Source organism: Falco cherrug, chromosome 5, assembly GCF_023634085.1.
Source record: "Falco cherrug isolate bFalChe1 chromosome 5, bFalChe1.pri, whole genome shotgun sequence".
Classification (NCBI taxonomy): domain Eukaryota; kingdom Metazoa; phylum Chordata; class Aves; order Falconiformes; family Falconidae; genus Falco; species Falco cherrug.
In genome coordinates this window covers 26,173,609-26,296,081 of record NC_073701.1, presented here as the reverse complement: position 1 = coordinate 26,296,081, position 122,473 = coordinate 26,173,609, and the positions used below count along the sequence as shown (strand labels likewise).

At 39.3% G+C, this 122,473-nt stretch overlaps 1 protein-coding gene and 1 long non-coding RNA gene across 13 annotated transcripts; one reads left to right on the top strand and one right to left on the bottom strand.

The window, feature by feature from the left end:
• Nucleotides 1-10,939: 10,939 nt before the first annotated feature.
• Nucleotides 10,940-121,196, bottom strand: FGD4 (FYVE, RhoGEF and PH domain containing 4). 11 transcript variants are annotated; one of them, XM_055710954.1, is made up of 17 exons: nt 120,987-121,196; nt 48,741-48,905; nt 41,667-41,847; nt 38,062-38,548; nt 30,855-30,944; nt 28,664-28,809; nt 24,019-24,175; nt 22,288-22,426; nt 21,331-21,389; nt 20,553-20,699; nt 18,862-19,034; nt 16,026-16,056; nt 15,756-15,851; nt 15,240-15,365; nt 13,226-13,366; nt 11,489-11,629; nt 10,940-11,305 (listed from the first exon to the last, which is right to left on the bottom strand). In XM_055710954.1, the coding sequence occupies exons 1-17, from the start codon at nt 121,120-121,122 to the stop codon at nt 11,048-11,050; spliced, it is 2,673 nt and encodes an 890-aa protein (XP_055566929.1). In that variant the 5' UTR covers nt 121,123-121,196; the 3' UTR covers nt 10,940-11,047. The 11 variants fall into 11 exon arrangements, with proteins under 11 accessions (XP_055566929.1, XP_027663405.1, XP_055566930.1 ...); XM_027807604.2 differs by lacking the exon at nt 120,987-121,196 and adding an exon at nt 109,426-109,450; XM_055710955.1 differs by lacking the exon at nt 120,987-121,196 and adding an exon at nt 97,598-97,698.
• LOC129736130 (uncharacterized) lies at nt 64,352-70,492 on the top strand. Of its 2 annotated transcripts, XR_008732335.1 has the most exons (4): nt 64,352-64,456; nt 66,279-66,487; nt 67,205-69,468; nt 69,916-70,490. It is a non-coding gene; the product is annotated as an uncharacterized LOC129736130 (long non-coding RNA). The 2 variants fall into 2 exon arrangements; XR_008732334.1 differs by having other exon boundaries at nt 67,205-70,492.
• Nucleotides 121,197-122,473: the final 1,277 nt, after the last annotated feature.

The window sequence follows — 122,473 nt, the reverse complement described above, 5'->3', positions numbered from 1 at the left end:
CCATTGTATTTGTATTGAGAAAGAAATACTTGATTACCATACTGAAATGTATCAAGTATGTAACATAGCATTTGTGCTGCATACATACTGCACAAACACTATTAGCAAAATACTTCTTTAAATTATTCCTTGGTAATGTCACCGTTTGGAACCATGCAACACAGCGAGTATATGGGTCTTGCAGAGCCTGATTTTTATGTGAAGCCAAAAAGAATGATGGTTTTGTGTTCTCCAGAGCAGCCTCATTGCAGATGTTACACTTTCTCATAGCACTTATACCAGACATCTGCACAGCGAACACCATTAGAAGTGAAGATAAATAAATTCCTGAAATCCTTTGACAGGATGACCCTTCATTTGGATGTTCTACACAGATTTCCCAAGCTGACAGATTGTTCTTTTTTTCCAGAAGAAACAGAAATCAGAGGTTTCAAATACATAGCCCAGGGATTCTATTGAGTTGGCAAAGTGAGCTTTTCTACCCATTTCAGCGGCTGAAAGAAGGTCACAGAAGAAGGAATCCCCAAGTTACATATTACCTGTGCTGAGACCTAGCCTCTGACAAAACAAAATAAACCTGGGGCAAATATGCAACTTTGCTGGATGATATGAGGAACTAAACAACAGAGTTCCTTCTATTCTTTCACTCTATCCACATGAAAGTTATTTACCTAAATTCCTTCAATAGTTGGGGTGTTAACACAACTTCTCGTAAAACACGCATGCAGAAAGGAAAGCAGGTTTCACCTTAAGGAAGGGGCAGGGCACAGAGGGTAAGAGCCACAGGGCAAACACAGCAGTCAAAGTTCATCAATCAGTAACAAAGCCCGAGCACTCTGTGAGGCATCAGTGTTTCTGACAAGGCCAACAGAGGTAAAAGCTTCCATTGGAGATGAAAATAATCTCTGCATCCTTTTGAGCTGCTGTACAACAGTGCTGCCTCCCCCTGCCAACTGTGGTCGTCAGATTTCTTGGAATAACAAAACCAACAGTAACAGTTGCTTCAGTGAATGATTTTCACCACTCCAGTGGTGTGCAGTCCAATTTTAAGGTGAAGACTTCTAACTTTAAAGGACAAAGGTTTTGGGAATAAAGCCCATAACCTCCTGTCTGCTATCAGGAAAGCAATTTTTTATTGAAAAACAAAAAGCAGACTTAGCATTCAGCTGAGGCATTTTAACTAGAAAGGAAAACAGAAGAAGCCTTACCCCAACCAAATGTTACCCCAAATAAAGCTTGCTGGTATTCAGGAGGAATGGAGCTTGTATCTTCTACTTCTGGGTCTAGTATTTTAAATAAGGCTATCTCCTGTGGTCTTTTTAAGATAAAATAGTATGCCAAAAGGAGCGGGTTTTTAATTTTTATTTTTATTATAGATGTTTTCTTGTTCATGCTGCTTTTTATGTTATGATTGGTACCATTCTAAGTCTAAATTGGAAATAGAACTATCAAATATATGTGATTTACAACATCACAGCCTGCATGTAAGACTAATGGATACTTCAGGTGTATTTATCTAAAGCTTTTTACTCCAGCTCAGAGTTGCATTTCTGGAGTTGACACTGGATGTCTTACCTGCCATGCTTTGCTTATTGTCACAGAATTGTCTTGGAGCACATGGATATGACTCTTTCCATGTGACACAGAACTGCAAGATGCACTTCAACCACTAAAGAGCATTGTTAATAGGACCAGAGTAGTGCTAGTCTGAAACTGAATTCCAAAATACAACATAGGTAAGGTAAGCCTTTTGTAAATGCTGTGGCCCAAAGCCTTGAGCTAAAAGATTTGGATTCTTTTTTGCAAGCCAAGGAACAAGTGAGTAATGCAGAACAGGCAAAGCAGGTAGTTCTACATAGCTAGGCAATAGGTTTAAACAAAATTGTGGTTGAAATCTTCCATCACAGGGTGATTCATTTAATTTAACGCTGTGGAAGGCTCCTCTATTCGGTAGCAGAGTCCAAAACCTATCTCCCTGAAGCAGGGACCCTTACCTAGAATTTGAAAAAATGGACATACTATGCTAAAACATGTTCAAAAGAGAGCACAAACATCCAGCCTTACTTTAGAACACAAGCTCACAAAATCAGAGATACAAGTTCAGTGTTTGGTGGATCCAAAAGAGAGTTCATTTTCCTGTATTCCCCACGCAAAAGTGCTGTGACTGCCTGGCTCGAGACAGGAGTAGGGAGGGGCAGAAGAGAACGTGAGGCTATGGGAGGCCAAAGAAAGAAAGGGTAATTCCAGGTTCTGCTCCCAAGACAATTTCTGTTTCTTGAGCCATGGGGTATTTTTACATTACAAATGCATAAATCAAATGTAGAAACCCTCTGGAATCTTTAAGTTAAGTAGATTGGTATTCAGTAAAACTAACACGAAGAAGTTTTGGGATCTGGAAATCAATCTGCAGCCCACTGAGTCTTACCCTAGATTCTTAGCTAAGGCTCTGTTCCATAAGGAGATGCTTCTGACAGCAGAGATTTCCTTTATTTAGCAAACAAAAATATATTAAGATTTGGTGGTTGAAATTCTTAATGAATTCTCTTTATAAGATCCTGATGGTTAGAAGCTATGTGAGTTCTGACTAGTGATAAGAATCATTAAAAAAAAAAACCAACAAAAAAAAAAACCAGCTACAGAGAGCATAGCTAACAAATGGAAAACTTACCTGAGCATGTGATGGATTCTTTGTAAGTTAAGACTTTAAAACAGGGCAAGTAATTTGAAAAATATGCTCTAACACAAAGAAATGTAACAGTTTGATAGACAGCTGTTTGCACATCCTGCTGATGACACCAGAGCATTATGGTTTTGAGACAGAAACAGAAACTAGCAACACAGACATGGGGTAGACCTCAAGCAAATAAACTCGGCTAGGTGCATCCGGATTTACTACAAGCCAGGTCTGACGAGGCTTAATATCGAGATAGCTGCCTAGTGCACAAGCCAAGGAGGCAGAAGGTGAACAGCTCCAAGACAAAACAGTTGCCATCATGAGGATCCCTCTGCTTTTTCATTGGAGACATCGGAGGACCCTCCAGAACTATTTCTTTAAAGCAAACAAGTCCCAAATACTGTGTTTACCAAAGGCAGGCATGCCATTTCTCTCACGTCAGGAAACTCATACAATGCCAAGAACAGCTCTGTGGTGATGAGGCAGTATTAGTCAGGCTAAGGGAGAGCCAGAGGAGATTGTTACTCACCACTTACTTACCAGCCCTGTACTTGATAGGCTCCTGGACAATTTGCTGCCGAGTAGAAATACCCGTGCTTATTAAACTTGCTAATACAAAGGAATTAAGTAGGACCTATGATTACAGATTTCCTGTTGATTGAATTTTAAAATTGTGTTTTCTTATTAAAGCACATTTCAAGCTAAATTCTGTTATTTTTGTCTCCATGTAGAACACATTGTGTTGGGTTTAATGAGGAAAATAATGGGTTTGGAACAGTTAATCACAGGGAAAAAATAATCAGAACAATCAGTGGGGAAAATTATGTAAATGGGAAGGAAGCATTACTTTCTGTGGTTCATCAGTACTTATTTCAATTTGCTTACTGTGTCTGCAAATAGAAAAAGTAGAAACTAAACAGAAGCCTTATATGCAACTCCTTACAGACAAGAACTAGCAAGTAATACAGTAAATTTTCCTCTCTGTATTTTGGGGGAAGTCTTTTCTGCAACATTTTGCCCATCTGCAGAAGAATACCAAGAATAAATCAGATATGATCAAAACAGGTTTACTGTGTACAGATGATGGAAATTGGAGGCAACTGCAAATGGTTCTGTCTGTTAAAAGACACTTAGAAAAGGAGTAGCTGCAGTTTAAGTGGCACTACCATGGACTGAATATGTGCTTAGCTAGCAAATGAATTTAAAGACTCAAAGTTGCTTACACTTAGGATCATAATCCAGCCAATTACCTAATAATTTTTTCTTTGCAGCACCACCTTTAATGCACAAGAGATTATACTGAGCAGCTGCTCAATGTTTTGTTTCATCCTTTTGTTCTGAGCAGCGTTTGAATAATAGTAAGAAAGACGTGGGCTTCACTAAACATGTTCCTTCCTTTCTGCGCTCTTCTATGGGAGTGGCAACGCAGAAGCCCATGAAGTACACCATAACATCCTGATCGCACAAGAGAACAATATTATTCCTATTATAGAAATGTAGACCTAAACTGTGAAGGACTGCAGAGACCACTTCTTTTATCTTCCCCACCTACCGTGTCATAGCATTATATATAGCTCTTTATACATTCAGAATGTATCTTCCACTGACATTGCAGTACTTGTGAGTAGCTAGCCCTTCAGCAAATTAGATACCAGTATTCCATACTATCTGTCCTTACAGTCACACACACAATTGGAAATGCAGTTTAAAGACTTCATCAGAAAAGTAAACGGTAGGCAGAAAAAAACCAGCCAACCAGCAATACTTATTTAATGATGGTTTTATTTTACAGGATACAAATTTCTTTTTAAGTACTCAACAGGAATTAAAGTGCTTAATTTTACAATTCTCCACCCACCGTATGATCAACTATACATATATTACAGAAAATATATACAATATCTGCAGATTTTTTACATTCATATATTTCTTGACCATAAAAATGACCACTTACATTTGCACAACTTAAAATGGCATTTATATTTCACCTTTTTAATACTCTTCACTTTATTGCAAAACCAGAACAAATTTACACCTCTTCCAAATACTAGTATTTTTTTACAAAAGCGTTTTCACAATTAAAGCCAGAAACATTTCCATAATGAAGGGGAATTAATATAGGCATATAGCCTATAATTCTGATGTTAAACATTGCAACTGATCCAGCTCCCACTAAAATTAATGTATTAATCCACCTCAGGGGCTACAGAATAGAAAACATGCTAATAGAAAAAAACAATACTTCTCTTGCAAACTGTTCCCTATATGCAACAAATTTGGCTTCTTTCTTAAACATACTAGGGCACATACATACAAAAGGCTTTGACACAGTTCCCCCTTTTCTGAATGTTTTCACCATAAATAGTTAATGAATCTACAAGGATGAACCATAAACTGAAGTAGGCTACTGTTATGCAGTGGCTGAAAACATGTTTTATTCAAGAAATGTGCTTGAAGATTTTAGCAGAGAAAAACCACATTCTACATTTATTTGTGCTAGGAAGAGGAAGGGGTAAAAGCAAAATGCCATAGTTGAGTCCGGGAAGAAATTTAATCATGGGGTTTTAAAGGAAGCAGACTGGATGCCTTACTGAATTTACTGTCTGTGTCTGCGTATGATTTTTTTTTTTTAAAATTAGACTGAAAAAGTAAATGTGCCACAAAAGTAGATCTACTTCTGTTGATTTTTTTCTTCTGAAAAGCATACTCCACATACTCAATATACATTACATTTTGAAAGCAGCACAGTGTATTTTTGGATTGTAAAATACTGCTTGAAAACAGGTCATCTGAATAATAGCCTCAAATATATACAAACACATATATACATATACACACATATGCGTATGTGTATATTTACACACATATACAATCATTAAGTTAATGTTATGCTCTGTTAAAGGAAAAGGATTATGGAAACAATCTGACTAGCACATTAAAACTCCTATCAAAAGAACATACTTATCTACAGTCCCATGGGTCAGAACCAGCTAGATAAATTCCTCGTACCAACAGGGCCACAGACCAGAGGAAAAGAAAAATAATTCCATATATTTCATTTCGTATTTCAAATAAGAGTACACCACAGACAAAGAATGATGATGGATTTATCTTAAACATAGTTCTGCCACAAAATTATTTCTCTTCTCCAGTAATTTTTTTTTTTTTTGGATATGTATCTCCAGCTGTTTACACTCACTCCTACATCCTTATCTCCAACTGAAACCCACCTGAAGTTCAACTGAGCACTGTGATTCTGGATGAGACACAGTAAGTCAGCTGGCTTTCAGTTGGTGAAAGCTTGATTTTCCACAAGTGTTTATATAATGTAAGGCAGAGTCTACATGATTTTAAATTACTGAAGGTATAATAGCTCCAGCAGGTCTCTGCTAGTCTACACCAGCTAAAGATCTCTAAATAGATTTATGGAGAAAGCTTTTTTATTGCTTAGAATTATTTCTACATGGAATATTTACTTCTTTCCTGAAAGCCTTTCCTTCAGTATAAGGAAACACTACCCTCTGTTCATTTTATTTAATCTTCTCTTGAAATGAAAAGCTGACCAGTTTTTATACTAGCTATATGGTGATGTAGCTTTACAGAAAAAAAAAAAAAACCTCAAACAACAACAAAACAACAAAACCCAAAGAACTTGTCAAGTGTTTCCACATCCTTCCCACTTATTTTTACATATATATATATGTATATAGATATTACTTTTTCCCCCTCCTGACTCCACTTGGAACTCTTTAAAGCGTTACTTCTATAATCTCATCTAAAATTTACTCAAGCGATAGTGTATTTATTCTAGATTGAATTGGTGCCTTGGCTTCATCCATAATTTAAAAATATGAAGAATAAAAATCCTATTTTCTATGAAAGGGATTTAGAATTTCTGAGGAGATTTCTAAAGCACTTTGAGATGGTTTTGCATAAAAAGGTGTCACATATATTGCATGCATTTACAGTGGTTCAATATTCTACTCCAAATAGAAGAGAATGTTTTCTATTCTTAATACCTGCTTTTCACATAACAATTAAATAAGTTTTGTAACAAACTAAACTACTCGGTGTGGAAGGATCTGAAAGTACTAGATGCTATAGATTTTACAGGAGCTCTTCAAACAAGCAGGGGTACCTGACACCAGAAAACAATTTTTAGAAGGTCTTGAAGAATTGTGCAGACATGCAGATGTCATGATACACTATTTTTCCAGGATAGGGGAAAAATATTAAGCAATTTTGAAAAATACATTAATATGTTCCAAGCATATTAATGATAAAATGAAGCCATTGTTCTGTTGAAAACAGATAAAACCACATAAAATAACTTTTGATCTGCTTTAAATTGGACAGAAGACTGATCACTTTTAAAGTGAGAAACAAGCATGTCTTGAACACAAGAATTGCAAAGCTTAAATAATTCAGTGGAGCCATTCACATACCTTCACGTATTATGAATGAATGCTCAGTTATAGTTTATTCCTTACATACACAGCTTTATGCTAATAAATTTAGTGCCCTTTTTATTTTTTTTGAAGAATTCAATAGCTGAAGTTTATTAACAGTCTGTACTTTGTTGGAATTATAATTTTGACTGCTTTGGTCATGATACTTAAGCCACAGCAGTTACTACATTGAATTTGTTCCTCTGTGGTCATAATTTACACTTTAAAGTTAAAGTTTTGGATACTGTAGGAGGGCTTGTCTGTGGAGAGTGAAGTAAAACAGTGTGGTTAAATCTAGAAGCAACTTCTCCATCTTTTGATCTCCTTTAATATTGGTACATAATTTTCCTACAAAATACACACACAACCAATCATTTGAGTGCCAAGACATTCTGACTCATAAGAGAACAATTCTACCCAAGCATCTGATTAAGAGAACATGAAATAGGTTTCACTAGGGTAAATAAAATATCCTGCTCTTTATACTTTAATGGCTGAGAGCAAACATGAGGCTAACATCCAAATAAATAACTCCCAATGCTAACTTTATTTCAAATTATTTGTGCCCAAATGCAGGGTTTCATCTGGGAGAGGCTGAAACCATTCAAGCAGCTTCAGCTACTCGGTACCACCATAACAATAAGGCAATCTAGACATTGCTGCCTCTAATAATTTCCCTAATCATTTAACTGGAATAGGTCTTCCTATTTGGCTCAAGAATTAAGTTTGCAGGAGCTTAGAAAACAGAATGTACTACACAACACCAGGCTGAGCAGGCGTGTTGATCTGCTGGGGGGCAGGCAGGCTCTGCAGAGGGATCTAGACAGGCTGGACCGATGGGCCGAGGCCAATTGTATGAGGTTCAACAGGCTGGGGCAGAAAGGCTGGAAAGTGCCTGGTGGGAAAGGGCCTGGGGAGCCAGCTGAACATGAGCCAGCAGTGTGCCCAGGTGGCCAAGAAGGCCAACAGCATCCTGGCTTGTACCAGAACTAGTGTGGCCAGCAGGACAAGGGCAGTGATCACCTCCTGTGCTCTGCAGGGGTGAGGCCGCACCTCAAATGCTGTGCTCAGTTTTGGGCCCCTCACTGCAAGAGGGACACTGAGGTGCTGGAGCGTGTCCAGAGACGGGCAATGGAGCTGGTGAAGGGTCTGGAGCACAAGGCTTATGAGGAGTGGCTGAAGGAACTGCAGTTGTTTAGCCTGAAGAAAAGGATGCTCAGGGGAGACCGTATCACTCTCTACAACTACCTACCAGTGACTGTAATGAGGTGGGTGTTGGTCTCTTTTCCCAGGTAACAAGCGACAGGACAAGAGGAAATGGCCTCAAGTTGTGCCAAGGGAGGTTTATATTGGATATTAGGAAAAATTTCTTCACCAAAAGGATGTCAAACACTGGAACAGGCTGTCCAGGGAAGTTATTGAGTCACCATCCTTGGAGGTTTTTAAAAGACTTGTAGGTGTGACATTTAGGGACATGATGTAATGGTAGACTTGGCAGTGCTAGATTAATGGTTGGACTCAATGATCTTAGAAGTATTTTCCAATCTAAATGATTCTGTGATTACAGTCATACCATCATATTATTTTCAGTATACCTCAGTCCATCTTATCCAGGGACTCCTTTAAGGCAACTTCTCCCCTTACACCCAACAACTTGAACAGGGCAAACAATGTTTTTATACATTAGGATGTGGTAAGGTGATTCTCCAGATCCCACAACTGCACTTGAGACTTTTAGAAAATACCCACTTTCAGGAGATGACCATGAGAGTTAGCCATGGAGAGTTCTTGCTTACCTGAATGTCCCCCCATCCTTCACCATGGTATACACAAGATGTAGCTAGGGAGACCTCAGCGAAGATTTGATGGTACTCACCATCAAATTGAACCAAAACAGGTTTAAGCTGCACATAACTAGAGGTCAATACAGATGACAACAGAAGTAACTTCAAATCTCTTAGAGAACTACAGAAGAGCTTGCACATCAGATAAAAGTAATACTAGGGTTATATGGAGAATAATATGGACCAATGGACAACCAAAGTCAGTTGTAGAGCTAATACTCTACAATTCCATGTCCTGATAATTACCAACACTTGTGTAAAGCTTTGAAGTCTAAAGGCCATGGTAGATTTTGGGTTTCCGCTAACACTAAGTTGCACAACATTTCTTCTTACCAAAGAACAATAGACACCGTGTACTCATGGATTCTTGACAGTAAAAACAGAGGTTACTTTAACAATTCCTTTTTAAATGCTAAATGGGTTGTTGTGTTTTGGTTTTTTTTCCTATAGTGTCACAGAAAAAGTGGGAGTGGGAGTTCAGTGAATACTTTTTTTGGAAATCTTGTTATAGGAAATCAACAACTTAAATCTGTCTTCAAGTTACTAACAAAACTGTACTTGAACCTGAATTCTTCAGCTTGACATGATTTAAACCAGACTGCAGTTATACTGAGAAGACAGACTCCTGAATGTGCTTATGACAAGTTGATTGTAGAAGTTACATATTTTCCTTCCTTTGAGGGGTCAGAAAAGGAAAGATATTTATCTACTTGACAGTCATCATTATCTCTGAATTTCTCGTATTTCATCCAAAGATGTTACAGTAAAAATTTTAGGGAGGTCATTTGCCTCTATGTATAAAACTTCTAACAGGAATGGAAGTTCATAAAGGACTTAACACTGTAAAGCCAACAAGTCCTTATTCCCATAAGTGGAATGCAAATAATATCAGTTAATACAACTTGAGATTTGCAGGCTCAGACTTCGTACTGAATTTGTATAAAGCAGGCTCCACTTTACAACAATAATCCTTGAAGACTGTTGTCATAAATAAATATTAGAGTATCTAATCTTCTGTAAAAATTAAAAGATAAATTCAAAATGTTCTTTCATTCCAATAACCCTAATAACAAAAATACACGATCCCACAATGTTACTAGAATCTGTTGCTTTTCTCAAACCACATACTGCATTTGAGTAATGAACTACTGCACTCCTCAGAGGTAACAGCGATAGGACACTGAAGAAAAGCAACTACTCTTTTAAACACAACTGGAACTTATTTGTCCATTGCATGCCACTTACATTACTGCTATTTTTTGATGCATAAAGATATCAAGATCATTAAGTGTCAGCTATTAAAACAAATCACTGAACAGTATTTGTTAATTTAAGACTGTGTTTAATTTCAAATAGAAAACATGCTTTTTAAATAAATTACTAATAGGAACCCAGTATCATGAAATCATCAAGTATTGTACATTTTTAATTCTGTACATATATTATATATTGTTTCTAGATTGAAAATCATTAGATTGTTTCCTTGATAAATTGAAACTTTAAAAGCCAATATACCTGTGAAAGCAATTTGCATTACTTTAATTCAAAAGAGACACGTGAATACAACATATGTACAGATCTGTGGAATTTAATCTATAAACTACATACATTAAACTGAACTGTCCCTGCATATTTAACTACAGTTCTATTTGGCAATGTGGAGGTATATCTTTTATCCTGTTGCAAGTCCTCACATGTATAGTAGGATGCTTCAATATTTGCATTCTTAATGAAAGTAGCAAACAATAACTGAAGAGCAACTGGATTTTAAAAAAAAAAAATTGCATCACGACAAACAAGTAGTACAGTAAAGTTAGTAAGTATTTTTAATAGCATTCACATTTTTTTAAAAAGTCTCCGAAATGGACCTGTACATCACTTTTATTGACAGAACATAAATATAAGAAAAAGATCCCTAAAAAGACCAGAATTTTTCCCAAACGTAAAGTGCTAAGATGTATGGTAGTAAGAAGTTTCTTTCTTTTTTTTTTTTTTTTCTTGATTGAGCAAAGAAAGGTTAACACAAATGTTAACCACAAACTCAATTGAAATCTTTTAAAAATACCATGTGTTCTTGAGCTTCAGCATTCAGATGTTTTAGAAGATTCAGGTTGCTCTTCTAAATTCACTTGCAGTTCATTTTGACATTCTGGTGTCTCACCTTTGACAGCTAAATGGATAACTTTTAGCCATTTCTGTTTTAGTTCCTCATTGTCCGCAGCAAAGCTGTGCACAGACTTAGACTGGGTCAGTTTGAAGCTGTGCGGGAGGTCAGCACTTCTGGGAGTATCATCTACTGTATAGCCCAGAAGTGGAATTGTAGCCAGAGCTTTAACATCCTAAGAGGAAAGAGAAGTTCTTGATTAAGAACAGCCAACTAATCTGCCCGCTACCTCTTGTTTACTATATAGGTTGGTGAAAACACTAGGGCCTTTCCTCCATTCCCAAACTATTTGACTTCTCTTCCTCAGATGCCAGACACAATAATTACTAAAAATCTCCCCCATTTTCTCCGTACATACCTGTGGAGCACCATACATGTACAGCACGAGAGCTTCCTGTTTAGGTATAACACACCATGCTTTCTGCCAGGGCTTTGATTTTTCCATGTACTGAAGAAAGCTACATATGACGCTATTTCCAGACACTTCTGCAGATTCAATCTAGAAGAGAGTATGAAGCATAAAACAGAAAATAAATTTTCCTTAAGTAAAGACTAAACCCATACAGAACAGAAAAGCAGAAATTCATCACCATTCATATCAAATCTTGGCTAGCATCTCCAAAAGGGCTTGAGCAAATAGGAGAATATTTATTTATTGCATAGATACAATCACAACATGTACTCCCTTAACGTGTGATCTGTTCCTTCTTTCATCATTAATTCTGGATTACAGTTTTTAGATCATGCTACATCTCGTCTTGCCACCACAGCTAGTCTGCCTCTGTATCTTAGCATCTACAAAAGTCAGATTTCTACAATAACATCATGTTAGGCACTGAAGTGCTACTAAGTAACCAATACGAGAACTACTTTATTTTGGCAGATGCAAAGACATTTCTAAGAGTAACTTAAGAACGCAAGCAGTAATCCTACAGAAAAGATTAGGTGAATTTCTTAAAATCTGAAGACAGAGTGACATGCTACTCCGGTTAAATAGTGACCCTGAGAAGATCAGAAAGAATACAAACCAATTCTGCATTAAAATTTCGTTGCATCAGTTTTTTTCCCTCTCCCAGCAGCGATGCTGTCTGGATGCTGCAACATGGTACCAACCACTCCATTGCCATGAGATCCAGCACGCATACAGAGTCTGCGCAAGGGACTCTGTAGCTCCTTCAGCTACCTTAAAAAAGTCACCATGCCAAGAAACAGCAGTCTCTTGACTATAAGGTAAGCCAGTGGAGTTCTATGCTCCCTACTCTTTCTCATTAAAAGAGTGTAGTCAAGGGTAGTCAAACCAACACAGATTAAGAACTGTGTATGGAATTACAATTTGTATCTTACTTTTCCCTTCTTTTTCTGTTGGTATTTAGCTCAAAGGTCAATCCTTCTCTACTACATCCCAAGATAAATATATGTCTTGACAAAGTTAGGATGATATTTCTCTAATTTATGTCAGGTGTTTTAAAAGCATCTACAAAGGGAGATTTAAAAATGTGAAGGTTAATTGCAATTCTGAGATACCTATTTCTTCCCTTGATCATAAGAGAAACACGGCTTTTTGTTGTCTGATTGAGACCTTGAATTTTTAAATGTGGAAAGCTGAAAGCAACCTGATGACTTAAAATGTACATTGTATACACTGATCAAAACAGTGCCTTAGTACTCAGACTCTGAATAGCAAAATTTTCCCCCATTCCCCTATCCTCCATCCCCGTTCTTTCAATTTGGGCCTATGATTTCAAGAATCATTGTAGTAGCAGTGGTTTTTGTTGCTATGGCAGCTTAAGTGCAGAAGAAAACTGAAGATTTATAAGGAAACGTAATGTTTTATCGCATTAGCTGACGTAACTGGAAAGAAGCAAAAAAAGCTCTAAGATTCCTAATTCCCCCTTTTTAAAAAAAAGCTGTAAGAAACAAAGTAGTATTGTGAAAGATGAATGGTGAAAACCAAAATTTATTGGATGGGATTAATTTGGTTCACATACTTTTTATTTTTCAAACAGAAAATAGCCCTGCAAGAATGCTACCATTTCTCACTTACTGATGAGCCGAAATTGCAACTATGCACATATGGTACTTTCAAACAACATACCTCCAAGATGCCTTTCTTCTTCTTTTCTTCACTGTCCGTACAACCAATTATAACATGATAGCAGTCCTTACAGACCTTGTTCAGTTTATTTCCATCATATTCTAGATGTGCCTTGTAATCAGAACATTTCCAGCAAACCACCTTAGAGACAAAAAAAACCCCAAACACGTATATAAAATTTAAGTATTTATAAAACTATGAAAACAGAATTGAATTAAAAATTAATAGTATTTTATCTACTTAGTAATATAGTTTGATTATACACAACAAGAAAGATAATGCCTTTATGACACATCAGCAATAACTTCGTAAAAAATAATGGTTTACCAGATTTTTGTTGCTGCTTCTTAACTATAAGTGCTTTTTACTATTTACCTGGTGGAACTTTGTACTTTGCATAAAATCACATTAGGCTTTCAACTTTATCTGTAGGTTAAATTTTGGAATAGAATCAAAATATAGCACAAGCCATGCTGCAGGAAGAAAATCCTCCAGTTTCTTGAAATGCCTGAAAAGGTATATTTGCCATTTTTTTTCTAAATAAGCTCAGAAATGTACAACAGAGATGCACTTTTGATGATAAAAAGTTGTAACAATATCAGAAATGGCTCATTTTTTAACCTGCTAATAAATAGTAAATTTACAGTTTTAGAATTTGTTCATAAGTACACAGAATAAATAAGCCAATATCACACTGATTTTTCTTTTCACTATATATATATTTTAACTGAAACACAAGAGGGATCTGAGGGAAGTTCTTTCATTAGAAGTGTTTTTCCACAGAAATGTCCTTTCAGGTGAAAAAATAGTCTGCATAAAAACCATATGACTGCAGTCATTTCAAGAAAGAAAGGTAGACAAATGGACTTGAACCACTGAAACCCCTGAACAAAATCTTGTTGTGGACCAGGCCTCTGCAGTACTAGTCTAGATGGCTACTTTCAACTAGTATCTCTAGAGAATACTAGTCAAGTATTCCCAATTAGTCACTGCTGGAAAAACACTATCACTGACACAAATTAATTCCCATGAAAAAATGCTTTAAAACTAATGTGCAGGGAGACGTGATAGAACTACAATACAGGGAAGTAGTTAGGAGTCTGAACAAAAGGGGAATAAAAAGGAAGGGTGTGATCCTAAGAGAGGAGTTGTAAGGCAGAATAAGCTGGAAAAAAACAACCCAGATGACAACCATACAGTCAATAATTCAGAGCTCCTGAAAAAGTCTCTACTGTCCTGCAAAGCACAAGAGAAGAACACCACATAAAAACATTAGAAAGAAATCATACAAGGTAACCTGTAAGACAAGTTTTAAACCTGGGCTTGCACTACCATCTGCTGGAGAAAAGCATAGTTGCTGGATGGCAAGAAAAGAAAGTACAGTGTTTGCTCTTTTGTTAACTTCTGAAAACTCTCAAATCATACCGCTATTTCATGGTTCCTTTAAAGCGGCATAAGTTACATAGCATCATACACGGAATGCAGCTCTAACCCTCTCTCCCCATCCTAACCTTCTCTTGCTCCCTGATGCTTAAAGGCACACGCTCAGACATTTACATGCTGAATCCAGCTGGGAACAGCTCCAAGTTAACCCAACAAAAAACTGCAGGGCTTCACGGTCTTCTTGTGAAGAGGAGAGAGGAGGAAGCAGAACGGGAAGAGGAGGCAGCCAGCCAGCGCTGCCCAGGGTAACACTGGCTTAGGGCAGTTTAATACGGTCTTGAAATTGTTGGGATCAGTGGAGGCCACTCGGAAGTAATAGTATAGTGTATGTCCAGAGGCTTGGGACATTTTACACAAACACACATCTTCCACTGCTCCAGGTTACTTCCAAATTTACCATGCCAGCTAAAGCAGACAGAGGATCCTTTGTGGTATGCTATACACAGCTTCTTTCAGCCACTAGTGCCGCAATAAACTGCAGCATAAGAAGCAGAAGCCAGAAGGTGAGTAGGCACTTAGAACAGTTCCCAAACCTGCTCCTCAGCTACAGCAGCTAGGATTTTGCACTTACGTGTCCACATGCTCGGCAGTGATGCCTTCTCCTTGTCAGTGCATTAAAGGGCTCCTTGCATTTCATGCACATGGTTACTTCATTGTCTCGTATCCACCTCGGTGCTCTCTTCCCAAGCTCAGCGTTCTGAAGCGGAGGGCAGGGAGAGGGTGGGAGAATAATAATAATAATAAAAAAACAGTACAAAAAGTTGTGCAGTACTTCAAATAGAGAAAATAATTACTCTCTTCCTCTGGAAAGGAAATGGCAAAACACAGCTCAAGTTGCATTTTTAAATCTATACAAGAAATAACAAAGAACCTAGTCAAAAATCATTATGCATCACTGAAAGGGTACTCTGTTATGTGTTTCAAGAAAAAAAGAGTCTTGTTTATAATATTTGGCATTATGAAGAAAAACAATTACCAACAAGATGACTGCTTTGTAGTTCCTCTGCTATAAGAATGATGAGCTTGAAAACAAAGTTTCAGCAAAACTTTTTTACAAAATGATTACAAAGGAATAACAGCAACTTACAGAAACCTCAACAGGCATGTCTTCATATTCTTTAGCAATAGCGTTTCTGAAAGTTTCGTTCCTCTGCTGAAAAGCTTCTATAGTATTCTGAAGTGCCTAAGGAAACAGTGGATAAATTCCTCAAGCATTCTTACATTTAAAATGGACTCTCTGCATTCTGACCAGTTATTGATTAGCAGAGCGACACTGCAGCCAGAAAATAGGGATATTACTTTTTTTATTACTTCAGTGAAAAATTGTTTAGAAAATAAAGAATGTAGATGAATTTACCTTAATCCATTCTTCCTTATCTTGTTCAGAACTGAAAGAAATATTTGACACGTTAGTCCAAAACTACTTTAGGAAATATTACCTCACCATCGACAACTGCTAGCAAAAGCCAAGCTTCTGAAGTAATTCTCAGGAATTTAAACTTAAACTATACTGATTTGTAACTGTCCACCTTAAAAAACCCGAAACACAACAGAAAACAAATGCATCACTTCAGGCTTCACAAGTCTGCAACCACTAAGCAGTGAATTAAATTTAAAAGATAAATGTAAATGCATTTAAAAGTAATAACAGTATTTGTATTGTTAGGCTTTTTGTTTGGGCCTTTTTTTTTTTTTCTTCTTGTGCTTTTGTTTTGAGTACAACATAGAGAGGAAAAGAGGACAATACAAAGTTTAGATGTAGGCATCTTTTTCTCCTCTCATTTCATGCAGTAAGTTCACATACTATCACAGACTTCTCCTGTGCATCTCTTAAATCTTCCTCCCTCCCCAATAAAAGTAGTTTCCTTCATGCTTTTTGTTGTTGCTGTTGTTTAAACTCGTCTACAGTGGCACAAAGAGTATCCGATTAAAAAAAAGGAAAAATATGTTTTAATATTATGAACTAAACAGCAGAGATTTCCCTTTTATGCATTAGGGCAGATACAGATGACTTAACAGTAAGCATAGATAAGATATACAGACAAGACAGCGATGAGAAAGGAAATATATTAAACTGATCTTGTACGACAGTTTTGTCATTAAAATATATCAGTAGGACTTTGACATTCAAATCTTTGGAAAAGCATCATATATCACAAATAATAGTACTATTAGAAACTACTGGATAGTGCTAGTAATGAAAGCAGTTTATCTTCAAGTTGTAAGTCAAAAAGATGAGAATTAACATCACAGTATATCTGGCCCTTCAAAAGCGGCCGCCTCCTCAGATAATGGTGTGGAAAAAAACCTTCTGTAGCCATGCAGTATCAGCCATGCAAAATTTTATTTTTCTAAGGATTGCTCTGAAGGATTTGAAAGAGAGCTTTTATCACATCTCAATAAAAACAGTTCCTCACATGTTGTTTTGCAGCATTAGTGAAATTTTTAAGCAAGCAGAATCCTAAAAGTGTTTCTCTTTCCTACCTACCATTTGCATACGAGGCAGGAGAAACCTGTCTAAACAGCCAAAATAATTCACCCTGTCTGCTTACATTAAAAAACAAAAAGCTGAGCTATTAAATGTCATACTAGATCACCAATCTCAAAGAAATAATCTACCAGCTGTTTAAAACCAGTGATTGATAATGTGCTCAAATAGTGTTCTGAAAAATAGAAGCCTACTAGTCAAGAAAGCCCCCAAATGTGAACTAAACATTACAACACTGTTAATACAAGCTCATGAATTAAGGACATTAAGGTATAGGGTACACACAATACCCATACTAATCAAGATTATTCTAATATAAGTGAATAAGATCTCGTTTGGTACTCATTCCTTCACAGTTTCATACACACTTAACACATTCTAACAGCGTTCATAAAACGAAACAAGACATAGAAGCATGTTCTTCTCACACCTAAAATAAACTAATGCAATAAACTTTCCATTACTGGTAATATGGGAAAGTTAGCAAAATGAACTTTGCTGTATCATTTTTCTTCCAATTAAAACGTAACTTCACAAAGGGTAAAGCAAGATGCCATCATTCACCATTGAAATGGGTATATGGCATAACAACTTGCAAAATACTTAGTAAGACATCGTGCAGCACCTTACAGTAGATGTGACTGATGACCAAAAACGTACCCCAGAAGTCTTGCAGACCTTAGTGGAAAGCTTTTTCCTGTCATTTTTCAAAGTGTATCTTTAATTTCAAATATCTCTGTATGCTGTTACCTTTCTGCATTCACTACTGTAACTGTCATTAAATATCACAAGGTGTTTTTTTCCATAAAGAAAAGTAGTTTGCAAGCTCGTTTGCTAGCAGACTATGGTTTGTCCCCCAATACATGGTGTCAACACAGAACTGTATCCACCACAGACATCCTCCTGCTTTTGTAATCCTTGCCTCTCCACAGTGAAATCCTGCCTGCTAAGAATAGGATCTTTAAGCAGGTCCAAAAGGAGAGGTGGAGCACCCTACTTTATTTGAAGTGGGGCAGTCTAGACAGGGAGGATTTAGTCTAGGCTATGCGAAAAGCAGTACTGGGAAGGTGACCCAGCAAGAGGAGGATACAAGAACTAATGAAGAAAGCAGGAAAGTGCCAGTCAGAAAAGTGCCATTGGAGAAAAAAGACCCAAGAACTAAATGGAGAACTTGCCTTCCAGGGTGAGGTTGATACCTGGGACTGGAGGAAAACAAGTAGACTGGAAACAGGCCTGAGGAATGGAAGAAAGTAGGTGCCCATCTACCACCATAGAAAACTATGTTCTGTGGATGTAAACCCACTGGGGTGGAGATTTTTGTTGGGTAGACATGCCTTGAGGCAGACTCATTTGTACCAAGGTGGCTCAGATACCGCCCAGAGATTTAACACACACAGTGTCCCAAGACACTTAAGTCAGCCAGATTGCCTTTGCACCAGTTAGCTATGCTGCTTTCAACCTTCCAGCCAGCTTGCCGACAACTATCTTAGGTGTTTCTGCAAAGTAAGGCAACACACTATACATTGTAGCTACTTCTTCCAGTTCATGAGATCCTTGGACTGAACATTTACGATTTTTGGCAGCCTAGGCTATTTTCAAAACCCTGATATTAAGATGAAGCCCACTGCATCTTTCACCACTACTAGTCCAGTCTTTTGTATGTGTATAATTAATCCTCCAAAAACTAGATAAAAAGACTGCTTACCTGGCTTGCAACTCCAGTGTTCGCTCTTTTCCAGATACTTGAAAAGTGTGTGGATATTCTTCATTATGAGTTTCTATAATCTTCATACCATCTATACCGACTCTGGTTCGAACCGAGAACTTTGATCCTACCAGGCTGAATTTGGGGACGCAGTAGAGCAACATATTGTTAAACTGGGGAAAAAATAAACATATGGCTTTGCATTAACAAAAACACAGGTACAGCCACAGTTTCTACTGAGAGCTGGACAATACCGCAAAGCTAGGCTTAGTGAGTGAGAAAGCAGGTTCTTTTCTGCTCAGTTGATATCTGAGAAGACCAAAGCTCTAATTCAAGACAACTTCTTTCTCTAATTTGTTTAGAAATAAGATTGAAGGACAGCTCCAGTACATATAAGAGTAATTGCTCTGTATATGCAGCAGTCTTCATAGCATTTATTACCAACTATGCTCAGACTGGATATTTTTTACCAATGTAAAGCTTTTGTTAGAAAAGCCCATTCTTATGCCCCGATTCTGCAAAAAACTACTCTAAACTGCAGAATAAGAATTCTTTTCTTCAGTGTCTACATCTATAGTTACCCTATAATAAAACCAGTTGGTTTTGTAGAAATTGTAACTAATACTATTTGAGGACATTATTTGTCTTTTTTCCAAGATGGAAGAGCATTTCTTCCAGTTTTTTTCTTCAGTTTTTATTCACTGAAACCCTCAATAACACAGGGAAAAAATCAAAACCCCAAACCCACGAGCAGGACAAAGATACATTCCTTTATTAAAGAGTAGAACTTCAAATAATGTTTAAACATCTGAAGCCCCAGCCTAGAAGCACAGCTATTAAATCAGATCTATAGCGTTTAATTTTCTCGCATTTTTCACCTCACATTTATCTCAAAATTAATTATTAAAAGAGAAACTCACTTCAATTAAATCCTATTTCATAGAAATCCTGTCTAGCCTATTGCCTAATCTGTATCACAGATACAGTACATTTGAAGTTGTCACCTCTCATATGAAGTGCACATCATTTTAATCAGCTGTCTAGCCCCATTTGAGGTCTTCCTATTCAATGATTTCTCCTTTTGTTTGAAGCACAGATAAGCAGGAGTTGTGCCTCAACAACACATTACTCATCCTTATTAACCAGAAGACTTGCAGTGCCAGAGGTCCATAAGCAAAAATGTATTAGTAATTTTTAACGCATGGGAAGCAATGAACTACATCAAACCTTTTAGAAGGGAGTTGTGAGGGAGCATGGCTGTGGCTTTTTGGTTCCAAGACAAGACACAAGCCCCTGACAAGAGGATGACCTGCCACAATTACAAGCTCCCACAGGACCATGACACTTACTGGGACTCCAGCACGCTATCAGGACTAAAATCCTAAGCTTTTACATTTCAGTTTCACAAGAATGTCAAAGTCCTCATGCTCTAGGACCTGCATTTGTAATCAGGGCCACTTACTTAAAAGTGAGTTGATGGACATTGGTTCCATTTATTTAAAACCATGTATTCCATTCTAGCTGTTCCATTCCAGCCTTTCTGCAAGCAGTATAAGGTTTACTCATGCCCTAAGATCACTAGTTGAAAGGCACTGACATCAACTAGAGAGTATTTCCCTCTGTCTTTGGTAGTTCTTTCAAGTCTAGAAAGGTATACAGCCACTCCTGCAAACACAGGCCACCATACTTACTAGGAAAAGATACCGTTCTTGAGCAGATGTATTGCGAGCAGCGAGTTTAAGGATCTGTCCTTCTTTTATCAGTTCATTTGAGGGGTTCACAATATCTTCCTCTTCTCCCAGCATCTCATATATCTCTAACAATTTCTTTAGATTCTCCTTTACAGTGAAAAAAAGTCATAAAACTTATTAATTAAAAGCACAGATCTGTAAGCATATTTAGATGAAATTATGAGAGCTTGCATAAGTCTGGAGAATGTTAGCTTTGAAAAACATATACATCTGGTATGTATGGTCAGCCATACAGACTGATTAACCTAGTTGATCGGTAACGAGTACTTTTAGAAATGTCATCTCCTTGGTAATTTTAGAAATGCAGTTATACATACAGACTGCATTATTTCTTGTCCAAAATATCTCACATACTTGATGAAGTACCTATCATGCCAGCCAAACATGGTGGAGAAACAGTAACTACTCTTCACAAACATTATCCTTTCACTGACAGGAACAGATGAAACAAGATTAAGAGTCCAGCATTGTATCAACTATTTGACCCAGGAGACGAATCCAGTCTGCCCCATTTTCTACTTGAGAGAAATAGATGCAATGCCAGATTCTGTCTATCATTCCCAGGAGCTGTACAAATGCATTAAGTAGGAGCAATCATTCAGACCCAGTAAACCCATTTTTGCCATTTCAGGGAAGATCTGCAATTCACACTTCTAGCTTCACCAAATACTCAAATACAATATATTAAAAAGCAAACAGGAAAACAAAGATAATTTACCATTTTTCTTATTGCACTATTCGAGTGACTTGCTGCAGTGGATATAATTTCCAGGGATTCTAGACAGAAGAAAAAAAAAACCCAAACCACTAAAAAGCTGCATTTTTATATATTTCTATATCACATAGAAAAACCCTGGATCATTCTACAAACTTGTTTGTCATTTTTATGTAAATTACACACTACAATAAATTTTTTAAATTATCAATAAAAAGTAACCAAGGTACAGTGGGAAGCATAAGAAAGTCAGCTACCAAATAGAAACTGTAATCTGGAAAGATCAGAAGAGAATTACTGCAGATTACTTTAGAGCTTCAGTACCTAGAAAAACATTTTATGTGACGTGAACAGTCATGGTTCTCTTCCCTCTTTTCTCAAAGAAGTCCAGAATGCCAAACAGTGTTTTTTAGTTGAAACAGCTCATATTACAGATATTTACAATGATGGTACTAACAATGAAATATTTCAAAAAAAATTATCTGGCAAGTAGTTTTGAACAATCTGGGGAATAAATTTCAAATCAGGCAGTTCTTTGTCCCTACAGAGCTTAAAAATACAGTAATAAGTCCACTGTTTTACAAATAAGAGACATACATTCCAAATGTGCATAAAGCAAACCAAAATGCCAACAAAACCAAACAAAAAACCAAATAAAACCCACCACAATCCCAGATCATCCACAAAGCAAACAAATCAAAACCTGTGCGCTACACCAAAACTAAAGCAAAACTTATGTGCTCCAGGAGGAGGATACTAAAGGCTTTAGTTTTTCTATTAACTTCATCCACTATTCAAACACTTTTTCAAAGAAGCCTACAACTCCACTAAAGAAATCCTGCCATTCTTTTCAGAGGGACTTTGCCTCTTCACTTTATTTTTCCTGAAAATATATTGAATTTACAGCGTCCTCCTACTAATATCTTATTACAACTCTTTTAATGGCTAGAATATATTTACTTTCAGCATCTTTCCAGTCTAGAGAATCCTGAGGCAATTTCCTTAGGTAGTCCTTTAGAAGCATCTCGTAGCGTGGAATGCGTTGTACTGGTTCTAGCATGTGATGTTGCAATGTCAAATTTCCACACACTTTTTCCTTCTAAAAAATTGTAAACATATTTCAATGTAGCAGGCAAAAATGTTATTACGATATTGTAAAATAAAAGTTATGATTGATGAAACATAAATAATGTATTCTGAAACATGCATGATAGACCTTCTGAAAGAAAGCAGAACTACTTTACCAAATCAAATAATTAGAAATTCTTTCCGAAAAATAATTGTAAAAAAAATCCTAAATATCCAGTGCTAAGTATCCAATTCATAAATGGAGTCCTACCAAAATACCTCCCAAACTCCAGTGTATTTTAGATTTGGTTTGTAATAACTCAGACAACAGAATTACTACTGAATTAATAAGAACAGTTCATGACCACATACCAGAAGAAGTAGCTTAAGGGGGCTACAGGGTTATATTTTACCTATCTACCTATTTACTTGCCCTTTTCAGGGCAAAGCTGGTGAAGGATGTGGAGTGGCTGAGGGAGCTGGGGTTGTTTAGGCTGGAGAAGAGGCAGCTCAGCAGGGACCTTATCACTCTCTACCGCTGCCTGACAGGGGGCTGTAGGCAGGCGGGTGTTGGTCTCTTCTCCCAGGTAACAAGGGACAGGACAAGAGGAAACAGCCTCAAGTTGCGCCAAGGGAGCTTTAGATTGGATATTAGGAAAAATTTCTTCACTGGAAGGGTGGTCAAGCATTGGAACAGGCTGCCCAGTGAGGTGGTGGAATCACCAACCCTGGAGGTGTTTAAAAAAATGCATGTGGCATTTAGGGACATGATTTAGTGATGGGCTTGGCAGTCCTGGGTTAACGGTTGCACCTGATGCTCTTAAAGGTCTTTTCCACCCTAAATGATTCTATGATTCTACCTGAGGATGGAATGCTTGCTTTGAGTTTAATTTGTAATGTAAAGCCCCTCAGCAGTGTTTTAAGGTGCATATTCATTTCCATGATCTTAGCTGTATTTAAAAGATTACATTAAAATACACATAGTTGCTTCCCTAGCTTAGAATCACAAGACCCTACAGAGCAGTAAAATGTAGTTAGAGATACCTTATCCTATTTCTAGCTGCTCAGGCTGCAATAGGAAGACACCTGCCAAGTCACAGAGAAACCTACAGGGAGCACTACAGGGTATAAAACACACTTGTGTAAAAACAGATGCATTGCTTAACTCTTCAGCCTTCTTGACCTTTTGAGGTTTAGCATTTAGGATTACATACCTATTTCCCAAGAGCAATGCTCTGTGTAGCAGCACTGGTGTGAGCCAACACAATACTTCAGGATTCAGTGCAAGGATCTACAGTTGCACTGATAAGTCACGTTATCCTAGAACAGTATTTACTTTTGGCATCTACAAAAAACATAGTATTTTTTTAGCCTTCTCATGTTTCAGACTTTGTACTTTGGTCCTCTGTTTTGCAGTGGAAAGTCTAGATTTGTGGGGGTGTTTACACACATATAAAGGGAGAAGAAGAAACAGAATGTGGTGTGAAGCGGACAAAACCAACAACCCTTAATTGTAAGGGATTTGGTGTTTAATATTCTCTTTAATCCTTTTTTCACCCACAGACCTATGTATTTTTTTATATGCTTGTATTACTTGGAGATCTACATTATTCTCCCCATTACCTGAATGTCTTGAATAATGAATTTGAATTGAGGTGACCGTTCAGTCCATGTTTTCACTAGTTCCATTGCATTATCAAAATTCTTCACATACTCTCCATACATCTTGAGGAAAGGAGCTAACTTTTGCAGAATATCTCCAATTCTGGGAGTGGTGGTCCTGCAAAGTAAGAGGGCGGAATCTCAGAGCAAACAGGAAAGAAAAAAAGTCACACAAGGTTGTAAACCGGTTTCAAGCGTTTAATAGAGAATCCTTGGTGTTTGGGATCGCCTCATATAGAGTTCCAATGTAACCATTAAAATTGACCAGAATTAATGTAGAAAGAGTGTTTGCGTCCTCTTTGATGATGTATAAGCATTATACATCATGTAGAGCACTAAAGAAAGAAACACTACCTATAATGAAAAATTTGAAATATATTTTTACAAAACATGGCCTAATTTATTTGCAGTTCCTTAAAGCTAAATTATCTTCTTTTGACCATACGTTACCTTCTAAATATCTAACCTGTGGTTTTGAGGACTAAATCTATAATGTACTGCTTCCTTTCTGTGCCTTATATAAATAAATGTATTTACAACTTTTAAAAAAACATTATTTACCTAAGAAAACTTATGAAGTAGAGAGAATCCCTTGGATTCCAGTCTTTTGCGAGAACTTTCTCACATCTTTCACAATGACTGATAGCATCTTCAAATCAAACTGAACAGTAAAGAAGCTAATGGAGAAGCAGAGAGAAGCTGCACTCTCGATGCACACAAAGAAAACTGAACAGCACACATGCATCTCCAAGAACTACAATGGGAAACACATTTCACATGTAATATTCAAGGACAGACTCGGAAACTCAGTGTCTCTGGATTTCTGAAAGTCCAAAATCAGCGTTGTGATAATCGTCTGCAGTGAAGCAATCTACTAAATTACTTCAGCGGTCTACTGCAACACACCACTTCTCCAAGAGAAAAGCTGCACAGAAGGGAAAAGTTATTTGAATAGTGATATTGCCGGGACTGGCAGTGGCTGCTCTAGCTCCAGCTGGCTCTCGGCAGGACAGAAGGAAGATCTGGCAGAAGTCTGAGCTGCTGCTGGACCTGGCAACTAGAGAAGGGGACATGATAAGGTGGGAATTTGGCCTCTGAAATGATCAAGGCTCTCCACCCTTAATTAGCTTCATGTTTGTGTTCAACCACTTTACATGCAAGCAGACACACTTTCAAAGGTGAGCTAGCAATTCAAAACAAAAGCCCACTCCTTTGATTCATTGTATGGTATTTCCCTGGGCTGTAATTTTATTGTAAAGTAGCAGCATAATTTTTAACTGAAAATAAAATACAAATAATGCCAATTCCAACAGAACCAAAGAAAATGCAAATACATGTCTAAAGGTCACCAGCAAAAAAACTCCACAGGCATTAAATTTTTCTGATAAATTTAACAGGTCATTATAAAATTTTATAATTAAAAAAAACTTAAAGCAGAAAAGACTGTGGCAATCCCTTTTATCTGAAGAAACTGACACAGAAAAAGAATATTTCTACTTAACTGTTTCTTAAGTATTACTACATTTATAAACCAAGAGGCAGGAACAGTTTGCTGTGCCTGCTCCTTGGATACCTATGGCTACTCATTTACACAGAGCACTAAAATTTCATTGTCTCAGAAGATTCAAAAATTTCGTAACTACTTTCATGCAAGGTCCTTATATGTCCAAAGACTCTGAGGCTATAAAAACACAAATTCATCATCATTTCAGGTAAGAAAGACAAGGTCCACATGACACAAAGAGCTCTGGAAGAGTAGGAAGGACAGGGGAAGTCACCACAAGTAGAAACTTGTGAGAGCAGCATCCTCCCTTGATGGACTTTTAATGTAGACAACTAGTTCTCATGTTCAAATACTACGCACCATGAGCCAGAACATTAAATTCTACTAAATGCCATGAGGTCCAGGACTGTTACTGTTCTCTTTCATAGACAGATCAGAGAAAGAACTATTACCATGGACCCAAATCAGCACTGCGCTGCTGCCATACAACAAAAATATCATCATGTGTGTCAAGAAATACAACTTCACATTGTAACATAGGTACAGAAATAGTTGGTATTTCCGTGTTATCAGACCATGATGGTATTCACCTTTGCATTCTAAAACCTCAAACATTAAATGGCTGACTTACTAATCATGCTTTGTAGCATCTTATTTAAAACTGTCACAGCTTCAAGGAAACTAAGGAAAGAGCTGTAAAATCACAGCACAGCAAAGGTGACTACAGAACAGCTGCTTTCTCTTCCTATATACATGCTAACAGGCATCCAACAAAATTGGAAATTGCAGTTCCACAGATTCCAAAACTTTGTGTTGAGTGAAAAAATTTCTTCAGCAACACACCCCAACCCCGAGACTATGATGCTGTGTTCTTGTATTCTTCCCCAGGTATCTGCTATTGGTCATCCTTAGGTATGAAAGACAGGGAGAGCTAGATAGGTATTTTGTTTGATGTGGGATCACTGTTATGTTCTGTTATGCTCTTTTCATGGGAAATACATTGCAATTAGTCTGTTTCCAGTGTTTTCAAGCCATATGTTGTGAAAGAGATATTCAGCTCCAGCTGCTGCTCAACTCATTCAAAATGCAACTCCCAGAAAATTTCATTTCTACCCAATAAGCCTAGATTCACGCTGCCTTTTCTTTGAAGAAACAAGAATCTGCTTCTGATCTGCTTTCCTAGTTGCAAAACTTTATATTTTTACCTTAATTTTTTAAATCAAACCACAACTTGGGGCAAGCGCCCGAAATTTCTACCCAGCTATTTTTATTGGAAGCTAAAGAATCACAGAAGTGCATAAACCTACCAACAGAAATATTTTCTATGTCTAATCAGGGGAACTGCTGAGGAAAGTGAACTCTGTATCTAGCAGAAGCCGTTGTACCAGACAGTTGATGCAGAGAGAAATTTATCCCAGATTTTTCTTTCAGCAATGATCAGAAATAGTTCCCTTTAACTGCACCCTTTCTTGTAACTCCTCCCAAAAGCATAATGTTTTAAGGACATTTAAACACACTGCCTCAGGTACAGCACAGAAGTTGTTTCCAAGCAATATGGGAAAGATACTATCTGCATGATGCAATTTATTATTTTTGCACCAATAGTCAAAGCTCATCTGCAGAAGTGCTTTTCAGCCTTTGAAGCTATTTAATTATATACACAATATTAGTGATTTAGCATTTGCAAATACATAAGGTAGTGCAACCCATATTCTGTCCCCCATAAAATGTCTAGAGCAAAATTTTAAGAGTACATCACAAATATCATTTCAAATATATACAGCACTGACATAATGTAGTCTAAGCTGCTTTTTAAACCTCATTACAGAAAGTTAAACTCCACTTCTCATGAATATACACTCTAATTTAATCCAGCTATCTGTATTTCCTATCAGATTTTTTCAATTGATTAGAAGAAAAGGGTGGGGTTACCTTACACAGCCGTTCTGCAAGGAACATAAAGTCTAAGCTTTCCTATATTTCACGATGCTTAAATTTTATTTACTTTCTTGCCTTATAGACTATACAGAGCTACCATGTGTTTGTGCATGGTAATTACTAGTGATTAAGATAATGATTCTATTTTGAAGAATCATTATCTTAAAGAAGAATCATCTTACAGAGCCAGGACACATATAGCTGTTGTCTAGAGCACCACTGTGTGGTCTGAGATTTTCATATATGTCACAAAATACATTATTTCTCAATTTTTTAGTGTGATTTCTCACAAGTAAGGAGTTATATGAAAATGTAACTGGAAATGACATCTGGACAAACACTTGAATTCCTCATAATAAACCATGGATAACATGGAATACAGAAGCCAAGCAGGTGCTGAGGTGAAACAACTAGATGAAACAATATTTGGGTTTTGTTTATTTTTTAATGAGGTGACTCTTTTTCCCAAATAAGGTAAGGAAGCAGCAATGGTTTGGGACTTTTTTTTTTTTTTTTTTTTACAGTTACATAAAAGAGACCAAAAATACATGCCTATATTTTAATATCTCCAGAATCATATATGCCAAGGCAGGGTAAAGCTAAAATATCTTTACATGATCATTGTAGGGTATATTTAGGCCTCAGTTACCCTTCTGGCTTGCTCCAAACATAGGTCAAGAAAAGATGGTGGGAAAATGGCCCCAAAATATACCTGACAAGGATTTTTATTTCAAAAAGAAAACCAAAATAGGAAAACAAGAGTGTATCCCATGTTATTACAGAAAGCAATAACAACAAATGTTACTGTGCTACAAGGGTAGCACAAAGTAGATACATGTTAGTTATCTCAGTTTTGTATTCTGTGCAGTGAATTCACCAGGTAGCACACAATTTCAGTCTGAACCCCTAATTCAGAAAAGCATTTAATCATGAGTAACCTGCCTGGCTTCAGCAAGATACATGTCCTTTATTTTGAGCAAATGATGCAAGTCCTCTACTGAGTCAGATCCTGACGAGGAGTGGAAGAGCAGATGTTCTCCTACCCACAGTACTTCCTGGGCCTGCAGTGCTTAATTATAAAGGTACCTTCCCTATTTCAACCCTATGACAGAGTTTCTACAGACATGGTTGTAGCAGTATATTAACCAGTGAATCGCCTCTTACCATTCTTGCATTCTTTTCTCAAGTTCTGGAAGTAAGAATTTACTGTGGAAGGCATTTATTGATGAAATGTTAGAAAAGATTTTGTTAATCACTTCAGCTGGAAATGAACCTCTGTTGGCTTCCTCAAGGAGTCTGGAATAGAATACCTGCAATACAGAAAAAGAGCCCCAAGCCTATCAGCCTATTATCTTTAATCAGTGGAAGATCACCTATCCACCCCACCTACTCCAACTGAGGCAAGATCAGTATTTCAATAATATAGACATGTAATGACAAACTCATTTGTTGTCTTTTCCTTTACAGAAGTTACAAGCTTCTCCTCCCCTTACACCCCGCTTTTTCTGTCTTGTGAGCCAGGGAAGCACTGCAGGCGGAGCAAACATAAGGAAAGCCAAACTGAAGTAGTGCCATTTTGGATTGACTCCAGGCGTCTTGTCTGTTTTAACAGCTAAGCTCATCTCAGTTTTCCCAGTCTTCCAGTCATATTTTCCACTTTTGCTTTCTTTTCAGTTAGCATGATGTCTGATCACCATTAGCACAGCTACTCTCCCTGTACACTGTATCCTCTTATCCTTTTGAAATCAAAGCAGTTGGCAGACTATGACTGTTCGTGACATACTGTTTAAAGTACAAAATGCGCCCAGTTCTGAATGGACTCTACTACAGTCTCCATAAAAATTAAAATTCTTTCCCCATCAGTGGGCTCTATCTGACTAGATGCAGCCACAAGATGGCTAGAGACATGTGTAGCTCTTTACATGCACATCACATAAAACATAGCCTATGGGGAGCTACGGTCCCTCTATCTCCCTCTCCTGTGCCTGAACAGCCTGTGTCTCCCTAGAAAGGGCTTGAGAAGTTTGGGTAAGTGCTTGGGAAAACAGAGTCTGAAGACAGGAACTTTGATAATTCCAACTGAGACAGCAGAAGACAAAGCAGAAAAGCCACTTTCACAAATACTTTAAACCACGCTCACTTTGCTGCATCTCCAAGAGGAGTTAGTTAATTTTGACAAGTTACTTTGAAGACTATAAAGGTTACATAAATTATAACCAAGTTCAGAAATGTAACAGTCCCTTCCCAGTCTTCTGCTTTCCTCTCATTAGCAGCAGTTTAGCAGCTGTGCTTGAAACTCATTTTTCAGAACTCTGCCCAGTTCTGGGCATAGGAGTAATGCACTTATGATCATGTCAAGGAAATAATTGTACATTACCCATCAGAAAAAAAATATATGAATGAAGTAAATATTTTCCTTTTTTATTTTTAAAATTCTCTAAATCAAAGCTCTTTTTTTTTTTTGCAATACTTCATCTTTTAAAACACACCATATAACCATCGCAATGTGGGTCTGCTAGGTAAATCCATTTTCATGAGGACAATTACTTAGATCCCCAAGCAGCCTGAACAATTATTATGTCAGTTGAGACTTCTTACTTTTCATCAACTGTTTTTACAACACTTATGCATTAGGCCTGAGAAATTTAAAAAGCAATGTCTGAGAAAAATGTCACGGAGTAAGGCAATGCAAAGCTATAGGTAGCCAGGTAAAATGGATGTCTTATGTGAGAAAGTAAAGAAGACTTAAAAAGGAAAGTACTCAAGAACTACAGACTTTTGCATTTAAGAAATATCAGTTTCATTCTAGAGAGCACAACAATTCAACCCTTCTCTTGCAGGAAGAGTAATTTCTGTTCAATTCGTTAGGATTTATTCTAAACATATAGTGGGAAAGTAGGGGATATAATAGTTTAGAATGAGCATCTTCCTAGGTTCTTTGGCACTAAAGAAAACTGGTCAGGTTGCTTAAATTTGAAAGATTTAGTAATTTTCTAGTGGGTGGGTGATTTCAGTATTATAAAATGATACCCTTTTCCATTTCACCAGAAGCCAAGAAATGGATACCCATCCTCTTTGCTGAAAGGTCTAGCAGTGTGCACTACTATTGCTTGTGGTGACATCTACACGCACAGAACATATTGCATTAATATCCACAAAATTGTAATACTTCAAAAAATGTAGTGCTCTTAAAATAGAAATATAGGCAAAGTTATATGGCAAAAGCAAATGACTGGGAAAGTCAGCAAAATGTGAAAAACATATCACGTCTTCTGTAATTTATACACATGCTTATGCACAGACATTTAAGTGAATATGAGGCAAGACAATAAAAACAAATTCAAGAAAAATGTACCCCATCTAGGAGGTCAAGTCGGCTAACGTAGGCTTTTTCTGTTTGCAGAAGTTCACTGGCAATTTTGTGACGTTTCTGTTCATCTGTCTCCTGGAGGAAAACAAGAAGATCTCTGAGGATACTGGAGGAAACATAATTTAATACTAAAAAAAGTTGAAAAGATATGTGATTACCTTACAGTCCAAAAAGCAACTGCAGTTCAAGTTTCACATTTAGTAACAGACACCCCATTTTGAAAAATCCAAACTTTCTAGCAGATTAATCAACAATACAAAAGTCAAAGAAGATAAAAAAATCAGTTGAACTGCAGAGCAAAACTCAAAGCCCAAAATATTGAATATTCCCCAGTTTATATAGGGATCTTTGCCAAAGCACCAACTCCCTACTAAACAGATCAGCTCACATCCTGGTAATTGCGTACCGCTGACCTTTCAGAGTTGGAAGAACTGATTTGCAGAGTAAGAGGGAACAGATGGGATTAGTTGGTGTTTACCCCCACTCCCATTTCAACAGTTATTTGAACTACATGTTCTTTGCATGACAGAATTATTGAAAAATAGCGTACAAATTGTTTTACATTCATTGATACGCTCATTGCTGATTAATTGACGACTACAATTAGACTTCTTTGCAGGTCTTTATGGGCTCCTGTGTTAGGTCTTTATGGAAGTCACTTTTGAATCTTAAGGGAAGTTTTCACTTTAAAGTCTTTCATTCCACAAAGTATATTTTTGATTCTTCTACTGAACGGAAACATAAAATGCTCATTCAGATTTCAATAATAAATTAAATATGTTAAAATACAAATGTATGAGTTGCTACAAGAAGTTACTTCAAGACAATGAAAGCACAGCCATCTACAATATTAAAACATTAGGGAAATGCCTCAGGCTCAGAAGCATCAGATTTAACAAAATGACACTTCCATTACAAGATTTTTCTTCCAGATCTAGTGCTAGCCCTGACAAGTGTTCACATCTAACAACAGCTGAATCTTTCCTGAGTAAATGGCAGTCTTATCACGGTGCTTATGGGAAAGTGGTAATTTTCTAAACAAACTATAAAGTTTTCATTAAAAAAAAAAAAAAAAAGAAAAAAAAGAAAGAAAAAAAAAGAGTTTGGAAAAGTTATTTCTGATTTCAAAATGCACGCTGCTTTCACAAGAGTATGATAAACATATACTATGATACACATATTATGTGTATATACATGAGTACGATAAATATATCATATAAAAAATTCAATATGGAATACTAAAGTAGTCTTTTCATTTAAAGGATTTCAGTGGCTTTTTTCTTCCTTTTCAGAATTCGGTAAGTATTACAAATTTGAACACATTTCGGATACCTGCAGTTTTAACAGTCACACTGCTACACGGCAAACCTCCTCCCTAAATACAGACTTTAAATAGTGACTTTAATGCTGTTCATTAAATCTATTTAAATCAGCATAGCAACCACAGTAACCTACAGAACAGCATTTTAAAGTGCTGTCAAGAGACACTGCAGGGAGCTGGAGGATCAGCTATTCCAGCTGCAGCATGCCGTTTAGTGCAGCCATTTACAAGGCATCTCATACGTGGACTTGAGCCACAAAACCATGGAGGCTGTTGGTTCCTCAGCACTTTAATTATTTTTTCTCTCCCCAAAACCCCACTTTCTCCCCTGAAGCACTACTATAGAAGCAATCTGCAGTTTCCAGATTACTTGAACTAATCAAGAAAGGGAAAAATCATACATAACTGACTCAAAAATATGGCACAAAATGAGCAATTCAGAAAAAGCATTTAATCCTCACTCCTAAATCAGGACAAATCCCTCTTATTCTCCCACTATACTCTGACCCCAACTTTCCCATCTTCTCAGTATCAGCCTTAAACATATTCCTAATTCTAGAACCTCAGTCTCCTTTCTACATCAATCACACTACCGGACACAGGAATTTTTAGTTACCTTTTAACCACACTGGCGTGTTCTTATTCCAGCATAAGAACACCCACCCACCGGGTTAGGTTAGTGCAAAAACAACACAAAACTGTATTGCTCCTTTTCTTTTAGGGAAGTCCTCATCTTGCCACCTCACCATGTCAATACTTGCCCACATGTTACATGAACTCCCAGCTGTGTTTTCTACTGCTAGCTCCATCCTCCTCCCTTTGCACACTTCAGTGTCTTCTCTAGTACCCTGTCTAAAGGAAAGCACTTTCCACGAGGTCGCTCCAGCTTCCTTCCTGTTGGAAACAACAGGTCACAGACTATTTTGCTAGTAGTGGTGTCCATCTGCTGTGGAGCTTTCCTTGATGGAAGTGGCTGCTGCTTCTCCTGAGCACACAGGGTGAATTGGGAGCAGACGCATGGGTGGACACGTGTCCTGGCAGCACCATGCTACACAGCAAGGCACGTTTGGTGGAAAGACTCACCAGTGTGCAAAGCCAGTGCTGCAGCTGGCGTGTGTGTGTGTGTGTGTGCGCGCGCGCGTGTGCATCCTTCATCCTTTCAGGGAATTCATTTACAGTCATCCCAGTTCTGCCGTGGCACACGCCAGACTGCACTACAACTTTACCCCCAGCTGCCCACCTGCTCCTCCTTGAAGCAGGCACACAGGGAGCAGTGAAGCTATGGGCTCAGGGCAGGCAGACCCAAATCTGGCTATTCCCAGTAGCAGGAAGCAACTTTTACAATGTAATTTGGAAGTAAATCCTCAATGATGTTTGTGACAGTGAGAATGACATGGAGCCATTCGTTATTAGAGCTGTTCAACAGAACAGCCTTGAAAAACCTTGTAGAGACAATGTAAAGAACTACTGCATCAAATCTAATCATTAACAGTAAAAGGAAATGTTAATAGTCTTTTAAGTTACAAGTTAAGCTTTATTTTCAGAGGATATAACCATAAATGCACACATCTCTTTTCACAAGTAGGATAGTAAGTTAATAGAAATTGAAGATATGGACACTTTTTTTTTTTCTGGAAAAATTTTCTATTTCCCTCCTATGATTTCATTATACTTTTAGTACATTAGTATTTATTCTGGGCTCCTTGCTGTTAACAAAAAAAAACCCAACCAAAAAACGGAGACAAAAATTTACTACAAGATATACCTGGAGATATACTCTATCACTTCAAGCGCAGCTTCTCAACGATTTCAGGAAACTTCTGTGACAATCCATAACACACGACAACTCAATGTATAAAACTGTAAGACATGGTTAGTGTGCTATACAGGGAAAGGTCACATTGGAGGTACACTATTTCAACCATAGACCAAAGTATCAGAAGTGTAAGACTGCAGTAGGTGCATCAGTCAGGACTGCAAACTTGTGCCACTATATGGATGCTTACAGCAAGAATTTCACCTAGGCCTAGTTATATATTCGTTAATACAAAGTTGCACATCCCTAGAATCATTACATTACTATGGATGCTTAAGAAATTAAAATACGTAATTTTTACTAAATTGTTCTTGAACTCTAAAATTAAGAAGAGGTATGAAAAATGCTGCTGAGAGCATGAACTTTTTTCATGTGAGTTTATATTTCCTAACACTGTTTTTCCATTGGCCTAAGCTTGCAAAAAAAAAAAAAACCAAAACCAACGCTGACTTAAAACAGCCTTTACATAAACCTAAATTCCAATACAGTCATAACTAATTATCCAAACCAAACAGCAGCCATATCCCATAAAAAACCCCTATACCTACTGATATGATAGTGATGCTATATATGATTCACTCATATTTAGGTGTAGCCCTTGCCCAAGAGCTTTGCAGTAATACATGAAGCAACACAGGGTGAGAGATGTAGAGTATGAAAAAATATAATTCAATTATGTTGTGCTTGTTTGTAATGCTCAGTTTGGTCTAAAGTAACAGAATGGAGTTTTCTTTTCTAGTACTATTCATGTCATAGCTGCTTCACGATCCAAAGCTTTTTTCCCTGAGTATTGGGAATATAAACATAAATTTCCAGGAGAATTTAAGATATCCTTTAATCTCAAGTCCTCTGTTTCTGAAATCAAGGAAAGCACTGAATTTTGCCAGGCCTCCAATGAAAATCCTGAATGCTACCATCGTGTTCTGGCATATTAACTCTATATAATAGTCCCATTGCACAAATGATGGGCGAGTTTCTTGCACAGCAACCAAGAAAAGCAGTAAAGATCCTGGTATCCTTAAATAAACTATTCTTGTCAAGAGGATTTACACATTTAAACTGTGTGCTAAAGATATACGGCGTTGTTCATTATTTACTGTTGCTAGAGACAACCATAAAATTGTAGAACCAGAGTGTTGTAAGAGTAAAACATTTCTTGCCAGAAAGTTAGCTTTGCAACAAAGTTTCACCATATTTAAATCAAAACTTCACCTCACATTTAGAAATACACAATCTCCATCAGGTTTTGCACCTGAAACACCAGGGCCCTTAGCATTGCTGCTAAAAGAAGACATCAAGGACTTTATTAAAGATGCACAATAGATTATTCTCCATCTGTGGCATGCGTGCAGTCTATATCCCTGTTTCCTACCGGTCTCGCAACAAATACCAAAGCGTTTGTCTTCTTGTCTTCAGTTAGCTCTAGCAGCAGATTTCTCACATGTTATTCAGGAAGTTAAATGACTGCAATATTCTTGTATTATTCAGCCTCTGTGTTTTAGGCAAACCAAATTTTATGACAGAAGGTGCTTCTGCTGCAAGGCAGGAAACTTTCCACTTTTAATTGTGTTTTTGTTTGTGATATTTGTGGTTTGAGACTTTTAAACTAATTCAGTAAATAAGAGAAATAAAGCATATTATACTCAGGTCATTTGGGGAAAATATTTCAGAACAATGCCAAATTTACTAATTTTTGTTTCAACTTTTCCAGAACCAGCAACAATCTGACTTTGGTCAGATCTACAGTGACTAAGGGGAAAAAAAATAATTTTAAAAGCAACACTATTTCAAAATCAGCTTTTTTTTCCAAGTCTAAAATGTAATTTCTGCTCTTGTTTTGCACCATTCCACAATTTAATTCGTCCTTTCCAGCAGTGGACTTAGTTTATTTCTGCTGTGCAATATGCATTTACATAGAGATAACACCACTTTTTTCTCTTCCTTGAATTAGGAAATATGGCATGCAAGAGGCAAAGAAATTTGCATCACTATCAATGTATACATATCTATCTCAGATCCATAATTTAAAGTTTGTCTATGACTCACATGCATCTGCTCCTATTGCTTTTACTCAATTGTACCTACACTTGCTTAATTAAAAAGGTCAGAAGTGTGCTGTGGCAGAAGTCTGTGCAGTGCAACTTCAACTGGACTGTATCCCAGTTTTAAGATTCTTTACTAAGTGGGCGCTTAGCAAAATCACAGACTGCCTAAATGCTCTTACTTCTAATGCCTGCTTGGGCGCAGAAACAGTTTAAAGCTCTACCAGACCTCTCCTGTTCCTTATCACCCTCCCCTATTCCAAACAGCATGGCAGCAGCTACTTAGACCGCTGATTTCAATCTATAGGTTGCATTAATCCAAACTAAATTGCTGTTTGATTTTGTAAAGTGTGGCCCTTAGGTCAGTTTGTGGTGGACATGGTTCTTAATCTCAGTAAAGAGGATGTCTTTGTGTCACAAGCAAGCTGGTATCTCTGGAAGTGCTGCTGTGACCCAGTTCAGTTTTACAGATTCAGTTCTCCACCGGCGCTGACTTAGAAGTCACCCTGCATGCCTTTGGTTTGTTTCAGTTTTTTACCCTTCAAGCACCAGCGAACAATACATCTAGCAGCAGTCACGTTACCCCTCACAATCTGACTCTTGGGCAACACAGGACAGATCACACGTGTTGGTCCCAGCAGCTCAAAGACAGATTTTTGATGAGATTGCTGCCATTAGCATTTGCCCAGTTCCTTCCTGGACTTTATAACAGGACTGGCTCCCATTTCTGCTTTTTCCTGAAAATGATGCCAGCACCTTGCTGCGTAACTTGGATTCAGGCTTAACATCACTGCCCACGCAGCATTCAACACTTCATAGGCACAGAGAGGGGAAACAGGCATTATTGCACAGGAGATAGAAACATAATGAGAGGTGTGGCAGGTTAAAGGTGCCTTGGACTGTGGCCAGGCTTATATTTAGATGGGAGTCATAACGTTCACTCCTTAATGGCAAAAAACACCCCTAAAACAAACAAGAAAAGCCATGCAACCCAGTGCCTTCTCGTCATTACTTAAGATATTTCATCCTACAATACATGAGAATTTGAGGCCCACCTTTCCCACACACAGAGTTTACCCTCAAGCATAGATGTGTGTTAATGAAACTCAAGTGCTTGGAGAGGTCTGTAGTTAATTGATGCAGGTGTACTCCTGACAAGCAGTGATGAGCTTTATCAGTGCTCAGCTATTTGTCCCTGTGGTGAAGAGGAAAGCTGGGAGGGTCCAGCCTGCCACCAGTCCCCCGTGCACACACCACACACACACACACCCCCCCATGACTCACATGTGGCAAGGCTGGACCAGAACTGTTAGCAATGCTCACTGGCCACCAATGCCTCAGTATGAGAAGGCAAAGAACATAATCAAAATTTTAGTGGTGGAAATATGCACATTTTTTCAGCAATTAATTTCCCAAGACAGATTTTCTTCCACCCACTTATTTCCCTTATTATTTAAAAACCTTCCTTACAAGGAAGCTCAAATTCACCATGACATAAGTTCTCATTGCTAACAAGGCATATATTTAGGATGCTAAACCTTGCGTCTATCTCATAGCTAGCAGATTGCCACTGCCTTTCCAGCTTTGACTTGACAACTACATCCAAGTTAAGGACTCATATGACAGTTCTGCCTAAATCCCTGCTGCTACAGTTTACTGCATGTGGAATTTTTATGTACCCCACTAACATGTGTCCCTTGTAGCCTGACACAGCTGAAGCACTGCGCTAAACATATACATGTACTTCGGTTTCACTCTTTTTAAACCTCAGATGGAAAAGTGGGGGGAAAGGGATGGGAAGTAGGGGGGGACACCAGAAAGAGAGGGGGGGAACTGGGAAAAGCAGGGGAAAGGCAAGCAAAACTTTTTTTCCTGTCTTTTTTTCACAGGAAAAATAACCAAAAGATTTTCAACTTTCTGACTGGCTCTTGGAAGCTGGTTTTTGTAAATAAAAACCTAGAGAAAATACAGAAAGTAACAATATAGCAAAAACGAAATAATTTCTTGGTTTACCTTCATCTCTACAGGTTGATCTTGCTTGCTGATTTCTTCAGTTGGTTCTTCCTTCACTTTAGTATCAATTTCTAGAGTTTCATTTTCAGATGGGAGCAGTGTATCACTGCTTGGAGTTCTGTAGCAGCTGTTAAGCATCTGTCCTTCACAGGCAGTCGTACTTTGCAGTGACTCTCTAGAAGTACTTTCTCTTTCCCCATTTACCAAGCTGCTGTTGATGGCGTTATCCAGAACCAGGGTGGACACAGTGGAGCCACGATCTGGTAATCTCCTGTCCTCATCTTCCATCTGGTCTTGTGCTACTACTCCGTTAGCTGTGTGTAGCTGTGCAACCTGAGTTTTGTCAGTGTTACTGTTTCCCTGTTTTTGTAGTGGGTGCTGGGAGGGGAGTTTTGGTTGAGGTGATGGTGTTGACCCATATCTTCCTTGAGATTTAGAAATGTGGAGAACAGAGGAATCTTTCTTCAAATCACTAGGATTTAATGAGCTAAAAACACCAAACAAAACATATATGAGAGAAAAGTTAAACATGGCATTATAGAAAATCCCTAGTATGGAGAGCAGGAGAGTTACACCACATAACAAATTCCTTCCAGACCCTTTTTGGTTAATATTGGGAAGTTCAGGCCATTGAGGCTTGAACTGTGTTATTCCACTGAAACACACACAAACACGCATCACTTACTGGAAACCCAGAGTGCTGCCCATATTGATTTATTACATCCTCACGTGTCTTGAATCTCCTTTGTAAAATGGGAGGCAGTATGACCAGCTCCACATAACAGACAAGGGAACTGAAGTGCTGATACATGAAGCAACTCACCCAAAGTGTTACAGAAGATTATTGGTGGAAATGGAGAAAGATTTACGGTCTCCCAAGTCCCAGTTCGATGCTTAAACTAACAAGCAGCCTGTTCCCTAACTGCCCTATAATTATACAAAATGCATGAAAAATGTCCAAGAGCATTTAGCATCCCTTTCCTTAGTTCAGCAAATTACAGGAGGGGCTTTAAATTCTTACCTTATTTCTTCCCCCAGTTTCCTTATTTAGCAGTGCCCTTTTGTCATGCTGCATGTTTTCTGATTTAAAAGAATAAAATTCTTTCATATTTTATCTCCACTTTAAACACATTATCTCTTGTTCATACCTTTCACTATCTATTCCTCAGTTTTATTTCTGAGATTTTGCATTTTAGGCCAATATAAATGGTAGCCTACTCCATAGAAGTGCTTGGCTTCATTACAGTTTAAAAAAAATTAAATCATTGAAATCAAATCAAAACCTATACATTTTTGTCTGAAGTACCTTTAACAAACCATATTCAACTTGCAAAACGGTATCATGACTGTCCTCTAACATATTGTTCCCAGTATGGACCATTAATCTTCTGGAAAGATGAAGACTGCTTATAAACTGTACGTTTACACCAACAGTGTAAACATATTCTGCACTTTTGTACACAGAGCTCAAAAAATATTTTTCAGTATATTTCTTCCGTCATATAACAAAGAAATTTAAATCAGTTTTTCTTTAATTGTGTAAAGACTATGTCTTTAAAAAAAAAAAAACAAAACCAAAACGCCTTAACTCCAAGATAGGATTAAGTTACATTTGCTTGCATACAGCACAGAGGTTTAATTAACTTTTTCCCATGCCTACATGTTTGTGGGATGTACAGACTAATAAAAATAAGTTATTATAATTGACCATCGGTTTGCAATTCATGAACATGCTACCTAGTCATTTGAAGACCAATAATTAAAAGTTAAGTTCACCTTCATGGAAGACACATTTTGTGAGCTAAGCTCATTTGAAAAACAGGAATTGCTTCTATGGCCACAGCAGGATATTCCAGAACTTGACATGCTAATTGTGCAAGCTTCTCATAAGCAGAGGTCATAGAGTTGAAGAGAATTTAATCATTGCACAGATATTATTGGATATATTTAATAAAGTATGTTGGTCAAAAAGCAACTCAGACTCCCCTAGTCCCCAAAACAAAACGTCCCTACTTTTAGAAGTCTACAAATAAGGAAGTTTTCCTTGCTTTCTTTATAGCTTCCTTTAACTGCATAACATTCAACAAGTTCCTGTAGAACACATCAGGAATGTCTAGGAAGAAGAAATTCAGGACTCATTGGTGCAGGGCACAATGAACCTGAGGACTTTCCATTCAGAAATGCTAACATTGTTTTCCTAGGGATACTACACTGCTAAAAAGACTTGGGTGATGCTTGGAGGAAGACTGGGAAGCTCTAAGTCAGGGGTCCTCAAACTATGGCCCGCGGGCCAGATACAGCCCCCCCAAGGTCCTCAATCCGGCCCCCGGTATTTACAGACCCCCCTGCATCCCCCCGCTGGGGGTTGGGGGGAAACCAAGCAGCCGCAGATGACTGCCTGCCACTGCATCCGCGCGCTGGCCCCCTGGTTAAAAAGTTTGAGGACCCCTGCTCTAAGTGGTAACAGGACTAGAGACCTGTGCTAGCAGTATTCACAGGACCTCCGGTGCTGCAGTAATTTCTTTTTCCCCATCTTTGAGCAGCTGTCATGACAGAGTGCAATGAAGTATCTGCCTAATGATGGAAGTTTCTTGCAGATGAAGGTCTGAAATTATTTCCACTAGAGATGCAATGCTCAGCTGCCTCTGTATAAAGGATTAAATTTCCCCCATCCTGAGGGGCAATTCTTTCAATGAAAGTTGTAATACTCTGGCTTGTCCTCAGGACATGCTCTGTTGTACGTAATATGCACTCCTTCCCATGGGGGACATCCCTTCAGGACATCAGTGTTCTGACGAAATACAGGAAAGCCACATCCAAAACTTGCAGCTCTCAACTGTCACTGGACTGTTTCTTGAGCTGTTCTTCTATCACAGGCTTTCTGGAAGGTCACTCTCTTTATACAGAGCAGATATATTCGGAACTTCTGTTTCCAAGCTCATAATTCTTGTCATGTACACCTAACTAAAGGCATGCAAGTAACACTATTTTCTGAAAGCAGAGTTCACTGTGGCTCATGTTTCTCAAAGTTCCAATGTTTCCTGTAAATGGCAGTATCAAAACTCAAGAACACCAAACTATTGCACCACAACATCATATCAAGTACTACAAAGCAAACAGTTTAGGGAGTGTACGCCATACCAATAACGTGTGCAGTTCACCCTCTTCACATGAATGATCTGAAGAGGTTAAGACAGTATAAAATTAAAACCACGATTTCAGGTTTTTCAATTTCCTTATGAAATTAAAGAATATTTTTTTCTGCAAGAACAAAAGAATTTAAGATTAGCTCCAATGCTTCATTCTAAAAATCAGCATTTATTTCAAATAGCTGACATTTTTCAGGATGTTTTAAAAATGCTACAAGCTTGGCTTCTTTGTTTTTTTAAAAGAAAAATTAAGACTAGCACCTCATGAAAAGGTGCATCTCGAACAGGTCAAATATACAACTGGCTCACACCGTTTTAAAAACACACGCAGTTTTGCCATCAGACCCTCTGGCAGGGATGGGTTTGAGCACTACTGCGGTACTAACATTTTTCCTCACAGGTTCCAACGATCCACACACAACAGAGTTACAAACCAATTCAAATTCTATTACATACCTGCCTCCCTCAAAACGATTGATGAGATCTGACACTTTGCTGGACTTTTCCTTTGCAACACTAGACACAGTGGTGGGCGTCTCTTCCTCCATTCTTGGTTTCTGGTTTGATAAAGCTTTATGCCTACGGGTTTGGTACGTAATAGGTGACACCTTCTGCAGATGAATTGGCTTTGGAGGCACTGCAAACAATAACAACACCACCAATCACTCACAAACTGTTTCTTTGAACTACCAAAACATATATGAGATTTTTGCCTAAGAACTTACTACGGTAATGAAGAAGAGGTGCTCTTGGCTTTACTGAACCTTAAAGTTGCTTTATGAATGCAGGGACCTCATACAGTTTTTTTATGCACTGCCTGGTGTCAGGAACCTTGTTATAATTCTTGGATAAAAGGCAAACCATATGTACTTTAACAAGCTAGAAAATTAAGAGGTTTTCTTGTTTGTTTAGTTTTTATAGTTACTATAGTAAACACATGTGGCCTCCATAAATGCAGGTTTTTGCATTTATGCAAAAGAATTAAGCATAATCAAAGGACCTAGCTGTGCTGAGGAGCTCAAGAGAGATATTTAAATTGCTGCCCCAAAACTCTGGTGCTTTCATTCTTTACCTTCTCCCTTGTGAACTCAGTAATAACAGTCAGTGGAAAAGGTATTTGCCTTCGCCTTTGAGCTTCCTTTACTTATTGAACACTTGTCTATTCATACTACTGAAGACCTGGGCCCCTGAAAATATTTTTTATTCTTCTTCCTTTTTCCCCCCATCCCTACCAGAAGTCCTTCTAATTAGATTGTTAACGATCAGTCACTGTTTAATACAGCAGTGACTAGAACACAAAGGACAGGGTGACACATAAAGCAACTGAAGTCACAAGTGCTGGGGTTGTTTACATTCAGGTTCACCCCTTTAAGTGACTATGCAGCATTTGTGGGCAGCAAAAGCACTTCACAGACAGTGCCCAAATGTGTTCCACTATCAGAGCAATGGACCTCCAGCTCCATCAAAAAGAGACACTTAATGGAAAGGTCCTTAATTCCCAAGAACACAACTCTGCTCATTCTCACACCCACTCCCAAAATGTATTGTGGGGAGAAGTGAAAGAATTTGATATGAAATTGAAAAATAAAGACTGTATCTGCCCTTTAATAAAAGGCAGGCATAAACTAGCAGGAGTAGGCAATGTCCTGCCAGTAGAACTGCTGGCCCCAAGGGTTCAGCTACCCCTCCACAGGTACCACACTCCGGCGTGCCACAGGCACCAGCCCTCCGGTAACTACACAGACCTGCCAGGGGGCAAACATGAAGCGAAGGAGGACAGGAATTGGTATTAGGAACCACATGCAACTCTCACTGTAGAAAAATAAGCACTAGTACAGGATACATGGTAGATGGATCTGAAAAGTCATGTTCCTTGCATCACTGATTCTAGAATGGCTTGCTGACTGACCCTGGAAAACCTGTGCACCACAGGAATTAGCTTAAGTCCCATCAACAGACATTTGAAAGTGTTGTTGAAAAAACCTCTTGAAAATATACTGTCACAGGCTATGATAAATGTAAAGGAACACTTTGATTAAGGGCAACTTTCCATCTCTACCTTACATTAAATTTATAAGAGGTAATATTTATCTGTGCTTCCAATAACCTAATAGCACTTAAGTGGGATTGTAGTGATTGCTGCAGTCTGAAAAGTACCATGAGGGGCTCCATGAAGAAATGAACGTACCACAGAAAGCTTTAGACTTCAACCATATCAACTACAAATGCTGATAAATGAAATAATCAGAGGGAGAAGGAATAGATTTTCTGTGTATCAGATCCTTTTACTGCGTATAAGTGTATCTTTGGTCTTTTCAAGCTTTATTTTGTATTTATTAACACAAGCAAAAAAGCAGATTTGAGGAAGGATGCAGTGCAGAAAGGATGACGTAAAATACTGCAGTTTTCAAACAGCTACAATGCAACCCTGAAAACAAGCAGAATATTAAATTGTGTAACTGCTTGGGTATCTGTACTAACTGAAGCCCCTCCTGAGAAGCCGCATACACTTGCTCAGCCGCAGCTGCAGTGCAGTGCAGCAGCTTTCCTTATGCTCCCCTCTTCTCAGGGAGTTCGGAGAAAGTCTGGCAGAATTAGGCCAACGAGCATCAGATAATTGTCCAAGTGCTGAATAGCTTGCTGCGCTGACAAAGGCGATGGGACAGCTGAACAAGGAGACACAAGCGGGCTGGGAAAAAGCAGGACACAACTGAGCGTGGGCACTGCCATTCCCTCAGGGGGGAGACGGAAGGGAAAGGGAATGCTGGGCAGAATTACTGACCAGCACCGTGCTAGTTCGCAGAAACACTTCTTATTCTTGCAATGGATTTTGTATAACCCACAGTCCTGTGAATTCTCTTATTTAATGGACTCTTCAATTCTTTGATTCTTTTGTACATCTCATAACATGTTAATAGCCTCACAAGGATATATTAAAACTACTAAGCTTGAGGGAATTAATGTCTACTGATAAAGCAGAAGGAATTAGCTGGAAGCTATTTTTATACTGGATCCACTGGGACAAAAATCAAATTCTAGGACATTCTGTGGAGGTGTCTCACACTTTTGCAGCTATTACAGAAAAATCCCCAGTTTAGCAGCATTTCAGTAGGGCAAGCATGAGGAACTTCTGGCCAAACTGGACAATCCCAGTATACTGAAAATCCCTGTAAAGTCTTCAGAGGAGAACCACAAACCAAACAGCCATGCCAATTCACTAATGTAAGATATTTTGTTCTTTACTCCCTATTACCACCTAACAGATAACTTTTCCCCTAATCAGCTGCTCCTGCAGCTACTGTAAGTTTTAGAAATAAAGCAATGGGAAAATGACAGTCACAAGATCAATGAAAAGAAAAGAATCAGTAGTGTAAAAAAACCTGCAAACCTTCCTGAAAGGTCAACCTTGTTAGCAGGGATTATGGAAAACAAATTCCATTAATTCTCCCCTCAATGTACTTCTGTAGTGTTTTGTTTTAATCAGATTATTTTTCAATGTGCACACAGCAGGATCTTAAGGAGAAAAAAAAAAAAGATAAAAGACTAGCCCATTGTAATACCCTGCATAATACAGAGCTCTGTCTGAGTCTATAAATACTCTTGTCTCTATACTTTAGAATTTTGAGCTCATTAGGGGATGTGAACTGCATATTCTACCCAAAGAAAACCCCTCAGTATACTCAGGTAGCTGCTACTGTATAATGCTAGCCAAAATACCTACTCAAGATTTAAGCTGCAGTGCCTAGTTGTGCATTCAGCTTTGTACATATACATAAGGAAATGGGAGGTAATGCTACAAAATGGCTCAAAAGGTGCAACCACCTTTGCTGACTGCAAAGCATATTAGCAAAGAAAGTTTCTCTTCTCTTAGAAAGTATAACACAGTCAATCTCCCTCTATGCATTTAACTCCTGCTGGTTAAAAATGCTGCTATGCTTTCATTCAATGAAAATACACCCAGTTAAAAGTTCCTGTGGTAAGCAACTATAGCTTTCCTGGCTGAGTCATCCTTCATCAGCTCCTTGCACGCTCCATCACCTTCAGGAAGATCAGATGAGCACAGTTGGACAGATACCAAAGATTTACACTTGCCAGAACAGTACAAAATGACTAAGAACTGAGACTCAGCAAAAAGAAAGAAAAAGTTCTCTCCTCTTTAGGATGTACATTTCCACATTTTTATACCACATCAGAACAAGTATCTTCCAATATTATATTATAAAAAAAGACTAATAATAATCGGATGTGCTTTGTTCTCTCATTTGTCTTCTTTCTAGAAATAATGTTTGGGATTTAGCACTTTTGATGATAAAAGAAACATTGCTACAGGTTTCTTAAAGCACCACCGAGACTGGAGAAGTCTAGCTAGAAACAGCTCTCAGTTGCAGTTCAATTTGCCTTTAATTGTAGAACTTTCATTTGCCAGAAGTGCAGTCTACATCCCAGACCTTTAAGAGGTCTCTGGGACCAGGGCACTGAGTAAGTTCAAAACTACAGACTATATTATAATCAACTGAGAAAGGAGGACAGAACTGATGCCACACAGAAGAGAGTCAGCTGAAGTCCGCGTGCTGAATACTTCGTGTCCATACCATTTCACAGTAGCACAAACCAGCCTGTCTTCTGGAGTGGAAAATCATCTCCAACCCAAACAAAAATGCCTCTTCAGCCTCAGCAGGAGATTCACAAGTACTCCTAAGCACTCATTAGGAAAATTTACATGAGCAACTGATGCACGGTCTTGAACTGACAAGACATTTCACTGCTTTGAAGAAGTGTTGACATTTCAACATATTTTCCATCCTACAATAAAAATCTGCTTGGTACAGACAACAGTTTCAGTGCCCAGTATTTAGTAATTGGGCCTTATATAAAACTCATGCAAGAGGTTCAAAGAGCAGTGACCAGAAGAAACTAGAACTGGTCAATTTGTACATGTCACTCCACATGCGTTCTGCTATTGCTAGGTTCAGATCACTACCCAAATATTTGTAGGTAAGGGCAAATTTCAAATTATCTAACAATTTGCTTCATCTCTTGTGCATCATATTTGCCTTGGAATTCAGTAGTGTATTTCACTATTTCCATTGACTACCTCCAGTCTGGATTAGTCCACTCTATCAGAGAACACATTGCACTGACGCAAAGGCGAAGCAAGGTGTTTCACAGCTGGTCCAGACTGTGACTGCTTTTCTCCACAGTCCTGATTACTTTGCTTAACTCACTTATCAGCCTTCAGTCAGTTTCAGGCATTGTTCCAAATTTGTAAAGATTTTCAATAATCAAACTGTACTCAACACAGAAATCTGACATACAAGTTGTTAAATTATTAATAGAAGGAATTATTGGGGAACAAAAATTGCTCTTTTACTGTCAGAGTTTCAGACTGCTGTTTGCTTTCTCCTTGAAATGCTGGGGTAGTGGGGAGGGGAATAAAAATGAAAAGGAAGAATTTTATATTGGACTCTGTGCAGATATTTATTCACTTGATCCAGCTATCCTGAGTTTCCCAATATTTAAACTACTTCTCAGAGACCAAGTGCAGACAAAAGAGGCTCAGAGTCCAGGGTTCACTTCAAGTGTAAGATTTTGGACATTTTTATTCTATATCAAAGCTCTATTTCACCTATTAAAGCTAAGTTTACTAAAACTAGCTGTAACCCACCTGTAATGCAGCCTCAAAGTCATCTTTCAATCTTTCATTTTAATTATATAGATTTTGGTAGGTTACAGGAAGGTCATTTTGCAGTTAGTTCATCAACAACCAAATACACTGCATTACAATTCAGGTCTGTCATCTTGTTTCCCTTCACTGTGAAAGCACACTTAGTATTTGTATGACTAGCACCACCATTTTGAAAAATATTTCCTGCTAGTATAAACCAAAAACATTTCTATACCTGTACACGAAAAGCTCTTAAAAAAATAGCAAACATAATTAAACCATTAAACTAGAGCAATTCAGTTTGCTTGGATCATTTGGACTCCCAAATGCTTCTCTTGTTCATTCTATTCTGTTTTGCTTCAAATGAATAAAAAGGCCAAAAAGATACACTATATAATTTCAATATGATGCACATATTTAACAGAAATAAACAGAGAAAGATGTAGGACCCATGAACAAAGGATGCACAAAATACTATTTACAAAAGTATTATTGAATATAATCTACACAGCTGCATTTCTTAGGTTACAACACTATCCCTGGCTGTGCCACATTTTGGAGAAAGCAATTTTGACAAACACAGAAGTCATGGCTAGGAAAGAGCAACAACAGCTGCATAACTACTTGAATGAATAGGGTCCAATAATATCCAACTCCTAATTTATCTAACAGCTAAAATTGATAATAAGTAGGCTGGCCTTGTTTTTGAAATGCTTAAAATCTTTTTATTCATTGCTCATTTCTGTTTATCCATTAAAAGATTTCTAAAATATTTTTCTTAGGAAGAACATGTGTTATCCTATTAACTCAGCTGCAGCTAGGAACTAGTACAGAAAGACTACTCAAATAAGTAATGTTTACATACAAATGCTAAAAACATCTTCATTTAGTGAACAATACTGGCAAAAGTTCTATAAAAACAAAGAATACAGGAAATACAACTTTATTTTGCTCTTATTCTCCCTAAGTAAACAGAATTTTCTTGACACCCCAATGAATTTCTTCCCCACTTAACCCTAACACGAACTCAGGACTGATGCAAAATTCTTTGAGATGTGTTTTCTTATGAAGTGATACACAGATTGTTAAAACCACTTCATGATGACTCCACGTGATTCTAGTTTCTACATGTGATTTAAACGTGATCTATTTTTCTGTAAGTAATTCTGGTTTCTGTCATATCAGCACTGTGTATCAGAATTCAGTTCACTGAGCAGAATCATGATATCAGTCTTCTAAACTCACTCTTTTTTTAAACTTTTGAGATTAAGTTCCTAACTGCACGTCACTCCTACAAGACATCAGTCCAGATTCACTTTGAATCCAAGATTTCCAGAACACACTCTTTGTTGTGATCAACCTCAACAGAATCATCAGTATTACTGAGCAGACCATATAAAAAGGTAGTTTGAGGTTTAGATATGCAAAGTCCACATGTTAAGTTGGTCTACTTAGCTTCTAAAAGTGAAGATACAATTCATGGACAGAAAGAAAAGAAATCTACTTCTACTCTGCAGACATTATTGCTCAGCTTTTACTGCACAAAGTTCCCTACCGACTAGCCACTTCTTGAGCAGAGAAGGTATTTAACACTTGCTGCCTAGCAGTAACATTTGAGATAAAAAGTGTAGCCAGACCTATGTGCTTGTAACATATGAATAAGTCCAACTTTCCTTCTGAGAACCTTTTTCAGCCAAATATCAGAAATGACAGATTCATAAAGCATTTACAGAACAACTTCAGTAGCAAGCTTTTACACCACTATTTTCCAACTGAACAAATACAGTTCTTTCAAGGTGCTCTGTTTCTCTTGAAGTCTGAGATGAAGAACAACTCCCCTAACAAAAATATTTAAGATTGCTTACCTTGTGGCTTTGGATTTGAAGCTGAACGTGGGGACTGTTTGACTGGCACACTTCCATTTATTCCCTGAGCCGCTTCATTGTATACATTCTGCTCAACTAGCTTGCTTGGGGCATCTACTGTGCAAGATCTAGACAATACTAAGGACTTTGGACAGATACTGCTGCCTGAAAAACAAATACAAAATCCCAGGAGTTAGAAACAGGATTAAATATAAGGTAGAATGACTATAAACACACTTATTAAGTGCTAACATGTCTCTATAGAGAAAATTAGAATACTCATCTATCCTTTAAAAGTGCCTCATCCTAAAAACATACTTGCCTTTCACTGGAATTTATTATGTTGTTTAAAACTTGAAGAGCTGGATACAAAAAAAGACTTCCACTGTGACTAACCTAAGCTTTCCTATAGAAAGATTACAATTCTAACAGACTTTTTTCCTGTCTGAATTGTTAAAGTCCCTGTTCTACAAAACTGTAGAAGAAACAGCATTTTTGTTCAGTCAATCTATGTTTATATTCTAAGTGTCCACAAAACGTTATACATTCAAAAAGTTTATTTTACTACAGAAGGTAGCACCCAAGAATTAGCTAAACATATTGCAACTGTTTTTTGTAGGAAAGGGCTCCTGTTGTAAATATTAAAAAAAAAAAAATAATCAGCAAAGCATAAAGCTAGCCGACTCATCTATTAATTTCTTCCTAGCAGAATGGAATTTATTTTGATTAAGAGGATCAATATGCAGCTATTGGTAACAAAGCTAGGACAAAACATAAAGCAAAGCATATTCACACACTGGAAACTGTAATAAAAGCACTTATTAGAATGTGGTGACAAAAGCCTAAAGCATGCATTTTTGTTTTCAGGTATGAAAGAAATTGGTTCTGTAAACACAATCAGAAACTTTAAATAATAATATGAAGGACCTTGATATCTCATTTAGGTCAATATTCATTCACCTCTAAATCAAAAAAAAATCCACAACTTTTTTGTGAGGAGCAAGGGAGAGGAGGAAACCCCATTTATCATTTATTGCAGTGTTGTCATAATTATTTTCATTTTTAACAACATGATTAGGGTAGAGTTTGGACACTTCAATTTATTGTTACTATTTGCCATCATTTTACCTTTGCTTGCTTGTGCTAGTAGAAATGCAAGCATAAGTTGGGTTTTCTTTGCATGTTCCCAAATAAAGCAAATCCCAAACCCACCCAACTATTTAATAAGGTGATCTGCAGTGTGTGGACCCTCTGATTTAATCCATTTCCCTCTCCCATGGCAAAATCCATCATATCAAGCCATTCCTAGCAACAGCCAAGCCTGCTCTTAGAACAGCGGTGGAAAGAGACGCTATAGCTATTGCCCAACGCTGCTTAAAAATTCTTCAATGTTTTTTGGACTCCAACAATATTTTCAAGTATTCATGCTTTGTTTCTTAGAAGCTTGTTTTTCATTTTAAACACTGAAGTAGCCCTACACCAAAAAAGCTGCCTCTACAAACATGGAGACCCTCCCAGGTCCATGGCGAGACCAACAACTCGCTCTACCAAAGCGCCAGTACTCTGACCACCACCTGCAGCTGCAGCATGGCATCTTTGCCTTTCCCATTTCATTCAATTAGCAAGTGATCTGCCAAGAACGTAAAGGTGGCTAGGCCCAGAACAATGTGGATAAACTAACAAGGCCCACCACATACGGAAGCTTCTCAGACATTTGTGATCTTAGGCAGAAATTCCTTTTGTATTGCTCCACACACAAAAAGTTGTATCGTACTACAGCAGTGGGAGCTCGGTCCCATGCCATTCCTCGATGCCTAAGAAGGTACCTTATGTGCTGATTCTGTTCCTCCTATGGAGGTGGGAGTACTGAAAGCTCTTAGATGGACCAAGGTGATGGTACAAAGGGTCATAACAGCAAGCCTTCTCTATCAAAGAGCCATCAGGCTGAATTTCCCTGTCCTACAGAATCCCATACCATACTATAGCAATTTACACTCCAACTGCAGAATCAGGTAATTCAGAAACAAATTTAAAAAAGAGTAACTCCTGCAGGATCAGTACGATGCACAAGTACAAGTCAGGTAGGCGCACGTAATTTATGAATCTACATTCAGATCACTCTCATAACTCTGCAATGAGGGTGGAAGTGTGAAGTATTAGAGCTTTCTGAAAACCATTTTGCCTGCAGATTTGACAACTAATACGCTTCAAAATCTCCAGCTCCCCAACTGCAGCTCAGTAAGGGGCATTGCTGCTGTCAACCATACAAGAGAAGGTTGTAATTCTCCATCAGACTGGTACCTTGTTTATTACAAGGATTCCCTAAGAAAGCAAGGTGCTGCTGGGGTCAGAATAGGAACTTATTTTACATACACAATGTTATTAAGGCATTTACTCCTGTTTAGGGTTTTCACTCATGATTACTTCAAGCTGGGACAGATGCAGAGCTGCTGCTAAGAACAGGACAGGTCTGGGGTCTGCCACTCTTCCTCCATCCTCATCAACATCTGCTCCAGCTTCTGCTTCTGGCAACTCCTTCCCCTATGCCAGCACCAGCGCTCATCCAACCACACAGTGAGATGAGCAGCAGAAATGATGCATCTGCCTTAAGAATCAATGTTGTCACCATCACATGCCCCCTGCTATACTGGAAAATACTAATTGCATTCAGTGGGCAAAAGGCATTTTGTAAAGCTCATCCACTGTAATATAAAACCATAACACAACAGAAAAGACTGCTTCTCTGTAGCAGGATCTTTTGCAACTGCTTACGGTAAACAAAAGCTCCAAGAGGTGTTCTCACTCAAGATGTGCTCTGGCTTCACACATCTAACAAACTCAGCACATGGGGAGTGCAGGAAACAGAACATCTTCAAATTCATTATTGTTATACAAGCTATTGTACAAATTACTTATCCTGTCTGGAAGCCATATTTGCTGGAGAGGGACACGCTACAGACATTTAAACAATATTTCAAACTAGTAATTCTGCTGATCATGTCACATCCTCAAGCTGTGTGTTTTGAAGAGTAAGGCAGCCATATCAGGATGAGCAGCTTTCTTTACGTGTAAAGCTGGAATGGGAAAAGGTAATGAAAATATAGCTACACCATACTCCTATACAAAATTGAGTAGTCAAATCCTTTGGAAAAAAGCATCCTTTAATATCTCTGGGAATCGGAGCCTCAGTTTCTATCCAGGGAAGGCTGTATCTTTCCAGGTGATGTAGACAAGAAAATTGTGGCAGAAATACTGAAATTTTCACCACAGACTTGTATCTAGTGTATTGTATGTAAGTGTATTATAACAGAAGCCCAAAACAAAAATACCAAATACTTGCTGCACAATCAGCAGCATACATTTCAGTAGGATTTCTCAATGCTGTCCATTTAAGCAAGCAGTAACATAGTCTACCTTTTAGAAATACAGTTGTTGCCTTGCAGGTACAACTTAAAATACCATTAGATATGCAAAAAGTCAGACATGCTGGAAAAACCTGCAGCTCTTGCTGGGCTGAAGTAGATTCCCATTGTGATTATTTCTGACCTGATTAAAGAAACACTTGTGTATGACTGCTATTCCTATGCATTGTAATGACCGAGAAATTTTACTGAAGTCAGAAACACACCATTCAACAAAATACTACCAGCCAGTTACTGTGTTCACTAGCACAGGATTAATATAATGCCTCTTATAATTGGGGCTGATTAAACACACTGAAAAGGAGAGAGAGGGGCGGAAAGTTTTAACGAAATTTAAAAAGGGGATAGGCAAGAATGTAAGCAAGGAAGAGGAGGTTATTACTAACAGAAAAGAGAAGTAAACACTGTAAATTTGATAAGCACTCTAATTATTTTGCTTATCATCTGCAAGGAAATGAGAAGCTAAAATGCTTGCAAACATGCCTGCATCTGGAAGAATGTTTGAAGCTAGGTGATGCATTATCTATTTTTTCAGAGCATTCTAATTAGAAATAACTTGGACCCATGAACATGTAATCAAACATAATCAGCCAGCCTGAAATGCCAGTAACATGAAAAAAATGGCTTATTTATATTCACAAAAGGTTAAACTATTGTTTTAGTATTGCATAGATTCTTCCATCAGCAGTTCCATAAGCTTCAGGAAGACAATCTCAACACCACTGGGTCTTCTATCATATTTATTCTGTTTTGTTTATAATAAATAGTGCATCTATACTGTTCCAGCACTGCCTAATTTTTACTGTCATTGTGATCCCACTCTCAATCATACAATCTGAATGAAAGAACTGCAGCATTTCTGGATATAACCAAAGTCTATGAGAAAAGGGTTATTCTCCTTTGACTGTCAGGAGGCAAAATTTAAGTCTCAAATTACTTCTCAAAATTATAGAGTGATGTATACCTACGGTGTTAAGTGCCAAGAACACCTGCCATAATGGCTGTTGTCTTCATGTTCTACTGCTAGATACTTTCATGCAAGACCATTGCAAAGCTTCAGCCTTCCTACTCATCTCTGGACGTATGTGGAGGTTCAGCTAATAGTCTATTTATGAAAGCATCGGTTTAGCCACAATAACCTACCTAGCCACACAACCTCCTGATCAGTTCAGAAGAGCATTAAGTAGCACTGACACTACAAGAGACCAATTCAACCCATCCACTTACTCACCAAACACTACAGGAGCTGCAGCAAGGCCAGGACATGACTGAGCAGCTTCATGAGCACAAACAAGGCAGTCTCGCCTGGGCAGTTGTAACAACAGATTTGCTGAGGCCTGAGCAGGAAATCTAGTAAATCAGGTCATGGATTTTGCTCACAATTGTGTCCAAACCTGCCCTCGAAACAAAGTTTCTAGTAACTTGGTACCTACCCTTCTCAGGTTTGTCCTGTATGTGAGAGGAACCGACGTGTTATTGAGAGGCTTATACTGCTGATGCATACCCAAACATGTTTTAGGAATACCTGGACTAAGCTCAAACAATCTGAAAATTAGGAGTATGGAGGAGGAGAGTAGGAAGTCTGAAAGTCCAAGTTTCTCTCACAAGGGAAAAAAAAAATAATCTACCTTCCTCCAAATTCTATTAGATGCCATCCACTGAAGTTAATTACACATTTTTGTTTCGATATATCTTCACCTCTCCTATCACAGTGGTGACAGAGTTGTGAATGCTTTGCAGCTGCAGAATAATACAAAAACTTCATACTGATATTCTGTTCTGTGCGGATGAGCGGTAAAGGTTAAACATCAGGTCAGCCTTCACTGTGGTGAGCCACGGCTAAAATAAAGTGAACAGCTGATAACCCAATACTGTAAAAAGAGAAAAAAAAATTTGCTGAAGTCAGGAGGGCTATCTCACTGAAGAAATTAGTTTTCGTTCTGCAAGAAGGTGACGACGAAAAAAATAATAGGCAAATATCCGAAGGTTTAGAATTATCTTTGAAAAGTGGAATCTTGGCTAAGCATAGGACACAGATCAGGTTCTATTAAGGATTAGTTCAGATACATACGCTGGCAAAATGCAAAAATGTAGAGGTTTTTCTTGAAAAGCTCTTCTCCAGACACAAGCAAAAATATTCTAAGCTCAACAGAAGAAGGTAGACCACTTTCTGGGAATAATGAAGATGTAAAGCATATAAGGCTATTATTTCTCACTGCATGGGAATATTCCTAGAGCTACTAAACAAATATTATCCTCCTTTTCATAGCATTTACTGCAGGGAGTAAATGAATCTTCAAGTAAATAAAGTAGACCTAAATTGTAGATAGCAAAAAGTATATCGATACTGCTTTTTTAATTCAATGACCTCTGTAAATGCACTCACATCTGATGGCAAAGTTAAACAGATGAAACAAATTGAACTTAAAACTGGCAGGCCAAACACTACACAATACTTGCTAAGAACTAGAAAATAGCTTCTTGGTGGCTATGCTGCCTTACATAATAACACAGAACAGAGGTTTCAAATTGTGGGATGCATAAGAGAGTATGTGAACCACTCGCAACAATACACAGTGCAGTAATACAGAAGGAGAATGGAAACAAACTTCAGCAAGTTTAACTGTGCACATCACAAGATATTCTAAGAACAGAATCAACTTTGTCTTTTGAAATAATTTCATTTCTAACAGAATAAGGTGGGTGATGCAGAGTGTCCCAATTCAAAGTAGATAGGTACCCATATCTGTCTGCTTTAAGATTAAACATTACTGCACTGGTTTGGTGTGTGCATATTCATGAGACTCAAGCACTCAGTGTTGCCTTTCCCATACCTTGTCAAGCTTTATATAGTTGTTCTGGTTGGAAGCAACCATGTAGAGGAATGAAGCTGGGCTAATTAGCATTGATAATATACAACTGTGGGCTGGCTTCGGGGCAGCGGGTTGGCTGATGTAGATAAGGTGCAGCTGTGGCTGGTTCCCGTTGAGTGGTTAAGCAGCCAATGAAGAGAGAGCAGCCAACAAAGAGAGCAGGAAAGACCTGGATGAGGAGAGACAAGGAGAAGGCAGCAGAGGGACTGGCACGAAGAGTATGAAGAAACAGCACAAACAGTAGATTGACCTTTGAGCCCTAGGGGGGGACTGGTGGCCGTGCCAGGGCAAGGCATGCTAACTACTTAGTGAAGTTAACTTGGTATGTGATGGTAAAAGACCTTGTTGCAGCTGGCTAGTTTTGGGAGTGCTGCGACAAAACCATGCATCTTTCCCACAGTAACTTTCATTTTTAGACCGAAATAGAACTTAAAGTAACTGCTACTGAAGAGGTACAGTTTGCCAAGTTACCAGCTATGGATGCTACCACATTTAAATCAGCGGCCCCTTCAAGATTATGAACTCCAAGCTTTAACAGAAAACACTGAAATATTAACAAAGTAAGATTTATAAAAAAATCTCCTGATCTCAGTCTTAGTATACTGTATACCATGTAAAGTAAAGGACTGAATGGTGAATTTCACATTCACTACAAATGTTCTGCCAACACTGGCTACAGCAGACTCACTCAGTGTGCCTTAGTCTGTTGTCGTGTCTGGTTGTGATCTTCATTCTTTTGGCTCTGATCTAATACTCATTTCCATGTAGGCAGACCTGCACATCTGCTGAGTCTTATTAAAATTAGTAAGTCAGCAATTAATGGGATTATCTTTCAACATTTCTCTAAATTTTGGATTAGCACAATAATGTAACATGCACTGCCTGTGCTGTTCAAATAAAACAAAAAGCACTGTACAGGATTTCAAGCTACTTTTTCCCCAGACTGAGTCCAAAACACTATTTCCTTAGAAGTAATCATGGTTTCTCCGTGCAACATGCACTGATTACAGTACATTCCTCATCAGAGAGGGCACATTTGGGAATCGGGAATATGGAGGTGGAACACGAGGAAAGGAAATGCAAAGCAAGTAGAAAAACCACCTTCAACATCTGGAGTCTTTAAAATCAAAGTTAATTTGCTAGAAGTCCCAGTGGTATATACTATAAATGTTAACTAGCCACATAAAACTGAAAAAGGATCAGTGGACAGCTTTTTAAAACCATATTAAAAAGGCATAGTTTTGATCCTTCAGAGAACAAGTCCCCCTGTATTCACCAGCATCTTCAACTTTCCCTGACCAGACCACTATCTTCACACTGTCACCTACAGTCTTAGCAGAGCCACCACACACTGATCACTCACTTTTTGGAGGTGGATGGTAGTGAAATCGATGCTTAGGGATAGAGAAGCTGGAGGGTTGCTGATGGCCATAGGGAGGAATTACAAAGCACTGCTCATGAGACGGGTTGCAGGGGCTGCAAGTCACGGATATAAAGTGTGACAACCTTATTCCTGGCCATTTGCTGCTGTGGCTTTCCACTCCTACCCTCTTCCCTCATCATAGGGAGAGGAGGTAGCAAGTCTTTGGGCCTTGCTACTGATTCAGCTTTAGCTGGCAGGACCCCCAGAAACCTGTCACTGCTGCTTCCCCACCACAGGGCAGTGGGGCTGCTGGATGGAGCCAGCAGAACCACCCAGCACAGTGGCTGAAGCACACTGGCATCTCCCTTGACTGGAAAATTATGATTTTGAGTAGGCTGCCAATGCACAGCTTGTGGTTTGAAAGTAGCAGCTTATGACTGAAGTCCTGTGCCAAAAACACAGCATCTCTTACTCCAAGGTTCTTATGAGTCACCTACACTTGTACAGACTGGGACAATGGCTTTGCTGATGGCAGTCATTCATCAACTATGTAATGAATAATGGAGGTTTCTTATATGAACAGAGATAATCAAAGTTGAAGCCACATCTCCAGAAAGGCATATGACTGAAGAGAAAGCTCAGAGTACGAGGACTTCTGTTTACAGGAACCAAGCACTGCTTTTTCACAAACGTAGTTCCTGTATTAAAAAAAACATTCCCTCAAACCTTGTTTTCACTTTGGTCTTTGAACAAGTATTATCAAGCTGAAAACCTAAAGAAAATATGCAATAGTGTTTTTTTACTTGTAAAGACTTTTCATGGCTTGTTTTTCACAAAACAACATCAATATCTCTTTCAGCAGTTTTGGACAGTATCTTTTCTTTCTTTTATATTAAGCCTACCTACAAGGCCTAAGGGTGACCATAGTTCCTGACTCTACAAGCCACGTACCATGAGCTTCATATAGTAAAGAACCACAAGGTTACAGTGGAGAAAAAGAAAAGCAAGCAAGAAAGAAAATGGGTACAGTAAGCAGTGGCAGCTTCATCACTCCAGGATAAGGCAAGGTAAGTAGATCCCGTAACCAAAGTCATCTACCCTGCTGCTACTGGCTCATTTCTACACCTGCTAACTTCAGGTAATTCCTCCTTCCTTGTCAGCACAGCCTTTTGCCAGTTCCATAACACATAATGGCAACTTTCAGCTCAAGAACTGCTTCCCACACGGCTGTGTGTCACAAAGTCAAGGAGCGTCCTGACTACGTAAGTCACCCTCTTCCCCTGTTGCGACTGTGGGAACACGGGCGAGCTCTGTATCTGAGGGTCACTTCCTCGCCTCCCCATGAGCTCTTTACAGCTTCCTACATGTTTGACAAAGGAAGGGGCTGAGTAAGGTTTGTGTGACTTTCTTAAGTACCCACTGCATTAATACTGCTATTTTGATTATGAATGCTAGCACAAGAAAAGATGAACAGGATGCACCTCCACCAAGTTCTCCCCCAACTATTTTTTCCTTTTGGTTTTCTGCGTAGAACTGTGTGAGGTAAGCAACATCCCCTCAAATATTATTTTACTTAACACTGAAATCTTTTCACTGAGTTTTTAATTGGCACTAGCATATTCTGCACAGATGACAGTCATCATTTTCTAAATGTCCCAAGCTCCCATTTACTAATTAAGACACCCTGTTTGTATAAGCAGACTCACTGATCACAAAAGAATCACTTGTGTGAGCAAGCGTTGCAGCACAGAGCCCTGTGTGTTTCTTTCACTTCATTTGTCCAGTCTTAAAATGATTTATTTTCTTTTTGTTACAATATATAAGATAAAGAGCATGACACCATGCTAGGCAGCAGAGTCTAACTTCATATGAAGGACAGCATCTGCACTACTTGGGTCAGGTGAGGGAAAAATGCAGCTGATTGTATCTCATCCAAACCATTGGAATGATTCAAGAGGCAATATTAACATATACTTACTAGGAAAGTGTAGTGATAACTCAGAAAATGACAAAACCAGCTTCCCCTCTATAACCGATAAGTCATTATGAAGTAACAGTGTGTTTGCATTTTTAGACAAATACTAGCAGTTTTTAAAAAAATAAATTTGATCTGACTATAAATTTCACCGTTTTGCTCCATTTACGCTGCTTCAGAGGACTTCTCTAACAAACCAGTCACTGACATTTTCATCTTATACTCTGCCTGGTGATCTGTGCAGTTATTTCATATTCATCTTAACTTAGGGCTATTTTAGAAAATGTGCATATGCTTGAAAACATGAAATTTGCTACTTCTGTTGATAAAAGGACTAAAAGAAAGTATTTTTAGAAAAAGGATGCTAAACCAAAACCCAAAAAAATCAACAAAAAAACAACCCACAGACCCAAGGCAGGGGGTGGGGGTGGAATCTATTTACAGAAGGTTGAAACTGTAATTGATCTATTACTTCAGAAAATCTGAGCAGAAGTTGTTGAAATAAACACACTGATAGCATTCAAGTCATTTATAATATATCCAAAACTCAGAACAGCCACAGATCCAAACAGAAGTCAATTATTCAATACAAGCCAATAAAGTTACCACTGATAGATGGAAACCGCTTCCCACATCCAACTCCTGAGGCAGTCTGTGTGTGCAGCCAGCATCTGACAACCTGAAGCCCATCCAGCAGCCAGCTGTCACAGACACAAGTTGTTCCACCCATTCCCCTCCCTCCTCCTGGCTGTCTGCTCCCACCACTTTCTGTGCATCAGTGCTGGCACGCATTCAGCCCCAGAATGCAGTCTGGGAAAGATAAGTCATCAGAAATGTAACCCCACCAAAAAAATAAAGCAGCCAGTTTCACGCATTTGTTCACCTTAGATGCACCACAGCTTGGCCAAAGATAGAAATTTATTGATGAGGAAAGGAATACAAGACTCCCTTTCCAGAAGCAAGTAGCCACTGGATAACGTTAATCACGTTGAATCACATCTCAGTGGGGTTGGAGCAAACAGTAGGGAAGGGGGAGTGTGTAGCTCTGTGTGTATGAGTCAAAAAACTATTCTCTAAAAATGCATGGCTTCAAAATTTAAAGTAATGCCCTAATTAAAGAACAAGCTGCATGGTATTAACTGCACAATAGCATCACAACAGGCTACCAGGCACTACCCCCTGTTCTGTGAAAGTTTACAAGAGAATATAATTATGAACTTAATAAAGAACAAAGCTCCGATGGAGGGAAACAGGCGGTTGCTCGTCCCTTACAGCAGCATCAGCGGTGCAGCTGTGCGGCACCCTGGCTGCTCCGTGGCGAATGCCTTTCCTCCCCCAAGCCAGGGGCAGGCAGCCCACTGTCAGGCTCCCCAAGCAATTCAGTCTCCCTGCCAAGTAATTAACAACCATCATCTACGAAACACAGAAAAACAAGCAGCTCCCTGGGAATGCTCTCTGCACCAAAACAGAAATATAAAGAACCCAAAGCTGGACACTTCACAAGAATTCAAGTGCTTCCTGCTTTTGACCTGGTTGGGAAAAAAAAAAAAAAAAAAAAAAGGGAAGAACAGTCACAAAAAGCCTGATTTAAGTACATTTAGGGCCTTCCTGTGAGATCATTCAAGAAGGACCTTTCTTGCCCAGTCCTTTTAAAGTCTACAATAATTACGCCAGCTTTTACATTGTCTCTTGTCCATAAGGAGTGAGAGATCACCGTTTTACACTAATTTCATCCATTCACAATCATCCTTACAGAAGGAAGTGAAATACAGGTCGCCTAGAATCCAAATGGGAAAAAAACCCTTAGCCCTAAATTACCAGACATGACCACTGATCATGCTGTCCACAGAATTCACTCCAGATTAATAGACCTGCACATCAGTACAGTTGCCTCTTGAACATACATACAGATTGAAATGGCTTTACATTTTATGCTATGAACCGGCAGAGAGATACAAATTCAGAACTGTTCTATTGTTTAGTCCTCTCTTCTCTCTTTTCCAGACCCCCATTTAAAATATACATTTTAAAAAAGATAAAAAAATAACTGCATGGTGAATTTAAGATGTCATTTCATAAAACTTCTTAAGTTGGAGAATTAAAATAATTTTTGATGCAGACTTCGATGAGTATTTACCATACTGTTCCAAAAACCTTAATAGCCACATGAATATTTATCTGTGAATGTGCAAAAGGATAGGAAATGTGGTTGTTGTTTGGGTTTGTTTTTTTTTAAAAAAAAAAAATAAATTATGCAATGTAAGTATATATTAAACTCAACTACATTTCAGGAAGAGAAAGAATTTTGTAATAGCTCAAATTTTGTCCAACACATCTGAAGGATGTGCAACCTTTCACTTTGCAAACATTTTGAAAATGAGGACATTTGAAGGCCCAAGGACAGAACAAGAAAAGGCTGCTCAACCCCCAACTGCGGCTACGCCAGACAGAGTGAGACAGCCCCCCCCACCAAGAGATGAAATGTTTTCTTCTCCATCCCTCCACATCCCCGTAGCTCGCACTGCTCACTTCTCAACAGCTTTAACACTCACCAGGTTTCTCTCCAGGCCAGCGTAGCCCCCTCCAGCCAGCAGGCCAGTGGACACCGGTTTTATCTCAGGCGCTTGTGCTGTGTCAGTGAGCTGAACTGGCTCGTGGATGAGACCCACCCAAAGGTCTGGGAAAGTCCCACAGAGGGACTGGGCAGCCTTTTGGCAGCAACTGGCCTCTGGATCACTTGAGCTGTTCACAGAACCGCAGCCCAGCAAAATATGGCTGACTTCTATGCTATATTTACTGTTTTCCTTCAAGCCTCGGGTTTTGGCATCAGAAGGAAGTGTATCAAAATAGTCATTAAAAAAAAGCAGATGGCTTGCACGTTGGGGAAGAAAGTTTCCCAAAACAGAAAGTAAATAAAATCTATGAAGTTACTCTAAAACATAATATTTGTTTAAGTCTACACATTTAATTCTTTATACAATACAAGGTTTGGAAATATTCCAATCCCTCTCCAACCTACATAACCTAACCCAGCTGTTGCCTTCTCTTCTTTTTTTTTTTTTTTCTTTTTCAGTGACAGGTCAGGATTGTAAGAACTTTTTCACAAGCAAGTAAGAGCACTCACAGTGTTTTAAATATTTTATGTCAATCAAAAGGACAGATTGTGTTTCCTTACTACCTATACTTCTCAAGGTCAATCATTGCCTGTAAGGAACACATATTCACTAAATTTCCAAACTCTTAATGTTACAGAAATTTATTCCTTTTATTTTATAATAGTCACAAATCTAGGATAAGAGAGGAGAGATGGGGAAGAGGAGCATTCCATAACCATTTTGAGTTTTTAGTAAAGACTCAACAAATTCACTGGGTTTACAAGCACTGACATAAACCATTATACTGTTTATATAGCACCTACCAGGTGAAAAACTAACATAAGTCTCAGGGTGCTGCAGTCACAAAGCCAAGCATAGTGATGGTACGAATGAAGACACTTAAGCCTCTGTTGACTTCTGGGTCAAAGTATCATTGAACCTTTCAAAATGACATTGATTTAAATCAATTTTTCAGCAATACTTTCCCCTATAATGAACGCTACTACTAAAAAAAAAATATCTCTAAAGTTTCAGTCTTCAGAAACATCAAAACTTCAGAGAAGGTACATTCTACATATTTTCGTATTTGTTATGGGCCTTTAGTACTTCGAAAAACAGCTTTGCTCAGACACACTCTGAATTGTACTTTGTGATAGCAGTAGATACGCTGCCGTATGAATTTATACCTTTCTATAAGCTTCAGGTGCTACTCCCCTCTCACCCAGTCCCAGCAGTCAGTACTGGAAGGATTTTTTTCCATTTTGGACTGGAGGCAGCCAGTGCTTCAGCAAGCAACTCAGTGCTTCTCCGAGATACTGTTTAGGAGTGTCCAGGGATATTTGTCAACACAATTTCAAACCCAGACAGACCGGAACTACTTGCTGTCACCTTTTCTATGCGTACTGTCTATATCCATAGGTTTCCTACATCATTCTGAGAAGGTGATGTTAGGAGATATCTATATGCTATTCCACAGGCTGATAGAAGCTCACCCCTTCATACCCTTCAAGCCAGGTATTTGCACCATAGTCCACCCTGCATTAACTACTTTCATACAACTCTTAACTGGAGTGTGGGAAATTACTGCCTGAAAAACACCATGATAGTATAACCTCTGTCACTTTAAAGCACATACAAATATTTGATCTCTAAAATAAATTAAAAAAAGTTGGAGATCACAACTTCACCAATATATTGGACATTCAGACTAACACAGTTATATGTAAGTATACTGTAGGCCTCTGCAAACCAAAATAACGCAAAGTAAGCAAAAGGGCAAGAGGGAAGATGAGTTGAAATACCAAAAATAGTAGTTATGGTACCACATGGAGCTTCCTGAAAATCAGTCAGGGTTTAATGTTACATTTACAGGAAAAGAATATGCATTGCAGATCCCAGAAAACAGCTCTTAAGAGCTAGATCAGTGGGAAAAAAAAGTTTCCTATATCCACATGTAGATTCTTCTCAGGATACAGCAAAATAATGCATAAAGAGTGGGAAGAAAGGTGTGATTCCCATCCTTTTGGTTGATTATCAAAAGCTAGAGGGAGAAGGGAAATTTCAAATTTGATCATAAAACAAATAAAGGAGTCAACAGAATGATTTCAAAACAAATATTCCTTGTACCCAAGAATAATCAGATGCCCACAAGTATTGAAATCAGGAGAGCTGGGGTAGAGCTATTTGCATACATCTGCTCCAGGCTTCTCTAGCAAATCCCTCAAACTCAGTCCACCAGTGACTCCCTTCCCTCTATTTAGTCTCAGAGGGCTTTCCAGAGGGAGGCCAGCATTCTGAACCTAAACCTTCCACAGATCTGCTTTGTCCACCTCTCTGTGGAAAACTGAATTCAGAATACTTACTGTCTTATATTAAGCTGTTAGGGTTGGGTAAGCCTTTTCATGTAACTTACCCTTAGGCTGAACTTTTCTCAGAACTGAAAAATGCACTCACTTGCAAGTAAAGCAGTATTTTCAATAGCAATCTTAAAAATTCAGTTGCAAGTGTATTTGTAATGGAAAAAATCCAAACCTTTCACTGGATGGTGCAATAAAAGAAAACATCCTTTAATTCTGGAAGCCAATTCTGTACATTCAATGTAGTAGCATAAGCATCAGTTAAATGGATTATTGCAACAATATATGTGAAAACCTGATTGTAAGCCAGAAGCATACATCTACTTCCTAGAACAACGAGAGATATCATTCTTAGAGCCAATGCTTACTTATAGAATTGTCCTACAGAAACCTTGCAGCTATAAACAGCTTGATGAATCTGGCAAATAAGCTAGGAACAGAAACCACTTATAAACATGACAAAACTGATTTGCTTTTAAGAAAATCTTGAGCTGGTGAAAGCAGCAGCAAAATGAGCCAAAAGCTGCAGATTTCTCTGTGTGGCAGATGCATCAGGCAAGTGGTTCAAGAGACTGCAAGCTCATTTACTGAGAACAGGAGGAAAAAGCCACCAGAGCATTCCAGTTGTATTGCATCATGAGGCAGCTGGATGTTCACTGGTCTATTTACTTCAAACTAGAAAGTTTAACTCTTGATGTTTCTGGACACAAAACCACCACAAGTCTTGAAGAGATGAAAGTTTAACAGAAGCATCCCGTTCAGTCTTACCTGGTTCAGAAGACATTGTAAATATAATCCGGTACCACTGCACGAGGACTTGATTTTGCAATGGCAATAACCCCGTGACAGGCTCACATATATCCTATCTACAAGTCTTATAAGTTGCCAGAAAGGACTTCTCACCAGATGTTCTGTATATGCTGACAGTTTACATGCTGGGTCTTTCAATTACACTATGCTCCTCCTCTTCAAAGGCAAGCCCGTTTTGAGAGGAAAAACGTAAGCATGCAAACCAGTCCGCTCAGAGAAGAGACTGAAGTCTGCTCACTACTAAAGAGGAAAAACAAAGGAATCGGCTTATGTAACCTACAAACTGCTGGAGAGAGGAGGAGGAGGAGGAGGAGGGACTGCTGTAAGTTGTTTTGGTTAATGCCTCAGCTAGTATGAAAGTTCTGTCACTATTAATTGCGTTGCTCTTTGAAATTAAAGCAGGATCAGGGTTAAAGGACAAGTTAATACATCTCTCCAGTTGGTACTTTGTTCTCTCTTTATACCGCATGACGTTAATTTCTAATCTTTTTCATTGCACAATCTGTATTTAAATTTATGCCTAAAAGGAAGTAAATACAACATGCAGGACACCAGAGCAGTGACCAAAAATGTCTACATTAAAGAACTGTCATGAAAACATTAGTTTGTCACAGATTAAAAGTCACTAAAATAATTAAAAATCGATTTTTAAATGGTATAAACTAGAAGTTGTGTTCCAGGGTAGAATACAGAGACATTAGAGTGAATGCTGAACTGTGAAAATGCACATTTTAAAAAAGTGAAAGCATTAACTGAAAAGAGAAGTTAATGCAAGTAACTTTATTATTCACAGCTCTTACACCACGTGATTCCCGGTTGCCACACTTTCATCCCAGCAGGAGAAAGAAACTGGGATGTAAATCCAGCCCTGTCAATTTGGATAATATGCATCACAATTTAGCAGCCAGCTTGTCATTCAGTGCAGCTGAGGTCATCTTCAACCACTGCCTTGGTCCGAACCGCAGGTCTCTACAGCCTGTTCTACCACCGGTCCTCACATTCAAGGCTCTGCAGAAGCACAGCACTGCAGAGCTGCTCTGGAGGACAAGTACCACGGGTTACAGGGAACAGGCTTGCAAAACAACCCATTGTTATGAGTATCTGTTTTTTACTGAGGAGACAGCCCTCTGGAATAGGGCAGCTAATTATTTCCTTTCTATTACAGATGTTGAATAAAGGGGGTTGTTGCCAAAAACAGTAAAAGCAACTATTTTCCTCCAGTAATTTCAACACTTCATTGCCTTTTTCTTTTTGAGATGAGCAGATGCAAGTTCCACACATATGGATTTGAAATCTAAATGGAACCCGTTTTTAGCACTTTGACCAAGATTTTCATGTGTTGTTTTTATTTTGAGCATTTATTTTTAAACTGCTGGACTAGGAAGCTGCATTTCGCCATCCTTGATACTCCTAGCAAGTAATCCCAGGCTCCTTAAAGGCACATGTAAACTGTATTCACCCAGGTCATCAACACAGCATTAAAACAAACAATAACAGTAGCTGAGTTTCGTAAGACTAAGAGAACTCAAGTGCACAGGTTACATCTCTGTTTTGAAGTTCACCTCCAAGAGTTCAAAGCTTGCCCCCTTTTTTGGGCTTCCACATGAAGTACATCTACCACATAACACCTTGTCTCTCCAGAAAAGCCTTTGCTGAGAAGATAAATTTTCTACTCAGTTTCCCATATTTGAAACAAACCACTTTCCGCACCAGCCTGGTTCGTCCACCTGCCAGTGAGGCTTTGTGAGCCTTGCTTCACTTGGTGTACACTTCCCAACCCAGGAAAACTACTGATAATGCCTGTCATACAAGTATGTGACAGACTTTAAATTCAGACGGGTTCAGCAATAAAGTTTTCAATTTTCACACAAGCAATATAGTAGGCTGGAAAACTGTAAAAGAAATTGCTACAAAATAATACAGGAAACAGTTCAGATAAGCAGCTACATAAATGCAAGTTACTAATCGCTGTAAGCAAAGAGGAAGGGTCACACAAGTAAAAATAGAGGCCAGAGAGGAAATCAAGTCTCCCTTTTCAGGAAACGTATATAATTACTGTTACAAACTTTGTAACGTGACACACATGGGGTGGATGACATCTGACCTACCAGACTCTGCTGTCTGTTCACCCATTCCTGCTGCAGGGACAAGGCAGAGAACCAGCGAGAGATCAGAGCTCTGACCAGCCCCCGAGAGGTCCACCTTGGACTGCACGCAGGCAACCACCCCACTCGCACCAGCCCCCAGAGAGTAACATGGCTCGTCTGCCGCTCAAGGAGAGAGAAGGAATTCTACACACATGAAGGAAACTGTGGATTTTATTTCATTTCCAGAAGGAGTAGCATTAAAACAGGTATAAAGTCGTCACCAAAGCCCATCTTTAAAACACATGCTTAACTCCTCCTTTTTAAAAAAAGGTAAAAGATTAATTGTTTGATCTCTATTTGATTAGCTAGCAGATGAGGGGATTTGAGAGAGATTAAAACTAATACAATGGGGACATCTCATTAACCTACTTCCTTGGTTTCACATGAGTTTTATACCAACTTTGCTCACTCTATGAGCAGAAATGTGCAAACCGCACAATGCAGTTATATTGGCAAGTATTAGTTCAAAACTCATTGGCAAGAAGTACAGCTGTGTCTTACCTGTCACCAGAACATGCCTGTTAAAGATAATTAAGGTAACAAAAAATAATGTTAGTTTTATTAAATTTCTCTAAAAAGCAGAAGAGGAGCATGAAAAATAACTTGTTAAATAAAACATTCTCATTAGTGGTAATAAAAATTGCGCTACTGAGTAGTTGCTGTCATTTAGTATGAATGAAGTATCTACACAATCTAAAACCAGCATGGTTTTAGTCCAGACACTTGCGCAGCAGACTAGTTCTATGATACTAAGTTACCTCAAATCAAAATTATTGGAGTGATTAAATCATATGTGAGCCAATAATTAAGAGTTTTTACAAACACCTCGCAACAAACATACAGCATTTATTGATTTTCCACCTCCAAGCACTTTTCAAACTAAACGTCACAAGTTTTCTCTCAGTACTTTCCCTCTTTTACAGATACAGGGACTCGAATTATGTACCTGACTCATTTGAATATTCCTGATGTGATGAAGCTGGAATTGAGAAGGAAGTCACAAGAGTACTGTTAGGAAACCTGGAAAGCTGAACTAAGTATTACGAGCTACTTGGGCAGCATGCCACACTGACACACCCCCAAAAACATGTAAGCTCATGTGACAGTGAATCACAGCCCGGCATTCAGCATGGATGTCTTCATTTGGCTCCTCTTTACTGTGCATTCACTTCAGGCATCAAGCATTTGAGAAGAGGTTTGCTGAGGATGCTGCATCAGGACATGATATGAAGTTTCTGCAGGCCAGTGAAGACGAGTGATTTTTGTCCCATCCAAAGGATCAGTAACCCATGCAACACCCTCACACAGAATGCAGCATGAGCATTTCTGGATTTCAAAATATCAGTGCTCTGCACTGAAAGCATCCCCCAACTTTTTTTCCCTGTGAGAGATCTTGAGACATTTCAACAAGTCCAAGACAGATGTAAAAAACACAACAGCTAAAAAGGCACCTGTCACACGGCTCCCAGAAAGTTGGTGTGGTTGACTTTTACAGTTATCTACCAGTACTTCAGAAGCACAGCAGTTTAGTCATGGACAAAAATGAAAGCACGCTTTGTGCTTACCCCAAAATAGCTTCTGAGGTGCTATTAAAAGCATCTCTTAAAAGCTCAGCAGTAGTCTGCAGACAGGTTCAACTTGGCTCCCAGCTATTCTCAGGGCAATGAGACTAGCTACCAAGATACCACACACCTTTGTCCCAAAGTGACCCCCAATTCTGTCAGACCTTATATGTTTTTTTCATGCATTTTTCATGATTCTTGCGATAGTTAAAAATCAGTAACAAGTGATTTTATTCAGAAGGCTGGATGGATATAAACAATAGCTTGAATAAAAAAATCCAAAGCACACAACTTGCTAAATACTGTAGCTTTGGACAGACACTTCTATAACAATGGATTGAAGAAAAAAAAAAAAAAGTCTGAAAATTCATTTGGGTGCAGACACACAAAAGAAAGAACACCTTTGGAACTGCAGGTACACAGGAATGTACACTTGTCTAGTTCAAAACTTGGGAGAAAGCTGCACTGCCTCAGGCAGGCTAAACGGAAGGTGACCGTCACCTTCCTACCTGCACCTTCTTGTACCGCAGCAATGACTATCCTCTACTTTCTTTTTGAGCGCTGTGCAAGAGCTCAAGCAAGGCTTGCCGCTGGTGCTTCATGGTTTCTTTTGATCATAACTGAGGACACAATTAGGGCTTCCTGCCTCTCATCACCATGGGTGGATAGTATAATCTCAGAGCCAAAACATGGCAAAGTAAATGGCTTTAAAAGTCAGGCAGCCAACGGCCAAGAGCTACAAACAAGGAAAACCACCACATGGGTGTTCAGTTTACCCTCTCTGCCAAGGAAAGAGAGATGAAGCCCAAAAGGATGCAATGAATGTTAATGCTGCATTTTAGTTTAGTGTTTCTACGACCAAGACAAGCAAACCCCACTCCCACCATTCCCCTTGCAGCTAGTATCACATTCCTCCCTTACAAAAATGTCCAGCCCATGGTAAGCCAATGCAACCTAGCAGGCAAAGCAAATTTTTGTTCCAGTTGAGCAAGCTGAATCAGTGTTTTGTACAATGTGACAAGCTCCGGGAGGTACATGGTGGTCATAGCACAGCCAGAGGGAAGGAACACGATGGCCCTTCCCAGTGCCAGGCTGTCATGTAAACTCGGCTCTGAAATCTCATCAAGGGACAGCAACAGGGGATCAGCCTGTAGATGTTAACGATGACTGAATGCAGTAGCTGTGAAGCATTGACAAGGACACTTGACTGGGTACCGAAAGGATGAAATTCACGTGTCGTTGCCTGAGATCCTCACGAGAGACAAAGAGAGAGAGAGTCTGCGTGCAACCCAAGAGCTCCCTTATGCCAAGGGCTGGTTGCTGGAAAAGGAACTCCTCTCCTTGCACTGGGTCTTGTCTGGCACCACAGCAAGCCTGTTCACCCCATTAACCTGCCAGAAGTGTATTCATTTTCTTTTGGATTGTTCTGTCAATTTAGCAGGCTGAGATGGCCCATGGAGTCAGATAAGCATCACTGTCAACAGAGGAGAAAGTGGGAGAGAACAAAATCCTTCCAGGAAGCAGACCTAATTATTTGCTGTCTTGTTAAGCTGTGTCCTTCAAGCTTTGCCACACAAGCACGTGAAGAAGAAACAAACAGCCATATGACAACTCAAGATCTGCAGGTATATAATGAATAAAAAGATGGGGAAAAAACTTTTAGATTAAGCAAATGACCTACAGAAACAAGTGACCACTAGGAAAAGGAGAGAGGAGGAAAAGTCCACACAGAAGTGGGATGGGGCAGGGTGTGTGTGTGTGTTTAGGAATGAGTATTCAGTACTGCTGCAGCAAGGAAAAATAACAATAGCACCTTAAGATAGGTAACTAGCCCCCAGCAAGGTGAGAAACACTATGGGAGACTCTGGATCTGCAGCCCAAACAGAAACAAGTTTGTTGAAAGGACACTTTCTGAAATCAAAAACCTTTTCCATCACTCCCTCCCCTAGCTCTCCTGGTTCACATGCAAGGAGATTTAAGACAAGCAGCCTCAAGGCAGGTGTGATGCACAACTACCATGCCATAATTAGAAACTAAACAGTATTTTTCCATCTTTTTTCCTTTTCTTCCAGCTCAGCTGTATCATGTGCCCCAAAGGGAAAACCTGTGGCTGCACAAGGACCCAAAGGACACACAATAAAACTTCTAAGGGGAAAAGTCTGCCTTTTTGTCCTACATTAGTACAGCACTTTTCATTGTAGCATCTTGGTGTCTGCAATTTAGTTCAAGCATAAATGTAACACAAGCAACTACAAAACTCTCCAACCAAAATTAAATGGTTGCAGTTCTACAAAATCAAAGAACTACATTAAAGATTATTGAGCACCAGGTCACCGACATCTATCCTATTAGCATTTATAAAAGGACTACTTTTGCTATGGGAACTGTATGTTTTATACTAACCATATAAAGCTTTTTTTCTGTAGTATTCCCATACTTAAAAAAAAATAATCCAGGAATCTAATCTGTCGTTCACTTTTTAATTAATCTTCTCTAGGAAAGAAAGACCAGCAATTGTTAAAGGACTTTTGGTTTTAGATGTGGGAAGTGGTTAAAGGCTTTGCCTCTATCAACCGGGTTTGATTTGCCAATTGTCCTGTTTAACAAAAAAGGCTTAATGGTTCACTATTTCTTATACCTCCTTTTTCATATATATCTATATATATATAAATGAAAATTGAGAGAAAGCTTCATGTTATGATTTAGGGAAGAGGCAATTACTGTGTTTATAGCATTATCCATTCTTATTACACTAACACACAGTTAAGAAATACATACAAAGAGAAGACCCTCTGGTCCTGCAGCTCTACCTTTTCGCATGTTGTCTTCATTGCTTTCACCTTCCCATACCTTCCCCCTTGAGAAGGCTGCTTCTTCAAGCCTCCTGCCTTCAACCACAGCTGCTGCCTCTTCCCCAGTGACAGTATTACCTCTGATGATGACATTCCTACTTGCCACTGTGCTCTCCTGCCAGCCAAGACATGCAGCTACACCAGCAGAGCTGGGTGGTGCTGGGTCAGGAGAGCAGCTCTGGTGCCCCACCAGCTGGGAATCATGTTGTAGCTGTTGGCACAAAAATCCATACCCTTCTTCAAGGGAGGGTGGAAAAAAGGGACGAGGAAAAATCTTGTGACCAGCCCTAGCAGTATTGTGCCACCTGCCTTTACTCACCTTCACAGATTCAACATATCACTCATTTAACATCTTTGCAAAACAACTTAAGGGCACAGACTCTCATTTTCCAGTTAGATCAGCTTTTGGTCACACATACAACACACACGTACCCCTGAAAAAAACTCCACAACCCAAGCCAGAAAGACCAGCACACAGGATTTTCTTCAGATTCAGCAGTACAGTAAAAGGCTGAATCTGTAACTTAAAAATTATCCCTGCCACGTTAGAATTCCAAGCAGTACAAAGACTCGCAAATGAAGCAGGTCAGAATGCAGTGACCGTGATTTTGCTTCCATACAAAAAAAAAAAAAGTTTAGGCAGTGATAGATACTAAAACTAACGTACAAATTAGATTATTTGAATTATTAAAAAACAGCATGGAAGATTCACAATAAGCACCAAAGTAGAATTAATACATCAGTACGTTTTTGCAGTAGATAAAAGCATACAAACCATGGTCAGGAAAAAAAAATATTAAAAAAAAAATCATTTGGTCAGATATTCTGTGTCTGAAAAGAAGCAGCAGCAGCAGTTTGGGTAACCTGTGGTAGTAGGCAGCAAACACACAATCCTCATCGCTTCCAGCATCAGTTGTTTAGGGATCACCTACATCAGCAGATGCATTTGTGCAACTGTATTTTACCAGCTGCTGGAAGACATTTTAACCATAAATCTGTTCAGTCTTTTCCTGAATCCCATTTATATTATTTCATTATACTGTTTACACAGAATATGGGACAGTATAGGCATTTTCAATATATTCTACTTTAACTCTGACTCCATGCTTTCTAGGGGAGAGAAACTTGATGGCACAATACATTTGCCCCTCCCCTTCCACCTTTCTCTGTCCTCCCTGTCACATTATAGAAAGTGTCAGATGAACTTTCTACGGAAGACATCAGTTCCTAAAACTCATGGAGCCATAGACTGGTTTGGGCAGGAAGGGACCTTTAAGGATCACGCAGTTGAGTCCCCCTGCACGCACAGGGACAGCTTTCACCAGATGAGGTCTCAGGGCAAAAAATTCCACTACCTGTTTGTAACTATTTCCTTCTGCCTCAAATATATAAACAGCTTTAGTCTCCTGACTCTGTTCTGCTAGAGCCAATTTAATCTAGTACTTACAGGGGAGTCAGCAAATCAGGACCTTCTTTCCAGAGCTTTCTCTCCCCTGCCATTAATACCTAGTACTGCTTTTTTCCCAGTCCATCCAGCCTTGTGTATATCAAGCATCCAGAGAAAACCTATCAAAAAGAACTCCCCAGATCAATTTCAAAGGAAGGTAGGTAACATTAGGACAGTGGTGACAAATAAGAGAATGTAGAAGTGTATTTCAGCTTTTGGTGCAATAAGGGTGAAGATCAGAGCAGTTGTGACTGTTTTACATAGTAGAGGTTGTGCTATAGTTAAACACAGCCTTCACAGAGACATCAGCACTAATGAAACTGTAATTTCCTTTAAATTATTGCTGTCCACACCCCAGACCTCATCAGCCAGACAGTAATAGCTTTTCATCATTTATTTTAACGCAAAAGTAATCAATAAGCTTTTCCCCACGGTTCTTTTACTGTTATCTATTAACTCTAAAAACCTAGAATCAGAAGACAGCTGTAAAACAGACACAGCCAAGTTTAGTTGTCTTTCTTATGTAAAGGGATTCTAAAATGCCACCTGATTTTGCAATAGACTGGATTAAAGCAGTTTCAGTGATCTACAAAGAAAGTCTTAATCCATCAAAACATGACCAGTAGACTACAGTATAAAAGAACTGTAAGTGTTGGATTGAGCAGCTTTTCCCTCTCATCATGACTGTATTCTGTGCATCATTTTGCACTGAAAATGTCTATTATCAAATTGCAGGAATATCACGTTTCTGTTAGCTTTGTGGATCATTTATGCAAGCTGAGGACATTCCATAGAAGACATACACAAAAAACCCAAAACAACTCAGCTACTAACCAGTTTTACTCCAGGGTTAAGCAGCAAGCCAAAAATCATTCTACAGTTTTCAGAATTTTTCAACAGTCGGAAAATTTTGGAATATTCTTAGTCAAACCAAGGAAACATCAGCAATAAGACAAGTAACATCAGCAGTAAGACAAGTCTGGAAAAATTAAGTCAATTTTTTAAAAAGACTATATTTTACAATTAATAAAAATCAGGTTTATAAACACACACACACAAATTACAAGCAGTAATTATCCTGTTATGGCAGAAACCAGACCACGGCTTGCAGAATAAGTGGCAAAAGGGGGAAGAATTGGTGGTCAAGGTGCTTTAACTACAGTGCTCTAGACGGAGTTTTTAATAAGACCATTATCCAAAAATAACAGGATGCTAGTTAAACAACAGAGGGGTGTGCAGCATTGCCAACTTTACTAAGGGCAAATGGTTCTCACCCTGCTAACTGTGAAGATTTCATAATATTAGATTTTAACTGTTGTGTTTCGATTCTTAGATAAAGCTTTAATTCCACCACTAAGTCTTCCGTTTATTTTGGCTTATAGCAGCTATCTTTAAAAGCTTGTAGCAGCTCCCACAGTTAAAACTGCCTTAAACAGAGAAATCTTGACAAGCCAAGGGACCAAAACACTTGCCGGTTGCACTGCAGTGGGTGGCCAAGTCATAACAGCAACATAAGGTTTCAAGCAATGGTGTGAACAAGAGCTACTGAAGAGAACAGACATCAAAATTAGTCATGGAAACCTGCCTTGGCACACAGAGCTACCAGAGAACTATTACAGCTGTAGAGAAAAGTAGCAACAGGTAATTTTATATAAGCTATGAACCCTTTTGATATTTTAGAAAGCTTAATAATACTTGAACGTGTTCAATGCAAGTAAAACCAGCATCAAATTATTTTTCTAGGTACTTTATTTTAGTTTCAATTTAACATCTGCAAGCATGATATGGAAAGCCATCAAACTATTCTGAATTACAAAGACATTTCATGCTTTCATTCATCTGCCTGAGCATCAGTAACCTTAAGAAAGGGAAAAGAAAAAAAAAATAAACTAGCTCCTGTAGGAAATGAGACAGGGCTGTAGGAGCACACAACAGAGATGCTGGGTGATACTAGAAAGAAAAATTCCAAGTGAGAAGTTCAGGTTGTGTCCTGCAGAAGAACTCATTACAGAATTAACTTGTTCATTCTAGTAGTACTACAAATCTTGAGCTAATTTTCCCTCTATTACTCAAGCAACAACCATGTATGACACCACTCCAGGAATACACCATACCACCCATGTCACTACTCAGTGCCTGCAAAACAAAACTCTGAACTGTAGAAGAGACTGGAATTCAAGTCTTCTGAAGCGTCAATTCCCAGTTCATGAGCCTTTGCTAAAAAGGCTGGCACACTACATTGTTTCTATTTTAGCTATCGAATCTAAACCAGATACTCAGAACTATAACTGCAACACTACTTAACTGGGCAGCCAAACATGGATTATTTTTGGTTTTTTCCCCAATAAGTGTTACTACAAGTGGAACAGACAAGTTGCAACACTGCTTAGTATCAGGGTTAGCTGCATCTATACCACCTTCATTAAGGTAAAGTTCTGCGGTGGTGGGAAAACCACAACATCAAAGTACAGGTAAGCATCGTGCTGCTAGTAGAGTTCATTTCTCAAGTGCCTGCTTAAGTTCTCTGCTAAAAGGAAACCCATGACATTGGCAATGACTTCAGCATTTCTTGCTCAGTTCCTGAAGTGTAGTGTGACATTGGATTTTGGTCATTTACTATAGTTTAAAGTTTTGTTTATAGTTAGGTTACCATAGCTAGTAACAGTCTGTGACTCTCAGTGTGCCAGAATAAAAGTCTACTGAACATATAAGTGAGACATAAGCTACATGGTTGCCCCTGACTGAGAGGAGCAGGGGAAAAACCCACACAAAACTCCCTCAGTGAGCAAATCGCTCCTTTCAGCCCTGAGCTCCACATTCCCAAAGGTATTCAAGTACTCACTTTGCTCAGATATTCATCAAAAGTAAACAATTTCCATGTCTTTCCATGTATCTATCAGTCCAAGTAGTATTTTTATACTTGAAATGAACAGCTAATTATTGCATACAGTAAGAGCAACTGGGTGAACTGGGAAAAAAAATTAGAAACAATTTCACTTCAAGATATTCCATTGCTGGCACACAGTCATTTATCCCCATCCTGTTCTTCTCCCAACAAGTATTACTTGGGAGGAATGTTTTCTGAAATCATTTGCATAACGGCTCTGAGTTTTCAGGTTCTTCAACTAGACACCTCAACAAGGAAGGACAAAAGTACTTCTGCACTAAATGTAAGCCTCTCTGGAAAAAGCTAAAAAACCTCCTACAGCTCACAGATGTATAACTGATCTGCACATTGCCAGTCTCTCACATTCAGTCACTCATAGTTTCACTGTACTGGTTTAGTTTGGTGATCTGCTTTCAAACAAATTCCACAGATTTGATATCTTCTAAAATCTGGGACAGCAATTTCTAGCATCATGAAAAAAGCATTAATGCCTGCATTTTGTCCCCACCCATACAAAGCACAAAAGACGCAAGCAATTTTACATGACTAAGGCCCAGCAAACAGACCAACAGCAGCAGTGCTTGTGTCAGCAGGTTTATCCTCCCACATCCCGCATCCCGAGGACTCCATTATTTCATGGGGGCTGCAAAGAGAACAGTTTGTAAACAGGCAGAAGACTTTCCGAAACAGTTGGCCCTTCAGAGGGTGCTGCAGGCTTTAACCTTGAAATAGCCATGCTGCTCTAAGGAGACAGTACAGAGCCTAGGCTTGCTTGTTTGTTTTAATGTTCAGAATACACAAGTAAACAGCAGCTTAAAAATGTATTGAGCTTGTTTAAAAGCTCCACCAAGTAGCAGCCTGAACACAACGTATAAATAAACCCATGTCAAACAGCATTCCACAGTCATGTGTCAAGTGAAAAGCAGAAAGACTTGTCTGTCTCAAAGAAAATAATTGTGATCGCTTATATGCAAGCTAGCTTCCTATATACTGACTCGGGATTTTACCATTTAATAACAAGTTTCCTGAAAGTGTAGTATGTACAGGCATTACAAACAAGAGTATGATAAGCCCACTGTATACTAGGTTGTATTTCTAGACATTATTTTTTGGGAACTTCATTCAAAATATTTTTGTGAGACAACGTACCTGAACTGAGTTTACCCTCTTGAAAAACCCTAGTAAATCCCTACTCAGTATGACCCATCACCTCTGCTGGCCCCCAAAGCCTGTATTTTAGAATAAATCTCCTTCAAGAGATCATGTAGCAGATTACACTGCCCCTCATTTGTTTGCATTAAGCTTAAACATCAGAACCACTTGTAATAATCTACCAAAGATAAAACTCTTTAAAAAAAAAATCATTAATGTCAAACAGACATTTAACAGCTCCTCTGTTACATGGAAATGGGATGTCTACTATGAAAGGCCAGATGCTCAAATGGATTAAAGAGTGTCTAGCCTTTAAATCCTGCATCCACAAATCAACACTGACCTAGTGACCTAAAGTAAAATTTAATAATAATAATAAAAAGAAAAGTATTCAACAGCCACACACAGACTATTCAAGAAGGAAATAAAATTGTTAGCTCATGACTATTTGGACATTTACACAGTGCTCATCAGAGAATATAGTAAGAGCTGGAGAATGCCAAATCTAAAGTCCCCTATTTATCCTTGAAACAGGTTTAGCAAAGGCAGCGGAAAAGCAAGGTTCTCAGCACACCAGCAGCCTGCAATCAGGAGAAATGACCTCTGGAAGGGGTGCACAAGCTATTTATTACCTTTATGGTGATATGATTGTTGCTGTCTGTGAAGACTTGCCAGCGAGATGGTAATTCACATCCACGGCGAGAGCAAATCCTGCAGGTAACAGCTACCTTACCAGAAACAGACCAGTGAACAGTAACACATCCCACACCAGCTACAGAATAACCTTGAGGTGGTTGCCCTTCCCTCCAGCTAGGTTCAGCAAAGAGTCAGAACGGTGAAAGTCTAATCTGTTTTCAAGCACAAAAGCCAATCTGCCTCCTGTGTTCCTTTTAACAACGCAATTACAGACCTGCAACTTGCATGTGTGAACAAGTCCACTGCAGCCAATTAAAAGCAAGTTTTGCATAAATCATCCACTTCAACAGCAATGCAATACTTAAATTCTGGAGCAGGAAAGGGTTAAAAAAAAATCCTTTTAGTTACAACATGATACAGCTTCCATTAAGAGCGTTTGCCCAGTTCCACCAACGTGCAAGTGTGACATGATGTCTGAAAGGACTTGAGGCACATATACCAGGCTTCCACAAGCACAAGAAAAGCTCATACACCACAAACAGTTAAAGTACTCAAAGAAACAAAACCCTCCCAACCTCCCCCACACACACTTTTGTTAGGCATTCCAAGTCTTGGAATGCATCTTGTAGGTTAAACATTTATCCCAGTCAAATATGTTGCAATTGTAACTTACTAATTCCATCGGTAACTTTCCTCCCAGACTCCAAAGCACTGACATTTTAAGTGCATAAAAGCAGAGTGAAGATCAGTGGAACCGGGACTAACACAGTTTTAATTAAAAGCCTCTAGTAGTGTCCTCCCCTGTACCAAATAAAAATGGCAGTCCTGGCAAGAGGGATGAATGTAAAAGCTTTATTTGAAAAGGGAAAGCCCATACGTGACTAAAAATATCTGCTGAAGTAACATTTTATTTATTTGGGGTACAAACTAATTTTAATGCCTCTCCTTTAAGTCTGTAATTTGAACTACATACAAATAATGTTGTAAGTTCGTCATGTACTTATTATGAAAAAAATTAATACTCCTAGCTCCTACAGCACACCAAAAAATGTCTTTTAATGGGTACAAAAGCCTTACAAGCATGTATTTCTAATTTTATTTTCCCCTTTAAATGAAATCTTGCCATCAAAAGTGTCACGATATTTGCGGAGTATCCTGAAAACTCATGTCAAGTGTCCGTATAATCAAGGTCTATAAGAGAAGGAGTCCAAAATGTTTGGTTAGTTGGCGAGTTGGAGAGAGGGGCAGAGGGTGGGAACGAAGAGTGGAAAACCTGCTCCTGCATTCTGCCTCCCTTACGCTGTTTCCTCTGGGCAAACTGCATAAAACACCCTAAACATCCATTGTACTGCCAGCTCTGTTTGAACATTTCCCCCTCGTCTCACCCTTCATGCCAGTATGAAAACCAAACACGTATCACATCCAAAAAGAAATCACTGAGACAAAAAGCAATCAGCGTGAAAAGGCATGTAAATCAAACAGATTTGGCAGCGAACGGCATTTCATAAAGACAAGAGATATTGCTCCATTTGTATCAGTTTGGCCAGTTATTGTTCTAACTTACTACTTTAATGACCCCAAATTAAACTGCTTGAACTGAAACAGACAAACAAAGATATTTAAAATACAATTCTCACACACACACCCTCTTAACAATAAGCATTATTTCCATGCTGCTACAATCCTTAAATCATACAGTCACTGCACCAATTATAAATTAGTCACATACACAATGAATTTAGTACTGACCTTGCGAAAAGCTTACTCCTCTTGGCTAGAAATCATTAATAGTTTTGGGAAAATCCTTTTATGTGCTCCTCCAGCTAGCTAATCCCAGCCTTCCATTAACGCACTCCATTGCGGATAATTGCCGACAGCACACGCTCCCCTGCTTTTGCTGGTTCCCAACCCAGCAAGGATAATCACATTCCGGCGGGGAGCGAACAGATGGCAGCATCCATGGTAACCAGTCCTCCCCAGCTAGTGGTAGCACTGGGAGACTCCCGGGGACTGGGCAACAAGCGTTCTTTGTGCTTCAGCCTTGCAAAGCCTTAGTGAAGGGAGAGCCAGCTCCTAGAGCTCACTGGGCATGCCTAGCAGGTGCCTTGCCTTCGCAAGCAGGCAGAACACCTTAACAAAAGCTTGCAACCAGGTTTAACCTTGACACTGCCTACTCCTGCACCCTCCTTCAGCAGGGGGGAAAGGAGGGCAAAACACACGCTAAGGTGGAGGTGAAGCTAGCAAGGGTTTTCATTTGCTATTAAAACAGAGGGTTCAGAGAAATTAGCTGAAGACTGTTTCCCACCCCCCCACCCCCCACCCCCGACAAAATTATTTTCTGAAGGCAGGCTTAGTTCCCCTGAATGGGTTTGATTTTAGCACGAAGGGAGTGTTTGCTGCCTGATCTCTATCTCCCGGACCTTGCAATTGTTCCTCTCAAGAATACTCTAATCTCCCAACCTGGGGGTTTCTGAACAAGAACTGCACTGACCCTAGCTTTTGGTCTTAGGGCTCCTGCCACAGTTATCTGCTCCACATCTGCGAGACCAACGCTGATTCAGCAGCAGGCAAAGCTGCCGTGTCTCTGCTGCATGACTGGGTTGCTGGTGGAGGCGTGTCTGGAAAACCCTTTTTTTGCATCAAAGCTGTGCCTGAAACCACTGCTCTCACCAGGCCAGACCCACGCAGCTACACCCGCACCGACGGCGACAGCGTGCACCAGCTCTGCGAAATTCCCACCAACATTATCTGGAGGCAAAAGGGAAGTGGCTTTTCAAGACCATCTGATAATGATCTTGTCTGCAAAATAGAAAGAGCTTTGGAAGTGCATATTAAGGCTTTAAATACTGATGAGTTGCATGGGACCATGTCCCAACATATTTAAGGCTTGAAACACTGAACGTACAAAAGCACAGTAGTCTGTGGACTAAGGCTAGTGACGCATTCAAACTTTCTCTCCTCTCACTCAAAACCATGTAGCGTTTATGACTAGCACTGTGTCAAAAATTTTTGAGTAATACTACTTAAAGCTGAGAGAAGTTTGCACTTCAGGTTCCTACATGTTAACTTAGGCCTAGTGAATTATTCTTTTGAGGAAGGGAAAATTGTTTCCTTTCTCCCTTAATGACACCTTTGATCCTGTAGCTGGTCCTGCAGGGCAGCATTTGCTCCTGTAATGGACTGAAAAACCCTGTGCTGGAACCCACCATCACAAAAACACCCGTCTTTTCCCGTGGGTGGCTCCAGGCACGAAGCTCAATAATTTTCTTCTGCAACCCCAACCCCCACCCCAACCCTAATTTTCAGTTTACCTCATCCTTACTGCAAAAGGAAATCAGTTTTGTTTCACAGCAAGCACAATGAAGTTTTTCTTACATTGGTAAGAGATACCTCTATTAAACTGCTAGTGCATTAACACTGGAAGTCTCTCAGATCACTGCTGGTAGCGTTTGAGTACCTGTAAGCCATACAAGAGCCCCCTGCCACGGAAAGCATGGCAGCTGAAGAGGATGCAGACCTCAGAGGGGTCTCACAGGGCTCACAAGGGTACCGGGGACAGGCATGGGACCAAACCCAGGTCTGCTGACTTCCCCTCCAGGACCACGGTCCTTCTGACTCATGCCGCTAATTTCAACCCATTTTCTTCCTCTAAATAAGCAATCTTTACATCATCAAAAATGTCTTAAGCAACCACAGACACCAATCATCCATCAGCAACAAGGGCAAAATAATGTAAGGAAGGAAGCCAATTTCCTATTTAACTTGCCAATTGTTAATATTAAAAACTTTTCAGCATTTAAGCATTACAGAACACACCAACAGCATTTCTTGTTTTGCCTCTTAAAAATAATGACCGTGGCTCAGAAATTAGTTTTAGTATGCTAATAGATTTTACTTATTTATGCATTTCTGGAAAAAAATTGTGGCAATTATGTTCTTGGCAAACAGACTGACTTCAAAATTACAGGGATTCAAGTTCAGTTTCAGTCTTTTCCTTCATGAAAGAGACCTCCTACAAAGTAATTTTCTAGATTCATGTGAATTCTAACTTTGTATTAAAAAAATGTTGTCTACTGAAATATTATAAGCAATTTTGGCATTGGAAAACATGTTCCAGACACTGATAAAAACCCTCAGACCATCTGTTTTTGAACAAGTACTAGCTGTACTCATTATAGGAGGGCTGCTAGCAGAGTGAGGGTAACAACATTCAGAATCCATTTTGGATAAACTACATGGAGCAGCCACCACACAAAGAAAGAGGCAATGGGCTGCACTACACATTTTCACAAAAGCACTGTTAAAGTTACATGGAGCAGCACTAAAAAAGTACCTTCAGTATTACCTGACAAAGGATTTATTCAAACTACTTGAAAATGAGAGAGGAAAACAGCACATCCAAAATAATTTTGAGGAGGGGAGGACAAGGGAAAGAAAACTTAGCTATCTCCCCTTATTCTTTGGCCCAGTCCAAGCCAGATAGGAGTTTAGGAATAAATTGTTTTTAGCTGGAAGATATTAATGAAAAATAAGCAACACATTGACATCCTGTCTCCTGAATTGATTCCATTGAAGGGACTGTCCTTTGTAACGATGACACCATATGCTTCAACTTTTTCCAGTCCCAGCTGCTATCCGATAGACCAAGACTTTGGTATTTTACTCAAGTTGATGAGTACTCAAACTAGGCTTTAGAAATGTATGTTTTTCAATTTGGATATGTTATTTTGTTGGTGATGATTGCTTAAAATCTGTTCACCCAAAACAAGTTATGTGAGTTTAGAATAAGGCATATTGATATTGACAGAAGTTAGTCTCCATCCTCTGCATAAGATATGGAAGTTTTATTTATAAAGCCAACCACAGCATCTAGGTAAGCGACACTGGGCCTCACACCTGCATAATTTTGAACTTCTGCCCATTCCTCACACTTGTTTTTCGAATTCTACTGAAACAGCCTCATAACTCCTTACAGTTGCACCAACTGTACATTACTGCCAGAGATAAAGATAAAGCTATACAATAGACCACTGATCTGCTCTATTATAGTATCACATTTATTTCTAAAAAGAAAGCAACTTCAACATAATATGTATGTATGTCTTTTAACTTGATGCCATCTGGTATTGAGGAAGTTCACTTCAAGGTAAACAAGGCATCTACACTTTTAAGAGTATAAAAAACTCTTCTGCAAGCAATTGTAAGGGCTGAAATCTGCAAAATTTCCTCTGACTTGTCTAGAATCTCAAGATTTAACATTTTTTGTGATAAGCACAGAAGGGTTATGGCTTCCACACTAGTCCTTTAAGATCCCTTTGTATGACAGAGATGGTTTTCCAGTCTTGTCTCAACTGACTGTCTTCCTAAATTAAAAAAAACAATGGTACTTAGCAGAAGGAAAGCAATGAACTAACCCTTGCAGACAGCAAATTCTTCCTCAGCAGCACCTCTACAGACATAAAGCAAATGGAGATTTCATGCCTGGTGAGTTGCACTCCCCTTACTTCCAGACTGCATGGGTTTTCATTGACATTTGCTCCCTCAACATCACAAGGAAAAGACTATAAAGTTTCTTCTTCTTTCACAGAGTGCCCATGTAGCCTGGGAGTGCATGTGTGCTGAGCATGGGAGAAGGGGCAGCAACTGTTTTGCTCTTGTTCTTATGGCCACTGTTTGATTAAATGAAGTCAACATTTTGAGAGATAAACCTTTCCCTTCCAAACTGCTACTGCTTACAAAAGTGGGATTCGCAGCAGGGAGACAACCTATCTCCTTCTCACCAGTTCAGTGACACAGACTGTCTCCATCCACTGCAGCAATCATTCTTCTAATATTACAACAGCTGTTTCTGTGGATGTTTCTTTTTGGCAACTGTCATGAAAGCACAACAAAGAAACATGGACAGAGCTCATACTAGGCCATCTTAGTCACCTACCTGGTGTACAAGCCTGAAAGTTATCCTTCCTTTATAAGCAGTCCTTCAAAATAACTTTCAAGTTATGAAATTAAATTCCTTATAGAAATAGTAAACCCAAGGCTTCTATTGTTATGTCTCCAAAGATAACTATCTTCAGATCAGGAACAGCACCAGCCCAATACACATAAACACTTATTCCATAAACTGGAATTACTTTAGTTTCCAAATACTTTATGGCACCTCACCCACTGAGCTGTATCAGTAGTGCCTCCAAGCTAGTAATGCCTGTAGAAAAGGACATTGTTTTTCCTTTAAAGCCGATACCAAAGTATATCTAGAGTTAGTCAGGCACATTGATTAAAATAATGGAAAGTAAATAATGTAAAATGTAATTTCAAAGAAACATACGTCCATCCAAAGGCCATAGAATAGAATCCCTTTCTCCAGTAAAGAAATTTCTCTTGGAAATTGCTGATCAGGAACAGTTAGTTAACAGGATTTCTTGTAAATGCTGAATTATTTTTATGTCAACAGTAAAATGTAGTGCACAGAAGAGTTGTTAAGGAGAATGTGTGATAGCACAGCCTCCCTAAAGAGGATACTGCAGCTCAGGCCTTGCACATACAAGGCACAAGACAGCTCTATTGGTGGTACCTACTTAGAAGCAAGAAGTTTAGAGTTCCTTTTGCAAGATGTGCATGAACAGAGAGAAAGGGAGAGCCAACATCAAGGGACTTACATTCCAACAGCAGAATAAACTGTGACACTAATGCTTTTCAATCCGTCTGCATAAAAAAAAAAAAAAAAAAAAAAAGCAAGAGGGATGACAAAAGCAAAGCTGGTTTTAGCTAAGAACTCAGTTTGTCAAGGTAGGACAATTCAGTTCAGTATCTCAAAGCATCCAACAATAGGGCACAGCAACCACCAGACATGCCTGATTATTTCTGCAGTCACACAGAGTGTTTCCATGGAAAAGCAGCAGCCTCCTAGGTTTGACATTCAGTGTCTGACAGCTGAGCCAGCCAAAGCTCAGACACGCAAGACTCAAAGAGAGATCACAGACAGCTCTTTGGACAGGGTTCTGAGCAATGCAAGAGTAAATCCAGCTCTGGGGAAGAGCCTAACCCCAGGGGCTCTGCCCTGTGCTCTTTATTTACCAGTTAAGCTCCTACTGAAAGCAGAATAGACATCAGAGTAGCACATGGGTGTGAACTGTGGCCACGGGGCTTTCCTTTCTCTTTAGGCTTTACTAAACAGTTTCTGAGAAGTCTGGATGGGAACTGCAGGACTGCTTTTCTACCCTGGCCTGGACAACTCCCAACAGAACTTGTAAACAAAAAGATAGAAACGGTGTTTCTGGAAGAAAAACAGCCTGTACATTCCTTCCTCTATGAAGCATCCTTCAACAAAAACCATGAACAGTAGGAGAGTAAGAAAATGCAGAGAAACCATGCTACTACCATAAAATAATTCAAGATGTTATGGGTATTCAGTGTGCTAATCTCCTCTGTGCACGTACAGGAAGTTTTCGTACTTCATCAATTAAACCTGGGGGGAAAAAAAAAAAAACTTGTTATAACTCCAGAACTTTAATTTATGCTTCATAGAGGTAATCTGAGGTACACCAGGAGTGGTGGTATTTGAGCTGTGCTAAATATTACATCAGTGTCCTTGTGATTTAGCCCACTGCAGGTGGCTAACCTATTAGTGGCAAAGAATGCAGAAAAAAAAATAATCTTAAAATGCATTTAGCAGACTCACGTAATACACATTGATGCAATTTAAATTCCTCTCCAAACTCAGCAGTTCTTTGCCACAGATTTCCAAGATCTAGAAACACCTGGTTTAGATCCAACATAAACACCCTTCTGAGCACTCTGTAACAGTTTTCTGACCAAGCAACAGACGAATTTTACAAAACACCTTGCTCTTCCCTAGCCTGAAGCTCCTTCAGCAGGTTGAGAGATCAGTCAGCAGTAAGGTGTCTACAGACACCAGGCTTGGGATTTGATCAAGCAGTTGTGGAGCATGCTCCATCCATGCCCACAGCTGGCAGCTCCACTGACAAGTGGAAGGAAAAGTGGTATCACAGGATTTATTGGTAGCCACCAAGGCCACACCAACAAAAACTAAAAATTCCACCTACCTCTTGTGCCAGCTCACACATGTGGGTTCGCTTTTTTAAATCCCAAATTTAAGGTATCACTTAGGCCGACAGCAACTATGTGTATCACTAGAGTCATCCAAAATATTCCTGTTTTTATTTTGTATACATTTCAATGTCTCAAAGTTCTCTTTGCAGTCTACCTCCTCCCACAAGGATGAGCAACACAAGGATGAGTTTCACAGTTGCACAAAAACGAAGGTTTTGGCAGAGACTATTTAGACAAATCTGATGGGTACTAGTGGTCTTGGTCACTGCTGGGGCTTCCAGGTGGACCCATGACAAATACATGCCGTTAGAGGCACAGCGCACAAAATCACAGGTTCTCTCTTTCTCAGATCATATTCAATAGAAGTAACAGGTCCAGTATAGTTTATTACTATGCAGCATTTCACTTGCAGTAAGAATATCATGAATGCTTGTATTATTACTGCTAACAATATACAATACAACAAAGAAGGAGCCGTACCTTTCAAGGATCTTACTCTTTTGCTACAAGGGGATGGGGAAGGATATTAGCACATGGGTTACTCCAATACCTTGAAAGGTCTAGACTTCTCATAGTTTGTATTTAATTGCAGAAGTATTTACTACATATAAGGATAAAGAAAAAAAATAAACAATGTAAATCAAGATATGCCTCCAAAGAAAGACTCCTACACATTCTGAGAAAGTAGTAATGACTGACATACACACATACAAAGCCGAACTAAAACAGTGATCTTGCTCACCAGAAAAAATTTTGGAAACACTGCTGAAGTTTTAATTGTCTCTGCTATAGCACTGGTGAGCTCACTGAGTCAAAGCCATGCAGTACAAACAGGGATGAATATTTAACAGCATTTCTATGTCCCTCAAGTAACGCAATATAGTGCAAATTCATACATGTAGTGTATATCTACACTACAGTGAAATATGCTCCATCCAGTCTGCCTGTATTTATATTTTAAACAGCTAGAATATAGGCAAGCTAGTAGATTATTATCTAAACTTCACTTCCATGAAAACTGAACATTTGGTGATGCACTGTTATCTAATGCTGTGGGTGGGCTGTAGTGACATGCACCGCTTCCCTCCCTTCTATACTCTCACAGATCATGACTATTTTCAGACTGCACATGACAGAAAAATAGGAAGGAAAGGTTAGGAAAGTGTCAGAAAATAAGTTCAAATTTGCACACAAATCTATTGTGTGCTGTGAGGAAGGTCACAAGATTCAACTTCTCATTGTAGGGATAGCTGCCTTGGATCAAAACAGTCATGTTCTGCTTCTGCTGCTGCTCACCCAAGCGATGAGAGCGCAGTTCAGTCCAGCTGCCCTTGGATGCTGACAGATCACTTATCCTTCCTCAACGACAGCAAGCAACATGCTTCTTGTTGATATTAGCAGAAAAACTAGATCTAGACTACAGAATGCACTCCTGCACAGACAATTTGATCACAGGCTACTAGTGAACTTCCTTGACTCCTGCTGTCCTCCAGTTCTTTAAGAGAGCTCTGTAAGTGTATCAGCTACAGGCCAGGATTAACAAACTATGCGTATCTTTATTTTCCAATATTTCTGAGGCTCCCACAGATCAAAAATTTACTTCAAAATCAGTAAATTATTTTAAAAACAGGGAAAAAAATTAAAAAAAGAGGTCTACTTACAGAAACCCATGCCTTATAAAGGAACATCATTACTGCAAGCTGAAGTCCTTACATTCCAATGTTTTTGTGCAAGTAACTACCCATCTAGGAGACAGTCCTTAAACTGGGCATTGAATGAACATTATCAACTCGTTATATAAAAAAGGAAGTTCTGAATTTCATAACTTAGTGACATAGCTCAGGAAATAAGCAAGAAGAAACATTTCAACACAGAGTAGCAGCAGATTGTGCGAGTAGGAACTTAAGTCAAAGAAAATGTTTAGTTAAAAAGACATAAAATCCTTACAGGTCAAGATTCATTTGACTCAGTGTCACCAATAAGGAGAACTCTATAGCTGTAGAAAGCTGTAGATAGCTCTTCCGCATTATATAAGCTATATTCCAGTCACACCTTTAAGATCTTTTAAGAACCCTTACTTCTTAACAAAAATAATGGGCAGTTCTGACGATGCAGAATGGCTGTCATTCAATGTAGAAGAGTCGTTCTGTGTTTTAGTTTGTGAAGAACTAGAAACACATGGGGAAGTTCAGAGAGGGGATTTGTGTAAGTTACTTGTGCTTGAAGTCTCACTACTCTTTTCATAGTACTAAACTGTATAGTAGTGAGTTATTATCTTCCAGTACTAGGAAACTCATAAACACAACAATCTTAGTGCATTTGGTGCTCTTCTATCTTTGCTTCTTATCTTTGTTGTCTTTATATCAAATTTCAGCAGAAGGCCTCTAAGCCTTCTACTGCTACATGTTTGAGCCATGCAAAATTGCGCACAGAAACATGTAAGCAGTGACTTCAAAACCTTCTGACTCTCTTCTGCGTTAACTTCTATCTTACTGAAATGGTACTAGAGGATTTTCAGGTAAAATAAAGGACTTTTTTCAGCACGCCACAATAGTGAACCCTTACAACAAAATCCCATGGCATCAGACATAGAAGATGCCAGCAGCTTTGTTTAGAAAGTCTGCTAGACAGCCAGATACCTCACACTACCTGCTCTGTGCAGCTTCTTTAGAAGTCCATTAAATACTTCACTTCTCATTTTAGGTACATTACATACAGAGAAAAAAAGCCCATTTCAACAGATCTCTGAAGAAATGAGGTATAAGCTACATCATACAGAGCACTGTGTGTAACTGCCTCTTGCAGACAGTCTTCTCCCTTTGAAGTTGGGATGTGTGAATCCCTTTATAAGCACAACTTTTATGCATCAGCTGTAGAAACAAATTACTTGAAAAAAACAGGTAATATCATTATCTCTCAATATACTAGAAGTCCCAACTCCTGGCAACAGAAGAATAATTCTAGAAAATCTGAGGTGTCACATGAAAGAGTTTCACAGACCTCATATCGGGAAAAGTTTGAAATCATTAAGAAAGTGACAAAAGTAATCAAATAAAAAGATAAAATCTTTTACATGGGTTTTGGAGGTTTGGGGTTTCTTAGTGTTCTTTTATTTTGAGAAACTACTGAAGACTTTGTTAACTTTCATAACAGTAAGACACAACAGTAATGCAATGCAGAAAAATAAAATAAAGTCTTGCGAAGTCAAGATTAATTGCCCCATACATGCTAAGGGGCATACATGCCCCATCCCTGCAGGACAGTGCCCTTCACAAACAGCTGCACTAGGAAGACTAACACCCACTGGAGTATCTCCTCCTCAAATAGATTTTTTTTTTTTTTTTACAACACGAGGTACAATAAGCTAAAAGAAAAAGAGCAGCACATGTCTACTGCACTATTGCTTCATAAAATGTGAAAATTTAGATTTCAGAAAATTGTCATTTAATGATCAATAGGACAGTTCCAGAAATATATTAATAGAAGAAATACCAGAGGACTACATATTCCAATGCTTAGCTCTGAAGCATAACTTGTATGTCTAGTCCATCCTGGGAAGATGGCTGTGAGAAGACTACATCATCAAATGCATGCACTACACCTACCTCAGCCTAACAGAAGAGAAAGAAAAATACAGTGCAGCCAGACAGTTCATCTAATGAATTTATGAACTGGATTTTAATGGTTCTTCACTAGAAAACCATCTGGTGCTACTAGCATAATTCAACCACACTCTGATTTTCACCTAACTACTAGCTGGGCTAAGATTCTCAGCATTATCATAAAAAATGGAGTTTAAACATCATCATCTCTAATGCTGTCTACTATCTCTCCCAGAAACCCTTCTCATGCTTTTCTTCAAGCCCTGAAGCTAGTATTTGAAAGCTCAGTATGAATTATAACAATCTTTTCAGTCATATGACTTCCATCAACCTCCTGCAACTTTAACAGCATATTGAATTTTCACATTCTTTTTCTTCCTGCTAATTCAGGTTTTAGAAGGAAGTGATAGCTGAACAGAAATGAATGAAACAAAAAGTCTGCTTTTCATTTTGCACAGTTACATTTGATCAGCACTCTAACCATTAGGAGTGATTGCTGTTATCTACAGGAAAACACCTGCATCCAGCACTCTGCAAAGAGCACTTACTCATCTGGACCACAATTACTTAGAATACAGCAGCATTGTATCATGTATTACACTGCCATTTATTTGAACTCCTATTATTTTATTTAAACTTACCTTAAGCCTTTGATGACAAATAATTAAGGCCACATTGTAATACAGTGATTTTTTTTGTGTGTGTGTCTCTTCAAATAGTCTATTTCTATTGCTTCAGTAAATTGTAATCTAACTTTAAGGCAATCCCATACTATGACGGGACACAACATAGCAAAATCTGTAGTCTAACAGGGTTCAGATTCAACTATTAATCAGTCACTCTACTACAAAACAAGTAGAGACTTTAATAAGTTGTGACATTCATAGCTGGAAGCTACAAAACGGAGACAGAGCACCCCAGAATAGATTTTTAACTCAGTACTACATGATCCAAAACAAATAAATCTCCAAAATGCATCCATTCCAACTCAAAGAGAAGATTTAGCACATCCAAATTTAAGACACTCAGTTGTAAAACCAAAGGCATCTACATCTGTGTTTTATCAAAAATGATGCTAAAAATGGATACAAATACTTCAGTTGACTCAACACAAAACAGCAGCAGAAGGCTGCCAAACTGAGCGTGTGTTCCTCTGAACACAATATACATCCTGTACATTTACCACCTCTCTCCAAAGCAGCAGCTGGAAGCTAGAAACACCTATGTGGCTTACGGAATGGAGGGAGAGACTGCTCAACATTTTATTTTAAAATGGAAAATTCAACCATTTTGGTTTTTCCAAAAGCTCGGGAAACACTGAAGAAATAGCCGAAAGAGACTCTAGTCCCAGTTACTTAGACTATGAGGACACTGTAAACCACAAGAAGCCTTACTGTCTTTCTTAACAACCTCTCTGGAGGTTTGAGGGATTCAGTTGTTTGGATTTGGGAGCAGAAAGATCTGGCAAGGTCTCTTGGGATGCATAAGGAAGCCTATATAAGTACAGTACATGATAGTAAACATTCTTGCTATTTTCCTTTCCCTGTTTGACAGCACATATCTTCACTGAATATTGAAACCAAAATCTGCCAAGGGCCCGTATTTTCAGAAGACTACCAACCTCTAACCCAAAATAAGCAAAAACATTACGTGTGTGTTCAGAGGAATTTTTCCATGTTCATACCGTGGTCTCTCCCATACCCAGGAGAATAACAAAACAATAGCTATGTTTGATTATAGTCAATAAGCATCCTTTTTTTTTTTTTTAATAAACAACCAGGATGAATTAGTACTCCCTTTTTAGATTTTGTTGCGCATACACTACGTCACAGCAATGGGTCAAATTCTCAGGTATTCTGGAAAAAGTGGCTTTGCGGAATTTTATACTCATCTACTCAACATCCTATTTCAGTAGAATAGCCAAGGGGCAGGAGGGGGGGAACAGCTCCTTGAAACAGAAAAATTTGATAACAAAAACTGATCCATCATTAGGTTTGTAAGACAGCTAAAGGAAAAGAGGAGCTGCTAGAGAACCCTGACGTGCACATAAGCACAGAACTGTTTTCATTTCAAAGCAGGTGAGGGCTGGTGGGGGTGGTGGTGGTGCTGTTTGTTTGGTATTTAAGTCTATAAATAAGCCAGGCCCTACAGAGTTATTATTAATCATGTTCAAATCACATCAGGTTGCCAACACCTAATTGTCCTCACACCTGTACATTCTGTACATCTCCCTCTAAATTAAAATGGTAAGTTTTATTAATCAGCAGTGACAGCACACAGTACTTTTTCATGCAGCAAGAGCCAAGTAAACTGGAAATAGCTCACAGAGCTGAACAAGCACAAAAGCTCTTTAAGTTTACTTCATGCCAAAACCTTTGTGCTATCTATATTACTATTCAGATAACACATACTGGAAATTTTTCTATAATTTGTTTTTAAATACAAAAGTGTTTAGGTCATCAGTGTCATAAAAAGCAATTTTTTTTTACAAAGATACCCACTTTCATTTGGTCCCTGTCACTTCACTGCAGATTCTGAACAGCTGTCCTGCATTTTGCCAAGTCCATGGCCACAATACACCCATGACACTGACTCACCATTTTAGAGTGCAAACATTGCTACTTATTCTTTAGCTTCTTCCTAATCTTTTTATGGTTTAGGACATCCTCATTATGACTTTTAAATCAGTTGCACATGGAAAGACATACTGCAGCTAAAGGATCTCTGATGAGTGTATGCACTCATACCTTGAAAAACTAAAAAAAAAAGTCTTTACAAACCACATAAAAAAACCCAAAACACCAAACCAGGTCAGATTTGCCTTTTCCAAGGATTTTTTTATCTTTTCTGTACAGGACTCAAACATATTTATGGTGTTGCAGTATGTCCCAGGCATTTATCAGAATAGATTGCTGAGCCTTTCTGTCAACAACCATGACTGACTGGAGGTGGTGGGTGGTGAAGATTATGACTTTTTGCCTTTTCCAGAACTGAAACTATTTGCCTGTATGATGATATTTTCATAAAAGACTTTCAAAGCAGATGTCTGATGCTGGGCAATAAATTCAAAAATCAAGCCATTAAATACACAGCTGTAACAGGCTTGTATTTGCTGCTCCCATTTGAGGAATCCACTTTTGCAAGGTTTGGATCCTAGAGTGCATTATCGTCTTAGCTGGCACCTTATTATGTACCTGGATACTAGAAGGAAAAATGAAAAATGACTGTTGAAGAAGAAATTTTATATTAAGTCTGCAGTTCCTTCAGGACAGACCATCACAGTAACTAAAATACCAAGGAAGATGTCTCAAGATATAATATCACATATTATATGATATATTCAATGAGTATATAATTGAATGACTTCCTTAGAAAATGAAGCCATGGACTGCAAATAAATCATCTACAGGAGAAAAGCTCTTGCAGCTAAGGTGCTGAACTAGAGGGAGCATGAATCACAACTACAAAATGCTGCATGGTTTCTTTTGCTATCCAAGTCAAAGGAGTTTGTACTTCTGTGTTTACTGTAGGAAGCAAAACAACTAATTTATCTGCCTTACACAGAACAGCAGCCAATGAAAAACAGTATTTCAGTAAGAGCTTCTTTAGTGTGGCCCATCTTGTAATAAATATTCTTACTGTCTTACTGCTGCAAGAGAGTCACTGCCCAAAGTGTTACTGCAAATTATTGAATGAAGTTAGATAAAAGGAAACTCTCTGTATGCTTTGGGCCATTCATATTTCCAGCTAAGCAGTCAGGCATCTACACTCTTACAGGAGCATTTGCAGATCACAACAGACAATCTACCAAGTGTTAGACCCCATCCGGTTCAAGCCACTTTTCCTCCTACCCCAGCTCATACAAAAAATTAGTTTTGAAGGAACCTTAAAGGTAAGCTAGTCCAATTCCCTCCTCAGAGTAGGACCAGCTTAGATCATGTTGCTCGAGGTCTTGGCAGTTGAGCTCTGAGTGTCTCCAAGGATGGAGTTTCCACAGACCGTCTGGGCATCTCTTCCAGTGTTTGAACACCCTGATGCCAAATTTTTCTTCCCCTGACACGTAGGTGGAATTTCACTTGTTGCAGTTGCATTTGTTGCCTCTTGGCCAATATTGTTCATCGCCAAGAGTCTGTCTCTGTCACCTCCACACACACCCACACTAGGTGACAGAAAATAGCAATAAGTTACTCCATAGATGTCTCTTCTGGACAAGCCCACTACTGTCAGGCTCTTTACGTCATGTGTGGCGACCCCTGATCCTCTTGGTCAACTGGACTTACTCCAGTTTGTCAACATCTTCCTTGCACGAGGGAGCTCACAACTGGACACAATACTCCAGCTGTGGCGTGACAGGCACAGAACTGTCACTGAAGGACTCACTTTCCTTGACTTGCTGCAGCTGGTCCTGTGTCACCACAAGGGCACACTGCTGACTCACATTCCTCCTCTTCGTCAGCTCCCTGTTTCTGCAGCACTGCTCTCCAACCAACAGCCTGTACTATTGCACAGAGATTTTCCAACCCAAATACCAAAACTTTCATTTGCCCACGATGAACTGCATGAGGCTTCTCTCAATCCATTTTTCCAGTCTGACAAAGTCCTTCTGAAAAGCATCCCTATCTTACCCATATTGACTGCTCCCTTCCCATGTTTAGTGTCATCCACAAAGTTGCTGAAGATGCCTTTCTTTCCATTGTCCAGGTAGTCAGTGGCAATATGGAACAGTATCAACACTGGTATTAACCCAGGAAAAAGAGATTCCTCTCCTTTCCCTGTCTTCCAGGCAGCAACTGTAATTTGGCTGGCCTGTAAATTGACCCATGTCCTCCAGAAGACTGCTAAAATTGCTTTCGGAGCCAGAATTGCTATCTGACCATCATGTCCTTACCCAAAGGGCAACATTCCTAAAATGAAGTAGAGCTGAGGTGGTTCCTCATACCACAGTTTAACATTACATTATACTCAAAGTAAAGCAATTTGCATAAAGTACCTCAAGAACATCAGTAAGTTAGTTATTGTCTTTCTTATCAGCTTAGTTTCCAGTGCTTCAGGTTTCTTTCCTGCCCAAAACTGTTTGTGTATGTGACAGAAAGAAAACAAACAAGAAAAAGCCAAGAAGAACTTTGCAAAACTGTTTTGGTGGGTTTCTTTCCCAAAAGGTCCTTTGAAGTGTTTTAAGAGCTTAGTAACTTCACAGAAGGGAAAGAATTTGTACATTTTTGGTGTATCAAAGCATAGCACAACTATTCATACAGAAATAAATGGACATACTAGATGTCAGATTAACATGTTAGGTTTGGGTTCTTGGGCTTTTATTTGGAGGGGGCTGGGATTAAGAAGAAGCAGAAAAGCATAAACAGCATTAGGAAGAAGCAGAAAAGCATAAATTATAGCAATATCAATGTATCTTAATTCACAGAAGATAAGTTTGCAGGCAATTTCCATGGATGAAGCACACTGAGACCTTGGACCTTAGCTAAAGTCACAAGCAAATTCCCTTGAACACCACGTGTCATCAATTTGGAAACTAACAATACTCACAGCTGCTAAAATACCCCATAAAACAATGCAGTTCATACCTGAGAAAAAAAAAATTTGGACTTTTTTCACTTGTTTGGAATTTTCACTTACGTCTATTAATTCTTGATTAGTTTATTTAAGGCAGGAAAAATAATTTACAGGAGTACTCTGGGGCAACAGAGTTTAAGCTTAGATTTAAGAAGAGAGTATCAAGACCATATCATAGAAAACACGTAGAAGTTAATTTAATAAACCCTTCAATTTAGATATGTGACTTTACCTTCTATGAGATAAATGAACTCTATTAAATACTAGAAAGGAGCACAGGACATGATCATCCTTTTTAAAGAATAAAGCTCACCACACCACGTTCTCCTCACATTCAAGCGTACAGTTTATAGATACCTGCATTTGTCTTAGAGATGCTTTGAACCAAGAGAACAGAAAGCTATCCATGACAAAATCTGGGAAACACTGTAATCCAAACAGGAATCAGTGAAGGAATTACTACGTTATATTCCTACACAAAGAAGTTAAAGTATTAAAAAAAATCATGACAAAAGAGAACAAGTCTGATGGTACACCACTGAATTACTTTAAGAAATCTAGGTTCAAATTCTTTGGCTCCACAATTAATTTTTTGTGCTCAACATATTCCTTAATTGTCCATGCAGACTTCTTGTGGGTAACCATAGCACTGAATCTCACTATGAAAGTGCAAGGAGGAAACACTCACTCGTTACGTGAGGCTATGCAGATATTTATAAAGCACGAAAAATGAACATGCAGTTCTGGATGGCACCCATGGTGTTTTTAAGCAGCTACATGAAAGAGGAAAAAAAAGTGACCCAGGAATCAAAATAAAAGTCAGACTTTGTTCTAATATGGGGTGGAGGAAACTGCTCTCCCCTTACAGGACAAACAAATATCATCAACTGCCTGACACAAAAGGGAAGAGGAAAACAACAGGAAAACTTGCCAGCTGGGGAAAGCTGTAGTCAACTGCCAAGGATCATTTTAGGGTTGCAGCTGCTTGTCTCTGCCAAGTTTAAAGAGTTAGCTGTTCTAAAAGTATATTAAAAAAAATGCCGCTGGGGAGTTTAAGTACTGACCTTGTAAGGAAAAATTCCATGGAGAAGAGAGCAAACTGCCAGGATACCAGGAATTTTGTTAAACATCATCTCGTGATTTCCCAGGTTCAGCTTCAAAACAGCTATTTCAAAAATGCAACTGATGTTGCTTTTTTCTGCTCAGATCCCTACCCACAGAGCTGCCAGTCTCCCATGTGTCCATCTGAATTCAGTTCCACACATCCCACTCCAAAGGGAACAACTTCTAGACTGAGAATGTTGCTACTACTATATCATCACAAATCTATTTTTACTGGGTGATGCATGGTGCTTCTGGGAAGACAGCAGATATAAAATTTCTCTCAGTATTTTAAGATTATTCATGTACAGAGCTCTCAGCGATGCCATCTCTTGAGATTTTAGAGAAGCACTGGTGATAAGCATACTTTCAAGTATTTTAGGACTTAAAAGGGCTAAATCTAGTAAAAAAAAAAAAAAAAAAAAACAACCCAAGTATCAAGGTTTTCCCCACATAACAGTGTGCTTGCACCTAAACTATAAAAAGTATGACTTTTTTAAGATTATTTTTTTTTTAAACAGAAAAATCTGAATGGCATAACACTGATATCCGAAGTGTCGTGAAGGATGATCAAATCACCTTTGTGATATTTCTAAGAGTTCAACAGGAATCTCCTCAAATGGATGATAAAGGAAGAAGTGACGTAAAAGTGTCCAAACCGGGGGGGAGTGGGGTCAGGGAAGTGATTCATTATATAACATCTGCACTTAGGTTTCAAACATATTACATACAGCATGAGATAGAAAAAGCGTAGCAGAGACAGGTGCAGGAAGAAACCCAGATACGTACACACAGTGTCATGTCCTTTAACACCCCCAGAACCAGCTGACACTTACTTTAATTACTCAAGAAAACCAGGAAACATTTATTCCAGCCTATAAACTTTTAGCCAGAAGTTCTGCTACCCTTCTCCTTAAATCAGAAGCAACAGAATGATGTAAAATTTACCAGTTTTGAGGGAACAGGCAGATGTAATTTTGTTCCTCTGTAGTTACAAGGGTGACCAGTACCCAATGTGTGTGGGGCACTACTCCACACTGAAGATGATTATTTGCCAGAAGACTTGATGACTATCATCAGATATCATTATTATACAAGCTTAAATGTCTATGTAATAAGCATGACAAAAAGTAGAAGCTACTGGAAACCACAAAATTATACTAAAAAAAGGCAGAATTCTACTGCTACCTGACAGTTTATTATTTTACAGCATTCCCCTCCACCATTATCACAACAGAAGCAATTCAATCATGGTTATTATATCTCACTGCTGTTTCACAGCAATCAGCGTGGCTGTTACTTTCAGTGACAGTCAGACATATCTCTAAGGCAGTATACACTTCCTGCTGCAAAAGCGGCCAGCCAGCCATTTACTTTCCTATTTACAGAACAAACTGGCACACAAAACAGGAACCTCAAAATCCAGCCTCAAGACTCTTATCGAGGGACACAGAACAAGAGAGAAAAACTAAAGACTGAACAGGACACCACAGAAGTTTGTCAGAAGCACAGAGTGGGTTGAGTACATTCAATCACAATTCAAAATAATAGTAATAATTTAACATTCACACTGTACAAGTCAGTTAAAAAATGCCTTCTTCACAAAATATGTGTTTCTTAGCCAAGCCTTTCCTCTGGTACAAATACATATACAATAATGGTATCTGGAAGTTCAAGTGTCAAGGTGTGTAAGAGGTCAAAGAAAATTTATCAAGTTTAGAGTTATCTATCAGACACTGGCTGTATCTTCCAAATGTATGAAGGTAAGAATATCTATCTGGAATACATTCAAGATAAAGAAGGAAGTTTTAAAAATAAATCTAGTTGCACACACCGATACTGGCTCACCAGTTTCATTTTGACTATTACAGGGATATAAAGTAGTATTGAGGAACATTTACTTAAAAAAAAAACCAAAAACCACAAAAAAAACCCCAAAACAGACTCAAGTCAGGTTTCACAAAGAAACAAGCTGTTCTCTGAGAGACCTAGGTGATCACTGGGAACCTCCACTACATAAAGACTGTATTTCATCAGAACTGATTTGCATTGCAGTTACAGTGCTGTGTACAACAGTCTTTATGCTCCACAAATCTCACAGTTACAGTGCAGTCTGATGCAAAAATGACCACGAGCTATTTCTAGGCAATGTCAGAATCCTAAAGACAAAGACAAGAATTCACAGGAAGATCACACAACATGGCAGTAGGCAAAAGAGTACAGGGCTAGGACTTCATGAACTATGGCACACAACTCAGATAGAACCACTTCCAATGGTCCCAGGAGGCCAGAAAAGAACAGTAACTTTTACTGTCTTTTTTACAGCAACGTCTGGCAAGCCTTGAACCAGATCATTAAAGATATCAGAAGGAAAGACACAAAAAAACCAAAAGCAGGGGTTAAGAAAAATGGGGGACAGAACCATATTAGTAGACCGACCTTTCCAGAAGGGATGCCACCAGTAGGATCAGAGGGCCATCAGCTGCAGAGAAGGAGTGGGCTGGCTCTTTCACTCCTCCTACAGCAGCCTGGGGAAGGGCTCAGCGGCAGCCGAGACCAACTATGGAAACTGAAAGGTAATGAGCTGTAAGTCTAAAAACCAAACAAACTTGGCATGTTTCCCGTTGTGTGTAAATTCACTAGGAAGACATTAGAATGTTAGAGTTGTTCATGATTCATTTGGGTTCTGGTAATAGCGTGCAATCACATTTAGCTGCTGAATTCACCCAAAGCAGAACATATATATGTTTGCTTCCAAACCAAACTTTAAAGGAGAAAACTCATTCTATACAGAAAGGACAACTTCTAGACTGTCCACCTTCTCACCTACTCCACTTACCACGTCACCTCACACATAACCTATTCTGCTTTCTTTTACCTGTTCTTCCAATTTGCTCTACCTCAATATACTCGTTTCCCTTGCTGCATGTCTGTGAGTACCAGCAGCACAACAGACAAGCACATGAACACATACACATTACATTCTACCTAAGTTACAACCCTTGCTTCCCTCACAGCCTGTAGCCTGTGGAAGAAGTATGGCAAAAGCAATGCTTAAGCCTCTTGTGAAGGACTTGCTGAGCGGATTGCAGGTAGCACCACCCCAATGTGACACAGGACCCTTACTTTATCATCCGCTTAAAGCCTCTGCTCTGTGTTTGGAAAGAACTTGCATTTTTACTTTCCCTCCCTTTTCACTTCTTAAAGCACATTACAGCTGCAAACTTCAGTTAACAACTGTGCTGTTTACAGTTTTACCTGAGACCACTGCAAGCCCTGGGCTCATATACCTCAGTAACGCTGAAACAGATTATTTCTGGACTCTGCCTCAAAGTCAATACAGAGGTTATAGGTGCTTATTAATATGAATTTGAAGTCCCCATCTGACAAAGTTTACAAATGAAGTGAGTATAGGATTGGCACAAGACGACATTGTTACACTTTCCTGAATGCAGGTAGGTTGGTTTGTCCTGTTTACTTTAGACACGCAAGCAGCAGCTTAGGAAGATGGGAAGGTGGTGGTGTTTGGTTTGTTGTTTTTTTTTTAATGGGCGACATACTTGCCATAGTTTCTAGAAGTGTTGTCTATCGGTCAACTGTGCTTTGTTCTTTCGATTTACAAAACCAAAACTGAACTCTCTCTCCTTCCCCCTCTGCCTGGCTTCTGTAAAATTTACAGAACTGGAATTAGCAATATAATTTTAATGTATTTTCTTCTAAGCAAACATTTTCCCTTGAAAATGGTATTTCATATTCAGATCATCAGTACTTTCCACTGTGTTCTACAAGAACACAAATGCCTTGTTTAAAGCATCATTTTCTTCCCTCACTACTTCAAAGCGCACACAGCCCCGCTGAAGGGCAAGGACTTCACGGTTCCATCAAGGCAGCAGAGAAGAAGCATCTAAATCTAAATAAGGCTTTTCATCTCTCAAACTGTACTAACAGATACACCCAATATAGCTCATTCTTTAGTCATACAAGACTTGTGCTTTGAGGTTATGCTTTCCCAAACAAGGCCCCAGCTGCACTTCAAGTTAACTACTGCAAGCAGATTTACCAGAGAAAGAGGGAAAAATAAGCCTGAACTACAACCTGCAATTTTGGTGAGGACTGGAGCACTGTGTTCAGCTCTGGGGCCCCCAATACAAGGACATGAACCTGTTGGAGTGAGTCCAGAGGCCACAAGGATGATCAGAGGGCTGGAGCACCTCTCCTGTGAAGGCAGGCTGAGAGTGTTGGGGTCGTTCAGCCTGGAGAAGAGAAGGCTCCAGAGAGACCTTATAGTGGCCTTTCAGTACTTGAAGAGGGCTCATAAGAAAGGTGGAGACAGACTTTTTAGCAAGGCCTGTAGCAATAGGACAGGGGGTAATGGTTTTAAACTGAAGGAGGGTAGATTTAGATTAGATATTGGGAAGAAATTCTTTACTGTGAGGGTGGTGAGACACTGGAACAGGTTACCTGGAGAAGTTGTGGATGCCTCAACCCTGGAAGTGTTCAAGGTTGGATGGGACATTGAGCAACCTGGTCTAGTGGAAGGTGTCCCTGATCATGGCAGGGGGGTTTGGAACTAGATGGTCTTAACGTCTCTTCCAACCCAAACCATTCTATGATTCCACTCAAAAGCTTGACTTCCCTTTATTCTCTCCCCAGTCACAACCTCTGCTAAGGCCCCCACCTGGTTGAATTCATAACCCTCTATCTATGAGCACAGAAGCAATATTTGGAGTAGTCTCCACACTAAGATCAAGATTCCACCACACTAAGTTTAGTGCAAAATCTTAAAGAACTGTAAACATCAGAATATAAACCACCTACAGAGAAAGCTATTGACAAATACAGGTCCAGAATGGTTTCAACATACCAGCCGGTCAACCCTACTAAAGTTATGTGTAAACACAATGGCAAAGTAGTTTCAAGTGTCTGTAAGATTAGGCTGGCAAACCAAAGTCTACAACTAGCACCAGTGGCCTGTCACTGCACCATCTTGCTACTGGCAAGTTAGAGTAGTCCTAACAAAAGCCACTTCCAAAAAGTCTTTTCCATTAGAACACTAGTAAGATTTAAGTGGTCACTGCTCTCGGTATTAATTGAGAAATAAAACATTTTCAGTATCTGAAGCCTTCTTAAAGAAGAAAAGAAGTGAATCTGTATACACCAACGGAGGCTTGCAAATGATAGGTTCAGGAATCATGAACACCGTGAGCCCAGGAGTCACCAGAAGGAATATCTTGCTTTATGTGGAGCCACTCTGGGAATACTGTGCTGTATCACGACCTTACCAGGCATATTTACAGGGTGCTGTAAGAGTTTCTGAGAACAGCCTTGTTCACTACCAATTCATGCTAATAAGCATAACAAGCATGATAAATTGAAGAAGCAGAATTTGGGCTTTGTACTAGTTTTTCTTGCTCATGGCATTGTAACTACCCTGAATAAAACCGGTTAAAACTATTTACTAATGTTTCCTAGAGGAATTCCCAAAACTTCTCTTTCATTCACCTTGCTCCAAGAGGAAATAAATAGTAGTTTTCCTCTGTCATGTGAAAATGTGCAGCTCTCCCTCTTTGGTACATTCTTCTGTAATTGTGGAACTAAACAGTGTAACAGAGACCTCAGTGACATGTTCTTCATCTTAAGCCAGAATTAGAACAGCCTTAAAGGAAACGCCATGCAAAGACTCATTTTCTAATAGTAACCCTTTCTCTATCTTTGACCCTGGCAAACTTGCTCTGACAGCTAGAATAAAAAAGAGGTCACTGCCACAAGCCAACTATTCTGATCACCTCCTAGGAGTTGGCATCCCAGGAAAAAAGTGGAAAAACTGTTCATGGGAACAGCACAAATAAAGGAGTGGACAAAATGCAAATTCAAGGGCAGTAAGATGCCTGGCTACTGCATAGACATCACATACAGTAATTACGTGGCAGGAGTCTCTCTCAGAGAGGTTTTTAAATCACTAAGAGAAGAATTTCTAAAGCTTGTCAGTCAAACACCTCATATTTCATTGCTCCTTCTACAGCAGCAAGCAGTTCACAGACTAAATGCCCCTCCTTCAAGTTACAAGTAAAACCCTGTTAGACTGATCTATTTAACAAAACCCAAAGCTACATTAAAAAATGTATGTGAAAATTGTTCCTAAAAAGGCAGCTATTAGAGCTTGTAAATCCCACCAAAAAACCTTGTAATTGTGCGCACACATACGGAGACATAACCCCTGGCATCCTGTGTCATCCATTTTTCTTGAACTATTTCCAGCACTTTTGGAAAATAGGTTATTTATTCTTAAAGACAGCATGCCAATTATTCCACGGATGAGCCATGCAAGCAGAGATGGCTGCTGTAGCAGGTCAATAAGGCACCACAGGAAGGGCAGCGTTGCTTTGCTCCCCCTTCAAAGAGAGAGCACAAGCACTGCCTTCATTAACAAGTATTGACTAGCCTCTCTAATTACTGCCTTCTAGACTTCACATTTTCACTGCAGCACAAACCTCAGCTGTCTGCAGATGCCATTTGCCAGGTTAGGTTTTGCTTTTACTGACAATTTAACGCTGTGAAAAGGAGCAGATAAACTTCTTAAAATACTTTAATACATTTGTTGGATTTCCAAAAATATCCACAACACATAGGAATGTACTAACTGACACTATTCTTTCAAATTATGCACCTGAATCTGTTGGTTTGCGTGCCTAAAGTGAGAAATACAGATCCAATATTTAGACTTGTAAATTATGAACTGGTTTTCAGAAGAGCTCAAACTCAGTACCTCAGAAAAACGCCCTATTTAGCTGTTACATCTGTACAGAAACCCCTGGGTGAAGTATGGATCACTTTGAACCTTGCTCTCATGCCTGTCCGACTGACTGCACTGAACAATACTTTTGCTTTTCCCTATGCATGATTTAGAAACAGAGAACCCTAATTAACTATAGGTGGTAATTTAAAAGACTATTTTAGTTCTGAATAATATTTTTGGCAGAATAGAATACAGTTTTAAATTTCTCTCTCTTTTTGCCCTTGTATGTCTCTAGGTAAACAAATCCTCAACTACCTTTTTGCTTAAATATCTACTACATTAAATATTTGCAGTAAGAAAAAAAAACTCTGTGGAAGATGATGATACCCATAGCATATCGTACCCTTATTATTCTGAAGCACTTCTGTCTACTCACAGTAATGTATTTACTTAACAGTGAAGACATTTAACAGCATTTGTTTAAAAATTATGGATTCACTTCTCCTCCTTAGGTCAAAAGCTGCTTCTTTCTACACCACGCTGACTTCCTGCTCACATCCTCAGCACTGACACCCGAGGTGGCTGCACAACCTACACGCTGAAGGGCTCGCTGTCTTTCACTTCCTTTTGTGGCTTTCAAGGCCGAAACTAGAGGGAGAGTTTTTCTTCATTAGAATATTGAACTTTTCAGTTACTTTGAAAACAGAAAAATCATAAAGTGAGAGCTTTATTTCTACCTTCTGATATCTCCTCTCAAACTAATTTGCTGCTCCCTAGGGATGCATAGGAAGATGGTAAGACCCAACACAAGCTCAGAACACCTCCCCTTCATTCTTACTGTCACACTCGGCACGCATAACACTCCAGGAAAGCAGATACTTAAGTGAACATTAAAAGTGTGTCTGGATGAATGGACAGCACGCTACTGTAGCTACCAGGAGAATATATATTTAGACTGCACTCCACCATTCCTTACAGAGCCGTTTTGTTGCCTGCTGAGCATTGCCTATCATTTCTATTGAAAATCCTGAGTCGACATCAATAACGAGTTGGATTTTTGTCACCCATACCCAAGGGCCACATCTTTTTTAAGACACCTGACCCTTTCCATTTTACCTTTAAAACAAGGCATCCACACTGCAAATAGTTGTGAGATTGTCGTAAATATGCTTCATCTTACTTCAGTTATTTGGCTTAAGGAAGAAGTCATTTATGTAAGAGATCCAGGACACAAGAGAGATCACGGCTTCCAGTGACTTAAGTAATGACATCATAGAAAACAGTCTCCTGATGGTGAAACAGCTTGTAGTCATTGTATACTAAGGACGTCTCTTCATCACAATGCTGTCAAAGCCATCTCAGCATCAGCAGAGCAGTACAAAAGCAATAATCAGCTAAGTAGTTCTCACCTCTCTAACTTAATACTACAGTGTGAAAACACCCCAAATACATATATAGAAACATCACCTTCAATCTTGTGCACTGTACTCTTCAAGTGCCTTATACAGCAACATGAAGCTTTAATACTTATTTGTCCTGTAAGATAGAGATATCAATCGAATAAAACACAGTAGCTGGCTCCTGTTTTTTTGAAACAAGAGGGAGGGTTACTGATCCTTTAAGGTTTCTTTTGCAACGAAGACAATTCTGGAAGTAAAACTATATCCACCATACAGACAGTGATAAATAGGTCAAAAATATTCTAGCAAAGAAAATATTTGCAAAACCTTTGAAGGCTGGTGATATTCTCCTGAGATGCAAAATACATATACAAATGAGAATATTACAAAGGAAACCACACTGGATTTGAAGAAATAAGTTGCAAAGAGCCTCAATCCTCTCAAAACTGTATTACCTGCTATACAGAACTGCTTGAATATAGAATAAAAATTTAGATATATTATTGGCAACACAGACTTGGCATCTGATCAAAATCCTGGGTATCTACAATATATTTTTTTATTTTTGAAAAGATGAAACCATGAAAAATTTTCTATCTGGAATATCAAGACTTATTTTAACGAGACCAAAAAATACTGGTTTTCCATTAAACTCGAAAAACATCTCACAGTTCTCACTTAAAATTCCAGAAATCTAACAGCAGCCAGACAATCTCCAACTGCAGATAAATGGAGTATTTCAGTCTTGTGAAGTGGTCAGCTCATGGTGCCATTGATCTCAGATTGGTCCATGTCATCTTGTGAATTACCATCACTGTACGGGAGCTGCTACTGATCACTCAGCGTGATAATTTAGTAAGACCAGGACTGAGTTTCCCAGTCAGGTCAACGATTTGAAGTGGGCAACAAGATATACTTGGGGTAGATGAAACACAATTTTAAAGTCGTTTAAGTATACCAGCACATTTAATTCAAAACCATGGGTCAGATGTTTTTACTAATTTTGGACATGACATAGTACACGATCCAGTGTTTTAACCTCCAATTTGACAAAACAGTCCTAGGGATCGCTTGTTCTTGTTTAGATGGAAGCACACTTGACAAGTACATCTGCTTCTTACATCCAAAAAACCAAAGCCATTAACTTGTACATCATTTCTTGTTACACTGCTCAGTCGTAAGAAGGAGGGACAGGAGGGAAAGTTGCCGAGACAAATTTATTCTGCCAACAGTCAGCAGAATTCACTGACAGATTCAGAACAGGATTCACTAAGCTTTTGGAACAGTCTTTGAAAGCAACTGTGAAATGCTAAGTTACACAGAGTCTGGGAAAATGAGAAGAAGGTTGCATTTGCACTTGATTTTTTTGTAAGGCCATCTATCGCCATGGAAGCAGAAAGCAAAACCGAGTTTTGGAAAGGTTTTGCTATTCAGCGTAAGTAACCGCACTCCAGATATGAAAAGGATAGTGCAGGAATTACAGCAAAAGGAATTCTGACCACTAAAAAATTAAGGGTCTTTTACCAGCAATAATAATCTTTATCCATTTCCATAGGCAGTTTATCCTCAATTCCATATTTCTGTCAGTGATCTCCAGCTCCAAGATAGCCACTGATAAAGAAAGAAATATGCAGGTAAATCACTCTGTTTTCATTCTAGACTTTGACAGTTAGAAAACTAACATGCTAAACGTAACCACTTCATGATTAATCACAGATTATTCTGTGAAAGAGAGTTCTTTTGAGTGAAGTCTGTGGGAAACAAATCTATGTTCTACCTGGTCATATTTTTCACCTTGAACATAAAAAAGACCAGGTCTGATTAGATATAAATATATAGCTGATAGGGTAGAAATCCCCTTACCTTTCATAACAGATGGCCAATTTACTCAACGTAACCCTTTCTGTTGAATCATTGCATTACCAGGCACAGAGTATTTGCAAATGATTCAGTTAAACTAAACCTTAGAGAAACTAAACCTGGTTTACTGGCTGTAGGTCAGTACTCAAGAGTTTCAAAGAGGTTTTAAAAGTTCAGCATACGAACATTCACCTTGCATGCAGTTCTTTCCACGTCAGTCAGGTACCTGTTTTGTTAAAAACTGTGCCAAGTGAGGACCTTCATCTGAACATACATATACAAGAAGATATAGGGAACTATGCCAAGGAGTTTGATGACAGGCAGATGGGATGATGACAATACTCAGAGACACATGGACCTGTTGTAATTCATTAGAGAGTATGTTCCTCCATATACAACCAATACTGTTACCAGTTCACCTTTTCCACTGGGTATGAAAAACTCAGAACCTCTAAGGAGCTTCCCTAGCTTTTAAAATTATGCCCTTAGCAACTGCTAAATCAAAATGCAATCTGTAGGCCAGGCCCATAATCGCTAGTTGGAAGGAAAAACAAGACTAACTTTGCTGAATCACAGCCAGCTGGAAATACAGCAGTAGCCTTTGCCGTCAGAGCACAGTACTACGGCGGCCACACCACCAGCTCCAGCCCAACGAACAGCAGCCAGGGTTGGAAAAACCCGACAGTCCAACGTCTAAAGCTGGCCTTCCCCATCGCTATGTGTGCATGGCTGCTGTAGGGAATGTACTGAAGGGACAATAAACCAGGCTGCAGCCTTCGCTGGTTCCAGCAAGGAAGTAATTTATTATTCTTTTTTTAGTAGAAGTTGGTGGAGAATTCAGTGAGCTGCCATGGTGGAAATAAGTTTGGTTTAAATTCAAATATGAAATCGAGGAAATTATGGCATTGACTTTGCCTGCCTGTTTTGAGCCCTGTAAGTGCAGGATCCCTACCTAAGCTTGTGTACCAACACTTTGTTAATATTTATCTGTTAAATATTTAGTAATTGTTAATTATTAAATTGTTATCTGTTAAATATTTATCTGCCAAGACTGTCCTACATATTGTTGGAGCTCATACAGTATTTTACTGACATATGTCAATAAAGAGCAACATGCAGCTGCTCATATTTTAAGTTTTTATAGGTATCATGTACTAATATTGAATTTTCATATTTTCAACACAGCAAGGTACAATTTTGCATGTAAACCAAAATGATTGAAGTTTTGAAACACAATGAAGTTAAATTACTTAAACATAAATTACCTTTTTAACTTTATATTAAAATTACCTTAACTGAAGTTGAAAAAAAATCAGCTTTAGATTGCAAAACTCAGAATCCTGTCATATGTATAGGGTTAGGATATAAAATTACCTTCATTTTAACCTCTGAGTAGTTGTAAAACACAGATTTTTTTTGGTTTTTTTTTTATTTTTTATTGAAATACCTAGATTAGAATTAATAGAAAAAGTCCACACTTGCCTCCTACTGGGTATCAGGTAAGTGAATCAGAAGGGACATGCAGATATTCTCTACAATCCACTAATCAGGAAACAGATTTTATGCATCTTTTCAGAAAGGTATTTTGCTTCTGTATTCCTGAATGTGTCTGCTAAGTCCTAATTGGGGAACAGATAACACTTAAAAACGAAAACAAAAATCATCCCATAAACCCCAAACCCCACACATTCCAGTTAACAAAGAGCAAATAGTAAAATAGGCTTTACTCTTCTTATTGTATTTTTGTAAGGAAAAGTAACCACAGGGAGTGATGAGTAGAAGGAAGAAACAGACCAGTCTAAGGTCACATCAAAAAACTTCTTTCGTTGACCCAATATGCTGTGCAAAAGGGATCTTCAACTTACTTTTTTTGCATTATGATCATTGTAGGGACCACAACAGCAGGAAAAAAAAAAAAAAAAAAAAAAAAAAGAGGCAGCCTATAGTAGTTTGCTGCTAAACTAAATTCTTGCAATTCATTCCTTGATAATATCTTATTGTACCCAGATGGTTCTGTATCTCATCATGCTATGTAATATATACGCAAAATAAGAGATGATCATTCTGCAGAAGAGATTTTTGTATTTTTATTGTTCATTCCACTTGTTCAGAACAGAAAGAGCTCATTTTCTTTCTACACTGTGCTGAGGAAGCCAGGAAGAGTGCAGGAACAGGAGAATCTTGGTGGACAACGTTCCAGTGCCATGCAAGCTGCTGCCTCATGTGCCAGTGCCTTGAGACTCAGCATAAGGCAGCAGCTGAGGCAGACTGTCCTTTAGATGGCCTGCAGAAAGATCAGTCAGAGAGCATGATGCTGACTGAATTTCCATCTGAATATGAGGAAGAACTTCTTTACTTTGAGGGTGGCAGAGCACTGGAACAGGCTGCCAAGTGAGGTTGTGGAGGCTCCTTCTCTGGGGACATTCAAAACCCACCTGGACATGACTCTGTGCAGCCTGCTCTGGGTGAGCCTGCTTTAGCAGGGGGTTGGACTGGGTGATCTCCAGAGGTCCCTTCCAATGCCAACCATTCTGTGATACTGTGACTGCATAGCACTGATAAAAGCACAATTGAAATGACCATTTGAAAAGGGAAAACTTCAACTTTAGACAACATTTGAGGCTCTTGGATTTTTAATGAAGTCAGGCAATCAAAAAGGACAGGAAATTCTGACTGCTAGAAACTTGCCTATAATCTATTACATTATCTTACAGTATCAGACATGCATTAACCCTTACCTTCAACATACAAAATTCACTCACATTTTCTACACAAATTCAATATGTTATGCAAAAGAAAAACTAGCCTTGGAATCAATGGAAAATATTCCAAAGCCAATACTAAAAGACTGACAACTTAACTCTCTCAGTCTACTTGCTGCCTTTGGCCTTGTTCTTGCAGTGTACTAACAGGGTAGGCAGGCAGCATTACTTAAACATACCTGAGGGCAAACAGTCCTGAAGAACAACCTCAGTTTGTGTAGCCCTTCTCCCTGTTTACTCCACAAACATATGGCAGACACGGATATTTCCAATGCAAGACAAAAAGCATTAATTGAAAGCCTCTGAATGAACTGGACTTAAATCGAAATAGATGTGGCTAAGACTTTTACTTCCTAATATGAGGAACAGTAAGTCAGGCTTAATGTCAGAAGAAATAAAAAATATTTTAAATACCACATTACACAATTGAAGGTTTAATACTTGGAGGTACCTACCATACCCAAATGCTTACATCCAAACCGTATCCATATCCAGCCATATCCTAATACTTAGGTCGAGTACAGTCTATCAAATTACATTAGTGATTGGATTGGCCCCCTGCTGTTTTATACACAAGGGAAATTTGTAGATTACCAATAAATGCACCATGGTAGAACTACCTATACTGCAATGCCCATGAGAAAGCCAATCCATTGAGAAATCAGTTCCTTTGCTACCACAATGCAGCACCACAGCTGTCTGAAGCAGCCTGTGCAGTAAGAGTGCTGTGAACTAGCAGACACGTAAAATTAGACACATCACAATTTTTAGTTCCTTATTTCCTACTATAGCTTTTGAAGGTATTCCTTATTTTCCAGAAACTTTTAGGTAATATTTGCACAGATTGCCATTATGTCCCAAACAGTTAAACAGTGATCTAACGCTGTTCGTAAAAATAATAATTTAAAATAATTTTTCAAAAAATCTTTTTGCCCCCCCTAGTTTATCTGTGGCAAGCCACCTATAACAACAACAACAAAACCCCAAAATATTAACATCAGACCTCTTTACACAACACTGAAATCTGTCAATTGACTGGCAAGGTCATAGTTACAGTCTCTCAAATTGCCTCCAATATGCAAAAAGATTTTAACTCACCTTATTTAAAAAAAATAATATCATGTTTTCTACAACAGGGTTAAAAAAAACCCAACTGAAAAAACACTTAACCAACCCATATTAACAGGGACCATGCTACAGTTAAGGACCACACTTCCCCAGATAATTAATTATAGAGTCATAATTTAAACAGCAGATCATGCAATAGTATGACATCCACATACAGAAAAAAAAAAAAAAAAGACAAGTGAAGAAGACAGCATACATTCTACACAAAAACATATATGATTTGCTTCTATTTACTTGAATATATGTCATTCAAGAGCTTATGACAGAAACAGAGGTTCTTCTTCCTTAGCACAGGATTACCTAGTTTTATTCTACACGTGGCTTGTCAGCAGCTGCAGTAAAGCAGTTCAGAAGTTTTCATTTAAAGTTCAACATGCTTACCAGCTATCAGAATTCTCCTGCCTTGCAGTGTAAGCCCACACACCAAGAAAAATAAAAAAGAAAAAAAAAAACCCTTAGGATAAAGAGTCCTTTCAGCACCATGCAGTCAGCCCGCGTTCCTCTCTTCTTACTTCCAGCTACTAAATAGCTTCTGCTTTTCTAACCCCTTCTGTACCATACCTGAAAAAAAAAAAACTTATCAGAAAGCCGATCCTGCTTCCACACCCTAAGCCACTGTAAACACAGTATTTAACTTCAAACAACCTGCCCTTCCACATGTACAAGAAAACCAACAACAAACAAAACCAAAAAAACTTCAACTGTAGTACTCTAGATATCTCAGCTCTGTGTATTTCACTTTCCAGCTCTGATAGCCTTACCTACATTTAGAGTTACCTACCATCTCATCAACTATAATAAGCATGCAATCCATGTCAATCTTAGCAAGGATGATAGATTCTCACTTTTCATATTTAAAAAGCATTCTTCCTTCCTGAAACTGAAGCTAACATTTGACAGCAAACAGCTACAGTGCTTGATTTTTTGAGGAAGGGAAAATACTTGAGGAATTCTTCCATGTCCATCCCAAACTATAGATTTGGGCTGCTACACAGGCACAAAGACAGTCCAAATATTAGTGACACAAAGAACTACCTCAGAATGAATGTAGGGGAAGCAGAGAGGGGCAGGAGGTGTTTCATTTTCTTGGGATATGTACTTTTGTACTAGCGAAGAGAGCTCAGCAGAGCACTGTGGAAAATAGACTACTAAATATATGCACTCCCATAGTCTTCACAGAGCACAGGTCATCTACTTCTGCTCAGGTCTCTAATCTCCTTCCATGGGACAGAAGGAAAGAAATAGTGGAAGATCTATTTTTAAGCCGGCATTGGTGTGAGCAATATCACTCTACACCACAGGGTAGCAGATGGAATTGGATTTTTTTTTTCCTGCAGCAAACTCTTCAAAACGTCACTCTAATAGAGAACGTCTGTAGTTTTTTCCTGATCTGTAGACTGTCTCCCAAGTATCTTCAGGCAAAAGGAAACAATCGGAAAGCCTGGCGCTGCAAAGGGGCACTTTTGACACTTACTGAGCCTGAACAACATAACTTGAGTTGGCATTTGCACCGCTGGATAGTCACTTCTCTGCAAGTGAGGGTTTGGATTCTGTAACCACCATATTTGAGTATCCATTACATCACGCCTAAACATATTAACTGGAAAAGAGTTACGTTAAACTGCTATGCCCCAGAGACATTCTCCATGCAGATACTTCAGCAGCATTACCACCCCAGTCTTGCAGACACTGGCTGTTTTCCTCTGTGTCAGCTTTAAAAACACTTTCCTTTTGGAAAGGACTATGTTAATACTCTCTCAGCAAACCATAGTGAAAGTCACGTATTTAGAGATTAAGAGTCTGAATTATTTGTATCAAAGAAGTTTTACAAGACCTGTGAAGGATTTCTGAGGTCTTATTTCATATGAGGATCATGGTCCTGGTCACAATTGTCAAATACCACATGCTATTTCAGTTGAATGCTGAACATGTACACCTTGACCCCAGCAGAACAGAAGCAATCAAGAGGAGCTTGGCAAACATCTTTAAACATCACTATTTAACCCTGTGGGGAAAATAAGCAATCTGACAATTTGAGATGTGAGACACCTCTAGAAATACTCCTCAGTTTTCTAAATTATGAAAATATTTAAATCAGTGAATCACAAGTCAGAGTGAAATTACTTAATCCCTTTTTTCCTCCTTTTTCATTTAGAACCTATCTCAACATTTTCTGTAAATTACATGAGGCACAAAAACCAATTAAGATTAGTTTTAATCAGGATCCAGCTAAATGTCATTTAGGAAATAACAAAGAGGACACAATATTCACAGTGATAAGATCTACACATTATGTACCACATTCCAACATCCCAATATTACTCAGATTTTTAAACTGTAAGCCTACTTTTCTGTTGCAGTTGAAATGGATTTGCTGAAAACAACCAAAAAAAACCCCAAACATATAAAACTAGTTAACTACACTGTTGGTATTGGCCACATGAGAAAAGCAGATTATACTGTTAAAAGTTAACAGTTGTTAAAACCAGGAAGCAACAATTCTCCACAGTTCGGATAAACAGACACTTGTTTGTTTAAGCTCTACCAAAATCTTTGGAAGAGGTAACTCATTTGGGTTTTGAGGTTTCTTTAAATTATGTATTAATACACACAATGTTAATATTGTTCTCATTTCTATGAACAAAAAGCTTTCAATATATCCTGTGCCCAAGCAGTCCTTACACAGAAAATAAATAAGATGAACACTTAAAGGGGCAATCCTCCACACTGAAGTTGAACACCAAGGGCAGTCCATGCCCACATAAGCCAGATCTCTTGTTGGCTATACATACAGTTAGGATGGATGTTTTTCTCCCCCTCTGGCTGCATGCCAGGAATGTTATTCTGAAGATACACTCTATGCTTGATACAGGACAGGGAAGGATATATGGAAGTTTAGAAAAAGGTTAGGTGCACAAGCAACCACTTGGGTTGTTGCATTTTGGACTTGCTTACACCCTTCCGTTCAACCTCACCACAAAAGCCACCACAGAGTGCTATGGAAATTACCTCCTGCTACCTGACCTAGCTTGGCAGTCTCTAAACAGCATGTTGAGTGCCAGCTTGGGTGTTAGCATACCCTTCATTTGTAAGCCTGCTGAGCCCATTTGTCCACTGGATCAGATACAGATTAATAAAGAACAATGTTTCCTGCATTACCATGCATAACTTAAGAGAGTATGAATGTAATTACAGATCAACAGTTGGGTCAGATCACCAGAACTTGATGAAAATCAACTTAAAACTTTGCATTAACCACCACTCTATTTTCTAAAATGGACAATTATTTTTAGTAGAAAACAGATGCAACTTGCTTTCAAATTTAAAATGCATCTTAATAAAATTCACAGTTCCACCTTTAGTATTAAAATAAGCCAAAACACAAATTCCCAATAATTTTATACACCAATAGCAATTCTCATTTTATTGCACATACCACAAAAATCAGATGTTTTGCAAAACCTCCCTAGAATCACATTTTCAGCCAAAAATCTCCAAGCTTTTATTTTAAAGAAATAAAAATCCTCTTTTTTTAAGAATTAAATAGTTACAGGCTTTCGAAGGACAAATATAAAGGATCTCTTTTTAGGAACTTTTGAAAACCATCCTCAGGCGTCTGTCATCCCACATAACCTTCCTGAATGCTATAGTACTGCTAGCCCATAGGAGAATAGTTGAAGTACAAAAGAATTCTACCTTCACAGATGTAATGTAGTTTCTTAAAGACAAGATTTAATGTCAGACAATGAAAAGGAATGTACAGTACTCTTGGACTAAGACAGGGACATTTTGGCAAGAGTCAGCTAAAGAAAAGGCTAGCAGTATAATTGCATAAAACTGAAAAAAAGTTTCAATTCTATCAAAAACAATTTATTTTTTCTGTATCAGTGACTTTGATTCTTAAATCACCGATTCTGAAGGTGAATGTAATTAGCCAGTAAGTTTCATTTCCCAACTCAATTACTGCTGTTAATACAAATAATGTGTATATTAATATTCAATTAAGAAACTGAATAATGACAGACAAAATAGTGAATGGTGGTCTGTGAGAGTAAAGAGGAAAAAGATTCTGATTACTTCCTGCAAGAAGTTGTCATCAAGCCCTTCTGAAACAGGACAAAACATTTCAAAAGAAACATCTTAAAATATTATTTGCTCTAACAGTTTTACAATTCAGGCAATTTATAGGGGGTTTTTAGGTCTGCTGTAAACCCTAGCTGTGATTTCTGATTTAAAATATTTGTTTCATGGTAGAAGAGAATGTACAAGTATGAAACAGCTTAAGCAACTGAATGCCTGAGCCTAGTAGAAAGATAAAAGGCTACCAACAGAACCCTTAAGTAAATAAAAAGTCACCCTACATCGGCATACTAGCTGGAGCTTAGAAACTAGACAGTCCTCACAAGGAACAGCAACTGGTGGGGCCAGGATCCTCAGCCAGAACCAGAAGCAGTGGCAGGGAACCCTACACCCTCTCCCTCCTCTACCTCCAGAAACCACCAAGTAAAGGCAGGAATATCTGCTCTCAAGTTGTCCCAATCAAGGCCTCTTGTGCTTCACAGAAAGAGAAGACAAACCAAAGATGCAGGTAGAAACTTCTCTATTGACTTTTGCTTCAAGTGCCACAAAGTCCCCAAAGGGATCACACGGAAGCCCCATCAAGAATCCAGGTGGTCCAGAGAAAGAACACAGCACCAAATGGTGGCACAGGACGGCCACACGGAGCAGGGCCACCAGCAGCCCTGGCACTGCAGCACTCTGGCAGCTCAGACCCTGCAGGTTTCAAGTATGTAGGAGCAGGGCAGAGTTACAACATAATCATATGGCTACAAGGCTCGGTGCCCTTACAGTAGGTGCAAGTCCCTACCGTGAGGGCTCGGTCACAACAGTGACCGACAGAACCACAAGCCTAGCATGGAAACATCACATGCTCAACTAATAAAAAGCTAAATCGTTTAAAAGGCCAGAATAAATTCAGCCACCGAATCAGTTCAGAGTTACTTTTGCCTTCCTTGATCCCTATCTGCATTTGGGCACACTAGCATCTATTCGAGAGGGAGGGCAAGTGCCTGCAGTTACTTAAGAGGAGAAGGATAGACCTGCACGTCAGCTGCATTATTATGTCTGCTGCAAGGCAACATGTGGTCAGAAGTCAGGAATAAATTTCACATCTCACATTACAGTTCCACCACGTTTTTCCTTCTTTCCAGGCTTTTTAACTTGTTTTAATTATTATCTGTGACGTGCTTAGCATTAGTACTTAGTAACTAACACTATTGCATTGCCCTGCCCTACCTTCTCTCAGTGTCTTTTGCCTCCAATTTTAATCCATTTTGTGCTCCATTTTACTCAGCATTACGGAGGCATTAAATTGCTCTGAAACTCATTAAAAATACATTTATTTACATGCCTGGCTTTGCAGACTACTGTAGCAGTTTAATTTTTCTCCTCTTCTGCTTTTACTGATTTCTCCATATCTTCTGATACCGTCTCGCTGCTATTTGGTGCTCTGGGATCACTCTCTGATTTTTACTTAGTTCATCAACATTTCAACACAGCTGCATTCTCTTTTCCCTACATTAATTTCAAAAGTTGTTTTTTTCTGCTAAAGCCATCATTGTTAAAATGTGACTTCCAAGGCAGCTAGTTGAAGAAACCATTAAAAATTCCTCTTTCAATTTCCTCCTCTTACTTGCTTGGGTTATTGACAAAACTACTGCTCTCAGGATACCCTCTCTAAACAGAATTCCCTCTCCCCTTGCCAGAAGTACAGCAGTTTATTGGCAACAGCCTGAATATATCGAGCTGTCCACAGCTACACATTTGATCAAAATGTTTCAACCATCAAGAGCTGGAGGCAGTGTTTATTCATAGATTTAACATGATGGAAGGGATCGTTCTGATCATCTAAGTGTAACTATTCATCCTGGATCGCCTTATATTCAGAGGAGTTATTACACACAGTATCCCACACTGCAACAGAAAGCCTTTTCTTTCCTCTCATAGAAAAAGGAGTTTCAGCTACAAGATTTGCAGTCAGTAACTGGATTAAAATACTGAATTGACAACAAAGTTTTGAAGAAAACCTATCCAGCGTTGACAGAACTAGAAGAAAAAGCTCACAAGTATCTTATTTTAAAATTTACTTGCTTCATATTTTCCTTTTCCTCTGGCAAACCCTTCATCCTGTGAAAATATTTTGTCTTATACAGCAAATAGATAAAACAACTTTAAGACACAACAGTGCAAAATACAGCAGTCCGAGTGCTTTATCACAGATCACACTGTACCCAAGACATACTGACAAGCAGCATCAAATACTGCCCAGTTACGAACAGGACTTTGACTGAAATTACTGCAAAATGAGATAGTCCCTCACCATGACTTAAGAAGTGGGTGAAAAGTCTGACAACTGCAGTTTTAAGTAGCGCAGGTATTGACAGACAAGGGAGAAAATAATAGCCAAGGGCAAATAATGGTTTTTTTTAAAATGAACAGCTTCCTTTCTCAATACTTGTGGTTTACTGGTTGCCCAAAAGTAACACAATCCTTAAGCAAGCTCTCCTTTTCCAATCCAGAAATCTCCTAACCATATGTATTAATTTACCTGCAAAAGCAACCTGCTTGTGATTTTGTACCACAAACTGATTTGTATTGTGTATGCAAACTATTACTTTTTCAGTTCCAGCTACGCCTGAAAGTATTTCAGGAATGGCATTTACCAGCACCTCCACAATTTTGTCGTCTTGGGTATATTCTAAAGAAGTCTCTCCAGTGCTATAATTAAGATATAAAGAATCACTAACAGAGGCTGAAACTATAGCAATGATTAACTTGACCTATGGAATAAGCTCACTAAGATGTAGCAAGCTTTCTGAGACACCTGGGATCTAACAACAGACAAGGGAAACAGGGTAACAGAGCACTGCAGTCAAAGCCATATAGTACAGAGGACAAATTAAGTTCTCTAAGAACAAGTAGTGTGCATGTTCCCCAAGAAAGTTCAGCTGAAGTTCACCAACTTGTCAACCACCAGGGGTCTCAAAAGACCCCAAGAAAGATCCCCAGGAGTGAAGTGTGCATACACAAGTGCTTTATGCATATGTAAATCATTTTGGGGAAGTAGTTACAATATGTATTTGATTTTGGGGAAATATGATGAATACGTATGTTTTGTTGTAATAAATTGAGGAATGCTGGTCAGATAGGTGCACATGATTTGAGATGCTAACCTCCGTGTGCCCAGCGCTGCAATAAAGAATGCCTGCCTTCTAAACTTACAAAATGAAGTTTAGAGGATTTTCTTTTTGCCAGTTTTTCGGTATCACCAGCAAGAAGCAGACAGGTTATTTTCAGTAAATCCATGTCAAACTGGAATTCTTCTTTGAAACCCTTTGTGTATTGGCACTAGCAAGTCAAGCAGTGAATACAAATTGTAATTTACTGAAGCAAATCACCATCTTAATCACCAGGAAGTCAGTATTACAAGACCAACAACAATTATTGGGTAAAGCAGACATTGTTAGGCAAGGACCGAATAGACCCACCAAGCCAACCCAAGATACACATATAAGTGACTTCAATCCTGGATAGTCTATGAACCAAACAGTACACTGTTATTGGCTTTACAGGATTATTTTGATCCTAAATATTTGGAGGAAAAGCAAGGGAAGAAAGGAATAAGAAAACAGTAAAAATATATTCAGGAAGCTAAGTTCCATTTCCTGCACTTTCAGAGAAGACATTTGCTTCAATAGGAGGCACATGGGATTAATTTGGCCCACAGAAACAGGAAGCTCTCTAATAACAGATGGGAAAATGTGTTTTCACGCAAGTTCTACATAAAGCAATTTTTTATACTTCACTTTCTCTCACATTTGAAGGGAGAGGAATATTTAGCAACAGTTTCCTATATATTCACCTTCCACTCAGCATTTTTAAGTATCAGCTGTCTCTGGTAAATCTCAGCTTCAGAAAAATTTCAATAAAACAGGAAGGCATGTAAGACAACTAGTTCTCTTTTGCAGTGGTCTCTAATGCATCTACAGATTCCAGTCACTGTTTAGATTAGCCCTAATGATCATACAGGTTTTCCCTGAATACACTGTATCACAATCAGGTTTTCAATCACTGCAGACCAGTCAACAAAATGCAGCGGGTAACACAAAGCCAGGAACAAGGAGAATGATAGTCCAAAATTCATTATTTTCAAAAATAAAACAAAACCAGTAACAATGAAAAACTACCAGGCAAGGCATAGTTCTCATTGTAGCTTTATAAGACTAAAACCCTGAACAAAAGCATTTTTCATAGACTTGAACAGCACACTATTAAGAGTCTCATTTAGTTATCTCCCACTGCAAGACAGAAACCTGAAAGACTACTGAAGTTCTGTCAACATAATCCCATAAAATCATATCCATTTAACAGGTAGAGATACAACAGTAGTGGTGGGGAACTATTTTTTTTCCTGTCAACTGTTTGCAGACACCTTGCTGCAGTGAATGCTGTCTTGAATGCAAATTACCTCAGCTCCCTAAGAGGCACACCGCAATGTCTGAGACTGCCAACATACAGTACAATGCCAGCAGAGAGAAATTTAGGGAAAAGGGAACAGAAGAAAGCAGTGCAGAAAGGGTGTAACCTTGCACATACGTGAACAGAGCCAAGGAACCAGTGCAAGATTTGAACCGCACAAAAGTTAACCCAGTCTGTGTGCAGCAAGGACAAAGATGACTGTACTGATGGGAGGAAGAAGCTATTTCTTGCTGTGAAAGCGAGTTACTGTGTCCTTGTGTTCTGAGCTATGTCTTCACAGCTAAATCTAGTCGACTTAAGTGGAGTTACAGCCTTCTAGGGTAGCGTAATCCCATGCAGAATCAAAGCAGTGCCATGCTCACACTTTGCAGACCTTGTGGCTAATGAAAGTGCTGCACAAGCACGCAGTAGCCTAGACCTGCTTCTTGGCAGACAGCTAATTTTGAGTTAACATGCATACGGGAACTTGAAGTAAAGATTTGTTCGAGTTAGTATCAACTCTGAATTTTAATTCAGCAGAAAAAAAGACACGGAATCCACATTAGTTATTCCCTTCAAAAAAAATTATTAATCACGCTACTGCACTGAGTGCTCTTCTCTAAACTGTCTCCAGATATCAGCCTTGATGTTTTCCAGCTATTTCAAAGTATCTCTGAAGATTCAAGTACTCTTTTGTCAAACCTTTATATTAATGTCAACTTGTAACAGGAAATAATTTTTGCTTTGTCTTTTAGGTAGGTAAACACACCAAGCCTTTTCAAACTCAAATGTTAACAAAATTCAGTTGCAGTTTTGCTCATGACCATGAACCTGATGACTTGGAATATGGTATGTTGAAGAGCAGAAAGATTTTTCTGTTAGAAGTCAGACACTTCTGTGCAATGCTCAACAAAAGACTGATGCTGTAACAGAAACCTTAAGCGACCCCTTTCAGCATTGGAAATGTTTTCAGACAACACCAAGAACGGACATATTCTGATCTTCTGCCTCCCAGTATAGAAAACCTGCCACGTCCCCTATTTCATCAGGTCAATGTCAACAGTTGTGAGGAAACTATTGTGTGTACAGAAGTTATAATAGGTCTTATTAATTCTCTGCACTAACTCACAATTTACTAGTCTGAGAAGAGTTCTGATATGCCTGCCATATATATCATCCAGGTTTTTTTTCTAATGCATTTATAAGCATATATAGCTCATGTAATACATCTAGTTTCTCCAGGTGCTGTCCAGATAAAGATCTGAGACAATTGCCAGAGTCCCGTCCCCAGGCAGTAATGTAACTGGCCTATTTCACAGCACTCAGCAGGGACAAGGATTGGAGATGTCTGAGCTAGGCTAACCCCTCCTTTTCCCTAATAAGGTTTTCAAGCAGGTCAAAAGCATACTTCTGCATTAGAAAACCCCTTTAAAATCCAGTTAGCATTTTTAAGCCATAAAAGTGTAAACACCTGCTGTTTTGTTGTTGCTGTTTCATAGGAGAAAGAACACACCCACATTTATGTTGCATCTGGGGATTAAAGTTTATACTTCCAAAATCAAGGCAGTTTGATCACCTTTTTTGAGCAACAGAAGCAAGTGCAGTTGCATTCTGACTACAAAGAACAATGAGGAAGACTACAAAGCTATCCTGGAGCACATGCCGCAGTGGCCTGTGCCAACAGGAAGGTTAGATAGGGAGTCAAAGTCCCACTAAAAGAAATTGTTTGTATACACAAGGTATCTTCACCTAATTTTCTAGGAGAAATGGACTATGAATGAAAAAAGGAAAGATATACATACCTACATGAGAAAAGCCTAAAATCATCACTGAGTCTCCCTTTTATTTCCCACATCTTTGCGATTAATTTATCTTAGTTTCGTGAGTTTTTCATATTGCAATCATATTTAGAAATCATGATGCAGTAAAGTACCATGAAGTTGGTTACTGCAGTGCAGATTTGAAGTTATCAAATGCAGAGACATTTGATAAGCAGCACCTTGCATATGTCTTGGCCCTCACAACCTTCCTGCCATCCAAAAGCCACAAGAAGAATGCTGACACTGAAAAAGCTATGCATTGCACTTGTTTAGTAGATAAATCACCCAGTGGAGTTGTTGCATGCACAGATGAAAGAGCAACAATAAAAGACTGTAGATGAGTACGAAACTGTTACCCAGAACTCCAAGGTAACAGGGTACTGCAGGAGCCTAATGAAACTGAAAACTAACTGAAAACACAGTATCCCTTTGCAAGCTTACCTTTACTAGAGGAGAGTGAAATCCATTAAGTCTACCTACTACAAATAGAGCCGCCAGTTCCTCTTTCCCGATGTAAACATGCAAGTAGGGCATTAGGAAAAAGAATGAACCCACAATTTTTTATTGGTAGTGGCACACACATATCCAAAGTTACTACACATTAGAGTTAAAACAAAGCACTCTATGCACAGCATGGCGGTAGTCTGTTCTTATGCGTGCATACTTACTGTTAAACGAAGCAGGCCACTTGCCTGGGAATTTGCGAAACAACAGTCCCGAAGCAAAACATCCCACCCTTATATTCCTTATGTTATAATTCCCAACGTTTTAACAAGCATATGTCAGAGATGTCAAGCTTTATTTCGTCCACTTTGTCCTTCCACATCCATAAACCCAAGCTTCTGTGACACCACAAGCATGAGCCCAGCGTGTCACACCTGCTGTCACGCCAGAGTGGCTGGGTTTAGACATACAAATGGGGGTGGGGTGGTGGTGTTAACTTGCTCATAGGCAACAACTTTCTGAAGTTTGGATTTTATGATCTCTTATTTTTATAGCGTGGCCAAGGTCATGCAGACCAGCAGCCGAAGCTGCCGCCCCTTCCCAGAGCGCCGCGCTAACCCCGCACGGGCGGCTGGAGCCCAGCACGGGTCCGGTGCCGAAAGGGGCAAAGAAAGTGGCACCGGGGGGGGCAGACACAGGGCGCGGGGCTGTCGGAGGAGGGAGCTGGCCCGCTGCGGGGCTCAGGGCTTCGGAACGCTCCGTGCCGAGCTGCGGCTGCCCCGGCTCCGAGCCCCCGGCGGGCTCCCCGCTCCCCGGCTCAGCCCCCTCCCGGTCGCCGTGCCAGCGCTCACCTCCACCGCACGGGCTCGCACGGCAGCGGCCGGCGAGGCGAGGCGTCCCGGCTGCGGCAGGAAACACGGCCCTTCCCTGACAGACCGCCCGCTGCCGGGCCAGCCGCCGGGGAGCCCGGGGCAGCTCGCCCCCGAGCGGCGCGGCACCCAGCCCGCACGGCGGAGTCACCGAGCCAGGCGGGGCTGCGCTGCCGCCCTCCCCGCGCCCGCCCGGGCCAGCCGGCACCCCCGGGGTCCCGCCCGGAGCGCGTCCCGCAGCGCGGCGGTGCCGGCGGGGGGGCCGGGCCCGGGGCGCCGTTACGGCCGTTACCTGCAGGCGGCCTCCGGGCGGCCGCCCCCTGCGGGGTGCCCGCGGGGCAGGCGGGCGCTGCTCCATGGGGGGCGGCGGGGCTGGATTTCCTGCGGATAGCCGTCCGCCTGAAGTGCGCGCCCTCGGCTCCGCTCATCCTCGGGGCGGGAGAGAGGCGGAGTGAGGGGGAAGCCGCGGGGTGCTCAGCGTCCCTCCCGCCCCGGGGCGGCGGGGCCGGCATAGCCCCGAAGGCAGCGCCTCCCCCCGGCCTCCTCCCGCGCCGGCCCCTCACCTGCCCGCCGCTCCCCGCCCCTTCCCGCCCCCGCCAGCACCTGGGCCGGGCGCCGGCAGCCGCCGCCCCGCACGACGCGCCCTGCGGCCGCTGGCCCCGGGCGCCGAGCCCCGCCGCACGGCAGCCCCGGTCCGCCGCCCGACCCGGGCCGGGGCCGCGCCGCAGCTCCGCCGAGCCCGGTGCCCGCGGGGCGAGTTCCCGCCGCGGCTGCGCAGGGACGCGGGATCCGCGGGATCCGCAGGATCCGCACCCGCTGTGCGCCCTCCCGGCCGGTGCAGAGCCTCGCCGGCCTGCGGCGGGGTCCGCAGCGCCCCACCACCCAGCCCCGACGTGTGCCTTGCGCTCCCTCCCTTCCCTCACCGTTCGCCTTTCAAATGCCTTCCCTGGAAGGGGAGGCCCCGTTCCTGTAAGGTTTATCAGCGTACATAGAAGTTGTTGGCCATAACACAGCTCCCCTCTTCCAACGAAAGTTCTCGAAGACGTCTGAGTACTAGCAATTAAAAGTGAATTTTGGTGCCAGGGTTGGAGCTGCAGTACTTGCATCAATAACCTCTCCAGCTGAATGCTGCGTTCATGCCAAAGCTGTTGCCTCCCTCCCAGTGTTAATCCATACTAACAGAAAGACGATCAGAAGGCCATACTGCTGCAAGACTTTGGATTAGGTTTATTTATATAGCAACAGTGTCTGAAGCACCCGTTTACCTGCTTAACTGAGACATTATATTTGGAGGCAGAGCATCTCCCCCAGTGCCACCAGAAGTGGTGCACCTGCCTGTGGTAGCAGGACAAGAGCTTTTGAGTCTGTTAGGGACCCTGATGTGGTGCAGTTAGAAGAAAACCAGTTGCAAAGCACTGTTCCCACTACATGGGGATTTTCTGAGCTTTGGAAACCCCAGGGGTTTTTTAAACCTTTAAAATACAGGTTCCTGTTCAGTAACATGCTGCCTCGTTTGCCATCAGCCATACTTTTTGCGTGTATTTTCTCACAAAAGGAGCGCAGTCAGCTATGCTCCAGGGATGTTCTCCCTTTGGCAATGGTGCAACACAACCATTAGCTGCCATAGAAGCCCATGAATTGCTGGGGCTTGAAGGAATACTCTGGGGAAGTACCCCTCCACACTTGCCCTGCTCTTAACGGGGTTTTTTGCCACTGTCAGAGATGGGAAGTGGGCAAGAGAGACCTTTCATTTGACCCATGACAAGAGCCACTGCTGTG

What these genes read in the sequence shown, in the direction of transcription:
- FGD4 (XM_055710954.1), bottom strand. Translation starts at nt 121,122, where the DNA reads ATGAGCGGAGCCGAGGGCGCGCACTTCAGGCGGACGGCTATCCGCAGG. An exon ending in AGACTGGAAAGATGCTGAAA is followed by an intron (nt 21,390 to 22,287) that starts GTAAATATATTC and finishes TCTTCTGTCTAG; the next exon opens with AATCCCTGGAAATTATATCC. An exon ending in ACATGTATGGTGCTCCACAG is followed by an intron (nt 11,306 to 11,488) that starts GTATGTACGGAG and finishes CTTTCCTCTTAG; the next exon opens with GATGTTAAAGCTCTGGCTAC.